Source organism: Scatophagus argus, chromosome 3 (genome assembly GCF_020382885.2).
Source record: "Scatophagus argus isolate fScaArg1 chromosome 3, fScaArg1.pri, whole genome shotgun sequence".
In the NCBI taxonomy this organism is placed as follows: Eukaryota; Metazoa; Chordata; class Actinopteri; family Scatophagidae; genus Scatophagus; species Scatophagus argus.
Window position 1 is genome coordinate 6,441,336 of NC_058495.1, and position 132,515 is coordinate 6,573,850.

A 132,515-nucleotide genomic window follows, 5' to 3' on the forward strand; every position below is an offset into this window, starting at 1 on the left:
GAATTCCCGGTGACATGTAAAAGATGTATCTGGCACTCTATTTTTAAAGCATCTGGATGATTTTTTTTTTTTTTTTTGACAGTAATAAACTCAACATCAGTCAATTGTAGACACATGAGGATGTAACAGTCTGGCCAAATAATTTCCCTAAGTGTACTGAGAAATCAGGCAGTTATTTTGTCCAAGCATTGAAGGTCATATCTGATCTGGCGTCTGCCGTGGTGATGTCCTCGAATAATTAAACTGGCTTTAATCCAGACAACAAAAATCAGTGTGGTTGTACTCATTATCAGCAGGGAAGTTTGAGACGGCTCCTGGTCATGGAGGTTGTTTTAAGTTCAACTCTTAACTGAGCCAAAGAGTCAAAGTTAATTCACATGGATGACAATAAATATGTCATCTCAGGAGATAGGAGTATGCTGGGGTTTCATCATAAAACTAAACTTGTGCCACGCTGTTGAACAACACAAATGCTGACCCCATTGAGTCATTCTTGTAAGGGTTTACTTCTAATTTGAAGTACTCAAGCGGAGCCTGTTTCTCTGTGTTTAGTTACATTGTGTATAAAGACTGGGGTCAGCTGTGTTTCCTCAGTGCAGAGAGGCCAAACACAGCCATCAGTGAGTAATGAAACTGTCCTTGTTAAATCTGCCATTTACCATTCTCATGTGGTTGTTTCTGTCTGTAGTCAGTGATTGCATTTCGTCTCATTGGGTTTGGCCATTATAAAGAGAGATGTTGTGCACTTTATGACACATTCTTTCTCTAGCTGTTTTCACTTATCTTTGACGTCATAAAGTTCAGTAGATTTTGTTGTGTGCATGTAGAAATTCGTGATCTTCTATATAATCAGAGTGGTCAACAGAAAGTATGTTCCAAGTCCTGTTGTGGGAACTTCTTAGCTTGGTGAATGCAAAATAACAACAGTCTAATCATGCAGATGTTGCAATCAAAGGTTTTCAGTGATAACTCTCATTTTTTTGTGGCATCACTTAAAGCATTGGATGAAAAATCACAATCTGGTCTTTAAGCCTTTGCTGACTGACTGGCTGGCCCTCCCTGATGTGCTCTTTGACTCAGTTCGGTTCCAGTTTGGACATGAAGTGGTCTTCGGGTCTTAGCGCCAGGCAGACTTTCACACATCTGCCTTAAATCACAGCTGACTGCCAGCAGAGGCCCCATTTCTCAACCAATGGTCATATTTTGCTGGAAATTGTTTCCCACATAGTTGCCTTATAGCAGTACAACAGAAAATTGCTTCAGCTAGATGCAACAGGACAGCAGTCAGGACAAATGGGAAATTATGTGCCTCAATTGCATGCTATTATCCTTCTTAACATGTTTCCTTTGACTTGTTGCCAAAAGAAAAAGCAACTCATTCAACTTCCCTACAACTCATGGACAAGCTGGGGCATATAAGCAAGGGCTCAAAACCTTAAATATATCTTAAATGTGTTGCATGTGAGTGCTTGAATTTTGTAATGCTAAATGTTCTCATATGTGTTGCAGCAAACCATCCAGTAGTCTGTTAGCATGTGTGAAATAACTGCAATCAAAAAATGTCTACACTCAACTATGTGTATTGTAGCGCATTAAGTTAAAGTGGTTTTTGATTTCACCCAGCAATAAAAGTGGGCTTTAAACACATGCCACTTTTTCCTCTCTTTAGTGGATAAAATAACACTTTTGACTTAAGGCAAACATCCGTGCTTCAGTGGCGACAGACCTCTCCACAGCTTATTTTCCACACAGATTTTCTTGTAGTGCCTTATTGTTTTTAGCCCATTGCCAGCTATCACCTGCTGCTGTTGCTGCTGTGTTGTGTGTAGGTGTGTGGGTGCGCTCAAGTCTTTGTTAAACAGACTTCAATTTGAATTCATAGAGGGCTGCCTGATGCAAGATCTATATTCAGAGAGGAGAGAACACCATTCCTCCAATGGGCCAAGGGGAGTATGAGAGAACAAGAAGTGAACTATCATTCCTCTTTTTGTGCTGGACCTCAGTCAAGACACATTTGAGTAATCAGGAACAGTTCTCACTGGATGTATCAAACTCAACATCTATTTAGTAATAAGGAATATAGCTGCACATAAACTGTGTGTAAATTTCTATTTGGCTCTGTTGGGCTTTCTATTGGGCTCTTTTCCATGCCTCTCAAACTTTTGTTTGTTTGTTTTTTTCATTTTTTACCATACTTCTTCCTGTGTACCTACCTACTCTCTGTGTTTGTAAAAAAAAAAAAAAAAAAAGCCTAAGTAAAGGATATACTGTGTAGTTTCCATAGCAACAAAATTATGCCCTATTTATCTTTGACTGAAAACACTACTTAAGGTGCTGCAAGAGATGTTTGTACACTGTTAGTCCTGTGTCTTCTTGCCTGTCCTTGTGTATCTATGAAATCACCACAGCAGAATTGTGTGTATGGTTAATTGATGGCTTCCCATCCGTCAATTAAGATGTGAGTGGCTCAAAAAACAGAACATACAGAAACAAGTGCAGAGGCTGAAATGCTCTGCCAGTAACTAAAGTCTAATTATAGAGGCCAGCAGCAAGATAGTGACAGTATAGCAATTTTGTTTAGAGTTTTAACTTTTTTGTACTTCAGAAATTATAGTACAATTTGTAATGATTCATCCTGACATTTAAGGTTTTCAGAATTTTTCAGAGGATGACAGATGATTTCTACAAAGCTACCATCAGTCTGAATCACCTTAGATAACAGAACGATTCAGTCACGTGGTCACATGGAAATGTAATCACTGACAGTACTGTGCTTTTTTAAATTTGGCACAAAATTCAAAATTTTAAGATAAATGGATGAAAGTTTTCAGAAGGCACCTACTTTACTGAGAGACTGTGTTCAGCATTCTGACTGTTTTGATCAAATAAATAGTTAGCGGGCCAGTGGCGCAATGGATAACGCGTCTGACTACGGATCAGAAGATTCTAGGTTCGACTCCTGGCTGGCTCGTGTATCTTTGGGGGGCAGTCGTGGATCAGCGGTTAGGGTGTCGGACCCGTAACCGGTGGATCGCTGGTTCGATTCCCCGTACCGGTGTCCATGGCTGAGGTACCCTTGAGCAAGGTACCTAACCCCCACTGCTCCCCGGGCGCTGCACGCGGTCGCCCACTGCCCCGGGTTTGCTGTGTGTGTGTGCACGTCACTTGGGTGGGTTAAATGCAGAGCACAAATTTCGTTGGAGTGAGTTCCCTCCAATGACAAAATATGTCACTTTCACTTTCAGTTAGTCAAATCGTTTCCACTGGGTTTCAGTTGATGAAATATTCTTTTTCGGACCCACATTTACCCATATGTGTTTTTATGAATTTTTAAAGCCTGAATATTAGCTGTAGCACCACAGGGCAGGATAGGAATACGCAGTATTTTATTATTATTTATTACGTTTCACTCTCTGGTAGCTGTCATCCAATGAGTTGGTTTTGCCAGTTAGTTGGCACCAATAGGACTATCAATGGTTATCAATGGAACTTAGTAGCTGATAACAACCAACAGCTGCGCAGCCTCCAGCAGTCGTGTGAGTGACTGAGTGAGTGAGAGTTGAGTGAGGTAGGGATCCTATACGACAAGGGAATTAGTGAATTTCTGCAGAGAAAGCAGATAAGCTCTATTTATTCCATTATAATGTGAGACTTCTCAGCTAGAATGACTGACTTTTAGGAAAAGTAATACCTAAAATTTGATTAGCTTCCACCTGGATTTTTTACAGCTGGTTTGATATTCAGGTCCAGCCCAGACTTCTATATGCGCTTATGTAGCGTATTTATTACTTTGAGTTTGATGTTCAGTGATGCATATTTGTTTTATTTAAGTATTTATTACATTCAGTTCAACAGTTATCCAAATTGTAATAAAGTTAAATATTGTTTAATGGAGGTGGAGGGATAAAGTAGCTCTCAGCTTTTTTTCCTTCATAAAACTATTGTTAATACATTAGTTATTAAAAACACACTGCTGCTACACCTCTGAGTTTGAAGTATTAAATTCAGCACTAAGCCTTGCCTCAACCCGGGGAGCAGTTTTGCACGAATAACCACCACAATGTAATGAGCAGCATGTCATTGAAAGCCCATTGGTGACTGTCAGATAAAGTCACCTGCACCTACCTTCCACTTTGAATGAGAGCCAGTCATGGTGGATCAGGTTACTAGAGGGACTATGTGACTTTTACCATATGAATGAAGCCACTGCCACTTTTTTCAGAGGGAGGTAGATTGTTCGTGGCCTGCAGACTGGATTGTGTGTTACTCAGGGCTGCTCGTCAGTCACCCCAGACGGGGCTCATTAAACTGACTCCATTAGAGATAATGAGTTGTAGGTCAGTGGTTGTGGGTGGCCTCTCCATTCAGGGCTAACAGACCACGTAACTGACAGGCTTGCTGATTTAGTTAATTCACACTGACAAGTTAATTCTGTCCCTACCTGCATCTACAGGAGCCTGAAACTGTCCTGCAACAAGGCATCCCATAAGTCAGTCAGTCGAATAATGACTGAATAATGACTCTCGAAATAAACTGGAGTTGTTATACTGATAGTTTGTGTCTATGATCTGACTTCAGAAACTGAGCAGTGATAATAACAAATTTCTACCACAGAAAACCTTGACAGGTGGATGCTGGAGTGAAGTTGCTGCAGTAGAGTAACAGCACAGTTTGCACAGTGCAGCAGCAGAGTAAAAGAGTTACAGCTTAAACCGGTCATAATATTCAAATGTAGGGTTGCAACTAACAGTTCTTTTTTTCATTATTGACTAATCATTTGGTCTACAAAATATCAGAAAATAGAAAAAGAATTTTCAGAGTGCAACAAGATGTAACTATTCTGGAAATATATTATCTACTTTGACCTCATCTATATATACTGTACTATCTACCCACTTTTAGATGGATAAATATAAATCCTGAAAAAGACTATTTTCTAGGCTGATGCGATAGGTATTGCCTGTTTCCTTGCTCCAGGTCTCTGCTTATTATTCACGCTTGCTGAGTGGTATGGGACATTTAGAAAGACGTTTAAGAAACATCATTAAAGTTATTATTTGTACATGTGTTTTTCCTGCGAACAATAAAAGTTTGCTGAGAAAATACTCACCTGATAAACAGCAGCAGGGTAAGACACATAGACATGGTTTGAATTAAGAGGGGGATTGGGGGTGCCGTATGAAGCCAAAAACGTTTGACTTGTATAAGATGAAACAGAATCTCCATTCTGCTGCACTAGTGACTACTGCACTAGTTTCTGGTGTATCCCTCATATTTAAATGGGGATAAAATAATTTCATCATGCAGCTCCTATAGACTTTCCAAATGTTACTAGACCAAATGAATCTAATTCTGATATTGGAATTAATTATTTAGCAGGGGTTGTGACACTGAAAACCTTTTTACTTTGTCAAGCCCTGAGGTATAGCATTAGCATCCTTGGCTACCACTTCTGCTGTTTGGCTTGGAAACAGCAGTTGATCAAACAATCCCACCTCAAGACCCACTGAGATTCACAATGTGTTTGAAAGTGATGTATATTGTTAATCTGATCGTTTTGCCTTGACTGTTCGCATCCATCCTTTTATGTGACCTGTAGCTGACATCACTGTGACGAGAACTGAACCCTGACCCCACATTCACAAAGGTTCTGTTGAATAACAGAAACATCTTTGGCACAACAGTCCATGATCAAAATTAAGAAAATAGGGGTGCAAGAATTCACTTTTTTAAAATATTTGCTGTGGTAACAGTAGTGTGCTGAATGTTTATGAAAGCGCCATGTGAGCATGTTCAGTGGGAGAAAAACCACATATAGTCAGCTCTGATCGTCCACACAGCATTCACATCAGTGGGAATCAGATACGTATCAGATTCAGGAAGGCCTGTGCAAGTGGCACAAATTGGAATTGAAAAGAACAGATTTCATGTGACTTGTGCTGTTCACAATGACATGAAAAGAGAAAACATTTTACATTTTAATTGTAAAAATCAAATTACTGTGTTTTCTGGACTATAGAACGCACCTGAGTATAAGCCAAACAAACCAAATTAAATAATAATAATAATATTTGTACATATATAGGCTGTACTTGACTATAAGCTGCAGGTGTCCACACTGTAACATGACATAAGTTTTCAAGTCTGGGCCATCTGCTTTTATTACCTCTGAAAGCTTTTGTTGTCTTTTTGCATTGTGTCAGTTCTTCACGCCGCCATCTCCAACATCTCACCACTGATTCATTTACGGCAAGCTTACGTGCAGCAGCTCTATTTCCTTGTTGGACTGAATTGTTCCAAACTTGATGGTAAGATGATTTTGGAAATGTTCCATAAGGATCTTGCTAAAAAAAGCATGTACTGCAGTGTTATCATTGACACACTGTGCTGCGAACACCGCATTGAACATCCTCCCAATTATGTTTCGCTGGGTTGAGTGTGGGAAGTGACAGTTACTTTCAGGAAGCTTAAGTGTCGCTAAGCCTACCATGACACAGAGCTCCATGGCATTGCACATTAACCTGCTGGAAGACCTAGGGGGATGTACCAAGGATTAGGACTTCCTTTGCTGTTGCACCATCACCATTAATCTGACCAATCAACATTTTCCCCCTCTGCAGTCATCAGGTGGTTTTGTGCTGCTGCAGCCCATCTGCTTCAAGGCTCAATGAGTAATGCAATGTGAGATGCCCCAGTGCACACTAATGTTGTACAGCACTGTTATGTGCATATTTGTAGCCCACCTAGTAGTCTGAATGAATGTTGCTATTCTCCTCTCGCCACAGACTGCTGACTGCATGTTTCTTAACCACTGAGTAGCAGTTACAACAGGGTGTCAAGGGCAAAAATGTGATCCTCAGAATAACTGACACATGTGTTTTCTATTAACATGATTTTTTTTTTCAACGATAAAATTAAATAAAGATCTAAACTGTGATTTAAGTCTCTGTATGATACTGCTGACATTCACTGCATCCTTCTTAGTTTTGAATTACAAAATTGCACAAACTTTCAGTAATCAAAATCTCATCAATCACTATCAAATTTTAAGATAAGGTAGAACTTTATCCAGAGGGAAATCGTTATGCAACCGCAGGAACACAAATTAGTAGAGAGTGCAAATAAAAAAAAACCTACAACATCAGTGAGATGTGCTAATTCAACATTCACACAATGCCTCCATGTGAATTCAGCCGATTTTAGCTCCTGATGGGCGATATTTAATATAAGGGCAATGAGGAAGGCTTGTTTCTCCTTTGTTTTGTTCAAGGTCTGCTTACATATCAATAAAGTTCATCTTATCTTATCTTATCTTATCTTATCTTATCTTATCTTATCTTATCTTATCTTATATCCAGCTGTCCTCCACATCACATGTAGTTTGCTGAGCTGGACTGTTCACAAGCAAGCTCGGTTATGACTTATCTTACGATCCATCTTGACTTATAAGTGCTATCCATCCAACATATCAACAATTACCTTTAGTTGGTACTGACTTGTCAAACTATTTCCAAGTTCAAGAATGAACTTAATAAATAAATTGTATATATTGTACATATAGCTGTCTATGCATGTACATATACAGTGTGTCTGGAGACTATTTTTTAGAGTTTTGCAGTGTTCCTTAAAGTACTTCAGCAGCACCAGTGTATAATAAACCTGAAGCAAACAATTGAAACAGCCTTCTTGTTGGCAATTACTCAACCTCTGTGTCAGCATTGCTGTGCATCCTGCAGAAAAGGTGAAAAAAACTTACAGCTAGACTTCATTATGGAGACATACTGTGACTGAGAAGGAAGTGAGAGCACAGAGTACATAAGCATGGTGACCTGTTGGTTAAACAGCCCATCCTGCGGTTGAAAGGTCGCAGGTTTCAATCCCAGCCTGAGACCACCATCGTTGAGGTCCTATAAAGCAAGAACACTCCTGTCCCAGTGTAGATTTTTTACAGAAGCACACTGACTTCATTTGGATTTACAGCCCATTTCCTTCTGTTTATATATATCTTGCATTCCTTTCATTTTGCAAGTGTCCCATAACCTTCTCAATTTTTTCAAACTTCCTCAGCCGTACTTGAAAAGTATGAATTTAAAAAATATATAGGAATATATATAATACAGAAGAATATAGAGTTTTGTAAGGCAAAAAGTTTTCTGGGCTTGTTCCTTAGCTTTTGAAGACAGTTTCAGCGGGTGTTAGGTGAATAGCACTTGAATAGCACTTGAGCACAGAGAATCAACAATAAAACAAAATGCCAAAACAAAATCAAGTATTCTGCTTTACTGTGATGGATTATCTAACATGAATGCTGTCTGTGTTTCATCACTGCACAAAATTGAATCATGGCATTCTGAGTGTAGGAAATCAAGCCTGATGGAATAATTTAACAGAGACAATGAACAGCAATATCCTAATGGAAAAAGACGATACTGTGTGATGTTGACATCTTTCTAACTGCTCTGGTCTGTGTATGTGGCTTTATACACAAAATACCAAATTCCTAAATGATCTGGTTTCTACTTGCTCCTAAATAATCTTCAAACTTTAAATGTCTTGCTATATACCTGTCTCCTAAAGTACAGGAGTGTTTAAGTCTCAACAGACCTGTCAAAACTCATACATTGAGGAATGCTGACAGTTTACGACATTATTATAAAAACTAAACTACATGTTTTCACTAGATTATCTACATTATGCAGGTCTGCTTCTTTATTTCGGTATGTTCAGTATGCGAGGACCTGGTGAGCGGGAAGAGCATTTTAACTTTCTCTTCCTGTATCAGTCTCACAAAGAATGTGTTTACAGTGGCTTTATGAGCCGGGCGAGACACTTTCTCTGCTTGTCTGCCGACAGGAATACCAAGTGGTGGTAGAGGAGTTCAGTGGTGTGCTTGATGGGGGCCACAGCTGGGCCTGATGGCAGGGGCCCAGAGCGCATCGAGCTCTGATCACGTCCAGTAAAAGCCACCGAGGTGCTGCAGTTCACGTGGAGACACTGAAAAGGTATGAAGCTGGATGGATGGTGGTCTCCAAAACAATGAAGTGCACAAATATCCTATCAGTCAATGCAGCAGCATGCAGACCAGTCGGTCAAGCCTTGTGTTGGGTAACAAATGCAGAATCAAACAAGTTGTGTATACTCTTCATTTTACGTAATTTTGCAACATTTAAAAGGTATAAGTAGACTGCACTTGCTCATTGTGTGATGACATTCCTAAAATCAGACCTTGTTGTCAGACTCACCATATTATAAATAGTGTTAATATCTTCACAGGTACAATAAAGAGATCAGTACTGTCGAAAGTCAAACTGAACATATTATTCACTCTTCAAATTTATTTTTGAAAACAATAAACAGTCAGACATTATTCTGCAAAAACAGAATTTTAAAAAAATCTAATTTTATGTGAAGTCTGTTTTATCTACAGGGAAGGAATAAATACATGAACCACAAAACAGAAAATTTTACTGCCGGTAGATGAGACACATCAAAGAAATCCTACAATAAGAGTTTAATAATTCATCGACAATGAAGACACATTGAAAATCCTTTAATCTCATTGTTTCCTCCTGATTTACGGTACAAAAAGACAGCAGGAAATGTGCTCTATCATTCTATCAAATGTTTAAATCAAATCCAAATAACTGTCCAAAACTACTCTATTCTGTATTATACTTACTGCTTCTAACATTTCTTTTGTAGCTGGTCACCTGTTTCTGTACTACAGTCAGGGACTGACTGATCAACGCCAGATACCTCCTGAGTGTTTTTAAGGTTTAAGAAGAAGAAGAGTTTTTACCTTTATCTTCTACTGTAAGCTGTCAGATAAACATGAGCCTTGACGCACATGACAGACTGGTTTCACTACAGATTTAACAGAGAAACTGCACTGGTGCATCCAATAGCATTAATTAAAGCTCTGTTGTGTTTAGGTGTCCCAGTAAACCTTGTTAGTGAGCCTGCAGTGTGACACCAGAGTCATGGATTTGACTTGAATAAAAACCTCCCATCACAAGGACTTGACACAAAGCATTTTGCATTTTGCCAAATGTCCAGTGGGTCTCTATGCTAAAAGTAAACATATTTTCTTTTATGATGCATGTAGTATAAAATACAAGCTAAATGCTGAAAGTATAAATTTAAACATTAGTTTATTATAGAATTGTTAAATGTCACATGTATAATTATTAAAGAGACCATGGGGATGACTTTATCCTTTTCTCATTAATGATTATGTCTTCATTGTGTTCTTGAAATTAAACTTTTTCCTTTTGGAGAGAAGAGATGAAAAGAAAGAAAAGAGATGTTGCCACTGGGGAGCTGCTGTGCTCATCTGCCTTGTTTTCAACAACCACAGTTTCTTGCTTCCTGCTGCTAAGCAGCCTTCCTTCCAATGTCCTAAAGCAATCCAGATCCAACTGTTGCAACACACACACACATGGAGAGCGCAGAGCGCAGAGAGGTGTGGGGTGAGACATTAACCCAAACTGGACAGATTTCACAATCATTTATCTGTGTAATCATAGTTGACAATAGGTTCCTGTGTACACGTCATGATTCCTGTTTTGATTTGTTGCTCCAGCAGTTTCAATCCACGGGCATTCACCCTGACACCTGAGCCAAACATATCATATAATAAACCCACCTGACAGAGTCTGCGAGCAGAGCCCTCACAGGTGTAAACACGCCTGTGACTGCTGTTGTTAAATACAATACAGCTTGTCAATTTATGCAAGCCAGCAGATGTTGTGCTGTGGAGTGTGGAGTCCCAGTGTAATGAACAGAGAATTGTATCAAACTGATGTGATGTCACAACAGTGTCTACCTAGATTCCCACGGGTAACACCTATTTCTATGGATAATTTACACATACAAGATCCATTCATGCATGAAATATTCTTGTCTGTTCCACAAAGAGAATTCAGCTCTCTCTGGTTATGCTTACCCAGAGACAAATCATGGATTCCATTTTCATGTCTGTGAATACAGTATGAAGATTATACTGTTGAACTGCAGACTTGTCACAGCTCAGCTTTTATCATGGACGTCTTTGAACACAAGAAGAGAGAGCTGTAAGCTGATGGATGTTCAAGCTTCAATTTATTCAACCACAAAGTCATGGAAAGGAAAGAGTTCTCATCAAAATATCAATAAAATAAAACCACAGACTGAAAACAGCAGCACTAAAACTAATGGAGTTACATTTGTTTGGTTGCACTGACTTATTCCCTGTTAAACACAGACAGACAGACACACAGACAGGACACCATTTAATGTGTGAGACTAGTGGTCTTGGCCTGCCAATGTGTTCAGAAAGAAAACACAGTCCAAATGTAGTTCATGTCCTTCACCCTCCACATTTCAAGAAAACATCTTAAGACAGCTGACTGTAACACACAGGGTTCATTGTCCTCTGTGTGGATGTTATTAGGTTGATTATTTTACCATTAACAATCATTAAACTGGGAATCAAGCATTCAAGCACTTTGTGTTTGTGTGGCTAAATATAAAATCAGGGAGTGTGTTGCCCTTTGTTGAGCCTCTCACACTGTGCTTCCTCTCATTGTCCTGTCTCGTTCTTTATGAGTGCCAGACTGATCTGTGGATGTGGTCTGGGTGCAGTCTTGTAGGAAGTGGAAGCTAACAGAGAAATTCCTGCAAATCTCTTGTAGAATTACATAGGTGTCAGGCACAGACTTTTGCATGTACTGTACTTATAAACATTTACTGATAAGCTGATGAGTATTAGGCATGAAACCCTCGATGTTAGGCAAAGTACATTTTCCACTTTGAAGAGGAGCTGCAACATGCTCCTATTAGCTTAATCTCTCTGTTCGACATGTTGTACCTTGACACTGGGAAGGAAAATTGGGAAGCTTCCTTGCTCTGGATTAAAGCTTCCATAAGTTCACTGGAATGAAATGAGATTTCTGCCTCAGAAGAATTTGGAGTTCAAATATTTTCCATTTTGACATTGAATTTATTGCCCTGCACCTGGCCTAAATATAAGAGAGTGTTCTTACTCCTACCCATCTGCACCTTTATGACCAGACTTTGTGTGTGTTATGAGTAACTTAGTGTTTTCAATGCTGGTTGACACCCTCAGGTTGTGTGCCCATGAGGTCGTCCATGCTGGTCCTGTTCCTCCTCTTCAGTGCCCAGGCTGTGGCCACCATCGGAGGAGCAGCACAGCAGGAGCAGCAGCAGTGTCCAGGCAACAACCCCAGCTCCATCCCCACAGTGGACCCCAAACTCTTCACCAAACGCCACTACCTCTCACCCAGGGTGCTCTTCAGCGCTCAGCCCCCTGATGCAGAGCCGGCGGGGTCACAGGGTGCCGGCAGGAGGACCCGCAGGCGAGCAGGGCAGCCTCAGCACCGTGGAGTTTACTCAGTGTGTGAGAGCATCAGCGTCTGGGTGGGCAACAAGACCAAAGCCACGGACATCTCAGGCAACGAGGTGACAGTGCTTCCAGACGTGAATATCAACAATGTCAACAAGAAGCAGTACTTCTTTGAGACGACGTGTCACAGCGCACACTCAGGCAACTCCGGCTGTCTGGGAATCGATGCGAGACACTGGAACTCCTACTGCACCAACTCACACACTTTTGTACGAGCGCTCACTTCGTTTAAGAACCTGGTGGCATGGAGGCTCATACGCATCAACGTGGCCTGCGTGTGTGTGCTGAGCCGCAAGTCATGGCGGCAGTGAAGTCTCTACATGCACATCTCTCTCTCTCTTCCTCTTACACACACCAACACACATACACACACACACACACACACAAGGTCACCGTGAAATACAGTACAAATACAGGCATACCTATCACCAAAGACTTCTCACCTTCTGCACAAAGTAAATTATTGGTAACCGACAAAGTATCAGGACTGCATGTATATACACCAGGCCTGGGTCAAACAGTATCTGAAGTTTGTAGCTATTATTTTTACCTGTTCAGGAGAATCAATATGAAGGGTTTCTTGCTGTGTCATTAGCATCTGACTGTCTTAGCTGCAGTTTGTAACAGGTTCAACTTATGGAAATTTAAAACTGCGCAGTAAATCAGACCTGATTGTTGAGACAACATGAGCTCAAGGCCCGTATTTATCAAACTCCTCTAGTTACACTTCAAGAGAAGCTCCATTGACTTTTAGAGCAGACACTACTAATTTATGAAATTAGTTTTATTAGTTTATTTATCAATTAACTGATTGAAAGAAAATTGGTTGCCATCGGTTGTTTTGATAATTGATTCAATGTTTCAGTCAATTTCAAGCAAAAATGTCAGACATTTGCCGGTTCCAACTTCATAAATGTAATGACTGGGACATACAGGCAATCTGAAGACATTACTTTGGGCTCTGGAAAAGTGTAATGAGAGTTTATCTCATATTGTTTTTTTTAATCGTTTTATTAATAATTAAGTCTATTTACAGTCATTGTTAAGTGGAAAGACTTTTTTCTCAAATTAAAATCCAGGGGTAAAAGTGAAGGATTTCTAGGGTGCCCTCAAAGGGTCATGGCAGGACTGTTTTTTATAGTCCACTTGATGAGAACAGATGAGGCTACATCGTAATATAGCTCAGCCTTTATGCATCAGAGGAGATCCTCAATTAATTGTGAGGCAATGCAAAAATAATGTCAGAATAAAAAATCCACCATAACCTCTCAGGGGTTCTGTATATTTTTAGCATTAAAGAAGTTTACAGTAGTTTAATATGGATAAATGTATGGATAAATAATATATAAATGCATCCCTGGCTTCAGCTGAACTACAAATAAACTGTTGTTTAGCCAAAAGTCTGATGAAGTTGCCTGATAAAATTCGCCCCACATGGCCACAGGTGATTCAGAAAATTGCAGCTCATAGGAAATTAGTTTCAGATGTCTGACTTAGCTGCTAAGGAAGGAAATTAAAAACAGCACACACTACAGCTAGACACAATTGGTATTTTATCATTTAAAACCTCTGCAGCAGGTTTAACACGAACCTCAGGTCTGATGACCTCTTTTATGTGACATTTAGGTGACTTCCACAGGACTCAGGAACTTTAAGCTGCAGCTTCTAAAGACACAGCAATGGTGTTTAAGAAACTATGTGATATTGTTCAAGACAGCAAGTTTAAACCTGTCATAAACCTTAAACCGCTGCTAAACTGGTGACAGAGCAACAGGCCCCACCGCAACACAATCATCCTAATTACAGTATTTTTCTGCCACTCATTATATTGTCCTATAGCACATAATACTCACTCTAAGTGGACTGACACAACCTACAAACTTTGGAATTACAATTTGATCCTGGTCTGATATAAGCAAAACTTTTGTTAAAATGTTGTTGTTGATATTGTTATTTATTAAACACGTCCATACATGCACTGTGTGTTTTATGAGGTTCATTGTGCGGATATAAGTCAGTTGTTCCTTCAGCAAAGACTGAGCATTCCTTTGACACAAAAAGAAATTTCGTTTTTTTTTGGCCTGGATGGAAAAATGAAGAGAAAACCCATATGGCTTCATTTTACTGCCAGTAATTTGGTGTTTTTGTTTTGGCTTTGCTTTGTGTTTTTCTTCTGCTCTCTATTCTAAAGAAAAGATATAAATACAACCAAGATTCATCAGGGTAACTCTGAATGATAATATCATGGCTTCCCATTCTCTTTGTTTTGGCAGTGACATTTCAATGTTGTCAGCACACAACTAATTGTATTCTAGGCATAAAGTCTGTAATCTATCAGACGTGATGTTTCGAAGGCCCGCAGCCCAATTTTGTATCACAGCTGACATTTAAGATATCTGATGTGAGCTCGCAGAGCTTAAAGGTAAAGCAGAAACCGAGAGAAAGAGGATGCATGACATTAAGTTTCTAGAAAAAAAAACTTTAAGATAAGTATTCTCATTGGGGCTGTCTACCTGTCAAGTTTAAATATGAGTCAACTCAGTCAGATCTCTCCAAAGCACTGGCCTGTTACAAAATATAACACTGCCCTCTAGAGGTCAAAGGTTGGAACATGTCTCTTTCGTTTAGAAACTGTAATGACATTTAAATGATGTAATGAAATTTAAAGTTTAAAATGAATTACGTTATGATTACGTACGTTGTTGTACATTCACAAACTAAAAACAACCACGAGCCAGAGTTATCTAAGCACAGTAAAGAGCCTAGTTTAGCGGAAGGCTAACAGCAAATTAGTGACTAGTGACTGCGCGTGCGTCGTGCTGCGTTCATGACTAAGTCATCGACTGGGACAACACATGACTTCCTCGTCCGTCGATTGTCTTTTACACCGATCAGCCACAACATGAACAGCATCTACTTAATATTTTGTAGGTTCCTTTTGCGCTGTCAAAACAGCTCTGACCCGTCAGGAGAAGGGACACGGGATCTCTGGGCGTATTCTGTGGTCACCGGCAATGCAATGTTAGATCCTTTGGGTCCTGTACATTGCGGGTGGATTCAGTTTATTCTGCATCCCGCAGATTTTCGGTTAGGGGGGTATTTGGTCTGCGATGTTTAGGTGGGTGGTGTGTGTCACCGAACATCCACATGATTTCCAGGAGCCAAGGTTTCCCCACAGAACGTTTTTAAACAGATGATTAATGTTATTCACTTCTTATTGTCGCGGCTGATCAGTATGTGCAATGTCGTCAATGCACCCAGACGCAGCGTACAGATGGAAGGTAATTACATGAATTACGTGAACAAAGACCTTAGGTTTCAAAGACCTCAACCTTGACTTAAGGTTGCTTCCTCAGAAATAATTAAAGTTTAATAAGTAAATGGAAACAGTTAATATGTAAGACCGACGCAATTGTAATAATTATTTTTATATAATCCATCCATCCATTTTCTATACCGCTTATCTGTCAGGGTGGTGGTGGAGCTGGAGTCCATCCCAGCTGACAACAGGCGAGAGGTGAGGTTCACCCTGGACTGGTCACCAGTCAATCACAGGGCCGACACACAAAGAGAGACACACACTCTCACACTTACATTTAGGGACAATATCGAGTAGTCAGTTAACCTAATGTGCATGTTTTGGGGATTGTGGGAGGAAGCCGGAGAAAACCCACGCAGGCACAGGGAGAACATGCAAACTCCACACAGAAGGGCCCAGAACGGGATTCGAACCTGGAACCCTCTTGCTGTGAGGCGACGGTGCTAATGTTATATAATAAAAATTTGTAAATATAAAATGATACAAATTTAATTGATAACATTTGAGACAATGGGCAGTAATACACCTTAATCCAGAATGTCTACAACCACACAACTTCTTTATAACTTCCCTATACCGTACAATGTAAACTTGTATGGAGAGCTAACAGGGTGAATTTGCAGTTAACAGTCTGTCCACTAGAGGGAGATATTAGTACTATAATACTTGGGTGTATCTGGCTAGTTTTGGAAATTTTTCAGGTTTTCATTGTGTTATCAAGAACACAGTTTATAGATTACTTCTAGGTCCTGTATTTCATGGTGGTCTACCACAATAAAAATAAATCTGATTTTTTTTCTTTGATTTTTAAAACACGTGGCCAGTTATTTAAAGTTAAATGATCAGCACAGCCCCTCTTACCAAGGTATTATTTCAGAAATGACTTCTGATGTGTCTTGGACCATAATTATGACTCACAGTTGCAGCATATTGCACCATATGGAGATCAGCTTACGTTATTGCACCAGATTTACATATCAAGCACAGTAGATGAGTGTGGGGAGGGAGAGGAGAGGGCAGCTGTGGAGGGATAATGGGATTTTGCCTCCATTATACCCTGAGGATATGGTTTCAGTTTGGGTGTACTTCCACTGTGATAATTACTGCTCTGAATTCATGACAGGATTGGACGACCAAAGTTATATTAGGTTAACATTGATGCAGTTCAGTGATCTAATTCAGGGTTACGTGGAAACTATTAATCATTTGCAATTCAACAGGGTGCTCATTCATGCTTCTATCATATTTATTTGACTCCTGCTACAGTTGTCATCTGATAAACAGAGGAGGTAGGCAGTGATGTGATGTGTCTCATGATCCACCCGGACTGATTCTCACACACTCTGCTTCTCTCCCACATCAGTGCAGCAAACAAAGGCAGCACAAACATGAGAAGCTTGACTGTCAAAGCGGGTGAACCCGAGCTGACCCTTGCCAGCCCGCAGAGAAGACACAGAAGAGCTTTGGTGATGCCCCCATATGTGGTCTTCGTTCACAGGAACTTGCTTATATTCAGTAAACAAAGCAACACTATACAATACTGTGCATGCATACATGGTCAAATTATACAAATAATTTTCAAGGAACAAATAACTATGTCTTCATTTGGATACAATTATATTTGTATTTTAACACATTTACGTAAGCAACTAGAAATAGATTTTCAGTGTGAAATGTAACCACCAACGCTTACATTCTGCCATTAAAAGCAAACACCTTCACATTGTACGCTCAGCACATTTAATTCTGATACATATTTGAATAGATGTCAGTGTGCTGTATTTGCTTTCAGGCAGACAGCAAAAGATGAAGCATTCCACAGAGTCCCTGACATCTTAAAAGATATATTTTGTCTTGTGTACACATGATTGTTGGTTCAAGGTCCAAGCAAGCCAAAACAAGATCACCAATAGCTTAAGAATAAAAAAATGAATTTATGAATGTGTTCTTCCAAGATAACACGTCCAAGGCACAGTCAAGCTAGCAGATCCATGAGGCTGTGCTTTAGGCCACAGAGGCGCGTTGAGCTACATGCTAACATGCTAGCTTAAGCAGGCATGACACTCACCGTGTTCTTAGTGTAGCATGTTAGCGTACTAGCATCTTCTAATTAGCAGCAAACACAAAGCACAGCAGAGGCCAATGCGGATGCTTTTAGTTTTGCAGGTGTTTGGTCATGAACCAGGACTGAACAAAGTGATCATTTTGATCTGATGATCTCTGATGATATCTGTTGAGACATTTCACTCAAAACCACAAATGTCAAAGCTCATGGTGGCATTAGAGAAAAGGTCTGGGGATCACCAGTCATTCACATTTGTCCTCTAGGCGACATGAACGCAGGTACCAAATTTCACAGCAACCCAAATAGTTCTATTAGATATGTCAGCTAGGACCAAAGATCAAGTGTGGATCAAGTGTTGTATCTTTCAGGGAAATTTTTATCTCCAAATTCTCTGGAGTTGGAGGAGAACAGATACACACGACTTCAGTCATTTTAAAACGCTGATACGTGTTCTAACTGTGCCAGTCGGTGACTTATCCCAGGTCTGTGTTTTAGGTGCACACTATACAGAAGTGCGTGTTTACACAATACAAGACTGAAACGAGAGGAATGCACCTGTGCAGGATGACATGCAGGTTTAAAAGTCACTTCTCTCTGCCTGTGAGAAGTGACTGATCACTGAGGCGATGAGCTCAAGCGTCTTCGGCGCACTGAACACTTTGAATTCATTTTAGTTAACGGAAGTAGCGCCAAAAAATATTATCGACAAACAGATGGCACTTTTCTACACCAGTTTCACATCACCCACCCGCGTACATTGTTATGTAATTTGTTATTTCGGCCTCTTCACTTTTATATATATATATAAATATATATGTATAAACGGACAAGATGTGATTAAACATCGATCTTGCAATGTGAGTTTTATCTTTGAGATGCCATTTGACAAACCACCCGCAGTGTTATACATACATACTGAAACGAGCCCTTTCTTTTTGTTGTTGGGAGACAAACCGGAGGCTCCCTCATGGCTCCCTGAGCGTCCCCGATGCGCACCTTTGGGTACCTCAGCTCACATGCACATGAGGATGGGCGGTGCGACGCGACGCGGCGCGGCGCGCGGCAGCCAACGCTGTGCAGCTTGTGCGCATGTTTGGATGTAACGGTGCAGGTCATCTTCATTACATGGTTGATGTTCAACTGGAGGAAGCGAGGATTTGAAAAAAAATAAATAAGCGGCGTTCATAGATCGGAGATATCGACAAGTCAGGTGGCATCATGAGCAAAGTGCAGGGCGGGATGAAATGTGTGAAATATCTGCTCTTTGTTTTCAACTTCATCTTTTGGGTAAGTCCGCTTCAATGACGGTTTGCATGGGAACAACATTATTGCTGTTTTAATAGGATGTTAGTGTTTCGAACAGCCTGGTCATCTTCATTTTTTTTATTGAATGTGTGAGGAGCCGATTCATGTTTGAGCCGTTTATTTGAAATACTCACCGAACGTTGTTTGCATGTGGCGAACCTGGCGGTGTCCCGCCTCACTGTAGTGTTTACATGCTCAACACACTGCAGGCCGACAGTCTGTCCGCTGATGTCGTTAGATATGGCTTTTAATGAACCTGGTTTCGTTATGTACTGGAGAACTGGGCACGTCTGTCCCACCTATTGCCTCAATCCACCTGCTCTGTGCACACTACTCCCTGACTCAACTGTGTGCTTAAATGATCAAACCAATCATAAATCGATTATACAGCTTTAATACCTCATTACAGCTCTGTGTAAGACATGTGTTTAATAATTAACCAGTAAATAAACGCTGAGCCTGTAAGCCACAAACTCTTTCAGCTCTCCTGTGATTTATGTAGTACAGTGTGCATCCCGCAGCACATCAGAGCTGCAGTGTGTTGCTACTTTTCCAATACAGCCCCTGTTCAGATCTTCTCCCTTGATTTGTCACAGTGCTGTGAGTTCCTGCTGCAGGTTTCAGGGTGTGTATGATGTTTCTTTACACACAGGGTTAATCTGTTTTGGGTACATCATAGAAGGGTTTGTTTTGGTTTGTTATGCTGTTAGGTCTGCTCAGATGAGGTTACCTTGACTCAGGCTATTGTAGAGTCAGTTTCGATTTTCAGTGACTGATCATCTGCTATTGTATCAGGTCCAGATGATGAGACTATACCTCTGTCTCGCTCTGGCTGTGCTTCCAGAAGGGTCCAGACTAACAGACTGAGAACAGCTGAGAGCGTTGGGACAAAATTCATCCCACACATTTGCATTTATTTAATTTTTGGTTAATACGATGTCTGAAAACACATCACAGTTTGCTGAAGTCATGTCTCCAAACTGCTGCTTTGGGCTGAAAAAGAGTCCAAAGCCCACAGCAGAAAGGTGCAATTTACTGTCCTGTAAGATAAATAAGATAAATAGAAGCAGTGCATCTCAGCTCAGTAGTTGGAGATTCATCTGATCAGTTAATCAGTTGAGCATTGCAGCTCCATGTGCTATAACAGACTTGCAGTTGTCATTGTTGGATGCCTCTGTTTTATTGCTAAATGATACAATATATATGGATTTAAATGGTTGAATTGACTTATCTGTGCTCTATAAGACAATCACTTGGGTCAACCAGACAGCAGCTTCTTTGTGCAGGAGTTTCAGGACTGAAAGCAGAGCTGTTGTGGTCAGAGCCAAAAGAGGCATACAGTACGCTGTCATTTAGGGGTGCAGAGCCAAACAAGCAGCCAATGCTGGTGTGAGTTACATCACCAAGGCACTGTGAGGCTGGCACAGCCTGTGGCTGAAATGCACCATGGGAGTTGCACCATTGATGCTATGACGCTGCTGTTTAGATATTTTGATGGTCCATATGGAAGCATGAGACGCTGTTGCAAAGTGTTTGGGTCTTTCACTTCCCGGGGAGCACATCCATTGTGCCAAGAAACACTGATTCCTGTTTTCCTGCCAGAATTTGGTGTTTTTTTGTGAAAGTTTTTGAGTTCACTGTTAAAAATTCAAAGATTGGGGTGATATGTTCACCTGCAAATTGTGTATAGGGGTATGTCTGTCCACAGCAATGATGTCCTCTTAATGTTCTGACAGACCCATTAGTCTCATCACACATGATGTTTTGTTTCTCAACTTGGGCAATAGTTCAACATGTGATCCCTAAGAGCAAGACAATGGCACAGAACTTTGTCTTATAAAGAGAACAAAGTTGAAAATCATAGAAGTTGGTATTCTTATGGCTCCATGTGCAGCCTTTGATTTGTTTGAAAGTCTAAAACTGTTAGTAACCCAAGTGGTGATGCATTAACATTTCTTTGGAGAAGTTTGTTTAGAATAAGCAGAAGAAAAAAAGCAGGCAGTGGGAATCAAGAGCCACTTTACTGGCAAGACAAAGACGAGAGTGACACTTGCAGAATCTTAATCAACAGAGGAGCCAGAGTAAAAACATGATGGGCCTCAGTGTTGAACTGTGAAGTGATTTCTGGGCAAACTTGTCATGAGAGTTTAACTCCACAGAAATAATTTAAATCCTAAAAACTTCAGGAAGCACATTTCAAGAAGGTAAAAAAAATGATGCTTTGTTATTCTGCAAAAGTGTGTAATTATCACATTAACATATTTTATCTAATTTATTGTCTCTCAGCTGTCAGGCCTGCTGGTGCTGGCTGTGGGTCTTTGGCTCAGGTTTGACCCAGAAACAGTGAGGCTACTGGCAGATGATGGGGCCCCCGACGCCTTCTTCATCGGTACGTGCAGCCTCCATTCACACCTCACCTATTGATCGTAAAATATGGTGCAATATGCAATATGGTGTAACGAGAGGAAAAGCTTAATAAACTGCTTGATTCAGTCACGTCATTTAAATAACTAATTAACGCCAATTTTGCGTATGTCCACCAGCCAACAATGCAACTGTGCAGATGTAAGTGTTAATATGGGGAAGGACATGAGAGAACGATAAGCCACGTGTCATATGTTGCTCATTAATTTGAATCAAAAGCCAGAAAGTACGAGTCAAGTCAGCAGACTGACATCTTGCTGTTACAAATGTCAAAGATGAGACTGAAAAATGTTCAAACACATAATTTTTCGGGGTGTTAACACATATTATTGTGGTACAAAGAGAATCTAAATTTGATGAAAAAAAATATCCAAAATTTCTTTATGTTTTCTTACACAGGATAGTATCAGATTTCATGCCTGATGACGCCAGGCTTTATGGTGCACAGTAATAGTTGTTTAACAAGCCCTTGTTAACTTCCCATGGGATTCCCCACCACCAGTTTAGCTTTCAAGGGCCGCAGGTGTTAACAAGCAGTAATGAACGCTTAACAGGCACATTTTACCCTCCCTGCATGAAGATGTTTCATCACTTCCTCTGCACGACGCCATCACTTTTCTGAGTGGTTTTAATCATTATTTACATCCTCACTTATTGGGCCCTTGAGTGACATATGGGCCTGTGTGCTGAGGGGAAGTGAAAGAGGAGATGCCAGATGATTACTGAAATGCACCATTAGAGGTAGCGCTCTGGTTTATTGGTTATAGAGACAATCGCTCATGTTCAGAAATATTGATTTGATTTTCCCCATCGCTGGGACAATAAAAATTGATCAATCAGAGATACTCAAACAGTGATAAATGGACCGGAGCCTCCAACTGATTACTGACAGCTCTGTGTCACTGCTGAAATATTTCATAAGTTCATAGGACTTTGTACTCAGGTGGCTTTGGATTGATGTTAAATATAGAGTTCTTTTGCAGAGCTCTGAATAAAACACACAGTGTGTGATTAAAACGTGCAGTAGGCCAGACAAACACCCTTCAGTGTGTAGTAGTCTTGCAGTACTCATACAATAGTCCCCCTCTATCTCGCTGTCGCTCTGCGTAGGAGCAGATGATTAGAAAGAAGCCTATTCTTGTTACTCCAGTTTAGACCATGACCTAAAATGGTGACTTCACTTCATCAGCCCTCTGCTGTGCTTTCATGGAACTGGCTGCCTCCCTAAGGACATCAGTGGCAGGTTGGGTGGGGCAGGTGATGAGGGTCTATCCCCAAGACTCCTTTATGAGAAGTCACAACACTGTACCATGCAGTGTATCTTTGTCAAAAGCTGTTTCATTCAGAAGCTTGTGCAAATATGTGGAAATGCAGTCTAAGAAACATTCAAATAAATCCAAAACAAAGTTGGTGCTGTCATACACAGCACATGAGGTAGTCATGATATTTTTGAGCTAAAATATGCAGCTGTCACAGTTGTCTGTTTATGCAAACTACTGTAGGTGAGATAACTTTTCCTCAGTTCACCAGTAATTTGATATGCAAATATCACAGAGCTTGGCCAAACTTATCACACACATTTTTAATGTGTATATTTATTATTGGAGAAGACACATTTCAGCTGCAAATAGCGTTCTTTTCAATCCACTACATTTACAGTTATAGTACAATTGCAGCTTGAGGATTTACATACAAAAGATGCGATCATCTTAAAACCTGTGTTGCATCTTTTTCATGGATTAAACTGTATTATGGATTAACAGTACATATAACTGTCAGAATAATGTCCATCTTGACCAGACACAGCATCAATAATACTAATAATGTATTAATAACATAACAAAACAGTGAAAGGTGAGGGTCTACATTGAGTACTTCTTTGCTGATAGTACTTAAGTACTTTTCTATATGGAAAATTTTGCATGCAGAACCTTTACTTAAAATGGCATATTTGTACTTTGTTGTGTTGCTACTCAAGAATAAGGTCTGAATACTTCCTGCACAAGTGTTGATCTGTCCCACAGCAGCCCCTGTTGTTAGGCAACAACCAACCACAGCAGATTACCCAGTGCAAAGGTATCAGTTTTTCTAAATATATGACAGATGTTGCAGGGGATCGATCGTCTTACAGGGTAGCCTTAGCAACAAAATAAATATCATCAGGAGGTTGTTCCTGAGCACAGTGGTGGGACGTTCCTTCTTACATTCACTGCTAGCAAGGGGACTAAACAGAGTGTGATACCATAACAAGGCAAAGTGGCAGCATTCCCCAAGGGTGAATCACTTTCCATTCTGTCACCTTTGTTGCCTGCTGCTTCAGCGTGTAAACAGCCCATATGTGCATATACAAGATACAGACAGAGAGACTATCTTAACTTCAGAGACGGAGAGATGTTTACACTCATTAGGGCGTATTGCTACAAGCTACCTGTTATCAGCATTAACAGCGAGGAGGAGGTACAGTTGGCAGCTGTCTGAAGGATATCACCAGTTTCACTGAGAGGAAGTGCTTCAGCATATATTAAAGTCTGTGCTTAAGCGATGGAAAACATCACCAGCCAAGATCAGTTCTGTCGACACTTTGTATATACGGTAGAAGTTGTCTTGGCTCATAATATTTTCCATTGCTAACTCTTTTACTTTGAAGCAGTGTTTCCCTCGCTTCAAGCTGTCTGTTCACCTTGTCTTTACCTTCCTTTTGTCCAACAGAAGGAAAACAACAGCTTGCAATCCTCCCCATGTGGATTAATTAAATTGCTGCTGTGGTTGCTGTCTGTGTCACTGATTAGACCCTTAGCATGGACCTCAGAGACTGTTCCAGCGTATGGTTACAGTGTACAGTGCCGTAGTGAGGGCGGGGAGCAGGGGAGCAGACCGATGAGGTGACGACATCCAGGCTTGCAGAGAGCTGGATTGGTGGGAGATGTAGTCTAATTTTGCAGTTATCATACCCTTTAAAATTAGATTTTGCCTTTTTACTGGACAGATGGCATTTGTTTTACTGCTTTACCCTGCAGGGCCGTGCATGCACAAAGTCTGAGTAATTAGAAATAACACTAATGCATCATAAGAGTAACCCAGAGGCATTGTATCTCAATAGACTCTGCAGTGCCATCAGCCTTAATTCAAATTTCAAACTTGTATAGCTGAGCAGGATTTCCAGCCATTTGCAGCTTTCCTGCAGCAAGGCAGAATCCTGCCTCTTGTTGTACTCAGCATAGTGACAGCAACGGACCGAGAGACACAGAGGATTTTTAATTTTAGCAGTTTCTGTCTCAACAAGCACTGATCCATCTCCAATATTTTCCTGCAGAATTAGACACTGCACCAGGACACCATTTATACACCAATTCTAATCTGACACAGTAAATGCACTCATTTATTTCTCATGATATACCAAGTGGAGGCAAAGTGACAAAGAAGTACTATCAAGCCAAACAAGACAAAGCACAAGCAGTTTGTGTCAAAGATTCTCTTTGTGTTTCAGACTTCTTTCATCTGGACTCAAAGCTTCAAAATGCACAAGTGGCTGGACTGAAGGAGTAGACTGATAACTGAACTGTAGGAGGCCATTCAGAGCTTTTAGGCTACTCAAAGAGATAGTCAAACACAACAACAGTCCTTTATATAAATTCTTCTTTGACACAAAGATGAAACCAGTTGGGTCATGCTGCCATCCTCAGGTGAAGCTGTGAACTGCAGTCACGGGGCAAAGCAGTACCTCACTGTGATCACATGTTTTGTCTTCTTTATCTATTTAGGCTATAAATTATTGTATCATGAGCATTACACGACTGGCAGATTGTCCATTGTCCACTCACAATTCAAACTAATCTGTCCACCTTTTCTCTCCTCAGCTGTGTACATCCTTCTTGGTGCAGGAGGGCTGATGATGATCGTTGGGTTCTTTGGTTGCTTCGGGGCTGTTCGTGAGTCTCAGTGTCTTCTTGCATCGGTGGGTAGAAGTGCTCCAAAGTGCTACCTCCTGCGGTGTTATTCATGTGCTGTAATGTTGTGTTTTGATGTTCTTTTACTGCTTTTTTAAATACGAACTGGTTCAATTTCACACTTTTCAACACTTTATTTTAAAAGGTATGTAATTTCTAAAAGGCATCCTAGTAATTTTCCATGAAGTTTCCTGGAAAGATCAAATGCAATTTGGTACTCAGTACTGGGGAAATAGAGTTTTACTGGTATGCTTCCAGTTAATTTATTCCACTTAGCTGCGAGGGTATGCAGAGTCTTATAGACAGTGCACAGCAGGCAAAAGCATTGTGATATTTGTCAGTGGAAAAACATAAATATGAACAAATATGGAGGAAGCTTCAAATAATGGATAAAAATTTATTTTGGTTTAAAATTATTTTTTTTCTTTCCATCACATTAAAACATTCCCTACTGTATAATTGAATTAGTACCAAATTACATACTTCTTCCCCGGAAATGCCTTAGGAAATTATTAAGAAATGATCTCAAAGATTGTTTGGTCAGCTGCTGTTTCCAGAGTCAAGAATGAACTTTAATCAATCATAGAATTGGGAAATTAGCGGGAAATGACTGACCCATGAAATGAAATGTTGTCCTCTTCATCAATCACTGACGCCAGCTCTTTTTGTGTGAAAGATAGCCCTCAAAAGAAGGGAGTGATAATAAAATGCCTCTTCTCCTCTGCAGTTCTTTGCTTGCCTTGTGATCATCTTTGGAGCAGAGATTGCCGCTGGTGTGTTTGGATTCATGAACAAAGAGCAGGTACAGCACTTAAGTGATAAGTGAAATGATTCAAACAGGTAACAGTAATATCTTCTAATCAATTATTTTTCGTTATCTTTCATCAATAACAGATTGTTGAGGAAGTCCAAAAGTTTTACAGCAGCTCCATTGCAGACTCATCCAATTCAAATGGCACTGCAATAGCATTGATTTACCACGAAACAGTGAGTAAAGCTTGACTGCTCTTCAGTTACCTCCTTCATATTTGTTTTGGTTTGTCATGTCACAGTTTAATACTTTTTCATTTTTTTAATTTACAGCTCAACTGCTGTGGAGGCTCCACATCAGACACGCCTAACGCGCTTTGTGCAGAGGTTGCAGAAGACACAAAGGTGAGCCCGCATGCATGCTGTTACTCTTTATGTCCACACGGTGGCAGTCTACCAACACGACAACATCTGCAGTACCTCTAATTAACAAAATGAATGTTGTATTGATATTTTCAGGATTGTCTCACTGCAATAACGGACTTCTTCAATGAGAAACTTCATATTATTGGATACATTGGGATTGGCATCGCAGGAGTAATGGTGAGAAATTACAAAACTTTCAAATAATAACAATGATGATACTGGATTAAATGTTTTAATGTGACCCAAAATGTGTCTGATTTCAGATCATAGGAATGATCTTCAGTATGGTTCTGTGTTGTGCTATCAGGAACAACAGGGAGGTCATATAGATGGTGAGTTGACCACCACCAGCCAGTCCTCTACACGTTCACTGATCCCTTCATAATCAACTGCATAAGAAGGGAAACATCAAAGTTACTTTCCAATGTCATTTCTCACAGTCCAGAGTGATCTGGTGGGGAGGTTCACTGAATAGCACTGAGAGAGTCCAACACATCCCAGTTGTCCCAGCTGTCCACTGGCCAAATTCAACACGATAAGCTGGTCATCTTCACACCTTCTCCCGAACTCCACCAGCACTGAAAATTTATTTCTCTGTTCTTTCCATAACACATGCTCCGCTTTTGGCACAACTCTGTGACATTCTTTGGTTTTAAGACCTTTTCATTGCTGCCCCTCCCCCCATAGAGGCGAGAGTGCTCCACTGTAGTTACAACACAGCATATGAAGTTTTCTTTGACACAGGAATGTTGTGACTGAGGAGTATTGCTGTAAATATGGACATCTATTTTATGTATCTGCTGTTAACATTATTTACCTTGCCCTTTCTAGACATTTTTATGTGATTTATAGGCCTTATGCCAATCATACAACGTGTGCTTAAATGTTTTGAGGACTAGTCTACCTTTGCAAAGTAAATGTCCATTATGTGCCTATATTTATTCACACAGACAAGCCTTCAGCTGCTGTGCTGTTCATTATTCCTTGCAATTCGAAAATGTATATAATGAGTGTGCTTGCTCCCAGACACCACTCTCAAGTATTTCTACTATTAAAGCACAATAGAGGAAGTGTAGACAAGATATCAACCCAAAGGGTTAGGAAAGGTCTGATGACAAACTGCCACTCTGAGAAACTCCAAATTCATCTTAAAGGTCCTGAGTAACACTGCGTCTTAAGCTCTCCTGGAGCGTTTGTGAACTGTAACAGTGAGCTAGGTTTTGCATTTTGAGTGAATTCTTTTGGATGTAAATTTTGTTGGTGTGCCAATAAGATGTGAGTTATAGGATAATACCGTTTATGTCATACTGTTAACCATAATAAAAAAAAAACTGGGTGCTTTTAGTGAAGTGTTTGGCTGCTTTCTGTTTCAGTGTGTATAAATCACAAGTTTGCCTCTCGTGTGATGTCAGAGGTAAAAGCAGAGCAGTGGTGTCATAGATGCAAATTTTGTGGGCGCTGGGGTTCCTGAACATGTCAGAGCTCCGTGTAGACTTCCTGACATGAAATGGCAGCCTTTCAGCAGAGCAGCACAATGCTACATCAGAGATAAGTAAAGTAGCTACATATGACCATACTAAGTCAGGATTCTTGAAACAATATTACACCGGCTTTACAAAATCGTCTCTACTGAACAGCTAGTGTTTTTGCTCTGACACAGTTAGAAACTCCATCAGCTGAGGAAGGTCACTGGATGTGGTTGGAATCTTTTAAACAAGTGGACCTTCGAAGCTGAAACATTACATTGAGTTCAGAACTGGTATAAGTGCATTTGTTATACTTCCTTAAGTTTCTTTCCAAATAAAAAACAAAGCTCATGTGACCACCACCACTGATGCCTGAAATGTTTAGTTACACTGTGATCTAAGATCTGAGACAGGTTTAAGTGTTCTCCAGTTGTGGAAGTATTCAAAAGTATGCATTAACTGAGAATACTTTCAACTGAGTGCAGTGAGAGCAACAGAAAAAGTTTAATAGCTTGCCTGTATGGTCATTAAAACGGAGTTTGATTTACTGCTACTTCTCTACATTTCAAAAGGAAATACAGTACTTTTACTCAGCTACATTTATTCAATAACTCTACTGCAATATGCTAATAATTTATGATGTATGTATGTAAATGTTAAGATTACTTTATTGGTGCAGAAGGGGTAATTCACAAGCCATGATTAAAATTAGCCCCACTTTTAGGAAGTGCAACAGAAGAGTGATGAACACATCAGTAACTATAAAGAACTAATACACACTACTTCACAAATCAGAGGGTGTCATATGGTAGTGTGAATGTATTAAATCAATCTATGAACACAGAATGAACATGTTGCAAATTTTAATGTAATTACACATATATGCATGTACAAAAAGCCATAAACACAAAATAAGAAACAGTTGTCTTTCACAGGCTCACAATAATGCTTTTTTTGACCAATAGCCTTGTTTTTTCTGAGTGAAATGTTAGTTTGCTCTGTTAAGGCATGAAACAAAAATTTGCAGGTATGCATATTTAAATAAACAAACACATATATAATATTATATATATGAAATGTGCATGAATGCATCTCAAGTTTTTGCAGATACAATGACTGCAGTTCAGACTATTAAATAACTGGAGGCCTAATATCAAGTATACAACAGGGCACGGTTTAGGATTTGGCAAGTATATGGTCCCAAGTCAGCAGAAAGATTCATGATCGAATGTTTAAAAAATTAAAGATCCCTTGAAATAAATTGGGGCCCCATGCAACCTTTGTCTGAAGCCTTTGTTCCAACTTGAAGGCTTTGTAACAAGGGACAGTTGCAGAAAAAGAGAAAAAAAAAAAAAATACCAACAGCATTCAAAGTTGCTGCATTTCAGAAATTTAACACAAAAACCAACATACAAATACAAATATGAAAGGGGATAGCATGGAAGAAAACACAAAAATAGGACTGTCTCTTTGATGGAGTGAGCTCCCCCTCCCTCACAGAGGGAAACAGGACTGTCTCAGGGACAAAGAAAAAAATAACACTGCAACTCTGTCCCCGAGTCCAGTAAGGCTAACAGCTTCAAGTGCAAACGTTGGCTGCAGACTAATGAGTAGGTCACAAAGTGTTCAAGTGCAACACAGCTGTCAGACCATAGAGAAGATGAAATCCTAGGTCTCTATACACCCTGAAGCCTTTCTGACTCAGTCAAACCAGACTTGTAAACTGATGGTATGTAGCTGCCATTCTTCTGCCACGAGGAAGGTCCTCTGCATAGCCAGTCAGCAAGCTGATGTGCTCATGCCGACAGGAGGGTTAGAGGCGAGTTGTCCAGGATGTATTCACCAATGCCAACAAAGTACATAACCTGAGCAATGCCGAACAGAGGAGCAATGACCAGGGCTCGACAGCCAGCACCTTTCAGGAAGGCAGAGGGTCCCTCCTTCCTCATTATTTTACTGAGGAGAAACAGAACAATGAGATTATTTATACACACAAAAAGGGGGAAGAAATGCAGTTTTGTAACAGTGAATGGCTCAACTGTCTTACCTCACACAATCCAAAACACCATTGTAGGCCTCCTCATTGGATCCTTTGCTCAGCGACTGCAGCCTAGTTTTCACCACTGGGGAAAAAAAGGGGGGAAAATGTAACATCTCAAAATATTACAATACTGTTACTAATTGACAGGGCACATCATGGTTGCCTTGGCAACTAAAACTCACCATCACATGGGTTAACAGCCACAGCAGCAGTAGATCCTGCCGCACAGCCTGAGAGGAAAGCCCAATAGAAGGGTGATGACTCCTCGGGGCTGGGCTTGCCCAGGCGGTTCAGGTTGGCAAACAACGGGAAGTAGACAATAGAAAAGGGAACATCTCTGAAAGAAATTTGAAATAAACCGATAAATAAATGTAGATTTAGACTGAAAATCTGATAAAGCAACTGATCTAAAAAGTTAACGTGGTTCCTTTTCAAAGGGAATACGAGTTTTACCTCATCAGTGTTGCCCCCAGACCTTTGTAGAGCCCCTGGATGCCCTGTGTATGGAGGAGCTCCCTTGCGATCTGAGTGGCAGATACAGCTCGTGGTGCTGAGATCACTGTGCCAGAGTAAGAGCGGCTGAGCATGGTGTTGGTGGCCACAAGCTTGGTGGGCGACATCATGATTGGTTTTTGATGCTGGGCAGCTTTGGAGAAAAGACAAAACATATTAAAATGTATAAAGCACTGGGGCTACGAAGCACTGCCTTGAATTAAATGCCCGCACGAATAATATTCAATATCAAATGTGTGTTATTCTCACCGAGTCTGCCTGCATCCTGTAGCTGTATCTTGAGCATTTCCATGGGGGTGGTGACAATGACCTGGCACATGCCTGCACCGCAACCTGCCAACATCTCTTTGAACACCGTTAGCCCCTTTCTGTTAACAGAGAAAAAATGTTTAGCAACACAACAGAAGGGATGCTGTATTTTTCTGAAGAAGGCGATTTCATTTAATCGTGCTTACCCATCCCTGGCAAGTTTTTGCCTGAAGAAGTCATTAGCAGCCAGCTTGATTGCCTTCTCAGGGGTGACCAGGGTCAAATTTACAGCAGCACCTGAGGAGAAACAAATACACAGTTAGCACTGAAGTCACAAACTTTTCATTTAGCACATGTACAAAAACATTTCCCGCACCTATCATTACATTAGACTGTAATAAGTCCAGTGTAAAACATATAAAATAAATGCTCAATTTAAAGTAGCTACAGTCATGATGAACTTAAAAGAAATCACATTAAAAACATGAATTTCAGAAGGAAAATGAGAAACAAGCCAAACGCAAGACAATAGAGGAAATGAGGAGGACAATGAACATCCACAGGAAGATGCAAACATCAAGGCCATGAAGTACAGTGAGACAGTATATGATAACATGGCCCACTTTATGTGGAGCAAACTTTAAGAAAGGAAATTTGTGTCTACTGAAAGGCTCCAAGTGAGTTAAGTAGGTTAATGACAACAGACAAGAGAGATGATGTTAGTGAAAGGAAAGACCAAATCCTCCACTCCACTGCATACTGCGTGCACAGACTTTGGGAAAACTTAAAAATTGTTCTGTGAGACTGCTGAAAGAAACTTCAGTTCATCACAGAGTGATTTTCAAGATCAAACGAAGTCTGCAAGGACACAGCTGACAGTCCAAAAATGAGGATCTACGACAAGTTGACAGGACAGTGAAGAGACAGCCAAGTAGTTATTTACAAGTAGTCAAATAACAGAACAAATAGATGACACAACAAAAACTTATGCCTATAGTTTTAAATAGAGCAATATTGTAAGAACCATTTAATGATTTGCCTCCAGCGTGGCTGCGCCTTATCGGCTAGCCTTCAATATCCGAGGGGACCCAAGTCTGTAATATGAAAAACACAGATGCAAACAAACAGCATTCCTCACACAAGAAGAGACCCAGACTTAAGGTCTCAATTTTCCTCATATTTAACTACGTCCATAAGAATTCACTTTTCCTTCTCTACATTACATCAATACACTGATAATTTCAGTAGGACATGTTTTTTTATTTCCATGAATTCTATTAAACCAGACCTGAAAAACCACTTTGCATGAGAAAAGATTTGGCCACCTCCTCTTGATAATTATTCCAATTCATAGCTGTGTTATTGTGTAAATCAAGCAACTCATGCACTCAAAACACATTGCATCTAAAACCTCAGCAATATGTACCCAGTTGTAATAAATGTTCAGCCTCACCACAGAAACATTTCACTCTCTCGTACATTTAATCCTCTCCTATGTCCTAGTCTACTGGCTGTTAATATTCAGATGTGTATAAATCTTACCTCTGTACATTCCAAAGTAACCCTCTGATCGAACTGTCTTGATAAGGCAGTCCATCCTAAAAGAAAAAAAACACAAAATCAGAAAGCAAGGAAAATATTATTGTATAAACTATTTAAGATGGTTGACAGAAAAGAAATATTGAAATATTTTAAGGAATGATTGTTTAAAACAAACAAAAAAAAAATTCAAGGCCCCTTATGTATCACAATGACAGTCAGGGAATGGTGACTGATTTGGGGTAAATGGAGCAGTACATTTCCCACCCTTACAAGGCATTCATGGGCATTTGGGCCACCTCAGTAGAGAGGAATGAGGACCATGATCGTCCATCAAGTCAGGAATGTTCCTAAGTCTACACACCCTGATGCCCTGCATGTGTCATTATGGGATTAGCGAGAATAGTATCGGATTATACGTGGAGGTAGTAGGTAAAATGCCAAGAGATTTAGCAAACAGAGTGTGTCATACAACAAAACACGAACTACAAATACTTACATGCTCTTGTAGATCTGCTGACCTTGTCTCTGATTCTGTAACCTGGTCTTGGCCAAGTCAATGGGGAAGACACAAGTAACCCCAACAATACCAGCAATACCTCCATTAATGAGCTTGGCTGGGAGGCTGTAGGGAAACAACAAAAATAAATGCATAGCATCAATAGCTGGGAAATCAATTCAGAATCAGAATCCGAATTCCTTTATTTATCCCAGAGGGGAAATTCATATTCAACTGTAAATTTGTGAAAACTGAAATGAAAACAGTCCTATAATAAAGTCTGAAGTGAAAATTTATTTCCATTATCTTCTGAATTTTCAAGTATTTTGTTGCTTTTCTGTTTAACAGCATTGTGGATTCTTCATGTCTGGATTGTGGCCAGTTGGGCACCTTAGACTATGGGAACATTTTTGATCAAATCACTTAAAGTACTCTATTACATCATGTAGCCCAAACTACATCATGTTAAGGTACGAACTTGCGCTGTAAATAAGAACTGCTTTTAATCTTCATTCAAATTACCAGTCATTTTTTCAATTACTCAATTTGTGAACAGGACATCTACCAGAATTTCACAGGGTGATGTCATTGAAAGTTCTTGCTGGGTCCAGCCAACAGCCAATAACCCACAGATAAATAGCTTACATGAAAGTGGCAATTGAATTGAATTGAATGAATTGAATTGAAATGAAAAGGCAAAACTACTATGTAATATTGAGCACTTATACTTGAAAACTTATAATAAAAATAATTAATCAAAGGGTCAAAATGCCTAAATAAGTCAACAGACTAACAACACAAAGAAACAGAATGAATGAAACTTACCTGATCTGATGCTGAGACATGGTGGCTTTGAAATAAATGAAAACAAGTGTAAAACGCAGTGATGAAGTTCCAAGTGTTCCTCAGTCAGACAATGAAGTCCTAGACAGAGCAAACGGAACGGAAGTTACTTTAAGTACAAGCAGACACAGCTTATCCTACTCATTGCAAAGGCTTTGGCTTATCTACACGCCACACACGGTCACGGGACCATGACGTAGCCGCTCCTTGTAATACGAGTAGTACAGGTGGGCGTGTTCTAGCTCACATACCGGAACACCATACATGGGCATTACCCCTTTTTCATACATTCTTGATAACGTTCCTGATCTATCGTGGGGGCTAAATTTCCAAGAATCCAGCAGTTATGTGATCTTTGTAGTAAACTTACTTTTTTGGGACTGTGTCATCACACAGCAATAACAAGGTGTTTCCGCTCTTTCTTTAAGTGCAAACATGACGGTTTACTGCATTTCAAGTAAAGGTTCTGCATTTATGTATCAAGTATTTTCCACTTCTGACAAATTTAGCTACATATTAGATGAGAAATTATAAATAAAAAAGCAAAGCACTTCCTGCACAGCTGTGTCTCAAGGCGGTTGTTTGAGAACAGAAACTCTCAGTTTCATACATAAGGTTAGCAGGAGGCGCTCATTCAGAACAATACCGTCTGTAAAAAACGTACAGGTTCGCTATCAAAAACAAATTTAGTGACTATTCACTTCAACATATATTAAAGTTTCTTACTTACCAAAAGATTGTCTCGTAGTTATTCTCACAGAGTTTTTTTCGAATCCTTTCCTGTCGACTTCTTCTCAGCCCGCCGGTCGAGTCAGCTAATATAGATATGAGTAGACAGACTGGAAATTTCCATTGAGTTTTAAGCAGGGGGGCGGAGTCGCCTAGGCCTCCACTGTCGTTAGAATTACAACCAATCATCGATTAGCTAGCTTGCATATTCGGAGTTGATTGGCTAAACTGACCAACCCCGTGCTTTACTGGTAGGTAGACTTGTCAATCAAAGTGTCCCACCAATCATGCTCTTAGGAGGATGGGTAATGGTCAACGTTCAAAGACCCGTTGTTCACATTTTTTTTTTAGCTATTAACGTTTCAAGTTAAAGAATAGTGATGAATATGCTAAAGGTTAGACATTTTATTGGAGAGATTAGTGCTAGATATGTCAAGAGTTCAGGTCATCGTTTCCCCAAAGCACCGTTTGGTTAAGATAATCCTGGTCTCATTGTAAATCTGTAGGTTAAGATCATAATGTCATTAAGATCATTCGGGTAACCTTGTTGGGATGACACTCTTATCTAGTCAGGTGTATATAGGTTGGTTTTAGTGATGTAAAGTGACTAAACTGTAACAAAAATATGCTTTTTAAAGCATTAAAGTAGAATTTTGATGTACTTAAGACTTTACACAAGTACTAGCATTATGCTACTTTGTACTGCAATAATGTACTGATATTGTACTGCATGATTATATGCATCGAAATGTAAAAATATAAGATGGAATAATGTAAGTAGATGTTTTGGTGTTAGGGAGTTATTTACATTACATGACTGATTTAAGTGTTCATCAGAGTGATGGCCTGCAGGAAGAAGCTGTTCTTATTACGGCAAACAGTGTTCTCTAGCTCCTACCACAGAGGAGAAGGTGAAACAGGTTGTGTTGGATGGATCTGCAGTGATGTGTTGTGCCCATTTCCTAGCTCTGTACATACTCAGCAGAGGAGTAGATTGAACTGATTGAACTTCCTGAGCTAGCACAGGAAGTACATTCTCTGCAGGGCTTTTTTGATGGCAGAGACTAAGTGGGATGTCCTGGGAGGTTGCGGATGCCAGAAATCTGAAGATTTCCACAGCATCCACAGTATTGTTGAGTATGGTGATGGGAGTAGAGTTTGGAGGGCTTTTCCTGACACCCACAGGAGATGGGACTCTGAGGTGCAGTTGTTGGTGCAGAGGGAGAGGAGCAGAGGCGACAGCACACATCCACAGGGGGCCCCAGTATCTACCGTCAGGGTGCCGGATGTGATTTTCCTCAGCCGCGCTTGGTGCCACCAGCCTGTCAGGAAGTTTGTGATCCACTGTCAGCCACAATTAGCTGGTTCAGTTTTAACTGGAGGACTTGGCAACCTACAGGGGGTCCAACAGGGAGGCGGAGTGAGTCAACACCAGTCTTTCAAAGGAGTTCATGATCACAGAGATCAGTGCACAAGACCTGTAGTTATTTAACCATGTGAGAGAGGGTTTCTTGGGGACTGGAATGCCAACTGAATAGCACAGACTTTTCAGACACAAAATTTATAAAATGGCACTAAAAATATAACTTTCCACTACAATGTTGTTAATGGAAGTTTTCATGTTTTAAGCAATGGCTGACAGGAGATGTTTAACAGGTACTGTCATATAGGCCAAAAAGAGACATATGCATAAACATTCATAGATCCACCCAAATTGTTTCTATTATGTTGATAGGTGTCTCAGACAACACTGTGTTGCTGGGAGACTGCACCAACAGGGGAGGAGAAATAATCTACGAACTTGTTGTAGATGGAGAAAACCTTATTGCTCCCAAGCTGAGATCTGGAAATTGTTCTTAATTTGGGAGAAGATGAACCAGATAATGATCAGAGAATCCCAAAGCTGTACAGGGGACAGTCTGAATGTTTGTGCTCCATGTTAGTTATATGGCCTGCCAGATGCTATAATGCCTCATGAAAGCAAAGTATCTGAAGACTTTATCCACCACTAGTTGATCCTGGTTTCATAATGCATAATCTTTCAACAGGACTAATGCAGGTGGGGGAGCTGAGTTTCACCCCTCTCTCATCACCAGCTGTCTTCTAACATGCTATGTATGTCCTCCTTGAACTACTGAATCCACTGGTATGATTATGCACTTTGTGTGTAAGAAGCAAGTTTCATTGGAGAGACACCAGTGAATTCACCTATAACTAATGTTATAAAAGAACTGATGTGGTAAGACAAACACAGTCTCTTATTTAGGTTCAATCAGGGACATAAGGTAACCCGCTAAATAACTCAAGGAGATTTTTCCTGGGTTTAGGAAGACCATCTGGTAAATTCTACTGAATAGGTTTCAGTATGGGTATTCACAGTGTATAAGCTGCATAATATAGACAATTACAGGCTAAATGCCAAAGAGAAGAAGACCTTTCTAAGGACTCAAACTGGTCCATCTGTGATGTCAGAGTTTGAGGTTGGTCTTTACATTCCAAGGCAGGGCCTGCCTTACTTGTCATGCATGACTGGACAGTTGTGTAAGAAGAAGTTGTACATATGATCTGCATGTTACAGCTTTGCACTGGAATTATCTTGTACTTACATAACTACTCCGTTCTGTTTTTTTCAATCCTGTCGATATTTACTGGCGCTATTGTGATTGGTCTCTTTTGTAGTTCCATGTCTATGTGTTTTCAAACTATATTCTGTTCATTGGGTAAAAAATTACAAAACTGATCATGAAGAACCCTTACAGAACAGGTGTGTATGCTCTTGGATTATTTAGTCTTTTTTATTATTAAATAATGCAAAAATGCAATTACTGTATGTGTTGCAAAAAACTACACTTCTTCTCTTGTGCATGTTCATCCATCCAGCCAATTAACCTAATGTGCATGTTTTTGGGATTGTGGGAGGAAGCCGGAGTACCCAGAGAAGACCCATGCAGGCACAGGGAGAACATGCAAACTCCACATAGAAGGGCCCAGACCGGGATTCAAACCTGGAACCCTCTTGCTGTGAGGCGACAGTGCTAACCACTGCACCACCGTGCCACAAGGAACAAGGAACACTTATTTATTTTTACATTAGTCAGAAATGCTCTGAAAGATAAGAAACTACGCTAAGGAAAGAATGAGCTGGGAATGCCTGAATTATATTACCTGAGAAAAGTTTGTGTCATTGCTCATGACTGAACAAGTTTTATCTACCCTTTTATTTATGATTCATTCACATTCTACCTGAGACCAATCTTACCTCAGATCTCATCTGCTGTTTCAATGCATCAGCCTTTCTGTTACGTTCAGTGACTAAAAACAAAAAACTGTTACATATTTTACAGCACAGTGTCCTCCAGCATTAATGCTCTCGTCGCTGTCACAGTGGAAGACTTTATTCTTCCACTGAGCAAAAACCTCACAGAGAAACAGATGACCTGGATGAACATGGGCCTGAGTAAGTTGTGTAAAAATATAATTAATTTAACATTTCATATTATTAGTTTACAATACACTCTGGTGATCATAAACCTTTTGCTGTAAGGCAACAATGCTAACCACTGCACCACTGCACAATTCTTGTGCATGTGTGAAATAGAAATCAACAAAATTATAAAAGGCAAAAGTAGTCATAGTGTAACTCTATTACAACGGTACCAAAGCAGTTACATCCAATGTTAAGCTATGCTAGCAGCTCTGTTGGGCTGTACTTAGGCACAGTTGTCCCAGGACCTGAATAGTAGCACATCTCAGTTTAACATGTTAGCATGCTATCATTAATCAGCAGTGAACATAAGCCTTAGCTGCAGATGATGGGAATGTCGTTAGTTTTGCAGGTATTTGGTCAAAAACTGAATTATTCAATAAACTGAAAGTGGGGTGAATCTACGGGGGGACCATCAAAGTCACCTGGGCAATGTGAACATCAGACTGACATTGTCAGACTGACATTGTCATCCCTAGAGTATGGCAACAACATTTCTCACATTTCTTCCAGATGAATAAACCCAACACAAACAAAAGTGTGTGGTGTGTGGTGGCTGGTATGTGCACTACGTAGCTGGTCCTCTTGGAGTGCTGATGGAAGCAAATTCCATTTCATCCGCTTTATCCATTAGGGCATTGGGGTTTTGAAAACACCACCACACGGGGAATTTTAGCTGGGCAATTGAAACCATTGTCTTATATCAGTCAGATGATTTTTGAGTCAGATCGGGTCAACTGTGTAATGCATATCTTGCTACACTTTATGGGTCATTTGTATTGTACATATGTTTTTTGAACATTTATAACATTAAAAAAAATCTATTCTAATATATACAAACTATGTATTAAATATGAATAATATGGCACTCCTTTGCAGAGTTAAAAATACTATGGGGGTATTTACTCATTGTAATGAAGGTATGAACAAGTATAAAACATGTTTTTAATTAAATGAAACAAATTTGAACATATATGGGTCAAAAAAAAAGAAGCAGTTCAGAATCTGATATGCCCTGACAGAGAAAGGCACAAATGATGGACCACCAATCCCACCAATGGATATATGTGCTGCCATTTTGTCAGCTGACAGTTTGCAAGGTTAAACAAAGTGTCGGATTGCCAGAAGTTGCACAAACCTGCTCGAGGTCATAGTGGTTCAGCATTGTACAAACTGCATTTCCTGTCCATACTTAGCTTTCATAGAGTTAGCTGATTTTATCTAGTTCAGGTGTAAGAGGACACTTCTACTTGTCCATTGTGCTATCCCTTTAAAGGGATGATGTTTTGCTGGCTTTTATTTAACCACATTTCAATTATATTTTCATTTTACTCTATTGTGAATAAAATGCTTCAAAATGTTAACTGTACTGTCAGTAGAACCAAAGAATAAGACCAATATGGGTCAGTTAACTGACTGATTTTAAGAAAATGTTATTGAAATAAGCACAGATAAGCTTTATAAATGTAGCAAGTGTCACTAACAGAAGAACACTCTTATGACCAACATAAAACAAGGGGGTGACAAAGCAGTGTCACAGAGATCCACATGATGCATTTATCAAACATTCTCCCACTCTGGACCGCTGAGCTATTAATAAGCACCAGCTGTCTTCCCAAACTCCCTTTATGAATGGACAACTACACACTGTACTTGGGCTGAGGTAAAATAAAAAGTGAACAAACTCAGGTTGTAAATATGGTGCTTGGTGACAATGACATTGTGCCTGATCTCTGTGGTTCAATATCCTCACTGATAATCCGTTAATAAGAGGTGTGTCAACAATCATGTGCCTTCCAGAATGACCTCTGAGGCAAATATAGTACTCTGAGATGACACTGTGGAGCGTCATGGCCACGTGTTTGTTATGTAGTAAACAGAAAGCTACGGTCTGCCACAGGATGTGATTAAGTCAAGCACAGATTAGTCGGAGAACTATTTAGAGACATCGGCTTTAATTATGTTTATTCAAAGTATTCCTTTCAGAGTAAACATAGTAAGTCACACTCAAGTGTACAGGAGGATAAATGATGAAGCTGACAAAAATAAGCATGAGGCTCAGACTCAGCCCCCCACTGCAAACCGAGAAGCGGCACAGACATGTTGGGCAACACGGGCACAATGAAACAGACTGGTACAATAGGAAGTACGGAGATCATTGACTCAGACATGAGCTAAAGGATGACGTCAGTCTTCTCTCCAAACATTCATGCATCATGCAGTTTCAGCTTAGTCATTTTTGCAACAATAACAACAGACAAGCTGAGGACATCAACAACAGAAGAATCAGAAAGGGATCATGTAGTTGCCCTGACCAGGGTATGGGTAGAGATGTCTGACTGGTTTGGAACACCTCGTTCTGGCCACACTGGCCCTGTGTGTGCACTCATCGCTGTCAGTCCTGCAGGCAGCACAGTGGCAGCTGAGAGCCACAGGGTAGGTGAAGACCGGGTCGGCATCCACGGGGCAGCCGGGCAGCAAGGCTGTGCGGTACTCCACCCTGTCATAGGTACAGCCCCTCTGGACAAGGAAGCGTGGCCTGAGTACATCCCTCATGTTGCTGTCCTGCTCACCATACACAAACACTTGAATGAACTCCATATATTTCAGCTCCTTGACAACACAAGACTTCATTTAAGGCGCTTGTTTTCAGCTGAAATAACAGGCCCGAAAGAGTTTGATCTTCATGTGACTTACTTTATGTCAAACGCAACTTTTTAATAAACGTGCTCCATGTTGTACTCAAATGTGGTCGGATTTTACTCATTTTCAGCATTACAACCACATGCCATTAAATCTTAGAACCACATTATTGAAAATAATAATTTAATCATCTTGTGCATTTTATTTCATTCATTTTGTCCATTCTGCGTTGTATCACCTTTAATATGTTAATTTACAATTCATTTGCAATATTTAACACTATGGTTCTCACAAAATAGAAATACAATTGGATGAAGTTTTTTTTTTGAAAAAACAAACAAAAAAAATAACGAAAACTTGACTCACACCTTTGAGAACAGAAAATTCTTCAATCAATCATTTATCTTCATGTTCGACAATATTTCTGTTCTTTCTCCACATGAAGAAATAAGCCACAAACTTTTCTTTTATCGCAAACACATTGTACATACCCTTGAGTAGCAAAATCCCATGCAGATGGTGGTGTTGATGGCCACGCAGAAGTCACACTCCGGCTTCTCCACATGCAGGGTGAAGTCAGTGGGTAAACACATGGGAACAGCTGGACTGAACAGCAGGAAAAGGAGCCAGCAGGTGAACATTGCAGTCTCCATGTCAAGCAACGCTGTTGTTTTCCAATCAATTTGCAACCTGCATAGGAAAGGAAAGACAAAAAGACAAAATGTTGACCAGATAACAGAAAGTTTGATGTCTTAAATATTATTTCTTCTCTTCTTCAAGTGCCTTGAGTCACCTGCTCAGTATATGCTGGTGCCTACAGGCCTTGATGCTTTGAGTCTCAACATCTCATCTGAACAGCATTTATAATCCAATCCTGAACATTATATAACCCATCTTTAGCTATGCTGGTCGTTATCTTCTATCTGCGACAAACAAGGATGAACATAATGAAGTCCATTACTTAGATGACATGAATTAATGATTTCCTTTATGAACAACATTCATACTGCAACCAAGGAAACTGTCCCAAGCTGAAAGCCTCTGTACAACACCAGAGTCTCATTCTGTCCTAAGTGGTCTAAAACTGTGTCCACTAGATGTCACAAAATGCCTAAAAGCTTCATTTCCATTAGAAAGAATGCATAATTTGTAAAGAGTCAACCTGAGCTTTTACCTCCTTTTCCAAAACAAACATAATCTGTCTCTCGTTTGACTAAAAATTAACTGAGAAAAATCAACAACTTAGAATACAATATATTTAAAAGAACTTACTGAATGTGCACATCCAACTGATATTTTGTGCGTGAAAAATAAATGTGCATAAGTCAACTCACAAGCTGTCCACACTTGTACTGAACGTGGGCAGAAAACATTCAGAGTGCTTTTATCTAATCTGTTCTCTTAGTAAGTAAAATAAAACTGCAGTGGACATCACCATCAAACACCACTTTTTTTCAGATACAGACCTCAAACAACAATTTTACACTCAAAACTGCAAGACTAGGAGGAGTTCCTTATCTATTTTTCGTTTAATAATTGGCAAGGATTAGCAAGGTCCCTCTGACACTCATAATGACAACTGTGAAGCATTCGATTGTTTTTATCTCCTCTTTATTTATAGATCAGGATTTCTACAGACTATCTCATAATTTTCTTGGCACTCTTGTTGTTGCGTCATAAACTGGGATATCTCAAAAATAGATCGGACAGACCACATCTAATAACAGATTATGCTGTACAGTGCACATGACTAAGTGGCTGACCTGCGTTGTCTTTCTCCACTTGTGAGTAAAGTGAAAAACACTCAGAAGTAATATTACAACACAGTGAAAACATAAACAGTATAATTTAAGTTCAATGTCCATTTCAATAGCTCATTCCTCATTCTAACCTCTTACTCACCTGTGCAAACATTAACACTAAGTGCCATTTTACATTAACTTTCAGAAATTTACTGGAAGTGATGTGCTCATTAAAAGTGACTTGATGAAAATGACCATGAAATGTCTATTCATTACATTGCAAATATGAACAAGTAATCACATTTAATATCAGTCATACTGATAAAAGGTCCCTGCTCATGGCCTTCTTCAACTTTTTCTCTCTCATCTGCAGTATTTTCACTGTAGTTGTCACATTTCTCCCCGACCCCTACATGTTTTTGAGTATGCATCACCGGAATGCATGTAATAACCAAAGATTTCGAGGTGCTAAGTAAAGCAACAGTTATCACATGTCAGTGTGTGACACTTAAAAAAAAGATGTGACAGCAGGAGCTGTGACCCCACCTTAACCATTTAAACTGTCCTGCCCCCTGAAAATTCTCACTTAACCAGTAACTACTGAGTAACCTGCAGTTGCATAAATTCCCCTCCTGGATGTGTCATTATGTCATTTTGTTTCATAAGGAATAAAGACATCAGAACACAATCTCAGGTATACCACAGAATCACCACCTTTTACAACCACTAAAATTAGGGCTGTACTGCATGTCCTTGATAGATGATTAACTAAAGTGAACTAATCTTTATAGTCTGATGAATGCATCAGAGCAGACCAGACTCCTTGCAGGAGATGTAGCTGAAACAGTTAATTACTTTAGTGTATAGCAGGACTGACACAGTCTAAAACAAAAACTCTTTGGAATTTTCTATTCTTTTTTGGAGGTTTCAAGGGAAGCTTTTTAGTGCAGTTGACTGAAATATGCCTGACAGTCTGAAATGCACCGAAAAGCACTTTTTTTAGTTCGTATATCTGACCACTTCAGGATCATTTAAAAGGAAGAACGTTAAACATTAGCAACACTGGATAATACGAAATCCTTTTGAGTCGAAGCACTCTTGACTGTCTTTCAGAAAGAAGAACTGAAAGGAAGCTCCTTCTGCTGAACTAACCATGGTTGGTACAGGTGGTCCAGTGGCCACATTTTCTGTGTGGGATTATGTGGTGTTCGCTGGAATCATTGTGGGTGCAGCTGGCATTGGCCTTTTCCAGGCCACCAGAGGCCGAAAGGAGACCAGCAGCGCCGAGTTCTTGCTCGGTGGACGGCAAATGACAGCTGTGCCAGTTGCTATGTCGCTAACGGCCAGCTTCATGTCTGGCATCACAGTCATTGGCACACCGGCGGAGGCCTACAGATTTGGAGCTGCCTTCTGGCTCTTCGGCATCTCCTATGCCATCATGTCTGCCGTCAGTGCTGAAATCTTTGTCCCACTTTTCTACAGACTGGGGATCACCAGTGCCTATGAGGTAAGGAAACACCAATTGTAAATCTTTACATGGCACAAACAATGGCAGAGAGGTGCAGCAGGAAATAACTTAACTTAGGAAATAACTTCAATAAAGATCAATAAAGTGAGTTTATTGGTAGGCTACAGAAAGAAATAGAAAACATTACCATGGCAACCAAGGGCTGCACAGAAATGCTGTAAAATCTGTTCTTGAAAAGGGGAAAAAAACCAAAAAAACAACATTAACATTTTGTAAATAGATGCATAAACTAAAGCACTGTGTATGACACAAATGATCCGTTTGAATGATGTCTGAATATCTTTTTTTTTTGTTTGTTTCTAGTACCTGGAGATGCGCTTCAGCCGGCCCATTCGGGTAATTGGAACGTCGATGTACATTGTACAGACGGTAACTAAACATACTTTGATTTAAAAACGATGAATATTCAATAACTTTGTATTTAGATAAGTAAAACCAAAAGTACAAAACAATGAAGAATGGAAAAAACATCCATAATTAACATGGCAAATGTAACATGCTAAAAAAAAGCACCTGTCTTCTTTCCTGTTGACTTTATGTAAAACTGATTTGTGATACCAGTTCCAAGATTAATATGAATCACATGCTTGTTGTGTTTCCATCTAATCAACTAATGGTGGCCTCTTCTCTCAGGCCCTGTACACTGGTTTGGTCATCTACGCTCCAGCTCTTGCTCTAAATCAAAGTAAGTCTATACAGTTGTTCTTGTAACAATTATTACTTACTTTATATGCTGCTATGGTCCTCTGCAGTCCTGCGTTACTGTTTGAGACTTTGACCCTTTTTCACTTACTACAAACGCTCCTGTCTATTTCTTCTGGGTAACAAAATTTCTGGACAAACAAGGAGAGTTTTATTTTTAGTTTGTTTTTTGTTTTTTCAGTCTTACTTAACTATTAGCTTAGTACACTGTAGCAACCTGATGGCAGTGCTCTGTCTAATCTCTTTGCAATGATCATTTGTTGACTGAAATAAAATGAAAATTAAACTAGTTAAATACCAAATTATTAGGGTTGATATATAATCTTTGGCTTGAAGTTACTAAAACTATCATGTTGTTATGTCTAAATAGGCTTATTTTAATTATGAATCACAATGAAGCTTTGTTTTTAATTGCTATTCAGTCACAGGACTTAACCTGTGGGGAGTGCTGGTGGCTACAGGAGCAGTGTGCATCATCTACTGCACTTTGGTTGGTACCGTGCATGTCAAAAAGTGTTACATTTTGTGTTGAAGGAATGATCTGTGTCTTGGACTGTATGCAAACCGTACATAATGTATACAAACACTGACTAAATAATGTGTAGTTGTACACATTTAACAGCTTTAACTATCACTGAACTGGAAAGACTTAAAAAAGTACTTGGAAATAACATGGATTTTGTTTCAGGGCGGACTGAAAGCAGTAATCTGGACAGACGTACTGCAGATGGTGGTCATGCTGGCAGGTTTTGTGGCTGTTATAGCTCGAGGAGCTGTACTGCAGGGAGGCCTGGCGAAGATTTGGGAAGATGCAGAACAAGGAGGCCGACTAGAGGTGTTTGAGTAAGTATACAAGCCAACTTAGGTCAAATTTGTTTATTTTAAACTGATTATGATATCCGATGGATAGGGCTTCCTGAATCAGAGAAGACAAATTCAACTGTCTAATGTAATTGCTTCCTGTAACTCTTAAATGCTCTAGAATCCAAAAAGAAAACCCAAAGTGTCAAAGTTGTCTCTGAAGTGTCATCTGTCAATAGTAAAGTAAAGCCATATGTTGTTGACATTTATCACAGTTTTGACCCAGATCCTCTGAAGCGACATACCTTCTGGACTATCACAGTCGGTGGCAGCGTGATGTGGGCATCTATCTATTCAATCAACCAGTCCCAGGTGCAGCGCTACATCTCCTGCAAAACTCTGGGACATGCCAAGATGTAAGCACTCCTGCAGTACCATGCAAACAGTATACTATCATCTGTGAGCGAGAGCTCGTGCACTGACAAGCCTTCTTGCATTTCTCAGGGCTCTGTATGTGAACATGGTAGGCCTGTGGATAACTGTGAGTCTGGCTGTGTTTTCTGGTCTCACCATGTTCTCAATCTACAAGAATTGTGACCCACTTACAAATGGTGATGTGGGCACCCCTGACCAGGTAACGGCAGTTGCTATTTTCTCTTCACTCATCAACATATGGATATCATGCTGTTTATTAGGTAACTAAGCATTAACTGTAAAAATGTCATATTGTAAACCAGCTGCTGCCCTACCTTGTCATGGATATTTTGGCAGTTTACCCTGGAATCCCAGGCTTATTTGTGGCTGCTGCATACAGTGGTACCCTTAGGTAAGGCATGACATAAGGAACATCCATCCATCCATCCATCCATCCATCCACTTTCTAAACTGCTTGGGCAGGGTACAACCTGGACTGGTCGCCAATCAATCACATGGGTGACACACAAAAGGAGACACACACACTCACACCTAGGAGCAATGTAGAGTAGCCAATTAACCTAATGTGCATGTCTTTGGGACTGTGGGAGGAAGCCAGAGTACCCGGAGAAAACCCACAGGCACAGGGAGAACACAGGTTTGAATCCCCAGACCGGGATTCAAACCTGGAACTCTCTTGCTGTGAGGCGAGAAAACAGCCACAAGGACATTACATTAGTCATAAATGCTATGTTGATAAGGGAATGCTCTCAAAGATAAGATACAATGCTAAGGAAAGAATGAGCTGGCAATATGCGGATTATGTTGATACCTGTCAGCGTTCCACTGATGACAACAAGTTTGTTTAACCTTCAATGCATCAGCCTTTCTGTTACGTTCAGTGACTAAAAACAAAAAACTGTTACATATTTTTCAGCACAGTGTCCTCCAGCATTAATGCTCTCGTCGCTGTCACAGTGGAAGACTTTATTCTTCCACTGGGCAAAAACCTCACAGAGAAACAGATGACCTGGATGAACATGGGCCTGAGTAAGTTGTGTAAAAACATACTTTTGAAAAAAAAATGAAACATTTCATAATTTACTATGGGTTTACAGTACACTCTGGTGATCATAAATACTACAGTGTAGCACAAAGAATGAGATTCCAGCAGACACCAGGATAACCATTATCTTATCTTGTTGTTGTTAGCAGGCAATTAAAGTGCTAAAATTAAAGTTACGACATGATCAGAATGTGGAAAAGAGAGATACCCTGATAGCTGTTCAGGAGAAAAGCTTGTTTATTCAAAGACTACATCAAAACTTGTGAAAAGGTTTTTGTTTCTACAGACAGGACACAATACCCAAACAATGCTTAATGCTACGAGAACTTAGAGTCTTTCTGGGTCTTACTGAGAAACTCGACAGGTAGGAACATGTAGGTACTAGAACCTTTTTTTGTCAGCTTAAGGAGAAGGGTGTGGCTTGTCTTGGCATTTCCTAGCAATCACAATGCTCGACAAATAAGAAAACAGGGTTTCTGCAGTTTTCTGGTAGTTAAAATTAAGACCCACCACATAAAATTCTGAAAGTATCAGGTAACAGAAGTTTTAAAGTCTGATGGAAAACAAGTGTGAAAACAAGTGTGGATGACATGGTCTTTTTCCAGTACTTTCCACATTACATAACAATAATTACCAGTTTTATATAATGAATTGCATTTTTGCCAACACTAACACCTGCCTGTTATGAGACAATGAGCTTCCTAGCTACTGTATCAAGCAACAGCGGCAGTACTTGCTACAGGTCTAATGGTGCTGGTTGAAACATCACAAAAATGGATTGACAGCCTTCAGTGCCCACAAACCACTGTTGCAACAATCCCTCTCATACATAGGTAACATCTCCTGACAGCCTGCAATAGGATACAGAAACATTTTACAGCTAACGCCACTGCCTCTGAGGCAAGAGAAAATATTCAGGAAGTCTCTTTCCTGAATATTCTGAACTTTGGGAAATCAAACTGAAGACCTTTTAATACCTTCTAAGGCTTTTTTTGAGTGAACTGAATGCTTTTTGAGACTTTTCAAGATGTGAAAATACCCTGAAAAATCAAGAAAACAAACAGAATGAAAATTTAGACAGTTCAGTTATATCTATCACTAAATTATTGTGGGAAAATGTATGAAAATATGTAGCACATCTGCTTTAGGTTACACCAAGTGTTTCTTTCAGTGCTGTCAAAGTGCTGATTAGATTTTTTCCTTTATTTCACTGATCTTGATTTTAACATCTCCCAGGTGTATTCTTTGGTGCACTTTGTATTGGGATGGCTGGAGTTGCTTCACTGATGGGAAGCATTTTGCAGGTAAACCTCTCCAACTTGTGCACTAACTGCAGCCATTTATTGCTCTACAGCACCACCCAATGTTGAGTATTAAGACCCACACACACCTTCTGATCTATTTTTATTTCCAGGCAGCTCTGTCCATATTTGGGATGATCAGCGGGCCTCTTCTTGGTCTTTACCTATTAGGCATGCTATTCCGCACATCAAATTCAACAGTGAGTATTTCCTATTAATGGGACATTCACTATAACAACAGCACACTCTCACAACGCCAAGAAAACTGTGACACATCCAGGAAGTGTTTGACTACAGCCATTTTTACTTTACAGGGGGGACTTGTTGGATTGATCATTGGTCTGGTATTGACTTTGTGGGTGGGAATTGGAGGCCAGATTTATCCACCGCCAGCTGAAAAGACAAATCCTCTCCATCTCAGCACTGTAGACTGCAACAGCACAATGGGCCAAACCTACACAACACCAGCCTCGTGGACAAGTCCAGTGACTCTGACCCCACAGCCTGAGTGAGTCATATTACATAAAACAATCCATCAAGCACATGATACAATCTCAATAAACATGACTATTCATTAGCATTTTAAAGCAAATAATATATATAGTATAGAGTATAAGGCTTCAAACTCTACTAAAAAGATGTAATTCTATTTGCCAGTTCATTTAGTTGCTCAGTTGTGGTCCATTATAGAAACCCAGTGGCTGTCTGGACTACAATTCAGAAATATATTTTTGAATACATTTCAAAATAAATTCTGAAATACAGTCAATATACACAGTGATCAAGTGAAAATCTAGAAAATCTCGCTCAGTCTGGATGTTTATCTCTAAACAATACACACTTCATCCCTGGGCTGCAACAATTTATTAGTGAATCAATTCTTCATTGACAGAAACATAATTTGCAACCATTTTCATAATGGATTAATTGTTGTTGTTGTTGTTTTGTTTTTTTTTTTAAGCTTTGCATTTTGGACTATTGGCTATGCAAAACAAATTATCACCTCGGAATGTATTCTAATGTTTTACTAACTGAAAGATTAACAAAGAAAATAATCTCCAGATTAATGAATAATAAAGATAATCATTACTTGCAGCCCTACTTCATGCAGTAACAGCAGAAAGAAATGCCAATCATGGTGTAACAAGTATAGAATGACACAAGGATGAATGATTTCCATTGTGTGTCAGTGTCAGGCCCCCCCTGGCAGACTCCTGGTACTCTCTGTCATACGTCTACTTAGCTCTCTTTGGTTCACTGACCACGATCGTGTCTGGACTGCTCGTGAGCGTGATCACAGGTGAGACACTTTTTTTCAACTGCAGAGGCACATAAATGCTCCTATGGTCTAAATGTTTAATATTACAATCTAAATCTGCCAGAAACACGTTTTCACAATATAAGCCAATTTCTTTTTAGGTGGATGCAAGCAAGAAAAAACCAACCCTGATCTGTTTGTGAGATCGAGTGATCTGATCTGCTTCAGCTGGTGTCATAAATCCAAGGTAAGAGACTGGTCCTTTTGTTAGACAACTGGTAATGAAGTGAAGATATATTACTCATCTAACTAGACAAGGTTCGGTCGCTATTAATAATTTGCGGAATGTTCTCTACAGGCATCAGATGTCACAGAGAAGGCTGACTTTCACATGGAAGCTGACAACCCAACATTCAAAGACTCTGACATCATGAGTAATGATGTTGAAAAAGCAACCAAACTATAAAGTGACTATATCAGTTATTTTTTTTTATAAACACATAAATGCCACACTTGTTTGCTGCTACATCACTGTAATGTATTTTGTTTGCAAAAACACGTAATTGTAAATCTATGTATGTACCTACTTAAGTTGATAAAAAGTAGGAATTTTATATATCACGCTAAAATTGAGATGCAAAATAGGTTTGATTCCACCTTAAGAAACACCATGACAACCAGTGACAAATCTGGGCAAAAGCAAAACTGCACTTTAAAAGGATGTAATTAAAATTCCAAAACTTGTCTATTTATACTGCAACCCACGTGAAGTGCTTTAACAGCAGGAGAAAGGCTAGAAATACAGTATATAGCAGGAAAATGGAATGCAACATTTGGTGATATAATCCTTTAATTAGACCAGGATGTTTCAGCCATTGTACTGTTTCTCAGAACAATTAGGAGAAAGATCAAAATAACACAAGGTCACCACATTTTTTATCCCCACACTGGCTGAGCTGCTCCCATTTTAGTAGCAATGTGACAACTTTTATTGCCCTTTGTTCATTTGTTCTCACTGATAAGCACAGTTTGCTCTTTACTTCACGCTGACACACTGGAATACTGTTGTTACTCACAATCTGTATAATAGCATTACTGTTTTGAAGAAATGATTGTCATTTGTTTTGGGAGTTTTTGTGAATTGTCTTGTTATTTCATATGGAAATTGTGTACTCTTTATAGACTACAAATCAGTCACAAATTCTACTTGATAATAAATATTTTGTACCAAGTTCAACCGTGTTTACTGAAAACACATGTACACAAGTATACACATTCAACAAAGAATTTCAGAGTGTATGACACTGGAATGTATAATAAAGAGGATGCCAGTAAAAGGTATGTTTCCTGTATAATTATGAATTACGCAAAGCAGTTTCTCTTCTACAAAACTTTTATGAATTGAAAATGGATATGAATATTTTACAGCCCTTCTTATAAGGACCATTAAATTTACAGAGAGAGAGAGAGACCGAGCTTATTCTAGGTAATACCAGTAACCCTGCCCTTTGTCTCCCTGGCAACATACAATAGAGGAAGTTTACAAAGTACTGACCTGCCCACTTTTACCTGCCACTGTGCCAACAAATCAATCCTTTAGCCGTCTCAGGTTTATAAGGAGTGGAGAGTTAGCCGTGACATGGAGGCAGACTCACTGCCAGGAAAAAGAAGTTACTGTTTTCACTGATAATAACAAAACAAGGTGAGCCTGTTTGTTTTTGTTTGTTGTTTTAAATTAGTCTACAGCACTAAGCTCCACAAACGTAGCTTAATTCTTAAACAAGATTTAAACTTAGTCAAACTTTCACGGGAGTAGGAGATTAGAGGTGTTTCCACTGACGTAACTGCAACAGATCAGAGTTGATAAGCAAGTATGTACTTTCTTAGTGCACACACAACCATGTTTGGTGTATATGAAGTCAGTTTTGCAGTAATTCTGTTCTAAGTAGATCTGAATGTAATCTTTGTAAATGAACTGCATATCCATAATTCACTTACAAAAGGTTACACACCATGCTTAAGGTGTTGTTTTCATTGCATAACACTGTGGGTGGCTTCCCTTTAAGTCTAAATTGTGACACGGTAACTGAGGTAAGGGAGGCATAAATGATGTTTTTAGTGTTTATTTAAGTTTTAATTAAGTGTTGTTTCAGCCAGTGTTTTGATTCCCAGTACAGGACTTGCCATGGATACCATCTTTTCTACGCAGGCTTCTTACCTTCTGGCCCTCTCTTTTGTTATGGCACAAACAGAAAATGGGAATTTGACCATGGCACCAACAACAGCAAACTCTGACTTGCCCTTTCTTGGTAATCTGACACACATGACTGCAATGCCAAATATATCTAACTTCACTGCACAGGGAACTACTACCTCAAACCTGACGGAGAATGAGACTCCGTTTCCCAGCATGACCTGGGACAATGAAACATTCACCAAAACTACTGCAGCCACAACTGAGAGCACAATTAATCTCCAGACATCTCAGTCAACAACAATCGTGACTCCTCTCACAAATAGTACCCCACTGACGACCACAACACATAACACTCCAACGACAACACCAGCAATGCCGACCACAGCAGGTTATACAAGTACACCTGATACTACAGTAACAACTGCAAATTCGTCTCACACTGTCAACACAACCTCAGACTCAGTGGATGAAACCACACAAGGTAAACATCAGGTATTGTTTTATTAATGATTTAATTGCTCATTGTATGTTGATCTCATGTGACTCACTTTGCTTCCCTTTTCCCTGTGCTAGCAGATTTGCCACTAGACATTTCAGAAAAGAGTATGACTATTCTCTTCAGCGTTGTACTTGGAGTTCTTGCTACAGCATTGGTTGTGTTCATGTTTCACAAATGCAAACAGAAAATCCAATATTTGCATCAACCTCTTAACAACTCTGATGACACAGGTAATAAGTTCCCCTTTATCATATAATCAGTGCAAACTATTTCATTTATTAGCATTTTAAAATACCAATTTCATTATTATTACATTTAATATTTAATTTTCCACAGATGCATTTGCGACGGATGATGACACACTCGTTATTTCTGGAGGACTTTACGATGGCCATCCGATATACGACAATGTACCAACAGTCCCGGCAGATCAATCTCAATTTCGCCTTGAGTTCCTTCATTAAGGACAGAGTTCTTAGAGTTTGAGGTCAACTTTAGTGCTCAACAGGCTTGGACAAAACCAAGTTTCCTCAACTGACAATTTGAATACTGAAATTTCACCCAAGTGAAATTCAAAGACCTTTTGAGAGGCTAATCGTGGCGAAGAAGAGCAAATACTGAAGGGCGAATATTCAAACAAGGACAATAGTGAATGATTTGAACATTACTTTAATTCAGATCACTGTCCATACTAGGATACATCAGTTAATTTAGTTAATTATTTAACATTAATTTAATTTAATATCTATAACAACTACATCAACACCTTAACCACAACAACAATGTAAACCTGTCTAAGAATGAATCAGATTTCATGTGAACACCAGTTAAGATAAATTATTCAACAAAAACAATTTTCTTTTCAAGGTACTTAAAGTGTACATATCTGCAGTCACTTAAAACCTAAATTCTCAAAACCCAAAACATACTGGAATATGAACACCTGAACACATCTGTTAACAATACTGTTTAGTTGATCCATAACAATACTTTCTATGTTGAGAAATAATTCTGCCTGCCGTTATAATTGTTGCCTATTAGCTCCTTAACAGTATTATATAGGCATTTTAATAGTCTGATCAAGCACCTGTCCAATACTGTTGCAATTAATCTTTATCTGACTTATAACAGTACTAGTTAAGCAAAGATCTTCTCATTGCTCTTCCTCTTTTTTTTGTCACAGCCAATAACAGCTGTCCAACCAGAATCTCTCATCCTTTTCACTGCAGCTAGCTTCAAGGAGTTCCCTGGTGACTTATTCTTGACAGGGCTCTGGATCTGACAAAATGTTGATCCATATTTTTAATGAGTTAATGGACAATTCTTACTTGTCCGTGTAGAAAATGCATAATTCTAATTTTCAAACAGCATTACACTGCTACTGTCATATTACCTTCCGCATGCTGCCTTTGCAGAGTGGAGCAGAAAACTCGGGGGTGGATGCACTTGCAAATCTCTGGTAAGAACAGAAGGACAAATCAGCAAATAATAAAAAAAAAAAAACACAGTGTACGGTCCTATATACTTCTATATAACTCACCAAGACATCATTTTGATCAGAGCTGTCAGACTTGGGGTCAAGCTCTATGCTGTGCTTTGCCCAGTGTGCTGCCAGAGCAGGAGGTGTCCTTATTCTGTAGGACTGTGAGGAATTTCAAAGAGTAAATGTCAGCAAAAATAGTTTTATTCATTTTTGGAAAATGTCACAATAACGCTCTGTGTTACTTTGATCTTTGATCTTTTGCCAGCACTGTTTGTTATTCTTCTTGGAGTTTGCAGGTCTTCATTGTAAATTTCCTATGATGAAAAGACATTTTCAGAGTTATTATGAATGCACTGGTGAATAGCAGACAGGTCCACACAGACTAAACTCTTAAGACATACTAGTCCCAATCATACCCAGAGAAAATGTACTCAATGAATAGATTCACTCGTGTACCTTGGTCTTTGGTGTTGTTCGACCTGATGTTCTGATGGATTCAGTGTCAGATTCCTTAACGACAGAAGACACAAAATGTTTTCACGGTTAAATTCCAATTATCATTCAACAATATTTACACTGTTGACACACAGCGTACACAGAGAACGACACTTCTCTTACCCATGAACAAAAATACACAATCTTTACACAGATATGCAAACACACCAAAACGCCTCCCATTTCTTTATTTCACACGTAATTTAGGAAAATAAAGGACAGTTTATCTTTATGACAAAGACAAAAACTGTTGAAAGGTTATAGGTTGGAATCCCCAATAAAATCAATATCTGAAAGGCATAACCAGGTCAGTTAATACACAATAAGTTATGGAAAACTTAATTTGATTTCCAAGCCATCTCAACAAGTAAAAATGACACAATTTGCTCAGTCTGTCTAAAAATGTGTGATAAACTCACAGATTTCTTCATAACTGCTGAAAATCCATCATCTTTGCTGCAGGAGGGAGGTTTCTTGGTCTTGGAGAAATAAAACACGTGTCTCTTTGAAGAGCTCTCTTTTGGAGCCTCTGAACATTTCCCTTGTTTACAGTTTGAGGCAGGTAACTATAATTTTGAAGATCAATTCTTGGTTAAGTACAAGTACAGACAAACCACATCATCAGAGGTTGCCTATTCGTGAATGTACAGATTGTATACCTGCTTGTTCATTACTTCTGACAGCTGAGTGACATTCACAGATAACATTTCTTTCTTCAAATCAGTTAGCTCCTTCTGCAGGTTTTCCTAACAGCAATGAAAAGTACTTGTCAAAGAATCAGTATTTTCTCAAAGGGTAAATTACAACCTGTGTCAGTGAATGCAGCCATAAATAAACTGATTGAAACCAGGACATACCTTCTCTGCCACTTCTGTCCTTAGCTGTTGCTTCAGCTGCTCATTATGCGTCTTATACTTTTCGAGATCCAACTCCTGATTTGAACAATTTGTTCAGGGCCATGTTAGGATGAAATTTATATCTCATCTATTTGTTTTAGATAAACATTAACTCTTGATTTTTCAGCATGATACCAGTGATTTTCTGAGAGCAGCGATGTCCCTCTCTTTCTTCTTGTTCTCTTCAAGCTCTGCATCCTTTTTTTCAACCATCCGGTCGTACTGGCTCTAGTAAAAACAAGTCAAGTTCCTTCCAGTGCAATGTGGTTGGACTGACAGTTATGGTGAACTAGATTCAGACAACATACATTTTATGATGACTTTACCTTGTGTTTTTCCATCAGTGCAACCATATCTGCTATCTTGTGCTGACACTTGCGCTCTGTGTCTTCCTTGTTTTTGATCGCCTCTGCTGCAGTTAATCGGAGCTGATGTACCTGTCACACATGAGGCTTTTATTCTTAATTTTTTATTCTGTGCAACTAAAACTGTTTAAAAGAACACAATGTTTCACAAGTAACCTCATTCTCAAGCTCTGTTGCAAAGGCTGATTTGGACTCAAGATTCTTAAGCAATTTCTGATGGCCTTCCTCGTTCAGTCTTTTAAGGTTCTGGGACTCCTCATGAAGACCATTGATCTAAAACAAAAAAACAACCATTTGCATCATATATGGCTATACTTCATATCATCATATGCATCATATATGGCTATGTTTTTTCTATTCATATCTAAATTTAAACAGATTTAAATTTTAAGCATACCACATTTTCAAGTTGACTAGACTTTGCAGCATCCTTTGCCATTTGTTTCTTAAGCAATTTATTCTGAAAATACACAAGTGAGATGTCAGCTGAATAAATTACACAGACATCCTATTGCATATCTACAGTTTCATAATCATCACAGACCTCTTTTTGGCATTCGTCCTGGCCTTTAAATGTCATTTCTAATTTTTTCCTGAGGCTGCACAGCTAAAAAACAAACAATGTCTTCTTACTTACACAAAATGATCAACAATAACAGCATTTTAAGGTTTCAGTATTATAATCACCTTTGTTTCCATAGCTTTGATTTGTTTTTCTTTTGCTGCAATATTCTTCTGCAGATGTTCACACTCAACAAAAAAGAATAAATAAATCCTAATTTAACATTTTGCTTTCTTATGATTTTATTGATAAATGGCTTAACTGCCACACTTACATTTTCCTCTATTTTCCTCTGTAGAGTGTCAGTTTTCAGATATTCCCCTTGAAATCTGGTTTTAATGGAGTTTGTCTCCTCTCTGTTAAATGGAAATATACAAATACAAACCTCAAAAACTACATAATGTCAATCCTCTTGAGGCCTCTGAAGTGAAAACTCACCGTAAACATTGATTTTCTTCTTTCAGTCTTTGAATTTCTCTTGTGAGCTTCACAACCTTCTCCTCACTCACCTGAACAGTCAAAGTTGTTAATCAAATCAACAAATGTGAGTAATACATAAACAAATAAATTAACTGACACCTAACAGTATCTGTATTTGATTAAATCAGTCAGACCTTCATCTCTGCCTTCATATTAGACGATCCATACTCAAACTGCCGTTGAATGGCTGTCTTCTCAGACTGGAGCTCGTTAAAGTTGGATAGTAGCTCTTTGTACTGTTCTCTTAAAATGACATAACGGCAATTATCCATTAATATTACAACAGTTTAATATACTATTCTAAAGTATACTTTAATATTATGGAATGGCTGACTATTCAGAACTTACTCATGCTGTGTAATGTCTTTTCTAAGTTGCTCCACCTGACAGGTGTGTTCTCTGTTTTTCTTGCTTTCAGTTAAGAACTGTGCCTCCAGCTCCTGCACTTTGATCTGAGAGAATACAAAAAGTGAAGCAGTGAAGCTATGTATTGTATATAATAAACAATCTCACTGATTTTATTTTTTCACTACAAAAGCAATTTTGCAAAACGATAAAACGGTGGGTAAGAGATGATGAGTGCAACAAGAAGGGAAAAATCATGTAAAAACCTCTATCACTGTGGACTTCTCCTTTAAATTTTCTTGTGCCTTTTCAGCAGCTTCACAAGCCATCTTCAGTAGACCATTTTCAGCGAAGGCAACCTCTGCTTCATTCTGTGTCAATAAAAAAAATGAAGCATCAAAGTACACATTTTAAATGACCTGTATTAGACTAGGGAATAAATATCGTTGTCACCTATGAGGTGCAGTGTCTATCTGCAGCACCTTTAAAAGCTGGGTTTCTTTAGTTTTCATAGAAAGTTCGGCCGTGAGTTCCTTCACTTTGGTTTCAGTGACATCAATCTTATTCTTCATGGAGTCAGTGGATTTTGATTCCTTGTCCTAAGAACAACAGAATAGTGTGAGTGTTTTCAAGTCATCTTATGTAGTATTCAGACTACATTGAAAGGCATAGAAGCAAAGAATACACCCCTCTAGAAGATCAAAATTCCCTGTACCAGTTTATCTTCAAGGAGCTTGATCTGAGCATCTTTCTTTGCACTCTGTTCCATGGTCTCTCCTGTTGAGGAAAATGTTTTCTTATGGCCCAACATATCAGCAAATAAAAATATCTACATATTTCCCTCAGTGATGCTTACCTAAAAGTGTGTTTCTTCTTTCAAGCTCCTTGTTGTTTGCCATGAGTTTATCCTCAAGCTCCTTGGCCCTTAAAAATGAGTCATCACAGGAACATAAGAGCATGAGGGAAAAACTGTATTTGATCAGAACAATGCTATGGATTTTCAGGATTTAGTTGTACCTTTGTATCTCTAAGGCTAGTGAATTCTGTAGATCCAGAACAGTTGCTTGAATCTGCTCCAGCTTCTCTGCTTGTTGATTTTTGACTTTGCTGATCTCCTCCAAGTTTAAGTCTTTGCTTTGAATCATCTCTACATATTTCTTTTTGCTTTGTTCCAGCGCTGCAGTGATAGCTTCACAATTTTTCTGTGGGAAAAGAAAACATCTTAATGAAAGCAGACAGAACACCACAGATCCCAATTTCACTGAAAATGATCTCAACACATTCACCTCAGTTTCTTTACAGCGCTGCTCTGCAGAGCGTAGTTCTTGAAGAAAGGATTCCTGTTCAGTTTTTGTGCTTTTGAGAAGTTCACATTGTTCATCTGTAAGATTAGTAAATATTTAATAATATTATCTTTAAGTGCTCTAATGTTGCTCAGTGAACTTACATTACAGAAAAAAACATTTTGAAAAGTACAAAAACTTTAATTATTTTATAGTAAAGTCTGTTTTTCCACTTTCCAAGTCACTTTCCAAGCAGTTATTCAAACGTATTAAGACACTGGACACACAAGAATGACATGTGTAACAGTTCAGGTATCTACTTCAGAGTTTACTTATTTAACTAAAAAACAAAAAAAAAAACAAACAAAAAAAAACCTTAAGAACCTAGTCAAGTGTTCACACTGTTAACTTCACTGGATCATATTGCTTACCAGATGGAAACTGGATTAGCGTTTTAATTTGATCATTTTTCTTATTATGCTTGACAAAACATTGTTGCATGCTCAACAAAATGACAACTGATGAAATTGCTTTTGTAAACTAATCAACGTTTACAAAAGTATAGAATAATATTTTTTGCAAAATTATGAATCTAAAAACAAACAGCTACGAGCATGCTATCTTTATTATTCTAATTTAATTTTGATCTTACCTGTTGCATCTTGAAGCTGTTTGCATTGCTTCTGGGTTTCATGGAAATCAAGCAGGATTTGCTGAAGTTCATTTTCCTTATCCTTGAGTTTTGTTTGAAGGACTGCAATCTGTGAATGTAGTGTCAATCCTAAAGCTGTTTGTTTCTAAATACACACTTTAATCAAGTAGACTATCTAAAGAGTTTTATTTTACTGACCTCTTTCTCTTTTAGATCTTCAAAGTGCAGAAAGTCCTCTTTGACTGGAAAAAAAAAAGTTAATTCTCTTGCTTATTAATCTATCAATATTTCAATTCTATATTCAATTTAGGTATATTTGATCTTTCATGTTATTTCTAACTGATTAAAATATAACATTCAGAGTTACTGTAGTAAAAACAAAACCTTTCTCCATCTCCTGTTGATCAGCTTCAGCTCGAACACGAAGGCTTTCAAATGCTGCAATTAATTTCTGCAGAGGAAAAAGTTATTTGTAAACTGACAGGCAAACCTTTTGTCCTAAGGCCCAAACACACTTAGAGTATTTCACGTATGTGTTTTGAGGTGAACTTATCGTTTTAAATGGCTGAATATGCACCAAAAGCATTATGAGAACTGCTTCAGCTTTGTTTCAAATGAGGACACATCGACCAAAGCTGCATCTCCAAACAGGTATTTCTGCAACCGCAATACCTGTTTGGAGAGAGCTAAAAGGAATAAAAAGCAGAGGTGAAAAACAGAGGGAGAGAAAAATGGGAGAGAAGCCCACTGCTGTAAAATCTCCCATCAGTGACAATCAAACTCTGCTATTCTACTTATCTAAATTTTGTAATTCTGACATGAACACAATAATATTCAGTCACGACTGCAAAGAGGAAGCTACTACTGTCTTACTAAAACTGTCCAACAATCACTATTATGAATTTTTAAAAAAAAACATATACATTTTGAGTTTTACCTGAATACTTTCACTGTTTCTCAAGAACAGGTGATGTGTTTCTTCCCTCTCAGATTCAACTACAAAATTTAAGAATGATTATAAAATATGCAGCAATATGTCATTATTTTCACACATTAATAATATGGCTGGTTGAGTCATGATTTGGGCAGAATATTGAGAGTAACTTACATAAATGTATTTTCTCAGCTGACCGCTGAAAAGTATCTTTGAGGATGTTGCACAAGTTTCTTGTTGCGTTGTTCCTGTATTTAACATTTGGAAACAAAATAATTTACATAGACAAAACAATTAGAATTGAAAAACCAAGCGTCATGTGGCTGTTACAGGGCACATCTATTGTGTCTCAAAGCAGCTTCACACAAACAAAACTCATACTTGTTTCTCAAATCCTCATTTTCACTGATATGTTCCTCCAACTTTATGGTAAGACTTTCATTTGCAAACTGTGAAAACAGACAGAACAGATATCACTACAGATATCACAGGGTGTTAGAGTAGGCTGCTAGTCTTTTATAAATAACCTTTTAAGGAAAAAAGATTACTTTATATATGTGTTTAGAGATACAGAGGAGGAGGAAACAGAGAGAGAGAGAGAGAGAGAGAGAGAGAGAGAACTGTCACGGTGACACACACCTGCAATTCTTGAATGGCTTTGCGCTGAGTTTCAATTGTTCTTTTGTTTTCTTGCAGTCTCCTTTCCTTTTGCATGGTGTCAGTGTCAACCTGGGCCTTCCAGCACTTAATTTTCTCAACTTCATCAAACAGCTGAGAATAAAGCTGTCCAGGACTGCAATTCATCTGGGGAGTAATAACAATGATGGGAAGTAAACTGACATACTTTACAATAAACACGTTGCAAAGTATAGTATTCTATACTAAAATGTCTTTTGATTTTTTGTACAATGAAAAAACTACCTTGTCCTTTTCCATTGGTGGCACAACTTTCATCTTGGGAAGGTCTTTAAAAACAGAGACAATAATTTATTAAAAAATTTATGATAGATGATATGTGTGAAATTATGTAGTGTGTAATAGAAAATACCTTGTCTGGTTGGTTTAGTTGGTGCAACCAAGCTTGTATTGGGGAATGACATGCTCTGCGCAAATTTGTCAAAAGATTTACTGTAACCCTAGGGAAAAACAACATTTATGTCTAGTCATCATATGTACTAATTAATACTGCCCCTTAGGCTACAGCTGCCTCTGTTCATTAATGCTTTCAGCTTACAGCTGGAAAACAATGCCCTCAACTGTGCATACTGTGAAAAACTTTTATTGCTGGTAAAAAGTTTGATAATTATTGTGCTGTCGGACTTGCTGAGTGAGCATCAGTGTGTTCTCCATTTACTTTAGTCAACAGTTTTCACTGTTGGTTAACCATTGTCCACCTTTATCTTATTATTATTGGCTAATTTAACTTATCTGCTGCAATGTCTTCATGAAATCATTTCTCACTGCTTACCTGAGGTTGAACAGGAGACACCTGTCCACTATTCACCCTGGGAGGTACAAACAGTTTGAAGTTAAAACCTCGGTCTCTCTCCATCCTGTAAAGACCACAAGTACAGCTATTGGTCAAAGTATGCAGATCCTTTACTCAAGTACAGGTACTAATACCAAATTGAAATTACTCCACTACACATAAAAGTCCTGCATCCAAAACCATACTTAGGTAGAAGTATGGAAGCATTATGTATTTACTACTATAAATAATGTTTTTGGATGAATTTTACTGCTGTGATAATTTGCCTGTTGCATTTCACTGCTGTAGATGTTTATGGTTTTGCCAGTTTAAACTATTTAATATACTGTTGGGTAGTATTATCTAAAGTACTACATCATATTCTATAAGGTCAAGTGCTTGTTGTGTCTCTGTCCTGTGAGAAACATGTATCTCTAAAAAGCCCAGAATAACAGCCCTCCAGTCTGTGGCTGTGCAGCCCCATACACAACAAACTGCATTGCATTGCAGTGTTTTGACACCTTTTTTGTCAGAATCAGAATTGACTTTATCAGGAATTTGAGTATCTGTTCTATTGGACTGGACAACAGGGGCCAGCCTTCACTCCCCATGTGCATCAGTGAGCCTTGGCCGCCCATGTCCCCTCACCAGTTCATAAGTTTTCCTGCCTTGGCCCCCTTTTGGTAGGTCCTGTCCACTGCAGACCAGGAACATCCCACAAGAGCTACAACTTCGAAGATAATCTGACCCAGTTGTCTACCCATTACAATTTGGCCCTTGTCAGGGTGGTTCAAATCCTGCCTATTTTTTTCTACCTACCAACACACCAACTTCAAGTAAAAAAAAAAAACATTCACTTTCTGTCTATTACTATATCCCACCTACTTACAGGTGCCACTGTAACAAGATAATCAACGACATTCACTTCACCTGTCAGTGGTCATAATGTCATGGCTGATCAGTGTGTGTGTAGTCGTTACATCTCACTACTGAGTAACGTTTATTGAGCGTGAACTGTTGACATTAATGGCAACATAAGAGTTTATCAAGCTTGAGACGTTTATTTTCGGAATAAAGTATGAGGGACTATGTCAGACTACATTCACATTGCTTAATGACATTAATATTAACCCAGTGACCAGAAGTTAGATTAGCCAAGGCCAGGTAAAGTAGTTAGTTTGTTATTAAGATTTGGTTCAGCTAACGTTTCTTGTTAACCGGAGTCACTTTGACATCATCTTTCTTAGCTACTTAACGTCAGTTAGCTAACTTATCTTGAGCAGGTCCTACGAAATAATAACAAAACAGCTACCAAAAACATTGTCACGACGATAATTTTGTTTAAAAACAGCCGAGCAGTTACTTACCTGTTGTTACTTTTGTTAAGTAGCGTTAGGCTATTTACCGTTTACTATGACCTCAGTTGAAATGTTTACTGTTTAACGGTTTGTACCTGATCACCTTATGCGCGTGAGCAAGAGTTGGCTCTGTATATGTGACGTGACGTTAACGTGTCGTTCAAGCTTGGTGTCGCGGCCACTAGGAAGACAAACTATACATCCATTATCGGACAACAAGGGACAATAAATGCATACATAACAACTGCATGCTTTTTCTTTTGCTTGTACGTTTTATAATACGTCATCCAATTAAGCTGCTGAACAATATTACTTAGATAGACCGAACACCTGATTTAATGGTACGGTGGCGTATACATTTTGTTTCCGGTTAACTGCTGACATGGATTAGTTAAGACAGATGGTATTTTATTTTTTTCTAAACGCCAAATTCCCCCAGACAGCAGTGGGACAAAAGAAGGCACGGGTGTCGTCGCATTGCCAGTTTGTCTGATGAAGGACCTATATAAACCGCCTAATAAATAATGGTCACTGATAAAATGTGAGCGCGTACAAGACATGTAAGATTAATTAAGATAAGTAAAAGATACACCCTGTGCCAACCCAAACCCTTTAGGCCATTAGGCCAGACTTTGTGAGGCTTGCAGGTTTATAATTCTAACCTAGAAAAGAGACCATGCAACCAGAAATTAATCAATAAAGTCTATTTGACTGTTAGATGGAAGGAGCAGGCTTATTTATTTATTATATACAGTAGCTATATCTGAACTTACTTCGTTTTAAAGTGACAAGCACAATTTGATAAAATAACAATACTGTGAAGGCATTTGCCTTGTAATAGTAAATAGGTAAAGGATAAATTACATGATACCAGTAAAGTAAGTAAAATAGTCCAGGTGCATCTCTTAAGGACTGACGTTTTTTTCTGATAAGAGATTTATGAGAAACATAGAATACACTCGAATTTTGGGTTCTTGTCAGTTTATTTGATTTTCTGACATGTGTTCCATCTTGTACAGTAATTTGCAGTCAGTGGCACAGTTCCCATTAAGTGAATATATAAATCATCGAAATGCACTCCAAATTAATTTTAATCATCAATCAATCCAGTAAAACATGATTAAAGAGAAATCTTCTTCTTTTTACTTTAAAGAGAGGAGAGTTAGTAAGATATTTGCAATATACACAGTGATAGTGGCACCAAGGGGGTTTTCAAACCTTCCAATACTGCACATATGCTAGGAGGTCCTTGTAAGCAGAGAAAGTCTTTAGAAATGTGATGATGACATGACACGCAAAGTGAGGTGAACACTGTAATTACGCACTTTCAAAGAGAATGTTAGGGTCACTTTAAAAAACAGTGCACACACTTTGCATGTTGCCCCTTGAAAATAATTTTAATTATCTGATGGTACATTTAGAAAGTTAAAATACTATAAATGTGTGCTGCAGAAAAAGCTATAGAGAGGATATTGTGACATAAGCAAAGATTTAAAACATACACAATAAGTGATATAAAGGCTAAACAAAGCCGAATAGTCTACCGAACACATAGAACAGTTCCTATAAGCACATTAGAGGTATTTTATGTGGATTGCTTATTAGAGTTTAAAGGGCTTAATGGTGTGTAAATATTTTAGATGGACTTGCAAGTAAAGGTATGAGGCTTTGACTTCTGAAGAATGTCCAACCGCTGTCCTTAACCATTTGTTTTTCACACACATACATACATTTTAGGTATGTATATATATAAACATTGTAGAGAGCATTAGACAGTGTCTTCTGTGTTCCTAGATTCTGCTACCCCCTTGGCAGCATTGTCCCTGTTGGACTTTTCTCTACCTCCCACCCTGGCCCTCCTCTCCTCCTCTTTTTTCTCTTTATCCAACAGTCGATAGTTTAGTCCCATTCCTGCAAAGAGGAAGACACTGGAGACGATGAGGAGGATCCCACAGCCCTGGTATGTGTACTTGTAATCATGATAGATGTCTTTGAACTTCCCTGTGAAGACAAATATTCATATTACATTACACATAACATTTTTTAACAATCATAACTGTCAACATCAAGCTGTAGTAAAATGCACAAAAAATAAGTAAATATAGAGACAGAGAACTGAAGTACTCACCAAGCAAAGGGGGCCCCAACAATACAGGACCGCACTCCACAATAGTGACCAGCCCAACAGCACTGGAGAAGCGCTGGGCTCCCACCAGGTCCATCAAGGTCTCAAACAGCACTGAACTGAGCCAGCCAAAAGCAAAGCCAAAGAAGATGGCATAAATCACAAAGCCTTTGTAGTCTACTGATATTGGTGCTAGAACATGACAAACGCCGTTGTACAGCACAGACGCAGCAAAGAAGTACTGTACTCTGGGCCGGACCCACTTAGTGTTAGCGACAATTCCCATTGAGGGCCTGGCAAACATGTCAACAAAAGCCAGTACAGACAGAAGGAAAGCTGCCTTCTCTTTAGGGATATCTTTACTCTTCGCATAATTACTGAGGAACACCAGTGGTGCAAAGAGACCAAAGAACATGATAATATTGCCCATAATGTACAGCAAAAAGCCACGGTGCTTGAACAAAGAGAGGTCGATGAAGCTGTTAATGATCTGCCCTACAGTCCTCCTCTCTGTGGTCTTCTCTGCAGGTTTGGGTTTCGGTCCTATGGGCCGCATGAGAGAACCAGCAACACAACAATTGAAGAGCAGGCCACCCAGGATCAAGAAACTTCCTCTCCAACCAAACTTCTCAAAGAGCCAGGTGTTTATAGGAGCCAGGGTGGAGAGAAAGACAGGGCTGCCAGCCATAGCTATTCCATTGGCAATTGGCCGCTTCATGTAGAAGTATTTTCCAATCATAGTGAGGGCAGGGTTGAGGTTGAAGGCCAATCCCAAACCTAAAAGAATTGAAAAATAAATAAGTGTACTTGATGTATGTAAATGTATGAGTTGAAAAATAAGGAGTTGAGTATTGAACAGTGTTGGGACATTCAAAATATTTTTTTTGAGAACAGTAGATGACAATAATGTGCAGTAAAAAAATGTTGACTCATGACAAAACTTAAAAATACAGAAAGTTAAAATTGGGTACCTCCCACCACACCAATGCAAAAGTAGAGAGCTTGAACAGAGTTGCAGAAAGAGGCAGCAATAAGGCCCAATCCAGACATACATCCTCCAACAATCATAACAGGACGACTCCCATACTTATTAACCAGGATGCTGCTGATAGGACCTGAAGAGCAAAACACAATGTACAAGTACATGCATTACAAGTTGAAACATGGTGGTTTCAGTGTACAGTTCTATATTTAACCACCAGAGAGCTCCAGTGCCACAGCTGTTGCTCAGCAAATTCAAACAACTTCTGCAATCATTTTTGTCAGTGCTGCACTGCAGTAGATGTGTTCTCATGCCATTAATAATGTGATCTGTCAGAAAAACCATGAAAGCTTTAATGAAATGAGGATTTATCTGGTTCAGAGATTCATAAAAATTGACAGGAGAATAATTTGTTTGTGGATTCTTCTTAAGTATACTGTAAATGTATTTGAAATGATTATTGGAAGTACCTCAATTCAGAAAAGTGGGTGGGTTTATAAGTGTGTCTGTTTCTGTGGGGTGAAGGAATCGGTATATTAAGGTGACAACTGGTATCTTCTCACATTTTGGTACCTGATGCACTAATTCAAAAGAGTGACAAAATGTGGGAACAGTAAATCACCATATTATTATGCATGCACATTGGATTCAACATCGATTCAAAAGAATCGCAATGACTTGTAAACAAATGACAAAAATGCATGGAGGGTTCAGGTCACAAAACACCATCTCCACCTACAGCTTCTAACAGCCAGGCTGAATGAGTATGAGGACCCACATGGAAGACACTTCTGCCTTCCTGCCAAATCCCAGCACTACCCAATGAACCTAAATAGAAACTGACAGTTTTTGTTTAGAGGTTGTCCAGACTCATTTGCCAGCACGGTACAAGACAAAGGGTTTTTAAATTGTAATGCAGGCAGTCTCTACACTAGCAATGAGTTCTTTCCTTCCGCCTTGCAGGGAGAGTTGCTCAGGATAAAAAGGTTGGAGACAAACCAATGTAGAATATTATGAATGTAATGAATCAAAAATTGAAGGAGTACAGAGGTACGCAACAGTGGGTTGTTAATGAACTTCTCCTGGCGATGTGTTCAGAATGGTGAACATACAGATTCAGCTTTCATGTACTCACAGCAAACATTTCCTCACTTATTGTCAATTACCATGCATAGCTTGTTTTCATCTGTGCATATTTACATTGAAACATTTTAATTAATTAACTACGTTACACCTGAACATGCATACCAAGTCAGCTGTGGCTCATATTCGTACAGGTGCTTATCTCACTTTTTGAGTTATGTAAAAATGTGCTAAACCCACACAAGCTTGGAACAATTATGTGCTGTTACACATAAAAAATATTAAATAATAAAATATGTAAAGCAAAAGACAAATTAAGAATAATTGGATGCTTTCACAGTGTAACTTGGTGACCTTTAACCACAACAGGAAATGTGCTGCTGAACCACAAGCAGCATTGATTTCTTTGTGGGGAACATGATACTTCCACTGTACAGTAAAAAGGGCTTAACTTGGACATGAATGTTTCATTTGACATGTAATACCGCCTAAGTTAATAGATGACATTCGGCAATTAGTTTTTACATAAGTTATGAAGAAAAAATAGAACATAAAGTTTAGATGTAATGTGTTCAATATTCACTGAATGCAATGGATTTCATGTTAGCCTTGAAAAGAAAATGCTTGCAGATCTTGCAAATAAATTTTACACTCAGACCAGAACAGAAAACTTGATAAAAAGTCATTTTATGTGGTATAATCTTTCCACTTCACATCACTTTGGCACACTACAGCAACTTTCTTAAAACTTCCCTCAGATTAAAAAAATGCTTAAGTCATCATTTTCCCAGTTTATCACATGTTAGAGTAAAGAGAACTGCAGTGTTTTGATTTAGAGCAGACGGTCTTGAGGGACAAGAAGAGTTCCTTTGAACTCTGTTCTCTCCGTGTTGAATATCAGGCACATGAATAAAGGCTTATCATCACATAACCGGCGAGACCTGTGTGACATCACCCAGTGTCTCTCATCAGTGCAGGAATACAGCCAAACCTCTGGTGGTCTTTCACTCTCAAAGCACAAGGGAAAGCATTAAGTGGGTTTAAAAAATCTATTAATGTGTTCCAGAAGCAGATAATGTTACATTTTCATAAACAATACTACAATAAAGGAGTTGCAGTGTTGTTTTATCTCAGTATGATCATAGTATCTATGGTCTGTTTGGGGACAAATCAAGACTGAAAGGTTACAATACATCTCTGTGTTTGATCAAAAAGCAAAGGATTGGTTTTTAACTGAACACTCCAGGAATAAATCTCTCACAGCTCTGCTAAGAGCCAAAAATTGATTCAATCTATAAATCTTCTTGATGTGCTAAATGTCAAGTGTTAACAAACCCCTGTTTGGCAGGTTGTATTTTGGGTCGTAGCTCACCTCCGCCGTACATGACTGCTAACATGATGGAAGAGATCCAAGACACCTGGCTGCTAGTCACATTGAAGATCACCTCAATCTCCTTAAAGAAGACAGTGATGGACTTGGGGAATGCATAGGAGAAGCCAATAGAGATGAAGGCCCCGGCTACCACCATCCATCCCCAGCCACCCTCAGGTGGTGTGTAGCCTTGAGGACCACCAACAGCGGGCGCCATTTTCACTCACAAAACTCCTCGTCGGTTACACGCGTTACACAGATATGAAGACCTGTTCAGGAGAGAACACAACAGCAAAACAACAAAAAAGGAAATTATTTGATAAATTGTTGGCATTTACTGAAAGGATTTTTTTTTTTTTTTTTTTTTTGCAGATTTCCAATTACTATTTATAAACCAGAGGAGCTTTTTGCATCAAATCTGTGAATGGGAAATGTCAACACCATATATTGAGAAATACAGCAGCGTCCATCAGAAGAACCTGTTCTGTCCTGACAAAAATGATCATTAAACCTTGAAGTCATGTGTCTAATCCACACCGCACCATACCCAAGTAGGTGTTACTCAGTCCTGATCCTGAGACCTGTGTCCCTGTTCTAACACACCTGATTCAAATGAATGGGTTGTTATCGGGCTTGGCGATGAGCTGGTCATCTGAATCAAGTGTGCTGGAAGAGGGAGATATCTAAAGCATCCAGCACAGTGACTGATTAAGTATAAGGTGTCAAGGTCAAGTCATGATCTCATTGAGCTACCTGGCAAGTGAATAGTCATAGATGATGACGTCAAAAATGAAATAATAATTGAAAAAAAATCTTAATTCATGGTTTGTACTTTAAAATTCCTGGCTACCCAAAGCATCTGAGCATTTCTGCTCAACTGGATTACATTCTTGGTGTCAAACACAGCATATATGACTAATTTGTCATATGAATTTTCAAACTTTTACTTTCTTTGATGGTTTTTGTAGCACCACAATCAGGACTATTAGTCAGGCAGTGCCAGTTGAGGAAATTTGGCCCCCCACTGGACTTCATTTGATTAATTTTCATACACAGGAGGGTCGATTTCCCAGGAGGACTAGGACGATAATAAAAATTCTAAATCGACTATACAACAGTTTTAACATGGAATCAGTGGTTTAGTTAAATTCATGAATACACTGAACAGGTTTCAACAAATAGAATAAAACTAGGATTTTTGAAACCACATTGTTTCCTTTTTATGTCCCCATCGGTATCATTAACAGAGCACTATGAATCCTCCCTTTAGTTTCCTTATTGAAACCTGTGCTATCAAGGTGATCATGTAATCATGTATTTTTTAGGTATAGTTTGTTTTATACCAATGTTTCGCTTTACAGCTTTTAATGTCCTCCTATACGGACATATTTTTGTTTCAAGGTATCTTATAAAGCATGTGGGAAGCTGATGCACACCATTTAACTGAAAGGGTTTTCATTTTTAAATTTGATCCAAAACTGTTTAGAGCTGCTGATGTCAAATGTTTGAAGGCATAACACTGCATGCACATTAAACAAATGAATAATGAATACAATAAACAACAAAATTGCTTCTGCAGAAATGTAACCATTCTCATTCTGTAACTATTCTGCATATTATAATTTAAAAAAATCTCTTTAACCTCCAGTAAATGCTTGTCAGATCTTTTTAACTTCTTAAAAATGACTTTGCCTCCCATGCAAAAGAGATCGATGTTGATTGCTGTCTGACAGTATTGATCTTTGCCTTTTTCCACCCATCTCATGCCCTCTGACCTTTGTTTTCCCTCATGTGTCTCATCTTTAGTACTAAGTGGCCTATTGGACTTCTTACTCTCTGTTGTATACTACCCCAAAGATTCATCTGAATCTTCCTGCTCTGCTAACACCTCAGGTGTATATGGAAACTGATCAGGTTTTTCAAACAACTTTTCTCAAACTTGAGAAGAGTTTAAGGAATGAGTTTTGCCTTTCTTTGCTTAAAATTGCTCTCTGCATGTATTCACAGAGCTCCCAACTGCTGGTCTCCCACAGTCTCATTTTAGAGGTGATGAATAAGAGTCCAACTGCAGAGTCAAACAACTTACTGTACTGTTTACACAGGGGAGACTATCCAAAGAAAACATCGATCAGACCATGAACACAGGCTGAATTCACACTACTCAATAGCTCAGGGCTATGGTGGATGATGACGTAGTGTTTTTCAACCAAGGAGGACTAGATGTTGTTGATGAATTGGTTGAGTGCTCTGCAAACTTATTGGATAAGCCAGTTGTGTGCAGAGAGTAGTGAATATTTAATGTGTTAAAGAACTTTTGTTATTGAGTTGGGATTTTATCTCCTGCTACGCAGCTGTAAATGTGCCTCCTGCATTATTCTATAGATGCAATAAGCAGTGGAGGTGAAATAAAAACTTATGTCTCTTATTCACTCATATAGACTTTGAACCAGTCTGAGTGTAACCAATTAATTTGCACATAGATAACATATTAAGTTACCTTAATAAGTGCAGTGTGTTTTATATGATACATCTTTAACATTGGATGATTGAGCTTTTGACAGCATGTGATGAAGATTACAGTAAGAGTACAATGTCTGCTGTTTAAAGCTTTAACACAGCTATCGTGAGGAGGTGGAATTGTTAATAACAGCTAACATGTATGCATGCTCATCATTAACTAACATAGTAGTGTCACAGGCCTCCACACGTTATTTGTAAAGGCCCACAACATCAATGATTAACAAGTACAGGAGAAACAAGTAGCCTGTCTCTTAAAAAGGACACAATGCTACTAATTAACATGTATTTTATGTGTTTAATCTGGATACACAGAGAACTGCAAAAGGGACAAATTTTGGTGTCAGGGAGTTAGTTAATAGCTTGTTATTAAATTGCTGTCACTGTTTCCACCCTGAAAACTCTGCACAACTACGACAAAGGTCAGTTGAAAGATCTTCATTGTCTGAAAATAGTCACCACACATCCATGAGACGACCTCTCAAATAGGACAGTATTCTGGGGAACTGTTCTTTACAGGCAGCAGAGACAGCATCGTATTTTTAAAGAATAAAAAATTCAGTGGTTGACATTAGATGATGAATGGAGGAACGCCTAAAGACAGACAGGACTCCAGATAAAATGGCAAAACTGCCAAAAAAATGAATAAAACTGATAATTTCATAGTAAGGATTGATCACTTGGCTCTAAAACAGAGACAAAAGTATGAAACAATTCAGTGAAAACTGCAGAGTTGATTCATTTAAGTCAGTCATGAGAGAATGAAATGAGCAGACAAGTGGGACGAGGTATCAACGCTAAGTCCCCTCACACTGTAAAGGTCTAAATAAAGCAGTCAAAGTGGGCGGCCTGAAAGTTCCACTTGACAATACACATACCTGCACAAAGCACGGTGGCTTCAACAGAGGACAATAGCAGTAACACAACAGGATTGGGTTACAGTGGACACAAGAGTGATTTTTTTCCTGGAATTAATTTGACTTACATGGATAAATTAATCACAGGACTGTTTAGATCCTTGGCTTAGTATGTGAAGTGATGAAACCTTGTTATTGGACCACATCAACAATAGCACCAACATCCACATGCTGCATTCAGTGACCCAACTTTTATACATTTTAACATTGTTTGTGAGTACAGTTTTCCTTGTGCTTACTTTGCTAAATTCTGGTTTTGTTTTGATTTAGTGTGAGCCAAACTGAAATGAATGAATGAAAAAATAGATGGTAAGGTTGGTTAGATTCACAACAATACCCCAATTATGAACATGAGATTTTACATCTTTGACTCAATTTCTGTGCTTCTAACAAAACAGCTTTCATGAATTTTCCCTGCAGTCATGCTTTGGGCCTCTTATGACCACAGTTTTATAACTTATTATCAGATCTAGTGAATTCATCTGATTAATTTTTAATGAGAATCACATGTTAATATTTGCTCAGGGAAACTGCATGCTTATGTAAGTATTGTAATAACCCTGACAAATCAATACATATTTCATGAATAGCCAGCTGGAAATAGACATCTTATACAAGTAATTATTTGTAACTGATGTCTGGCAAATGTTAAATGTGCATACTGTGCTTGAGTTTGTCAAGCCTCTTACCTTGGCAGGAGCTCTTGAACGAGGCCAGACGAGCTCTGCAGATAAACAGCAGTCTCAGAGGCACGTTAACACGCTGCAGACATCATTGATTGGGAATGAGTGTCTCTGAATATGTATGAAATAAAAGAAAAAAAATCACTGCATATGTCTCTCAGATATTCCAGAGGTGATCTGTGGGTCTGTATCCACCGTGACAGTCAAAAAAGTCACAAAAAGTTGCCAGTGGCACCGCGACCTCAGAGCTCACCCGTTTCCAGCAAAGTGAAGCTGGAAAGTTGAGTTCATTCAGTGCCCACATCAAACAGCTGGACGATCTGGACACTGTTGTGCTAAGTGTTGAGGTCAGTCAAGTTCTTATTGGCGGTGGGAGGCTGAGTGCCGTGCCCCTACAATGCTTTCTCCACCCCTCTGTCATGTGCTGAGCTCACACACAAAGTGTGTGTAATTCACTGTGCGGCCCTGTGACCTAAGAGGATATCAAATCATGTCTGCACTCCAAGAGATAAGATGCTTTCTAAGACACTGATTTCCTGCATTAGCTGATTTATCAGTGCTATTCAACTGAATACTGGACGGTGCAGCTATATAAGAAATCCGGTTTACTTACACAACAGACATTGTCTACTTCAACCACCTGAAAGAAAGATTTCTGAACACTTCAGGGGTCAGATCTGGTTGAGCCTTTCTCCCAAACTCCCGGAGGAGCTATTAATGAGTCTGTATCAGGGCTTGGGAAAGGAAAGGCCTGAACACAGGAGGATTGAAACAGTGTGAACTAACAAAGTGCCTTCAAATTCTTGACAGCCTTGAAACATTATTTTTCTTTGTTATGTTGTTTTATGTTGTTCCCCTCATTTTTAGCACTCGAATAAGAACTTTCATAGCTTTTCAAACAGAGGATGCCATGGAATGCCACCCCAACTACAATACAGTATTTACTCCTGGACTGGAATTTATTTACAAATGCAAAGTGTGAAGAACAGGGGCGTAGCACCAAATTCTGGGCCCCGGTAATAATCCTCCTGAAGGAGGATTATAACATGCATGGGGTGCAGTAGAGTGCCTCTGCACTCTCACTATAGATTAGCCAGTTTCTTTGAATCTTTTCACAGCCATTAGCCAATTTCACAAATTGGAAATATGAAGGGAATGGTTTTCCTTCCATATCTTTCATATCTTTCATTTTATTTCTTTGTTCTACAGCATCTCTTCCTGCCAGTCTACGCACTATTGTGTCCCTCTGTCTATTTGTAAGTTGTAAGCCTGGACCCTCTGACAAGTCCTCTTCTGTACTGTCCTCCTGGCTATTTCCCTTTTCTTCCTCCTCTACTCTCTCTTCATCTTTACTGTGCTGTGAGCAAACTTCATATTCATTGTCTTTCTCTGTCTCGCTTCCAGTGTCCTCTGTTGCTGCTATATCTAGGCAAGATGCCTCTATGAGCATTATGTATATTGATATTAGCCTCCTAATATAGCCTAACATCAAAATAAAGTGCACTCTACAGATTATTCTAATTCAGATATTAACTGTGTAGACTAAGCTTACCTCAAGTCTGCATTAGAGGATGATGGTCCGCTTTTTGCCACTGTTTCTGAAATGGACATTTGTTGAATAATGTGCTAGGTTAAAATTATTATCAGCATCAATAATAACTGTGTAAAGCACATTTCAAAATGAGTAGGCTGCTATTTCACTTATTCCTGACCATTTCCACAACACCAACAAAGAGGACAATTCATGACTGACCCCACCTTCAAATAAATAAAGTGTCTGTATATAAGTTGAAATTATGTCATATAAAGTGCAAAATAAACACTAGCCCGAAAGATGCATTGAACCAGCTGTAGTTGAATACAGAGCCATGAAGATAGATTTTCTCTACTGCTCTAGTTGTATAAAGTTCTGGAAAATTAATAAATTTCGTCCAAACGTTTTTTAAGTCACAAACAAGGATGTCTTATCACCGCAGTGGACTTTATGATGCTTTTCCAGCTAAACACCAATAAGGAGGACAAATGTGCGCCTGCCTTCAGGCTGTGCTAAATGCCAGGCACGACATGGCTACCCTAACTGCATTAGTTACAAATGGAAGTTTAAAATAGCTGACTATTTAGCTTTCACCTAAGGTTTGGCTATGTTTGATTATAGTGAACTTGGGAGTGTTTGTTTAATGGATTGTGTGCATTCAAACAGTGTGTGTGTAAACCATGGAATTTCATTTTTCATCATGTGCTAGAACATTAAGGGCTAAACAAAGCTTTCCTTAAAAAAACTTGGTAAGCATCTGGTTGCCTGCTTTCTGCCTTCTTTCTTACTCTTCTCTCTCCTTTCTTTTCCGGTAGCCTGACTTGAGAGAGACATGTTGCCGCAGCTCAGATCTCAGAGTCCTACTAGGTGGAATGAACCATACTGTATTTTTGCAGGGGGTGCAGGTAGTCTCAAACAGTCCAAATTTGATGAAAGCAGGTACACCTGTCCCATTTGTCCCCCAACTTCGATGCCCGTGGTGAAGAATGGAAATGAATAGCGGACAAACACACACACACACAAACACAAGCTTAGAAACACATATGCACATATGCAATCTACGATTTCCCACAAACTTTGAATACTTGGTTATAATTTTGAACGCCTGGCACTTTTTGTTAAATCTTTAAGTGCATCCTTCTTATTTTAAGCCATCCTAACACATTACTATAGGGATGACAATGAGGGTTGGTTGGTCAGTCAGTCAGTCCAGCCTTTTGATTGAAACAGAAATATCTCAAAAACTGGCGCATGGATTGCCATGAAATTTTGTACAGATGTTTGTGGTCTCCAGGGGGTTTAAAGCTAAACACTTGGATGATCTGCCAACTTTCCCTGTAGTGTCACCAGCAGGTTGACATCTGTGGTTCAGAGTGACACATCTTGAAAACTCTTGAATGGATGACTATTAAATCTGCTACATTTATTTAATTTATTTATCTAATGACTTTGGTGATCCCCTCACTTTTCCTGTACTGCTAGCATGACAGTGACATTTTTGTTTTTCATTAAAATATCTCAAGTACTACTGGCTGAACTACCATCACATTTGGTAGAGACAATCATTGTGTTCTTGAGACGAAAAACTCTGATCCCATGACTTCTTATCACCAGGGCAACATTTCAATGTGTCCAATACTTTGTAAAGCCTGCTTGATATAAATGCGTGTGTGTGTACATGTGTGTGTGCGCAAGTATATAAATATAATATAAATATATATATATTGAGAGAGACAGAATGAAAATGTTACTTTTACTTTAACTTGCAATTCTATGGCTAGAATTTATTTGTTAGCCCACCCAATCAATTTCAGCACCAGCCGCCACTGGGCCCTAGGCTGAATCTTCTAGGGGATGATTATCCACATCCAAACGTCCACAGAGAGGAGAGTGCATGAGAGGGAGGGAGCGAGAGAGAAGAGGAGAGGACAACCGTGGAGAAAGTACTAATGTTAATAGATTCTGTGAGGCTGAGACCGACCTGTCAGAAGGACAGCGGAAACAGGCACAAGGCCTGAAGTATCAAATGATAAGAACTAATTAAAAGTTAAGGTGAAAAGGGTTTTTAGCTTTTTTTATCTTTAGTTTTCTGAGTTTTTAGCCTCGATTTAAAGGCCTCAACAGTGTCAGATTGTCTGACATCAACAGGGAGATTATTCCAGAGCAGACAGGTGCAATAGGAAAAGCCCCTTCAGTCACATATGAAGGGGCACAATCACTCACAATTTAACATGCTAATGTATAGAATAAGATTAAGGAGCATAGCACACACAGACTGAATTTGTGAGTGGGTGATTACAGACTGATGACTTCACGCACTGATGGTGTACTGTACGTATTACAGTTCATAATCAGTACCTTGCTGTGAACACGAAGGACACAGGAGCGATGAAAGGAAAAATTAAAAAATTGTAGAATAGTTATAGAATTAATATTATAATATCTAATCTAATCGTAATATTTCATCTCTGCATATGGTCAGAGGTCTGGAACAATCTGTAGCTCGGTGGGGAAGAAACGGTGCTGTAAATGACCTTATAGCATTGTCAGAGGGATTAAAATTGATTAGCTAAGCTACGTGAAACACAGCTCCTATACAGCAGCCTACAATAAGCTGCAGTGGAAGTGCTATAAGTACTCAATCAAACTAGAACATTCTGAGTCAACACACACCACTACTGTTCGTTGTTCACTACTGCGACTGGTTTTTCAAGGAGGCACCTTGTTCTTAAATGCAGTGCTTTGCTGTACTGTACGGCATACCCCAGCTCATCCTGTGTTCAGCATGCACCTCTTATTTTACTCAGATATTACAAAATAAATCTGATCTGACATAAGAGTGTGAAGTGTCTTATAAAGCTGATTATTTTTTAAAAAAAACAAACTACCCAGGAACCAAATAATTGCTGCCACACCTCCAGTGTCGGCTGGCTGAATGTAACTGCACTGTGGCTCACAGAATTGACATTCACAGGTCAAAAGTCAGTGGCAATTACTGTTTGCCCAGGCAAGGTGGTACAGATGAGAGTGCAGTAAATTCTTGCTGAAGCGAGACAGGAGGATGTTCATACGGGTCAGGGTGAGGGCAGAATGTTGCAAAAGCTGATTAGCTCACCCCAAACAAGTAGGTAAACATCTATTCTATATAGTGGCTGCAGTGACAAGAGAAATTTCACTTGGTGTAATATATAAAAAGGCCTTACTGCACTTCCAGCTCAAACACATGCTCACATAAATGCTGTGTGTGTTTCTCTCTCTCTTCCTCTCAGGACTGAAAGCTGTTTTTGGCAGACGTTTTCCACTGTGGAACGAGGCCAGGCAGTTGAGACACTGAGCCTGAAAGTGACTGAAGGTCCGTCCAGCTCTGGCTTCGACAGCAATCCATTATTTGCTCAGGACAGCAGTTCAGGGGACATCAGTCTCCTGAATGGCTTACTAAAGGATATAATGCACTTATTAGATCCTTGAGACTTGGGGCAATACACTCGTCACACTGGGATGCAATGCACTTTTTGCCCCATAAAGATGAAATCTTTTATATCTCTCAGTCACACACAGAAGATATGGCCAGGTATCAAGCTAAACTTTTATTTAAATACAGACTAATTATATATTGTCAAATACCAAAAGTTAGCAGTGACTGGCTTTGGTAGATCTTGTTCACTTATTGAGATATTTCAAGATTTAAGGAAGGATCTGAATATGTTGGGATGATGTCCCATAAGAAGATCTGTATGCATTTTACAAAAAGGCTATTTTGTGTTTACTTTTGTTCAAACTTACAGACATTTGAAATAAATTGTAAAAGCTGCATTTAATGACTTCTTGACCACTTTGGGAAGCTGCTGCCTCAACTTTGACATGTTAACATGCATGACATACAGTTACAGTTCCATGGCAACATTATTTGGAGTTACATGACCACAGACCACTATGACAAACTGAATATTTGCTCTCCTTTTAACCTTATTTTGCTCAGGACCAACTCAAGGAAATATCTATCACTTTACCTGTTAAAAGGTCCACTATGTTCACCTGACAGCTGCTAACTTGGTCCATCTGTTGTTTTAGTGCTCAGCAGGTTGTGTACTTTCAGTTTATCTGAGCTGATCCCTAATTATTTATTCTCATCTTCAAGGTTCAAATTTCAGGTTAAGATTGGAAATATCCATGACAGTTTTAAAACGAACCTAATCATGTATCATATAAGCCGAGATGTGTCAGCATTTGGTAGTGCATGCATCCTGGACAATGATAACAACAGCTACAACACTTATTTTCTAGGTACACCTGAGGGCATTAATGCCATTACACAATCTAATCTTTCTAATTTGTACTGTGTTGTGTGGCTTAACACAAAAGAGACTGTGCTTCCTACTGTAATCCGCACACAGGTCTGCATCAGGCCTTCTGCATCACGCACGGAGGTGTTTTATCAAATTACAAAGCATTTTTGGGGAGTATTTCAGTGTTTTGTTGTGGGTGAGAGAACATTTCAGTGTTATCGCACAGATTTTAGGACACACATGGTACACATTGATACACACCAACAGGCGTCACAAAAGGGCCAGTGAAAAGATCGGAAACTACAACTTTAGAAGGGTTTCTGATAAATACCTCAGTCGTACAAAGTTGTTTTGATCTTTTGTTTATTTACAAGTTCCCTCACCTTCCATCCATTGCTCCGCTGGGTTTGTACAAATTTTACACAATTTTCCGGCACATTTTTCTGCACAGAGGCTGGTATGTTTTTATGAATGGAAAGTATTTTAGTATTCCATGTTACAATGCAGCCTGGTGATGTATGTTATGGACACAGAATTTTAATTTTGCAGAGTTGTTGTTTTCACTCCACATTTAAGATGCCTTGTTGAGTTTGCTAGTAAACAAACAAAAGTTAACCAAACCACACGGTGTGTATCCTTGTGGAGTAACAAATGTGTTACAAGCAGGTTCTCCCCCTTCCAAAAAAAAAAAAAAAACCCCAAAAAAACATTTTCAAAGATCATGTGAATACTTTAAATTGTCTTGTAGGCTTCTTCATGACTTCTTTGAAGATGCAATGCTGCATGTTAAAAACAGTATTTGTGAGTCAGTGACACAATGTGAAACCACTGATAAGAACGTGTCCACATAGGCATGCACAATTCATAGAAAACCCAGTCACAAAGCCCTACCAGAGGCACCTTTATGCAAACTAAGTGTTCTTAAAGGGCTTAAGTAATAATCAGTTAGTTGGGCTTGTAAAAAGCGTATTGGATAAGATTAACATGCTTAGTTTTCAAGCTAAAGGAAGGTCCGGTACCTCAAATCCATATATTAGCTGCTCTTCAGAATAAGCTCAACTTTTAAGCAAACATGGACAAAAAAGTTTTCAAAATGTTCAGAAAAATGAAAATCTGAGCAAGTCCACCTGCTGAGGAAGATCATTTCAGGCAACTGAAAGGCTCCAACTGCTATTACATGAACCTTGTGGTGAGATTGTTTACATTCCAACTTCAAAATGTCACCTGTATGTCAGCAGCTTGTAGTGCAAATTTTCATGAATGACATCAAACGTGTTATTCAATGGAAAATGCAGTGATCTGTGAAGAAGAAACATCCAGCAGCACAAGTCTGACAGTTCATCTGTGTTTTTCAATGTATACACAAGAGGGAGTATCACTATTGCATTTTGATAGTATTTAGTATGAAAATATCACTGGCTTGGGCCTCTCTAATCATCAAGAATTGTACCAGAAAGTTCAATTATGTGAAGGTACATGTACACATGTCAAATATTCACATACATTCAATTTTTTTAAACTTATACTTCTCTATACTGAGCTCACTTTTTCAAAACCCTTTACATGGTCAGCATGACACAATATGGACTAATTTTGCTTTCAAACGTTTTAATGCAGAAAGTGTACGAAACTGATGAAGAAATATATGTCATATACTGTGGATGGAATTAAAGTGAAAATTATTCCCCTTTTAGCTGGAGATCCCCTGAATCCTCAAAACATAACCGCAGTGAATCGATCAGAAAGTAACTTTTTATTTCTCAGATTGACTGCTTCGTTATCACTAACGCTGCTCCCTGTCTGGCTATCTTGACCACTGCTGCTCGGAGGAGGAGGGGCTAACCCACTACTGAATCCTATACTCATTCTGAAAGAAAGAAGAAAAACTTATCTGTTAAGATAAAATAAGATAGCCCTTCATTAGTCCTGCAGTGGGGAAATGCTCATGAAGTGAGAGTGTATCCACACCTTGAGTTGTATCCAAGTTGATTGGGTACTTTCTTGGCCCATGCTTCACCCTTTCATCAAGTTTCATGAAAATCAGGTCAATAGTTTTCCTATAATCCTGCGGACAAACAAACAAACAAACAAGCCTGAAAACCTAACCTTCCTGAGTTAATTAAATGTCCAGGAATATTATAATATTCATATCATGGAATCCATGTTCATATTATGCAGTATTTGTAATTGTGTTTTCATTAGTTAGATAATTACCTCAAACCAAGAAATGTTCCAGACCCCATTTGCAAAAAGCACTGGAATATCATACTCTACTAAAAGTACTGTTACTTTACTCTGCTGTTTTCTCTCCTCAAAGTTTTCAAAGATTTGGAGCTGAAGGAGGCCCTGCTGACACAACTTTGACAGGAATATTTGGAAAGATCAGACAGTCTTTGCACACCTCACTGAAAGTACCAGTTCATAAGCAATGTATTGAATGTAGAAATCCCTGCTGGATGATCCATCATGAGTATTTTAGAATTTAGCATTTTGCCAAGCCCAGTGTCACCTGTCAGTAACATTGTGGTGTGTTTGATTTGCAGCCATTTGACCTTTGTGAAAGAGGATAGTGTCACTATGCCTTTCGCCCACCTCACTCTCCATTCTGCAGCCACAGAGAGGAATACTTTTCCTCATGGAGGTGGAAAGTTCACCAACAGACACATGATCAGATGTCCCTCCTGGAAGAATCGACGTTGGATGTGTGGATGTGCATCTGTCAGGGATAGATCAGATCAAGCATGCAAAAAGATTAGTTCTCAGGTGTGATGTGGATGACAGTCATATTTCTTTATCTGTAGCTGTTCTATGCTAGTATGCATAGTGAACATGTAAAGTTTCCTATTGCTTAACTGGAAATACTTTAGTCGCTTTTTGTGCACTATGTGAAAAAGAGAGACCTACTGAAGCACATCGCAACATTTCAGAGTACTACTTTCTGTGACATACTGTGAAGCAGCACAACTCATGAATGAAGAAGTGACCATTTTTGATGAACCTTGGTTTGTGCTAAATAAATAAATGTTAGTTATGAAGTGTGCATTGAATGTTTTGGTTTTGGTTGAGTTAGTTAATTTTGATATTGAAGCAACGTAGGGCGGCACGGTGGTGGTTAGCACTGTGGCCTCATAGCGAGAGGATTCTGGGGCCCCAATCAGAATCAGAATCAGAATCAGAATCAGAATTCCTTTATTAATCCCTGGAGGGAAATTCTTGAAATCTGGGCACTTCTCCGTGGAGTTTGCATGTTCTCCCTGTGCCTGCGTGGATTTTCTCCTGCTACTCCGGCTTCCTCCCACAGTCCCAAACACATGCACATTAAATTAACTGGCTACTCTACATTGCCCCTAGGTATGAGTGTGTGTGTGTGTGTCAGTCCACCAACTGACTGGCAGCCAGTCGAGGGCGTACCCTGCCTCTCGCCCGTAGCCAGCTGGGATACGCTTAAGCCCCCCCTCCCCCCATGACCATGATGGATAAGCGGTATAGAAAATGGATGGATATTAAAGCACCGTTATGTGAAATTAGGTGTCGTAAATATGGACATCTATATACATGCGTTATAGTAGTATTACTGGTGATCAAAAAAGTAGCAAGTCAATCACTATGCTAACACAGCCAAACTTCAAGCGAGTGCAACAGCACAAATGTTTGCAGGCCGGCCAGTGTTACTTTCTGGTCCAAGAGTAAAAAGGCCAGCTCAGTGGTCACTTCGCTTCTGTCATGATCTTCGTTGAGGCTGCTGAGCCTGGTTTTATCCCCGAGCAACCCCCACTCCAGGTCTGAAACACTCCCCCCTTTTCTCCATCCCAATCTCCTGTGCTAGTAGTAGAGATGTCTGTCCATCAGAAGACACACACTTACAGTAAGAGATTGTGCTCGCACACCAGTCTCTCTGTTACAAGTCACTGTACCAAAAAAAGCACTTGAAAGATGTTATTTTAAGGTAAAATACTTATATAATGTTGTGTTAAGAGTTTATAGAATGTATATAGAAATGAGAGTTTCAAAATCAAAGCCATCAGAATGCATCAAAAACAATAATAAATAAGATTTCCCTCCCCTCTAGCTAAATCTGCAACTAAGATCATATGTCTTTTTTTACTAGCTGATTTATCTTCACTATGCTCTTTTGCTGTGATTATTGTTGAATTATCTTCTAAATTCTCTATTCTTGCTCTAGATTTATCTATAACAGATTTCCTAAAGTTCCAAAAACCCAATTTCCTTTGGGGATCTTGTCTATTCTAAAATAAATAAATAAATAAATCACACACCCCACCCAAAGCATACAGCACATTTCTCTGAGGAAAAAAAAGTGAAGGTGTGTTCGAATAAGTTTGTCTAACATGTCTTTCCCCTTCTGTGGGGAATGTATAGCCCGGCTGAGATTTGTCACACATCAAACACTCAGCAGAGTGAGTTCCTGTGTAAACACATGAAATACCTTTGGCGGCGCATGTTCCGTCATCACAGCGGCTCTATTGTTTGAGGAAGAAGCATTTCAGGAAATGATGCGAGGGCCACAGCAAAAGCTGGTCCATGGTGTAGATACAACATGTGGGAGAAGGTAACAAAGTCTCCTTTGAGTTTATTGTTTCCTGCTCCTTTTAACACTGCACTGAATTAATTGGCTTTTGTCTATAAACAATAACATCAACGTATTTTTTTAAATGAATCGTTTTTTAACATGTTCTCGGTTTTCCAAACAAAAAATTGAACTCAATAAAACACACCCTTGTTTAATTCAAATGTTTGAGTACAACAGCCTTATTTTCCTCTAAGATGGTCACTTTTTTTTCATGTTTTTTTTTTTGAGACTATAAAATAGCATGCAGTTTTGATCAACCAAATTGACCAATAATTTAAACTATACTTTTGAGCTCTATTTGTCTCTGTGTGGATTGTCCTAGGGGAGGTAATTCTGTCAACAATCAAGATTTGTTTCTTATGACACAATGGACCAAAATTCAATTAATCTGATTCAAAATTGTAATCAAATTTCCTGTTATCATTCTCCACACAGACTAACATTAATTCACTTGTCAGAAATGTTCACTATTGTTTAAGAGGATCTTCTTCTATACAGCCTCACTAAAATTAACCAGAAATGAGGACAAAATTGAGACAGTTAAACAGCAAGCGACCAACAATTAAAAAAAAGAGCTACAGACACCACAGAGGGCTCAAAAAGTACTATTACATTACAGAACTGAAATAAAACTACTTTACAGCAGCATTAAACATCAGCAAAGCGGACGACGTGGTAATGTATAAACTATATTCACCTGTGGTCACAAAGACATGTTAAGCTCTACAGGAATTCTATTCTACAGGAAAACTATCTCTGGAATTCATATGATGGCCCACATGTGTTTGACTGTACTGGAAAAAAAAAACAAAAAACTTTCAGATGTCAGTGTTTGGGTTAAAAAAAGTGATAATTTCATTATTTTTTTATATCAATTATATTATCAATCACCAATCTATTTATTTATTTTGATCATTTAGGTGACAAAATGTCTGGGTTGTTCAACCAAGAGTCCAACACACAAACATATACTGCATGTTTCATAATAATATAAAACAGAAAAAAATAGGTGTTATTTTTAACATAGTGGATGATTAATTATTTGTAAATATCGACCAAATATTAACGTTTCTTTACGTTAAGACAACTAAAACCATATACTTAAAGTCATGGTTGCAGCTTCCCCAAACTTATCACTGAAAGGATTTCGAGGCCACCACATTACTGGCAAACATTGAAACTCAATATTAATTTCTTTATTTCTAATAATGAGATATGGTAACCTTGGCTAGCCTGGCACCATGAAATGAACCCCTTGGTAGGACAGTAAAGAAAATGGAAGACCTCAAAAGAAGGCCAGCCTACAGAGCTTGAATGCTCACCCACACAGGTGAGCATTCAAGTGGATAAATATGCTAACACTGGATGGTGTTTTGCTTTGGGGACTTAAGATAACATTAACGATCCCGCACAGCCATTGTATGCTGCAACTGCTTTCAGTAAACAGACTTGTCCGGTTACAGTGGGACAGAGAGAAAAAAGAAGCTAAAACCAGAGCACATGTTTGAGGACTTTATGGTGCACAAGGTTCACAGAGTTCAAACAAGTGAGTATAACAGATACAGAGACATCAACAATCACGGTGTTACCTAGTAACGTAGCATTGTGTATGTGTGTGTGTGTGTTTGTGTGCGCTACGTGCTGTGTAAAAACCATGCAGCTCTCTTTTAATAGTATTTCTAAACCTTGTGTCTCCTTGATTTGGAGCCATTTTGTGCTGTCAACATGTTCTTTCCCCTCTAACCCCTGTGGTGCTTCAGGAAGGTGGTTGTAATCATCAGCGTATCTGAAACGTGATTGGAGCACGGTGCCTAAGAGGTGGAGGCACGAGGGCTGAGGAGGTGGATGTGAGGCAGGCAGGGAGGCAGTAACAGAAGAGCCGTTCTGCTACTTTGTCCAACAGCATGGAGAGCTGACCTTGAGGGGAATGGGGAAAATTGACAGGGGGTAGAGCGGTAACAAGGGCCAGCTATATATCAGGGAGGCAATTTGGAGCGGTTTATCCGATGAGGGTCAATTCCTGCTGCAGTACCATAGATCAGAGTTTTCAAGCCTGAGCGTGCCTTCATGGGGAGAAGTTAGGATGGATCCATTTTTGAATGACTGAGCCGCTGATCAAGCCCCAACAAATCATTCAGACAAAACACAGAGGAGTGGGGTAATCATGAGGATTTGTGATGCAGGAAAACGTGCATCAGCAGATTTATCTCCTGCTATTTGTGGCCTTGCTGCTCTGGCTCTGGTCCTAATCAAATCTTTTTTAAGAGGCAATTTCACAATGTTCCTTCCAATTATTTTACAAATCAAGGACATGGAACAGGATATTATCTAGAGGCATTAATGTTATTATTATTACCAGTGATAAAAATGAATACCGCCATTTGTGACCACAGCATATTCCTCTGTATAGAAAAGCCATCAAAGTCTGTACTAAATCTGTCTCTGTGTTACGCTGCAATGCCAAGAGAGAGTAATTTTACAGATGCCTTAACTCTGTGTCTGACCTTTTCTATTGCTGCTTCTATTTTGGATCACTGTCTCTCTGCACCTCTGAGACTGGCCAGATGGCAGTCTATTGAGTGATAAAATTTGAGAGACAAGAGCACTGTTATACCACGAGACTCTTTGGCTCAGGCCCCAGCTTCAGTGGAGGCTGGAATGAGCACATAACTCCAGCACAACATTTGAATTTCCTTTCATTATCTTCTCCTCCTGCGTGGCCAACAGACTGAGCCCACTTCATATGTTCTGCAGTTTTACAGAATGGCAAGTCAGTATAATGAAGATGGTGAGTTATATAGGACAGTCACATGCGAATTGTTCCAAACTTAATGAACTATTGTCTAGGACCTGTTTCCTAAAATAAAACTTTCACTGTCCAGCCAAATTATGAGACTCATAAACTTAATAATGTATTACTAAGTGGGGACATCTTGTGGGCAAAGTTTATTTTGCACCAGGTTGTTTCTCCAAACAACAATTTTAACTTTCCTTTTTCCTACAACACACACTTACAGATAGGTACAAATCAGTAATTATAATCTATGATTATATTATACATTATTTTGAAGTATACCATTATACATAATAAGTACTTATGTAAAAATTTGTTCAAGTATTCATTTTTAATTTTTTACACTGTAGTATTGCTACCTTTACTTGAATACAACATCTGGCTACTTCTCCCACCTCTGGAAATTGCTAAAGACATAGCTTCAAATCTTTGACAAACCGAGAACAGGACATAAACAATTATCCCTCTCTTGTCAGCCTTTAAAATATGTATCAGTGGGCATGGTCAAATACCATTCTCTTCTTTTTTATAATTCAGATAATAAAATCAAAAATTCTTTCTTTCACAGATTTTACTTTTCCCTGGGATCATTGCTTAAAATGAATGATATCTAAACCCCATAACTGCTCATTTTGTTCAAATGGCGAGCAAAGAATTCACAGTGTACAGTATGATAAGGGAATGTCCAAAACATGACGGACTTAAAATAGATTTGTGAGACTCTTGTTACCATTTAATTTCTTTTTAAAAGCTTAAATTACTAACATAGAATTAAGACAGGCTGCACTGATTAAGTTCAGATAATATACAGTATGGGCCCCTTCAGTTTTGGGCAGTGGTTGGGGAACAGGTCCAACTTGAAGAATTTAGTGTCTTAGTGTGGTGTGTTAGCATGGTAAAGTTGACTAAATATCAGTCAACACAAAGTAAAACTGAAGCAGATGGGAATGTTTTGCAGGTTTCAGTCATGAACTAAAGTACAGGACAAAGTTGATGAAGTCAGTCATTTCATTAGCATTATTACAAACATGCTGAGGGAAACACAAATGTGTATAACAAGTTTCATGGCAATCTGTCCAATAGTTGTCAAGACATGCACCTAAAGACCAAAAATGTAACCCTACTTTTGGAAGTACATGAAAGTTCAGGAGATGACCAAACTCACAGAATCCTATCCTATGACTACAACCTAAATGCCATGACAATTCATAGACCGGCACTGTTAACCTTAAAGCCCTGCCATAAGTGTGCTGAAAATCGTATGACCATGTTTTCGTTCAGCAACAAATATTTTAGTGGTGCCTATCTAAGCGCTTTACAGTTTTAAGCCCCTTTCTGTCTTATTATAATTCAAATCTCATCATTGTGTGACTGCCTGGGTCAATGACTCATTCATTCTAGTTAGGTGTTGGATTGACTGCATCCATTAGTGTCTCTGCAATGCCATGGCTGCCTCACAAGCATTTATTCCGAGTTTAGTAAATCCATTTATCCATGAATTCATGACTATATAGCTTTGTCAGCATGAATATTGAAGTGTATATACTGGCTAATACCTAACGTAAGGCACAACAAAACAGAATCAGAGGCAGAAATGGTCGGATGAGCTGGATGCATTACCATGGAGATCGTCAGAGAATATTTATGCAATGTGACTGGAGTTACAGTTGGTTCCGTGCTCATACTCTACAGGATTTTCACTGTATGCCATCATAAAGCAGATATACTACACAGTCGACAATGCACTTTCGCATCTTATCTGTGCTCTGCTCATTTTCCGCTTGGGGAAGTTTGGAAAATTGACTTAGAATTGCTCCATGCAAAGTAGCTGCACTTTCAACTCATATGGTTAGACACAGGGCATCAGAGTGTAGTGCAGGTATGCATGGTTTTCAGCAGTGCAAGAGAACCAGAGCGTCCCTGCTGCAAATAAAAACCATCAGCACGCGCAATCTCATTAATGTACTGAGGTGTGTAGGGGAATTTCAGATGCAGTTTCTTTCCTGTGGAGACACATAAAAATGCTGTGTATGCTTTAGTAAAATAATGGATTGTGTAGCCAAAGTGCTACACTGGTCTCCTTCTGAAACACGATTTGTTGACTATTTAGAAAAGATGGCACAGACTGTCCTTGCACATATAGGTGCACTTCTTTTGATATAAAGCATAATCTTAATATATACAGCAAATTCCCACATTGCACTTTATTTGAACAGCCCACTCTTTACACCCTGCACTGCAGCGGTCAGCACAATGATTTGATTAATACCCTGAAGACATCCACACACAACTGTATCAATATGTACCAGTTCCTTGCGCAATGTGTGTTCTTGTCGTTTTTAGCTAAAAATTGGTGCCGTTCATCCATCATAATTTCACGTTCCAGTGAATAAAAATGGTAATTTGGAGGCAAACACAGAGTAAACAAAGTTCCGAGGACGTGAAGAATATCATTTGCATTTCATACATCTGTTTCTATGACAGGTACATACAATCCTTTATTTCTGCCTTACAGAACTTTCTCTGAATGCTAATTTTTACTTGCCATCAGAAGCTTTGTCAGAAAACGTATGTAGGCCTCGACTGTGCGAAAAGCTCCTAATGAATAATTAATCGGTGCCACTGCTGTTAAGGCATAATTTACCTCACTATTTTGCAGTGATTTCATTAAGGACTGCAGCTTGGCTGGCCAGTCAGGTTGGATGCATGCAATATTCATCAGAGAAAAGATACATGGGACAACAGCGCACAGCCTGAGGATTTATTTAGATAAAATAACAATAACAACAACAAATCCCACCCTCTTGTAAAAGCCTGGCATGCTTCACATCTCTTCCAGCCTGCGCGTGGTGGATTTGTGGCAACCTTTATGCAGGAAGCCAAGTGGCTTGAGAGGAGCTGTTCTCATACCTCACAATTCTACGGTGGCCTCCAGGGAATAAGGCAGCAGAATGATGGTGCAGGGCAGGCAGGGGAGCAGGGAACACACCGCCATGCTATCTTGTCTATGTGCAGTACATACTGTATGAGCCAAAAAGTTACCCATTACCTGAGACATTTTCACAGATTTTTCAAAACTAGAATGTTATACTGCTGCTACTACAACAACTGCTGAAAGGTGGAAAAAGTATTCAGATCATTTACTCGAGTAAAACTAGGAATGGTCTTTCAAATCTTCCTTAAGTAGAAGAACAGAAGCATTAGCAATAAAATGTACTTAAAGTATTATAAAAAAAAGTTCTTAATATGCAGAATGTGTTCTAGTGACCGGGGGGTCTCTCAATGAAAACAATGAAAACAAAAGCTCTAGTTCGATGACGTAGTAAAGTAGAATGGGTTCAAGAGAGTCATTGTCTTGACTGCATATTTATTGTTGTCTTTATATTTACGGCCACCATTTCCATTGAATGTACCATCTATATGTAACTCAGGTAGAAATGTTCAATGACAATGCAATGTTTTATGTTTTATTCACCTTGCATTTCATCACATTTGCAGACTCCCTTCCTTAGTCTCTGACTCTCCTGAAAGACAACCAAATGAAACTCACTTGCAATAATATAAGCACACAACTCAACAAAACATACAACAAAGGATCTAACTTTGACATATCAGGCATTAGGTGGATTATTATAGAGGATAATAGAGAATAAATAAACATCACCGTTACCTCTTTAAGAGGTGTCATTTCTACATTTGGTGCCTAATTTAGGCTTTAGGCTTGCACTGACTGATTCTCTCAGGCATCATCTCACTAAGCAAAGATACCAGATTCTCCGATTTGCACAGTAATATCCCACAGAATTGTTGCTGACACACACAACATAATAGTACATAATACAGCATCAATAACTAATTTTTAGGTAGCTTCCTCTATAAAAGCTAGCTTCACGTTTCCCGCGTGGGATCAATAAAGTTTATCATATCTCATCTTATCTTACAAAGTGATGAAAGAGAGGTGCCCCAAGTTTCAAGACCTGAGGTGATCAGCTGAATCAAAAGCTTCTTTCATTCAGTGAATTTAAACCCAGCATTTTACTTTATGAAAGAAACAAAGGAGCAAATGCAGCTTCACAGGAGACTTGCACAGTGTACAATCCAAACCCCCTATCCCGGAAACACCACAGGCCAGAACAGCGTTGTAATGCAGTGAACATCTGTATGCAGGCAGGAAAGTTTCAGTAGGCAGGAGGGATGAAAAATTCATCAGTTGCTGTCTTTTGACAATGAAGCTACATGACAATGGTCTCACTTTCAAATGTCTGAGGTGCACAAATCCAAAAGGGAACTTACCTTAACATAATTTCTGCTTGTTTCATGCGGCACTCAAGTGTCAAAGCAAAGTAGACACTCAAAATTCAACAGCACAATTAAAAGAGAGGTTAGTGAATGGCTGTGATAAAAACAGTACCCTTGAAAAATAAAGCAAACCTCACCTACAGAGAAAAAACACATTGTATGTAAATATGGGAAAGGCAGCCTATGAATATTTAATTTTCTGGCAATGTAGCACAGAAGATAAAAATAATGCTTCCTTCAAGTGAGGACCTCTTTATGAAATTGGGGTAAAAGCTATTCTGTGTTATCAGATTTTCTATGAAGCCCAGCATTTCTTTTGAATTGCATCATCTTTTATTTAAATGCCAGGATCTGGCTTTCTGGTGCCGGTGTTAGATGATGACTCCTGCTTTTCACAGCTTGCAGAGATCAGGTGGATAAGGTAGCACTGTGAATCAGATTTGATTGAACTTGGAACACAAAAGGTCATTGTAAAAAAAAAAAAAACAACAACAAAAAAAAAGCAGATTCTACGCATCTGTTATATCGAGGATTTGTTCTCTCTTAGATACACTACATAGGTGATTGTTCTCTTCCAAAAATAAACATGAAAATCTGTACTTAAATCCAACTTCCAAATATTTCACTGACCATTTCTGATCCATTTAATATCCGATGTCAACAAACAATGGGATGGATCTAAATCTAGAGCTATGGTAATCTCTACTCTGAGTTTCTAAATACACTGACAGTGCTGATAGACTGGCTGATATGATGCCTCAGGGCCTGATATCTTGCACATGAATTTTTAAAGGTCAGATTAATATAAATAGTTCACAAAAACTAACAGAGAAGAATATGTGAGGCAAAGTTTATCCTTGATATCAGTCTGTTGGCGACCAGACTCCAAAAACAACGGCAAATCATCATTCTCGACCTTGGAAACAATTCAAAATCAAGACACACTTAGTAGTTTTATTTTTATTTATTTATTTGTTTATTTTTTTTTTTTGGGGGGGGGGGTTTACAACCACATCACATAAAGTTTTCACATAGATGTTGACATGCTGTTGTGACTTAATTCAGAGCACTTTTAGGACTCCATGACTACTAATTAAACCATGTGGTAAAACACCACAAAAAAAAGAGTCTTACACCTTTAAGCTTTTGCTGGCCAGTGCTCTTAAAATATCAAAATGAGAAAAGAGAGAAGACCACAGGGATTACCATAACAAGGTATTTCTGCTTCGACCCCATTACCTCGCCACATATGGGATACTGTTATTAATAATGCCCTTTCTGAGACCTAATACTGCTTTCAAATTGTCTTTTTGAGAGTTTTGGGAGGAAACTGAAGATGACTCCAGTCTTTATACCCTTTCTAATCATGTATAAACTCTGAAACTACTGTTATTTTTGCAAAAATAAATAAATAAATAAATAAAAAATAGAGCAATGCTGTGGAAAAATTGCACTGAATTTGAGACCCTTGTGATGAATCTGATATCATCTATAGGCACTTCTATTCATGGCTTTGTTTTGGGAGCAAAGGCACTTAATAAAAAAGGTCATGTGCTGCTGGCCAGAGATGTCAGTGCTGATGCAAAGCTTGCATATTGTCTTGCAACTGCAGATCCCATGAGTCCAGTACAAACCGTGTAACTTGCTTGGTCAGTTCTACAAGAAAGTTTGTTTTCTACAAATCACAGAAGTTGACAAGCATACAACAATTATGGCTCTGCTTAATAAGAATGACTGTCAGGAGCATATATTAAGTAGTTTATGGACTGTAAAAATAAACAATTCCACTATACAGCATACTGAAATTTAATGTGTTCATTATAGAGGCCAGTAGATCATGAGATGTTCTCTAGTATGCACACATGCATATGAGATTTTAATGCAGGGAAACTAACAACTCAATAAAATCATTATTATATTTCAAGCTACACCAGGCAAGACTTTCATGGAAACATGCGCCTACATTGAACCAGTCCTGACACTCAGCACTGCATCGTGGTACAACATCCTCACACAGAAAAGCCCCAAAAAATATATCATCATGCAACCATTTAGCGTGCAACCAAAATTACCGACACCATTTAAACCAAAATCTCAGACCTTTAAAGTCAGTGCAGTGAAAAGAAAGGCGGTCTCCATCACTAAGGACCCTTTGCACCTTCCTTCACCAACTGCTCCCATCAGGCAGCCGCTTCACAGCACCTCTGGCCAAAAAGAGAACTTACCAAAATTCATTCTCCCAGAAATAAACAAGACCTAGTAGAATCTGACTAATTTGCAGTTTTATACGCCTGCTTTATTTAGGCAACTGTTTGCGTTTTGATGCACTTTTATTTGTCTTCCACGGGCGTATGTTTTTATGTTGTGAGCACATAACCTAAGATAATCTTCTATCATTATATGATAGACAATAAAGCTTTTTTATTGGCTGTGACAAATGCCTTTCAACTGAACTAAACACACGTTAACCTTAATTCTTAATTCGGATATTAAACCAAAATAAGAAAGATTTTCTGTATTAACACCGAAATGTTTATTGCTAATACTTAGGTAACACTCTTCCCCCCTCTAGTGGCACTGCTATCCTTTTTTGTGCTGCAGTACCCTTTTAGGTCAAATGCTTTTTCTTATTTCTGCCACAGTTGTTATTACAAGTGACACCAGCCTTTATGTCCCTATGCTGTGTATTTGTTGTTATCAGACCAACCACTCATAAAATTACCAAATATAATGGTATTAGGTTGGCTGAATATAATTTATGGAACCTTGGTGAACACCTTGGTGAACACCATGTGGACAAAGATCTGCCAGGGAGGTTTGCATGAATCACACTGGAGCCATCATCTGTATCAAAGACACTGATATGATCAAGAGTGATTAAAAGCAATCCTCAACACTTCAGCCAGTTGTAGATCATTAGCGAGTAGCTGTTTTGGTGTTCCGAAAGGCTTTAAAGTCAGATTGATTAAAAAAATGGAGTTCAAAGAAGTTACTTAAGGGGGGAGCTACTTTTTCTAAAACCATAGATAAAAGAACTGTGTCCTAGATTGTTGAGTGTAAGTGGACACAAAGCTTCAGTGGTGCAGAGGAGATCACATAGGCTTTCCATTTGATACAGACATGCATTAAAAAGTAAAAAAAAAAATAGCCTACAGTTAGAGAAGAGAGAAAAAAACCTAACTCTGTAGATCTATTCTGTGTGTTATACATGGTCTGTCATGGTCTGTCACACAGGTCTTTCCGAAGAGACCTGTGTGACCAAGATACAGCGCAATCCAGCTGACTGCAGCTGCTTGGCCTCCGCTAAGTTTATAAGACATGTTGCCAACAGAGAGAGATTGATGATTGCATCTGATGCAATTTACTCCACGGCCAGGGTTGCTGGTTCACATTCTGTGGTTAATGGTCAAAATACGGGTTGCAAAGAAAATCTCCTCTGAATCTGTCAGCTGGAATTGAACTCTAAGCTTAAACAGCAAACCCTCTGGATTGGATTTCTTGTTTATCTGCAAATGCAGATGGGGAAATTCATAGGATTTGTGTGTTGTATAAATGACAACAGTGCGGGGGTCAGAGTACTTCATTCTGGTAAGAAAACATTGACATGCACAGTATTTGCATGTAAAAACACGTACAAATCATAGACTGACTGACTGTAAAATGTGAGGTTACTTTTTAGAATCTACTTTAACAAGTTGTTTTTCCCAATGCAAAGTACTAACAAGAACAACAAAAGGATCTATTCGTATTTCAATATGGTCAATGCGGCTGGCTCTCCCATTTAGCAGGAGGAGTGTCCACAGACAGGACTTTTTAGAGGAAATGAATCGTTAAAATCTGAAAAATTACCATGTTAACTAGATTAGGCAGGGCAACTCATCAAGTAATCTCTTGATAGGGGATCTGAACAGTGTGATGGATTGCATGCTGTCTTTTTTTCTCTGAAATGTGTTCTTTATTGCAAGTACGTATGGACACAGAAAAGACATATTAGTAGGTGTTCTGTGTCCCCATGGATTTTTTTATTCGAGTTTGTTTTAAGGGTTGCAGCAGTATGTGGTACTCCTTATGATATGGTATATGAATGTGTCTTTAGATCTAGTAAAACAACATAGTGTGTTTTCCTCTTCATTTGTCCTGCCTAATTAATGTTAAAGAGGTTTTTACATTGTATATTGCGTGTAAATTAGTTGGGGCCATATATAAGTATAGAAATGCCAGAGATATGTTGGATGCAGTTTTGAAACTACCACATACCACATACTATTCACAAGAGAGATTGGAAAGTTTATTTTTCAAATCAGAATCAGAATCAGAATCAGAATTCCTTTATTAATCCCTGGAGGGAAATTCTTGAAATGTAAATGTCACACTCTTGGATCTTGGAGCGCTTGATGCATCTTGGGCGATTTGGATAGTAATCGAATATCAGGAGACTAAATAAGACTAAATAAACCCAGACTGAAATTTGACCACCCTGTATTCCAGCCAGATGTCTGTGGAAGTAGCCTCTGCACACTCTATCCCCTGTGATAACAACAGCCTGACTTACACCGAAATACATGCCATCGTCTGGGGCTCCAGCAGTTTCAACACATGCGATCTTTGAGAAGACACACTGAGCTGTTATAACATTTAGCTGATACCTGATCAGTTTGACCCCGGAATGATGGCAAAGGTGTGAAGACAATTTGTCTCACTGTTAGCTCATAAATATGATTTATCCGTGGTTGGTGTTGTCAGGTTGCTAGCAGTTATTATTGCAACTAAACTGCTCAAGTGCATAAGTTATTATTTTGGCATTTCAGCTTTAGGTGCATTACCACCACCCTCTGGACTGACCCTGATTCTCATGCACCCAGGGAAAACCACAACGGATTGCAGATCTGTGAGTAAAAATAATAATATCAAAGTTGAACTCAACTATCCAGTGTCAGTCAAGTTGTAGTTTGCATATTATCTGACTTTTTCAGATAACTCATGAAAAAGAATCTGTCTATTACTGGAGATTACATTTGATGTTAATGTAAAAACTGTGCAGGCACAAGATGTCATTTGAAGAGAAACGAGTGGAAAATCAAATAAGTTCTCCCACAAGACATTTGTCCATGTGTTGACATGTGTGTTAGCCAGAGATTGGATCTTTGTTCTGAGGAGAAATTAGATTTCACTGACAAGAGAACCTGAGAGAGCTGAAGATCCAAACTGAGGATAAGAGTGTATGTGTGAGTGTGTGTGTGTGTGTGTGTGTGTGTGTGGAGACTCAGTGAAAGAATAAAATGGTATGGAGATAACTGTGACTGCCTGTGGCTGCTCCTGTGAGTGTAAGTCGCTGCTTCTTAAATGCCACTTATTTTAGGGGAATTAATTTTATGTCATTCCTAGGTTTGGAAAATGAGAATGAATTACACTGACCTCCTCCTAAGTGAATTAACATGGGTTATCGTGGATGTAATTGCTAATTAGCATGACTCACTGATTCGACAGCCTTGCAGGTGGACCATATTCACTCTCGGAGGAAACCTCATGAACAAAGCCATGAGATTAATACTAACTTTTCTTAGATATGCGAGCCACCTTTCCTCTTTTGGGAGATCACTTCTCAGTGAGATGAAAAATGACTCACGATGTCACACTATGCACAGAGGTACATTCACTCTGCACCAGACAGAGCAAAAGATTCAATTCCTATCACAAAACATTAAGGAAATCATTTTTCTTTTGACGGTGCAGCCTGCAACTATTTTTCTTGATATTTGGCAGCACACTCTATCTCCCCGTCCATCAAATATTTCAGAGACAATATCATAATGGGAGATACAAACAACCCTCTTGCCCTTTGACCTCACGATCTCATAAAAAAGCCAAAAGCTCCGAGCTCCAAGCTTCACTGCTGTTACTGTCACCCCTACCAGAGGTTTGAAGTAGGTGAGCACCTCTGTTGACTTAAATCAAAATCCAATACACTGCCCTGGCACTTTTCTCTCCCATTTTTTTGCTTCCCCAGCACTCAGCTGTGGCATGGCTCAAACAGATGCCCTTGACTTTTCATTAGGTTATTAACCTTTCGGGAGGTGAGCTATGATTCAGAGGTGGGTATGGACTCCCTGAAGGCTGCACTGCAACAGTACAAGATGACTCAGGCAAATAACATCAAGACAAGGGTGGATGAGAGAAGAGCAGGCAGGGCAGGTTTTCCCAACAAATGAAATACAACAAATGTTTTAAGTCTTGTTGTGTTGAGTCCCAGTATCGCTGCCTGAATGCAAAAAGCCTACAACTATTGCTCACAGAGCAAAGAAAAACAACAAATGTGCCATTTTGTCTGGATAGATATTAGTGTCGTATATCCACTGGTTGGATATGGGAGCTGTAACTTCGCTTCTAATGCAGCTAAGAGCTAATACACTTTAGCAGGATGTTTAGGAGTGCTTTGTCAAGTCCACATCCCAGGTTATATCTCTGTGATGGACACAAAAACTCTCATTATGGCCAAACCACAACAAAACAGTCTGTCCTCTCAGCGGGTTTTAATTACAAAACAGTGTATCATTAGGATGTCTAAATGTCTCAGTCGTTTATATTTTTCTTACTCTCAACAATGCATTAGCCTATTTCTGCTTTCCAACTTTTACCAAACCAAAACCCATCCATTTATAAATACAGACAAAAAAGTGGGTTGAGTTGGCCAGATGGCATACCCATCAACTGTGGCAAATAGTGTTCAGTGGTATGACTCAGTTATACCCCAATAACCTGTCAACCTGAAACGAAACGAAGCCCAAATTCATTACAAAAGCTTTCTTTACACATTCACCATGTGATGACCAAGAATAGTGAGAGCCAGCAGTGACCCATAAATCCACAACAAAAGACCATTCACAATCATTTAACCTTTGTGTCCAATTTCATGCATACATAAAATAAGAACTTGACTCTTTTCTTTTGACTCTACACCTGTATTACGTGCACACTCCCGCAGAGCTTCGGGGAGCAACAAAGGAGAGTTCCACATTAAATAAAAAATGAGCAAAGCGAGGGAAGTTTCATTATTCATCTCACACTGGCATGCCCAACTCCCCAGCTACCCAAAGGGAACACTATGAAATTTCAATTGGCATCATTCTATGTGTTGAGTTTTAATGTCAATATCGTAGACAGTCTTTAACAGCCCTGCAGCCTCCCTTCTGACTCCAACAAGACACTTCAAAGGAGCACTTCTCTGAATCCCTCAGTCTTGCATCAAAAATGTTAACCTTGGAGACATGCTAACTACCCAGCCGTGCATGTTCCCGAATTCCAATGAAGATTCTGATAATTCAAGACAAGAAGGAAAAGAGGGGTCAACTGTGCCCTCTGCCCATCAGTCTGTCCATCTTCCCATCAGACCATGGCTCAGCCTCTCTTCTTCAGTCTCCAACTTACATGCCTTCATGTTCATTTTAAGAAAAGATGCTGAATCAAGAAAAACTCTTCAATATTAAAAGCTGAAACACTCACATTCACTGTAACACATCAGCAGAGGCATACACTAAGCAAAGCAAAGCAAATAACAACCCCTTAAATAAGAAAGAACTTCTCATTCCATGTGTTTTTAAGGCAAAAAAAACAGCAACAACAACAACATAGCGAGGCTGAGCTGGTTCTTTTGGGGCTTGTGTGACTGCCTCTCACTTAGCCTCAGGTGTGGAGCTCTAATGGTTGGCAGCAAAAACTCCACCTGAGTGCCAGTGTGCCCACAATATTGCCAGAGCTTTGGAGGCAGTATCAGAGGTACACTGGCAGGAATATTTGTGCAGGTGCTGTAGTTACACTTTGCTGTATTACATAGTGACTGACATACTATCCTCCAGCAACATCATGTGACAAGACATGAAGTCCCACAAGACAGAAAGAAAACTTTTAAAAAATCCTGAAGGTTCAATATTTGCAGGGATTTTTTAAAATCTCCCCCAGTATGTAATGTCCAATTCCCCCGTACACAGTGCTTGTCAGTGACCAACTTTAATGTTAACCTGGGGAGGGAGCAGTCATGATCAACCTTGATCTGGTGTAATACTGTAGCTATTGTAGCAGCATACTGCAGGGTTAACAAACAAATTGCACAACATTTTTTGCAAACTCTGCGGTATTTGATCGCAGTATGATCACTGTAAAGACAGCTTTCCAGGATCTAATTATCAGTGTGATCCCCCCAGGGGTTTTAAATTCTTAATAGCTGTAGTAAGCTGAATGGACATGAATTATTCATCACTTAAAAGACATTTTCTTTAGTCAAGGAAAAAAAAATGTAACAACTAAGAACACCATGGCAATGGTTAACAAAAAGCTGACGTTGTAAAAAAGTACAACTTTAATGCAAATGTACCATAATATTAAAGATAATTTGGGGGGTGGATAACTTATGCTTCAAGCCAACTTCAATTTTGGATTTCATTTTTTATTTACTAGTTGTTTCTGCAGAGACCTATATGGAGTTCACAGACTTGACTCCAGCTGATGCAGGCCCCAGTAACTGTAAATACAAATCTCTCTGGGTGTGAACCTGACCTCATTTTATTTGAACTACAATCCAAAGAGAAAGAAAAAAACTCTTGCCCCCATAATATATGGGAGGGTTTAAATGTCCTCATAAAGTTCACCTCATCCAGCTGCGAATCTCTAGAAAAGCATTTATACATAATGTGAGCTGTCCATCTGATAGACCTGTAAGGAATAGACAGTCATCATCATCCCTGCACATTTGGAACACCCACACACTCTCTCAGCCGTTTCATTTAAAGACGGCATGAATGGAAAGGGAAATGTCATTAGTAAGATAGGTAATCTGTTTCTGGAGAGGAATCAAAGATCATAATTGGATTTTCTTCAAGGCTGCTCAAAGCTTTTCAGAGTCTCGGCCCACTATCATATTAATGATTGTAAGCTGACTGAGCTTGAGGGGGAGCTTGGTGAAAAAGGGCCACCTCTACAGGTGCCCTCCTATAACTTAAGTCAGTGTGTGGCTATAATGTGCTATCATAGAAAACCCTCCCAAGAGTTGTAACAATCTGAATGGACTGACAGTAGGTACATTGAGTATTATGTGAAAGAGGACAAATAAGAAAGGAGGAGTAGAAGAAAAATTATTTTACCACAAAGTGGAAAATCTGACAAAATGTCTACCCAACTCTCTGCCCATAACCTCACAGCACATGAAAGAAATCTTCCACAATGATGGCAGAGAGAGCGAGGTAGAACATTTTTTTGAAGAGATTCAAGATCTTTACTGTCAGGCATAATAAATAATAAACAACAAAAAACAATAAACAATAAATAGGCTACATAATGAATACTAATAGTAGCCACGTTCATTTGTTTATGTTTAGTAAGGTTAGGTTTGGATATTCAAGAGACATACACTCTCATGTAGTTTTAGCCTCGGCTTTTTAGCATGAGATGTGTGTCATCATCAAGTGCACGTGCTACTCCTTTCACTAGATTCTCGTTTTAGAGAAAGACTTCAGGCAGGGACAATAGTTTTCAACCAACTGAGCCAGGTGAATTATCTCATGTGTCACCTCAGCTGGCAAAATCTACAGTTGTTGGCTAGAAAAAAAAGAGAGAAGCTTGCTTTTATTTACCTCTGTGTAAAGTCAAAGACATATTGTCTCCAGATATACCGGAGGTAAATCCGTCATCATTATCATCAAAACTGCTAGAATCACAGGTTGTATCAAACATGTTAATTGAGAAGTCTACACCTATAGCAGGCTATAGGATGTTGACACTTCAGATCACTTCAAGACACTTCCTGCTAATGAGCTCTGTTTTATTTCTCACGTGCATTGAAAGTTTCAGAGCTGGAGCCCTTTACAGCACATCCAGCTTTGGTGTGAAGAATAATTCAGTAATCTGGATGCATATTGACACTGACAGCCGTTTTCAAGAAGAACATATTCTGTTTTTGAGATAAATGACTTCCTCTACAATGAACATTTTGCTTATTGCATCTCTTTACTGTGTGAATATTTTTTTGGGTTTTTTTTCTGTTTGCTCTAAAGTATTAATTTCTTAACTCTATTATTAAAAATTAAGACTTTTTCAAACACATAATGATTCACAGTGGCACATTTGTACATTGTGGCACTATAAAATGCCACAAAAATGTAGTTGCTCTCCAAGTCAACACAAACTCATATATATATAAATACATATACTGTAACCTTTGGGCTTGAACGTTAAGTTTACTGCAGGGAACGTGGCAGGATCATGTGTGTTTTAATATAAAATACGGATTTCATCTCATTATTGATGTGCTAAACTTTGGCCAATTGCACATTAAATCAGGTACACCACATTTATGCCAATTGCAATACAACAATAACAAATCTTATCATTAAGTATTTTAGACCATCAGTAAGGTATGATGCCTGTACATGTTACAAGAGAGTGTATGAAGCTTCATCATGTCCTCGCTCACGTCTGCTGATGTCTGAGCAGATGGTGGTTCTGCAGTAATGGAAGAAGGTAGCTATAATCTGAAGTGCTACCAATCTAAAGTGCTTTGAAAATTGCTGTAATGGTGCAACACACAGAGCACTATTAGAGTGATGTTATTTCTCTCGCAGTTGCGGTCTCTTAAACTGTGTTTTATTACAATTATACTCTAGGGCTCCGAAGCAAAGTCAGGGAGAGAGAGGTGTGAATTTTGAAGATAACAGGCCAGAGATGTGTCGAATGTACCTTCACTACTGTTGAACATGTTTCCTCCTCCTGTTTCTCCTTGTAAAAAAACTGCAGAGCAGTTGAATTGGGCAGTCCCTGCTCATGTGACATCTCCAAGTGGGTACTTGTTGAAAAATGTCTTTTCTTCCAGTTCTTCATCTTTTTCTCCAACTTGTTCTGAACTCTCTTTGGCTGTTGGCAGGACAGTTTTCAGACTCTACTCTTGCCAGATCTTGGACTACTTCATCTTACACAAGCCTGCATTGCCAGACTGGACCTGACAAAGCCAAACATCTTTGAACAGTTGTAGCCTTCCTCGGCTCAGAATGCTGTGATGTCACTTTGCCTAACTTCTTGAGGAGAAACAAAGTGTCATCTGAAAGTGAAGTGAAGAAGAGGATCCAGAAGATGACAAAGAAAACCAGGGAGATTCAAGAAACGTCCTCTTAGTTTGGATGGGCAGACCTGTGGCAGCACAATGACCAGAGGCCCAATACTGCAGCTAGTGTGGCTAAGTTAGTTCTCAAGATATTCAGATCTTATAATGGCCTAGAGATGAAAAAATTACAGGATATTTAGACTACTACTACTTACACCCCTCTGTGATCATCCAACTGAAAGCAGATCCATGCATTCAACACAGGGCTTATGAACAGAATAGCTCTGTTCCAAATGTCTTTAGATAATAGTAATAACACAGGAGCAGAAATTGCCGTGCAAAAATGTGAACACAATATACAGTATCAATCGTTCAGGGTTTAGTGAAGATTATTTTCTTTCCACTGACGAGATATAAGGCATCATTCGACATTTTGGGAAGCTTAGCATGAAAAATGCTGACAGCTAGCACTGCTCTCTCCAAAGCTCCAAAATCTGCCCTATTACTGCGCATGTGCAGCTCTTAACAGAGATGAGAAGAGAGACGAAGGATCTCACTGATTAGCTACTTCCATCATCAGCTCCAAAAAAAAAACCAAAAACAAACTGTGTCCGCCATATTTGTTTCTATTTATTCTATGTATGTGACAAAATAAGTAAACTACATGTATATTCCATGTATGTTTCACATGTATATATATTTAAAGATGTGGTTTGATGTAAAATGGTAATCAATGAGTTTTAATGGGTTCTTTTTTCTCCCCTTTTTTTTCTTTTTAATCATGCAAAAGAATACAAGTAGACAGTATGTCAACAATTTAACTGTTAACAGTATGGAAACAGTCATGTCTGTCCATGTGCCTGAAGTGAGAGGGGACCCCACAGCTGATGTGAAATGACCACAGGGAGCAGCAGGCAGACTTTAATCCCTCAGTGGGATTTCTCTGTCAGGTTGCATTTTTGTTGCATCATGTCTCTCTTCCCTCTCTTCTTACTGGCGATAGGCTGCTTGTGCTGACCCATCCTCACCACTGCATTGCAACTCCATCAAAAGAAGTCATTAACAATTTTAAAACCAATGAAGACTGAAAAGTCATTAAAACTCTTGTGATCTCAAGGGGCATTGCTTTAAATATGAATACAGTAAAACAAGCACTTGTTAACCCTGCTGCAGTCTAAGAAAGACAGGACATTTGGAAAATAATACATCTGTGCCAAACAAACTTGAGTGTCTTAAGTTGTGTTATGTTGTGTATACAAAACATCAGCGGCCAGACGTCTTGTAAAAAGCATGTTAATGTGACGAGCAACCTAAACGACTAAAATTCAGAAGCCACAGTTAACCGCAGTATTTTCTTCCCTACTGTACAAAGGGAAGAAAATACTCATTTCTATTCTAAAACCTCAAACAGTGCAGTGTTGACTTGAGTCTTTCATCACATCCAGGTAGACAGAGTCACCTGTAGTGGTGGATTTGCCAGGGCCATTTATATTCAAGGTTGATTACAAGTAGAGTGTCATTTGCATTATCAGAGACTCAGCGCTAATGAGACTCCTGGTTTTAGGCTTTAATTGGATTGCTTCACCACAGTCCCTTATTGATATTTGCATGCCACAGTTCATCATGATAAGTAATGAGAAGATTATTCACCGGGGGGGATCCAATTGCAAACTCCATCTGTGAAGTAGAGGCAACACTGTCCACCTTAAGGTTCCCATCGGGACTGAGAGCACACAATGGCAAGCAATGACAACCACACATACAGGACAGGATAGATACAGAACTGTGTGTGTCAGTTAGGGTCTGACTGGCATTCCACCTTTAGATCCAGTATCAGCTCATGTTTACCATTTCAATAAGAGGCAGTTGTTGTTTACCTGCTCTGTGCTATTAAGGCTTCTACAAGAAATAAATTACTACCATGGAAGCCAAAATTAAGCAAACATCTGCTAGGGAGCGAGGCAAGGGGATTAAAAAGAATGTAGCTACCTCAGAGAAACATAATCCAAAAAGGAGCATTTGCAAAATAAAAGAACTGGAATTGAAGAGGTTTGGGTTCCTATAAGGCTAATTTCTTTCACTTTATGAGAAAAGACCTCTGCTCCATAACCAGATGATGTAAAACACTCACAGAGCCATCAATCACACTCACAGAAAGCCTCACAGTGTTATTATAATTTAGATATTTTCCACTGCAAAACAGAACCAGCAGCCTGCCAGAAACATGTCAATAAAGCTGTGGGACAAAACCTTTGACTCATTAAGTCAGATAATGAAACAAAGCCTGCTCATCAAGAATGCATTTGTTGAAAAATGAAAATGGCAAAATGTTTATGGAATGTTGTACAGATGGTGCTTTTCCTGTGGGCATCAGAGCAAGGAAGCACTTTGGCTGGAATTCAGAGAAATAACTTTCTATAATTATAACTTGTCAATTAGTGTGGAAATGGCTGTGCATCCGCGTAACAAATGTTGTTTTTCAAAATTGTCATCATGTTGTGCATTTACACGTGCCATGACTCGCGTTCTTCCTGAGGGATAATTCATGTGGTTATGCTTTTTTTTCATGAATCTTTTTCGGAATAAAAAGCAAAAAGAGGCAAAAAAAGGAAGCTGTTGCGTTCTCATTCTTTATTTTTCCCATGAGTCTCTTTTCTCCAAGGAAAATCTTGAATGGATGGATCTGCATGAGATACAGCACTTTGAATATATCTAGAGTTTGACACTGCACATGCACAATGCTCTACTATTTTTCGCACAACTGAAACCATCTGACAGGGAAGAGAGGAGTCCTGAGAGCTCTGCCTCGTTCCACAGCTTCCACTGTGGACAACTCCATGACTGCTGGTTTGGTGCAGTGTGAATCGCATTAAAAACATTCGTCTCTGCTTGATAGTCTACGTTCAGGAAAATGAAATGGGGCTCGCAACGGTCCCAAGCCCTGTTGTCGTTTCACCGATTGTCACATTTCTTCTAAATGCATTGCAGCACCTGGGGGGTTGATTTAATGGATGGATAGGTAACACGGCTGTAATGGATTCATGGGCATATGAAAATATGTCTTGTTTAAATTAGAGGCCATTTTCTGATTATGTTGATTTCAGGTCTTTAAAGGACGTCCTGGTTGTGCCAACAAAGGCCACGCTGTTTTGCTGCAGCGTTTTCAAACCTCGCTGTCATGTCAGACATGATGTGGCTACATCTGCAACTGTTGAAGCATCGGTCTCTTCTGACCTGAACTGGGAGATGGGAATACGCCCAGAGCAGAATTTGACACCTCAGTGAATCTCATTACCATAAAGCAGGGGAGAGAAAAAAACGCACTTACGCAGCATGAAATATATAACAGTGTCCCCCAGCCAGCTGTGCTGTCATAGCTCATGGTTGAGGCATGACAAGAGCCAAAAATGAGCAAAATGTTCCTGTTTTGGAGAATTAATCAGTACTGAAAAGGTTTACACAAATCAACATGGTTGCCTGCAGTGCTTATTTCCTTTAAAGGTGTTGTGATTGAATAAATGTGGTGACAGCCTCCTGGCAGTCTCAGAGTGGTCAGAGCAGCATAAACTTGGCTATAGCTCCCATTGCTTGGCCTCTCCTGTTTTATCTAATCACTCAGACATGGCCAGGCCTCAGGCACGCTGCCCTAACTCTACACTAGCTCCAGGCAAGGTTGAGGCAGAGGGTACGCATTGGCTAAAAGCACATCCACAGTCATATCCCCAAGATTATCTACAGTAACATCCAGACATGCTCTGCAACTCCCATCTCCTCTTCCACTCACTTGTTTTATCACTTTAATTCGGGTTAGTTTTATATTTACAAAAAACTGACATTTTTTCTCAGTGAATGCAAAATGGGATATCAGAGCAGAGCAGCTGATTAAAGGAGCATAATAAATGAAATATGGAAGGATCTGCTAATTCTGCTCATAACTAACTCTAAATCATTCAGCCCATAACCTTGATTGTACAAGGCAAATAAAAGTGCATAACCTTTACAAAATCTTAAAGACTGCATGTACAAATTAGATGTTTTGAGGCAAATTTTGGTAGCTTTAATACCTTATAGTCAACTGAATATTTTACCTGTGCAAATTTCCATTTCCTTTGGATTGTCCAAGATCGTGTAATACGTCTCAAAGCAGTTTTAATTCAGCTGAAACAAACAGAAAAGGTCACGCATTTGCCATCACAAAAAGAAGAAAAAGAGGCACTTTACATTTCAATTTGATATGCGATACCATGGTAACAATGATGTAATAGTTTGATACTAAAGATGTAAAAATTAGGCAATGCAACAGAATATAGTAATAAACAGACAATGACTTTGTATTATCAATGGATAATATAACTGGGTGACAACAGATTGAAAATGTATGTAACAGGTTAATAACAGGCCAAACAAAGGGTAATGGTAAACAATTACAAACTATTCAGAAGTATTTTTATAACATTATGCAGTGACATTAATGGACTAATAACCTGTTATAATGAGGAAATATACAGTATATTATTAGCATAATACCATCCACGTCACAAGAAAATTATTTTAAGTCAGAAGTTGGAGATGCCATATTATAATGCATAGATTCATCCTCGTTTATGTTCCAAACATCCCCTTTTGTTTCCAGTTAATACTGTGCAAATGTATAAAGATATGGGTGAACGGCTCTTGACAAAGATTTTGGTTTTTCAGACATTTTTAAATGTGTTTTGTCATTATTACACTTTGTTTTTTGGTCGGTTATTACCTGTTACATAGATTTACTGAATTATTTCCTCACTATTAAAACTACTACCCCACTATTACCAGGTTATTACCATCTGCCCTGTAAAACCGTACAGCATAAAATAAACATCTTAACACCACCACAGATGTTTCAGAATGACTTTAAGCTACGGCTACAAACTTGTGGTTGTGTGCAAAAGTTCTTCTCCAGGCCAAGTGTCTGACTTTCCTCATCCAGCTATAAACTCAGATGTTGCATCAGTAATCTCTCCACCTCTCTTTGTATCTTATTGGCCGCAGGTTTAATGAGGCATCAAAGCAGCAAGGGATCTCAGAGAAGAGAAGCCTCCTCGGCACGCTTCCTCTGATGGTCTGGCAGATGCAGCACTTTCAAAGCATAAAGAAGTGGGCATGGATGAATGATGGTTGAAGGCTTCCAAAGGAGAGCTGGCTGGCAACATCACGGGGAAATATTTTAGGAATATATTTTGTTTTATTTTGTGAAGTGTTAGATGTACAATAGAAAAACTACAGTGAATTTCTTCTTCAAAGTTTTCCTGACAGAGAGTGCATGACATCACTATAAATGTGTCAGCGCTGGTAAAGACAGAAACCTCAAATGAAACAAATATTGAAGTCAGTAGCCAAAGGTCAATATTTTTGCAGATACACATGAGAACATGTAGCAGAGTAGTAAAAATCCTAATCTGAATCTGCCTCTTTTTAGGGCATTCATGCTTGCTATTATTCAAAAAGTGACATGAAAGAGAGGGATCAGGTGTGACCAGGCTTAGCATACAGTATCAGAACCTGTACTTACCATTAATGCTTAAATAGTGTTATAAACACCCACACTGTACTGTCTGTACTAGATCTATGCAGCACCCGAAACAAATTCTTAATGTAGCAGCTCTGTGTGACATAACAAGTAAACATATTGATGCATGTCTCACATCTCTCATGTATTGTTTACTCATGTTTCAACACAATTCTTGGCTACCAGGCTGGAACTCCAACCCTTTCTGCTCCTCTTCAGTCTTTTCTCGTCCTGTCCTAACCATTCATAAAATTATCATTTTCATCACAATCAGTGCTCATGTGGCCTATGTAGCACTCATATTACACTTTTACACTGTAATACAGAGACGACACAGTGTTTAGCACCGATTATACTTAAGCTTCAGAGGTGTTACTGGCAAACAGGCGAACTTGACAGAGCCAGGGTAGCTGTTTGTCCTTCTCCCCCCCCCGTCTCCAACTAAATTCACATTAACAGTACAGACATGACAGTGGTTTCAATATCACACATAAGAATATTTCCAAAAGTGTGATTCAGATCTGTAGTGGACCCAACTGTATTGGTGGACTGAAGGTGAGACAATGTATAGCTTTGAAACCACCATCCATGGAAAATATCAGTTTTAATGTAAAAATGCAAACAAAAGTATCAGCCTTCACTAATGTGACCACCGCGTTTGTTGTCCCATGAGGAAACGTGTTTATCAGTTGAAGCCCCAACTGGTTGTTGAAAAAAGTGAAGAGTCAGCAGTGTAAAACAGAACAGTCAATAAAATAGGCTGTTCAAAAACTGTCAGACAGCACAACCACAAGAGGTCCTTAATCATTCCGTCATAAAAGTGCGCAAAAATATTAGGCTGATGGGATGAGGGTCCAGCAGAGATTAGCTGCGGACAGATACGCACAGAGACACACGCATGTCTAAATACATGATCCCCTCCAGGATTACGCACGGCAGAGATAATTACTCATGTCGCAGTGATACAATATAGTGTCAGTAAGGACAAAGAGTTTAATTTTCAGATCAATTAGCAGTTTTTATCTGCATCAAGAGATTTTAAGAGTTTAGCACATAAACATCAAGCTGCAAGCCCCAACATTAATTCAGGACAAAGAAGCTGTAGTTAAACCCATACTGAAATATTTTTATCCTTTCTGCTCTGGACAGCACAGAATCCTGTAGCAAAGTGTGTGCTGCCAACTACAGTATGTGGGGTCAGTCTCTCAGGCGTGTTTAGCTGGGCTGCCTTATCCCCTGTTCAATCTTGCCTTTTGTTTTCCTTCATGAAAATAAATGAAACAGTGCAGTCATCTGCAGAGGCGAGCAGAGTCCTCTTGACTGAGGAGGCCTTCGGGCTTCGTCAGGCTTTTCCAGCACGTTGTCATGGCAGTTCAGAGAGAGTGAGGTAGAACACTGCAGCCTAGTGCTGCTGTGGAATGACAATTGGAAAAAGGCTGGGGAGGGGATTGCTAATGCACAATGCCAGTCAAAGCGATATTGTTCTAATGTGCTGTGTGAAAGACATGTTAGGAGGTAAGCCTGGAAGCCTGGAAGCCTGAGACTACAATCGTCCCGAAGAACAAAGAAGTCATCAGGAAAGACGGGCTGACAGAGGTGGGTTGTGGCACTAAAACTATACAAAAAGAATATTACAAAAACCTAAACTAATCAAACTTTTCAAACAATAGTTTTCTAACTAGCTGTCTAATAGTAAAGGTTAGTTGTTCATAACCTTAGCACTATAATTTAATGGTTGTAATAAAAACATTGACAAATGTGTGCTATTATCTGTATGATTGTTAATCTATACTGTGCCATATCTGAATAACAGTGCAGGATGTGAATAACAATACTGATAAGAAAGCAGAACAATAGGTTATAATGAGACTTAATCATACAGTTCACATGGGCTGCCCTCAAGTTGAATTCAAGCTATTAGACAAGAAAGTTTTACAGAGTTTGCAACGTCTTATATTTCAACACTCTTATGTGGCTTTATTTGCTCAAAGGCTGCAAGTTTGGAGGGATGAGGAACCAACCCAGGAGAGAGCAGCGAGGTCTTAATGAGTTACGTAACTTCCCCGGCACCGCACATCCTCTGATGTAGCACCAGCCCAAGATTTTGGAGGACTTAAATCTAATCCTCAGATGGAAGGAGATTTGCAGGTAGACAGGCTGGAATTCTTATTTGATGGCTTTCTTTTTCCAGGCTGAGAGAGATGTCAGCAGACTCCATTGCACAGTGACAGACTGTGTTGTCCTAAATTTGTGTGCATGCAAGGACTACAGCTATTGATCACTTTCATATTGATTATTGACCAGTTATGCAATCACTTGCTTGAGTCATCTTTGCCTATAAAATGATCTAGTGAAGAATTTCCTTTACAATTTCCTGCTGCTCCTGCTCTGCACTGTTCTCTTTATCCTCTCTATCTCCCCCTCTCCTTTTTCTCTCCATCTTCCTGTCTCTCCTCTCCCCCCTCTCCCTCCCAGGCGGTCACAGCAGAAGGCCGTCTACACTGAGTCTGGTTCTGCTCGAGGTTTCTACCTGTTAAAAGGACGTGTTTCCTCGCCACTTTCGCCATATGCTTACTCAGTGTGAGGTTTTGCCCTGGGACCTGTTTTTCTCTGATTCTCTTCTCTTTGGTTGTTTGTGTTGTTTACACACCTGTAAAGTGTCTTGAGACAACCGTGTTATGAATTGGCACTTTAAATAAAAGTGAATTCCTGAAACCCAAATTGACATTACATCACGTCCTGTTTTGCCAACAGCCCAAAACTTGTTTAATTTAGGCTTTTGTAACAGTAGACAAATAACAGCAGCAAATTTAGGAAGGAAAGTAACCAGTTTTTAAAATAGTTATTATACCTCAGCCATCACAAAACCTGGGACCATATTATTTCCCATTCATTAATTCATCAATTTTATTCAGCTAAGCAGTCAAGTCCCTGGTATTCCTCAAATAACCCTCAATTACAATTTTCATCAAAACTGTTGAAAACTGTTTTTGCCAGTTAGGGAAGGACAATATGACCTTGCAATATTGCAACAAAATTGCTTTTTTTGTTGTTGGTTTTTTTTTTTTTTTACACAATACACAAGTGAATGAGCATTCACACAAAGTTTTTTTTAATTGCATGAAACAGTTATGAATTGCTCTCTGAGCTGTGGCCACAAAAGGTTTTTTTTTTTTTTTTTTTGCAGCTGGAACTGCCAGGTGCACTTTTGCAGGGACCCAGCTGGGATGACCAACCAAAGCTGAGACGCTTTGGTTGCTATGGAATGAAATGTTCGATCATTTCTGCTAACCTAACAAACCCGTCTTGAATGAAATGTCTTCCAAACATAATTTTTCAATGACTTGCAGACCAGCAGTATTAACTTCTTCCCCATCATAACTTTTCAGCTTGAACCTTCAAGGGTCTTTGGGAGATATATACAGGAGTGTTGCTTTTTTATTCACAATATTTTTCTTTAAAACTAAGTAAGTCCTAAATTGTCTACAAGTAATATTATTTTATTCATAGCTCAGTCAGTTTTACATAAATAACAGGTCCCCATGACCCCAGTGAGGTAGAAGCATCAATACTGTGAAGTCTAAAACCTGAATTATGTACAAACAATTAAAAACCCACAAAAACATTCCTATAATTATTTTTCCAATTTCCATCAGGTGTTTTTAAGTCAGACTTGGAAGGTTGCCTCTTTGAAATCAGTTTAGTGATTATGGAGAATCCACTAAATGTGTGCCCACTTGGGAAATGTGCACTTTTGATGCAATTACTGATTAATCTTAAAATGAGTTCAGATTATTGCATCCCAGCGGATGCTGATAAATCAGTGCCTGAGTATCCTTAAAATAGCCTTTTTCACAGCCTCAGTCACAAAGACTGGCAGTACCACAGCAGGTAAAGAGACTGGGGATGATTCTTTCATTTGCAATTTCCTGACACATGATTTCTGTGAAAATTGAATCCTATTTAAAACTCGGGAGCCTGTATCATAGAATAAAACATGCAGACTTTAGGAAAAGTGAGCTGTTATAATCTTCAGTCTTCACAGCAAGCTGACATTTAGAGCTCTGAAACCTACATACTGTACTATTGCTCAGTGCCAGTGGTTGGAAGTAACTAATTATAACAATTTTGAGGTACTCCTATTTTACTGAAATATTTTTATTTGCTGCTACTCTGTACTAGTATTCCACTACATTTCTGAGGCAACGATTGTACCCTTTATTCCACTCTATTTAATAACTTTAAGTAGGTTTGCACACTGAGATTATTAGCGCAAAAAAAAAAAAAAAAATCAATAAATAATCTAGGATGACTTATTAAAAGTTAAGATGAGGATTTATTGAACTTTAATGGGTGGAAATTTACAAGCTACCCAGCAGTATGCAAAGCTCTACACCTTTACCAGCTACAGCATTAAAGGTGTGTACTGTGTACATTACTAATTATCGACCAATGACAAACATTACTCTGACATGGGCATTTTTTTTTATTTTTGGATGCTTTAAGCGTATTATGATTTAAATTCTTCCCTATTAGTTTTTTTCTCGTACTTTTTCTAGTAAGTAAAGTGAAGTATATCAACACTATAATGCTGCTACTTTAACTTGTATGATGTGAGTACTTCCTCCACCACTGCTCAGCACCAGACAGCATGGAGCAGAGTTTTTATGCTTCTCTCTAGGATGTCACCAAAACAACTCAAAAGTGTTTATTTTTTAATTTTCATTTTCAAAAGGTGTTACAGGATCTCCATCATCAAATTTAATAAATCATACCCTCTCATGGATTATTCATACAGGTATGTGGTGTTAATGGAGAAGATGGAGAGTCCGTCTGAGGTGGAGCGGGGCCTGTGAATGGCCACCGAGCTGAGGCATGCGCTGCACGTTGGGCCTGCCAGGGAAAATAAAGTTCACCGGATCACAGTTCACTCCGGCCCTGTATGTAATCAGTCAGTGGTGGGGCCTGTCTGTCAGCCCCCTGACAGCTGCCTGTGCCGTTAAATGTGCAGAGATCAGTGGTCGTCAGAGCCCTTCGTGTGACAGCCTCTAAACGAGGACTTTAAATTAGTTCCACGGGTGGTGGAGCATTTCGCTTGGGGTAAGCTTTCTCTCTCTGTCCACACACTCCCACAAATACACACAGACACACACACTCCACAAACCTCTATTTCCACCACCACCGAGCAGAATCTGTGATTATATATCATTAATGGCTCTCTTCACCTGATATTCCAATTGGTCTGTCACTGTGCTTCTCCTGTCCCGCAGTGGTCACTACACGCCCTGATCACAGGAGATCCATGACTAGGTACAATATCAAAAAGACAGCTGAATTTAGTAATGCGGCACAGCTACTGGATCTCAACAAAGCGACATGTAAATGAATAGATGAAGAAATGTGCGCATCTTCACTTCTTCCATAGTATACTATGGAAGAATTTCCCTCAGAATCAATAAAGTATCTATCTATCTAACACTGGTCAGCCGTCTGTCAAAATGCATCCACGGTCTAATACCTCCATATTTGTCTCCTCTGTTCTTGTGATGACAGCAGCTACAGAGCCATTGATCTCTGTTTTCAGTTCTTTGTCTCTGTTGTAGTTCATTAATTAATTTGATCATGTGTTTGTGTTGTGGATAGTTGCTATCTAACACTAGCTAAACTCTTACTGCCGCTTCTACTTAAGCACAGAGGTTCCTCTTCTGGCATTGCTTGAAGTTTCTTTATTGTTGTTTGTTAAATCCTCATTGATTTACACATATGCAATTCAACACGAAAGTGAACAACAAAATGGAAAAAAATCTAGTGGAATCAACTAGTTTTTTCTAATCGACTTAATGTAAATATATACTTCACTTCAGAACTTGTAAACATGAGTTGTTTTGGATTGATATGATGAGTTGAATTCATGGGCTGCAGTGAGTTCACTCAACTCAAAAAAGAAACAATATGAGAACATTAGCACAAACTTCCCTTTTTGTGTGTGAAAATCCTCCAGAGACTTTTCTTTTAGTCTGAAGCAAGAATTCATGATGTGAGTCTGCTGTAACCCTAATATGCTGTATTCTGAAGGTTTGAACCTTCAAGGTAAACTGAAGGTTGTTTGCCCTTTAATAATCAAAGCAATGAGAACGAGACCCAACTCAGAAGCCTACACTAGTGAGATCACTGCAAGCAGCACTCAGGAGCATCTTAAATTCTTCTTGCAAAGTTTGTCTGCATGACCAAACTGTTCTTCATTTGATTTTATATTCTTATAAGTTTATCAAACTTCTTTTTTTTCTCAAATTCTCTTAACTGGTTCACAGGTTCACTTAAATGGCTCTACATTTACAAGTTCAGTTCAAAATTATTACCAGCTACCAACGACTGATGTTCTGTTGGCGTGAAACAAAATGTGCGCTTAAAGTCAAACCACTCCTTTAACATTAGACACATTATTCACTTTTTTTAAACAGAGCGAACTGCAAACTGACCTACAGCAGGCATTTTAAAATTTTAAAGTCGGAAGCAGTTAATCAAATTTGTATTTGTCAATTCTGTTTTGTCTCTTGTTTGAGACAAGTCCTTGTATGCCAGTTGTGTGGTTGTTTTGCTTTCGGTGTTTCTTGTTCTCAGGTCTCCCTTGAAAAAGAGATCTTGATCTAAGTGTCACTACCTGATTAAATTACTTATACCAACAAAAACATTGTGAGAGGAGCACAAAGTAGGAAGAGGTAAAAAAGAAAAAGAAATTTGTGTTCCTGTAGTTTAAAAGCATAATTCACTTGTGACAGAGACCAGGATGTGAACTTCTAAGAGCATCTTTTTCTGTGACAAACCAGCAAGGCAATCTTAAAAATGGATGCCTCCGTCACCATTAATCCTGTGCAAATTTCTTTAAAATCTAACCCCAAATGGTCTCCATAATCTAGGATTACATCGGGTAGAAAAGGAAAAAGAGGCAATCAATCTTCTTTAAAGGTTTTAATCCTTTATGAAATAGACTGGATTATTTCCTTGGGTTAGGCTTTATGATCAGGATTTAATTCCCTTGGAGTTTCACTGCCAGCTCTGTGCATTTCCCTCTCTCCCAGGCTCCCTCTCACTCTCCGCCAGGGGATCCTTGATTTATAGATATCATTTGACCTGTTAAGGCAACAGTCTGCCAAAAGTCCAAGATTAAGTGCCAATGTCTGAGCTGACAGCAGTTCCTGCTGCTAATTTTACATGATCTATGGGGCTAATACCTGTTCTCCATCCACCCCTCTATGTTCTGTAGGGGGTCAGTGAGAAACTGCCTATACTTCAAACCATCAAGCAGTTATTAGAGCCAGTTTTGGCACTCGGCTTGAAAACCTAGAAAAAGAATTTTAGTCAATGTTACAGATGCCCTCCAAGAATGACTTTGCAGGGGGATGTAAGAAGTGCAGCTTTTCCACTGTTTTAACAAGTGTTTGCTACTGCTACAGCGTACACATGTAGGTGGTGTCACTGAAATTCAGCAAAGAGGTGGGAGAGAGAGAGAGAGAGAGATGACTGTGTTCCAATTTAACAGCTGCTTCCTTCGAAATCCACATATTAAGAATATAATAAGTCTTATGAGAGGTAATAATAACATAATAATAACTCATGCTGTAATAAATTGACTGGCATTCCTTCAAATATGGCTGCTGTACCTACAACACACTTTGGGTATTGTGTCATTGGGTCTGTCCATCCATCCCTATTGTCATGAAAGCGATATAACAAAATTTCACGCAAATTTCTGACAGGATAAAATGAAGAAGTGATGACATTTTATATCCAAAAGGTCAAGGGTCGACTTCACTGTGACATCATACTGTTTTCTCTTCATTATTCAGCACCGCATCTCAGGAACAGAAGGGTAGGTTGTGTCTAAATTTCACATTTGGTCACATACTGAATTGGTGACACTAATCTTGATTGTCCACCTTGAAAATGTGCTGACTGTTTAGCTCTTCTGTGGGGCTAAAGCAGTGTGTGAAGCATCCATGTTTAAGGATGTGTAGCTTCTTCGCAGCAACATCCATATTTGAAGCACTGTAGTCCAAAACTTTTGCTTTTGATGACACTGAGCTTCAGGTGGTTGTCCCATGTGACAAAGCTCTCTATCAGTCACTACATATATTGTATGTGTCTGGACAGACACAAACGTAAACTGCAAATTGACTGATATGTGGAGGCGTACAGCCATGAGGCAATAAGTTTTCATTGTGTTTCTGTTTCTCCCCATTTTCCTCTTGCTTCAGTACATTAATGAAGTGGAGTCATATAGATTTGGAATAACAAGAATTTTTATCTCATGCTGAAACAATATAAATGCATGCATATACAACTTTTGTATCAAAATATGATACATGTGGAGCTGCAGCTAATGAATAAACTGTGCTAAATTTCCTCTATCAGTCACTACATATATTGTAGTGCTTTAAAAGACACCAAATCTTATTTAACTTCCACGTCACTCGCACTGTATAGGACCATGACTTTTAAATAGGAATTCTGATGTCTTTAAACCTGGGTCTAATATTAAACATATCAAACATATTTTGGTGTTTGATTAATGCTGGCCAAAAGTTTTGGAACTGGTCCAGCAGATTCCCTCAGCCCCTCACTGCAACGCAATCCTGTGGGGTAATTCCGACCATCAAAGTTATGTCCTCTAAAGTGCTTTTTTCTGCTAATCACAGGCTGAGGTTGTTACTCTAAGTATCTGACAACATTACTAAATGGATCCCTGCAGAGAACGATTTTTTTGTTAAAGAGTAAAATCTGACTCTCTGACTCACATTTCCACTCACATCTTCCTGCAACAACTCCCCTCTCATAAGATTTCAGCGTGAGACTTCTTGTCAAGCAAGACTTGTGTTTCCGGTTGACGTCGGTATATAGAAACAAACTCTATGCTGGGAGAAGGTCAGGCTGGATGGAGTCGTCAGCAAAACACCTGACTTAAGAGTGGAAACTCCTGTTTGTTTCCCATTTCCAACAGACAAAACCGTGATGATGACTGTCCCATGACCTTAACCACGTTCTTATTATAGTAACCATGACATCCATGAGGTCACAATGTCTCCCTAAACTTGAAGTACCTGTTAAAATCCAATCCTGTTAAAATTTTCAGCAATGATTATTGAATTTTGAAAGGCACAGACAAATGTTATGTTGTATGTGTTGCTCAGACAGTGTAGACCAAGAGCATATTGTTGGACGCTTGTTGACTGTGTTGGTAAAAAAAACTAACATTTGGAGCTAGATTTACATCTACAACTATATATCACATATATGGGGTGGCATGGTGGTGCAGAGAGGGTTCCGGGTTCTAATCCAGGTCTGGGCCCTTCTGTGTGCATGGGTTTTCTCCAGGTACTCTGGGTTCCTCCCACAGTCCCAAAAACATGCACATTAGATTAATTGGCTGCGCTATATTGCGCTAGTGCGAGTGTGTGCGTGTGTGGTGGGCCTGTGATTGACTGGCGAACAGTTCAGAGTGGACCCCCCCTCTCACCCGTAGTCAGCTGGGACAGGCTCCAGCCACCAGGCTGCGGCCCTGACGGATAAGTGGTGTAGAAAATGGATGGATGGTTAGACTAAATGTTAAATGAACTCACTGACACTTGCCAGACAGGGTAATTAATGCATTGTATGTACACACATGTGCACAATAGGAGAGGGCTAGAGTGATATGCATACCCAGAATAGCTGTACTGCTGAAATGGGAGCCAACACAGAAATATTAAATACCTTGACAAGATAAAATTTACCAAATTTGTCAAAGGTTGGGAAACAGAAACACTTTGAAGAACTGAGAGGATTTTCTTTCCTGCAAGACTTCTGAGGCATATTGCACTGTGAGGTGATTAGCAATCCGCTCATTATACATGTGTGTAGGGATCACTCCAATCCTCTGTACAGTATAAAACACTGCCATGTTGTAGCATTGCAAAAGGAATGTGGGAAAGTGTTGGTCAAATTATAAAAAAACACACGTAATCTTTCCCTTTGGTCTCATCTCCTGAGATATTACTCACGCCCACATCTAAACTCTAGCTGGAATAATCACCAAACAAATTGCCCAGGTTTAACATCAAAAGAAAACTTGGCTGAATCATTTGCATAATACTTTTCCTTGATAACAGTTTCCTCTGTTGCTGTGGGCTGCCACATAACCTCTCTCAAAAATGTTGGCAGGCTTATAGAAGTAAACATTATCATACTTGCCATCTTTATCTATAGTGAAAATACCTTGTTCAGCCCATTAAATTAAAAGATCTTTTCATTTCTTAAGGAAAATAAATGTGCATCAAATGTGCATTAATGCATAGCCGAAAATAATCCCTGACAAAGCTATAGCTACTGCTGTTTGAGTAACATTCTCCAAAAATTATGATGTGCAGCTGGTTTATTTATTTATTTTTCAATCAAACCATATTTGAGACTAGTTTGCAAAGATGTTGTCTTCAGTAGGGAGAAACAGGCTTGAGGCTGAGTGCAACAGAAAGAGTAGGAAAGCTGGAAAGTACTGAGAGATGGACCGGGTGGTTTGGGTCTTTTTGGGAGACTTGTTGACAATAAAACACATTACAGAATGCTAGCCTCATCATTTAATATGTATTAGCCAGTTCTTCTTAAAAAAAAAAAAAAGCTTTGGTATGCAAACCACTATAATTTTACCAGGGTGAAATGACCCTTTAACCCCATGTCTAACTAAACTTCGTTCACATTTCCCACTAGACAAAAGGAAGAAAATATCACCTTTGTGCTGTTGTCACTTAATTCTTTTGTGGTGGAGGAATTTTATCAGTCAGTTAATTCCACAAACTATAACATCCATTTGAGTTAAAGCTCATTTCGTTGCTGCCTAAGATTAAAGTACTATAAGCTACTGCAAATTAATGAAGAATTTAGCTTGATTAAACACCAGTCTTGCACGAGTAATCTATCAACATATGTGTGTGAGCATGTGTGATTAATTTAAACTGTCACAAAAGAACCAATTCATCAGAAAAAATATGATTTAAAAAAAACATACATTTCAGTGAGTGTTTCACAAGACACGGCACAGGGATTTTCAACATTATTTATTCCATTGACATGGACATGGCAGTAGCACCTTAGAAAAACACTGCAGCTTAATGTTAATGATTTGCTGTAAATCCATTAAAATCTCTTCATAACAACTGGGCTCTCTTTTATGAAAATCCAGTATTCCTATCTCTAAAGAGCACATTGGAGAAAAGCTGTCACACAGTGAGACCACAGGGAGCAGCTGCGAAGTGTTTAGGAAGCACCATATTATGCTGCCGCATCCAATTTATAAAGATAGCCATAGAACAGCAGATCCATCTCTGCCACAACAATTCCCTTCAGTCCTCACACACAAAAACACATATACTTTTCTTTACACCAACGCATGCACAAGTTCCTCTAACATAATGTCAAATATGCCACATGAGGTTGAAACACTGTCAGTTTTAATTTGAGGGTGTTCATATCACTGCTGGTTACACATTGTAGGAACTGTAGCTCCTTTTACATAAAATGATGCAAACTATACTTTATGTCATCCTAACTGTAAGTACAAAAGAGCTGAGTAACATGTACAGAGTTGATTCTGTTAAATGTGGAATCATTTGTTGCTGCTGTAGCAGTAAGGCAGGACATGTGATTAAGATGCAAAACCTGAGAGATATTAATTATTGAAAAACACTTTAAATCGAAGAATGCAATGGTAAGCCCAGCAAGTACAAGTGACATGGTATACCGCAAATGTCCAATGTAGTGACAGTAAAGGAAAACCAGCACCAGAGGCCTGGTCACAAGATGCCTTCTTATGAGAGTTACAAAAAATCTTATGGAATGAGTGGTTTGGAACAGATTTGGCAAAGCTCAACCTGTTTCACAGTGACAAGAAAGATGAAGGAGTGCAGTAAAATAAGAACAGCTTGTGAGCACATTAGCTTATCTGTCAAACTTATTGGCTGTGGAGAACTGGCTTCGCTACATAGACTCAGAAGTGGATTTAGAGGGTGGCACAGTGTCCATCGTGGACTGAAGCCTGATCAGGAATTTTTGATCAGGTACAATTAATTTATTTAATTATTTTCTTAAGCAGAACCATTTCTGTACAGCCACCACACACCTGAGATATATTGTAGGCGTGTACACACACCTACACCGGGGTGCACATGAGCACCTCTGGAGTTTCTACTCAATTTACTCAGTAAATACTCAGTAAGTACTCAAGTTTTGTAAGCTGACAAATGATTACAGGTAAATTGATTGCTTTTCGACACTTAATTATTCCATGCATTACTGTAGTCGTTTAGTGAAGTTTAGAGCTCCTATGGCATTTTCAAGAGGAAAAAATAGCAAACAGTCAGCATTAACTAATTTTGTTAGATCGAACTTCTTTGGTTCAGGTAAAACAAAGCCTTCATTACGATATTACAGTGTTTCCTTACATGCAAAGGACACATGAGGTAGTTGGATACAGTTAGCTAATGACAATGATGTGCTGCACTCACAGTACACAAGCCCTGAGCCCACAGTAACTTTGACACTGACTGTGTTTATGATGGCTATTTTGCTTGTGTTTGACTGACTGTGCTATAGGCTAAGGAAGCAAAGTAGCCAACACGTCTCCCAGGCAGTCAATGTAGTCAGGCTGTGCACATCCGCGTATGTTGACTGAGTGACTTTGAAGAGAGTCCAGAAGGGAAGGGGTATACATATATATATATATATATATACATATATGTGTACACTGAACACAGAAGTGGATGAATGCCAGTAGAATATAACATGTAGTACAGAGCTCAAAAGTGTGACGTAGTGGAATGTGAAAACCGCAATGCATTGTGGGCTTTGTGGGTAACTGAGAAGTGTGTTTACACCAACTGCAATGATAACACTGCTCTTATGTTCTGTTGTTTTGTTTTAACAAGTTAAATGTCATGCTGTGTTGTCAACTGCCACAATCATTCACATGATCACATGATGGTGACAAACAACAGGCCTACACTTTATAAAGAAAGTTAATCAAACTATGCCTGATGGTGATAATAAATATTGTAGTTCGGTGGCAATATATGAAACTATATTCCAACTACTTTAATTGAGCCATAAGAAGTCCTCTGTGAGACCATACCATTTACTCAAACAATAATGTCAAAGTTCCAGTAACAGTGCAAATAAGGTGCCAACAGCAAAAGACCATGTGCAAACAGATAAATAACACTGCACGTGCTCATATGGGACGATTCCACCAATTTCACTAATTGTTTCGAGGTACTGAGCCTTTGGAACAGGGTTAAGCTTGTCTCAGTATGGTCCATTGCCTGTCTCTTTTGTACGGGCCATTTTTTCATGGTCTCTCTCTCTCTCTCTCATAGCACCATATTTAACATGAAGTGATGTAAACAAAAACTTGCCTGCAAAAATGGCGACCGCGGCACACAATGCATTGCGAGATCACGTGCCCTTTCGAGCCCTATAACACGCAACATCCATTCTGTGGATGTGAGAGAAGATGAAGGGCCCAGCTAGCCTGCTCTTGGACCCAATATCCCTGCAATGGAGACAGATTTCCACACAAAATCCATATTGAGCCTCGCTGGCTAGGGATCCCTTTGATATGAGAACAGGGCTAATCTCTCTAGTTCTGGCTGCTGCCATGTCTTCATCCTCCCAACCAGGTGCCCTTTCATTAACCTTTGACTCGCACTGGCACTGTGTTTGAAGAGGCTGGTATTAAAGTGGCTTATCCCAGATTGCTGTTGCTGCCGCAGTGAGAAGACTCACTCTGTTTCTCACAGATCTTTTTAGGTGCTGAATGGTAGCTGAACATGACATTATGTAACCCTCAGTTACCAGCTGGTGCTGGGTTGCACTCCAGTGAGCCCTCTGTGGCATGGCAACAAATAGTTAAACTCAAATAATGTGCTCGAAAACTTTATAATCTCATGTCCCTAGCTGAATTCCTGATGTGAAGTTCTTTTTGTTTCTTGGTTAACTACTATATACAAAAATAAAATATAGTACAAGAAACCTTTTACTTCTGAACTGCCTGAAACATCCTGCTCTTACCTCCATAACTTATGTACATCAGTATGTAACACAGCAACACCTCCACCATGATGACAATCCCACCCACCTCACTGTCATTGTTATACAGAGATGTGAAACTTTGAAGAAGACAGGTTTGGGTGGGTATGCTTAAACAAGGGAACACAATTTACCCTCTTTTAAATATTAAATAAAATCAGTCACTAGATTAGTACATGTACACATTACCACATGTTAGTATTTTAGCATATTAGGTATTAGCACCAAGTCTTGCACAAATCTTGTCTTGAGCAAACAGTATAATCAGCAGTGATTGAGGAAATACTTTTTAAATAATTTAGGACTCAACAAAAACTCTTGTTTATACTTGTATAGAGTAAATATTACGAAAACAATCACCATTACAGTTTCATATGACCTTTTGGGCATCATTTGACTGTTTCATTTTAAAATGCAGACAAGGCAAACTGTTGTGAACATTGAGTCCGAGCAGTCACAAAAACAAAGAACAAGAATAAATAAATAAGTCTCGGAGAAAATATTCTTCCTCTTTTTTTATTACTTGATAATATTCAGTCAATTGTAAGATAAAGCTGCAGAGGATCTAGGTGCAGAAAAACAGTGCAGAAACATGATTAACCTTGAGTGTTTCTAACATTTGTCCAATGATCTGTTTTCGTTTGCTGCAGTCCAATGAGAATACATTTAAACTCAACAAGTCAGACAGTAATCTGAAAGCACAGCAGATGTGTATAATCAGCTGCTCCCTTCAAAAAGGGAAGAGGGTGGGCATTGAGCACTGGTCCCTGAAATTACAATTTTGTTGTTCAATTATCCATGATACCGCAGAATGATACATCTTGGCCAGAGGCCCATGTGGTCAGCGGCCTCCTGTGAGAGCTGCACTTGTCTGCTGCTGGAAATCATATAATTGAGTGTAGGTGCTCTGCGAATGACCGAAATCTGAGACAATTTACAAAGATATGACATGCGAGATGACAGCTTCCCGCAATGTCAAATGATTTAGGAGGAATCATCAGCTCAGCACTACAGCAAAGAGCAGCATTAGTAACCAGCTGAACTTATGGCCATTAAGATGATGAGATCGTTAATTCTGTCGCCATGTGGCCGTGTATGTGAAAAGAGGGAGGACCTGATTGTTTGATGGTACTTCTGAAACCAGCATTAGAACTTGAAGGCCATTTTTGTTTTTAATAGCAAAACACAATAGAATTTATCCGGATGTATTTTCATCTACACACCACACTCAACGTTCATTATGTCTCCAGGTTTGAACACTATGAATGCACTCATATCTACGATCCTCCACTAAACCAGCAGGGATGTGACCTCACTGCTGTCCCTGCTTTGTCCAAGAGACACTGTTTACTGTTCGGGAAGCACGTTGACACTGCATGAATAAATGCAGACCTGATGACTGCATCTCAACACACCTTTAAATACAGTTTCTAGAAACAGTGTTCATTTTTACGACCTGACCGCAACCTTACCCTCACCCTCACCAGCCATCTCTGTGACCCTTAACCATAACCTAACCTAAGCCCCAATTACGAAGGAGAAAACAGACTTCAACTCAACAAAACCAAAAAGCTGTTTAACAAACTTGTGTTGTGGGGTTTGAAAGACATGGACTTTAACCAGGCATGGATGGTCTAAGGAAAACACTGAATTGATTTCATTTTGGGAAATGTAGAATCTTGTCTTTTTAGAGCTTGACTTATACTCCACTTGCACCTTGTATTAACATACAATCTGTATCTAGATGCTTCATGAGGATTAGGAAAAACGCAAGTTAAAGATCTCATCTGGAAGCAGTCTGGCTCACACTGTGGGCCCAGTGTGGGCCAAAATCCAACAGCGGCTAAGAAATATACCAGAAATGAATCGAGGAGTCAGTCAAATCAAGGCTGTGCATGTGATGTGGCCGCACTGTGGCTGTATAGGGGATTCACAGGACTCGGGCCAGGACACCATTGTGCAGAGAGGGTTTTTGAAAGAAACTGAAAGTAAATAAGTAATAGAGAGATTAATAAAAAGAATCAAGTCTTTAGATGTAACAACTGAGGCATATGGCCACAAATACAATCAGTTCTTACCAAACCTACATTTCAAAATGAGAGCTATGAACAGAAAAGCATACTTAATATTCTCAATCTTACTCTACTTACTCTGTGCATTTTGTGATGAACACAACTGTGTACATGCAGACACACACCGCAGCAGTGCAAATGGTAGTGAATGAGGTTCAGTGCTTGTAACACGATCACAATCAGTCCATCTACAAGTAATACGACAGTGTCTTTCTCAAAGATGGATGATCTCCTCTCTCCACAGCAGAGTTCAATAAGCATGAGGCTGATCCACCCAAAGGCGAATCGTACCCGTCAACTCAACACAGTCTTTCTCGTTTTCTTTTTGTCTCTGTGGAAGTGACACAAAAGTGCATCCAGCGCTCAAGTGTCAGTCAGGTCTTATTTTTTTTCTTTATCACGCAGATGGTGACAATGTCACATGTAAATTGGGAAATGACCAAAATACACTAAATATTCTACAAAGAAAAAGCTTTCCTAATTATCTTTTAAAAGTGGAGCGATGAGTCTTAACACAATTCTCATGACTGTAATGTGACTAAATTGTCACTGAAGCTAAATCAACAACAGCCACTTCTCTTTGCATTTGAAGACACTTAATTGTGCCTTCTTTTGACAATTTCATAATGTCCACTAGCCAGTGTCCCTAACTTGGGTTGTAAAAGTGAAACTTAAGTAAAACAGAATGCGATGTGATGAGTTCCTTACTGCTCAGAGTACCAGGAACTCTCATTGTCTTTGTAGACATTTTCTGTTGCTTTTCTTCTTCTACTTTGAGTTAGCTGCTAACTGCTGCCAGTTGCTTCTTAAATCTCCAAATTGTGGGTCACATGCGTAACACACATTGACAAAATGTCACACCCCTCTCTCGTCCTGCTGCCTCACTGGCTTTTATATAGACCTTGCTTCAGTTCTGTCACTGTCTCCAGCAGAATAACAATGACCCCCCATTCCACCTTCACTCCTTTGATACAGAACAGCCATGCGCAATAAAGGTGCAACAGTCCTATCTTGACCAGCCTATGGAAAACGGTTATCGCTGTACGTCTCCTGCTCTCCCCTCTCCTGTGGCATCAGTGGCCACAGCAGTATGGCAGCTTGTGCCTGCAGATGTGGCTGGAGAAGCGGCTTGTCATCGTAGGTTTGATGTGTGTTGTTCGGTACGGTGGAGTGATTAATGAGAAAAATGTCCCCCCCCCCCATTAGCCCACTGATGTGCAAGGCATTTAACCCCCAGTTTACTCCCCAGGTGCCTGACAGTGGAAGCCCACTGCTCCTTTGTGTTTCACTGCATGTAATTTGCTGGGTGTTGCAAGTGTGTTCAACTAAGGACGGGTTAAAAGCAGAGGACAAATTCAGTGTGTGTATGTAAAAATATATATACTGCCAATAAAGCTGATTCTTCATTCTTCATTTGTCCATCACTACTCTGTTTCTGAAAGTCTGCGTCACGCTGTTGCCCAAAGGCTACGTCCACTCATGAGTGGATGGCTCTCTGACAATGAGAATGTGAATTCACTTTTTTCCCATTTAATTTAACCAAAAAACAAACAGGCCTACATAAAACATTTCTATTTTTGTGATTTTTTTAGGGTACCTTTTTATTATCCACTGTGTAAAACCAATGTCTGCATTTATGTTTAACACAGTGTCCCAACTCTTTGGAGTCAGAATTGTACACTGAAAGTCAGCCTTTCAGCTCACTGTGGAACACTGCTAACAATAATTATTAATGTGCTTTGTCTGTGTTTAATGAACCATTAAAAAAGCAAAGAAATTAGCCTTCATATTCTGTGTGCAAATCAAGTAAATTGTTAGATGAGTCTTGCTTTGAAAACAAAGGAAATAGAAATGAAAAGACATATGTGACAGCTTTGGCAGAATTTAAAAAAGGGACGTATCCAAAAATAACGACCTATAACTCTGTGCCTGTGCCCCTTTGTGCAACATTACTAAATTACCTTATTAATACCTTAAAGTTTCTTTTGATGTAATGCACATTCAGTCAGTAGTCTATGGAATTATATTTGACTGTGAGTGTGAAATGAGACATTTGTAGCACATGAAGAGATTTTTTGCAAAAAAATTCCATCTTGAAAAGACTGTAAAATGCATACTGCAGAGGTGTTGAGTGGGTAAGAGAGACTACGAGGAAATGTACAAAAAATACAAAAAAGAAAAATACACAAATGAGTAAAAGAGTGAGAGAGAGGTGATTGTTACACCTGTTAAGGTGAGAGTGAAGACAAAAGAAACTGACAATAACAATGTCTAAAAGCATTAGCATACAAAACAGAGAAGTCGTAATACTGAATGACATTATTGAGAATATTCGTGGAATGCATCAACAGCAGCAGTTAATGTCATGCACCTATATTTATTTTTACTATATTATTTTTTTTAATACTTGGTCTAAGCCTAAATGTTGTTTCAGTGTAAACTCCTCATCAAGATGAGAGACAATGTTTGAGGATGAACGTGTTCAGGTGTAGTGCACCTGCGACCAGGTTAGAGTTCGACTTGCAGTGCTGCTTGCACAACAGCCTCAGCTTCCTGATGCTCCCAAATGCTGCAACAGTCCTGAGAGAGTCCAAAAGCTTTACATTCTCTCTATGTTATTATGTCACTTGTTATCTGTTTTCATTCATGGTATCTTAAAGTTCTTGGAGAAGAAAAAAAAACTTTTCTTGCTCATGCGTGAGCGTGAGTGAAAACACAATATTGATATCCTGATATTCTGATAGCTATTCTGAAATATTCACCTCAAATGCACACTCCAGAATCAATTTTAGATCACATAGCCATACATTTATTATAAAACAGCATACCACATTAACACCGAGCACAGCTTTAAGATTTCAGCAGATGGACAGTTGAACAAGTTCATAAGTTTTTGTCCTTGAAAAGAGAGTATTTTCAAAACTACTCATTTCCTTACTGCCAGTATCAGGACTTTTTTTTAAAAGTTGCAACAAAGACACTGACAACACTCAAGGATTATGAGAAAATGCGATAACAAAGTGGATATATAGCTCATTAATTTCAGAGTCTGGCTCATCCATGTGTCCTTTATATTCCTGTTATTAGTTTTTCAAAACACTTTCAATTAAATTTTCTCCTGATGGTGCACAGATTTGCAGTAGTCCTTTTACCCAGTATTCTCAAAGGACTAACTAAACACTGAATCCACTTTCAGCTTGAATTTTAAGTTAGTAAATTACATGTCTTACATGTTACAGGTCTTGTGGTGTTCATTACAGCAAAGTTTATTTTCCTTTCTCCAAAAAGAAAATGAAATGAGCTCCCAGTAAACTGACCATTGCCTCTGCTAAATTAAGCTAAGCTAAGCTAACAGTTCAACCTACTGACATATAACGTGGATGACAAGACAGCTCCTCAAAATTGAAGCCAAAACATCTCAATCGCCCCCTGGTGGGTGACTGTAGTATAGCTCATAAATTCCTCCTCCCCCATCATGTTAGCACACAGAACACGGACTGAACAAACCCAAAGTATACATCAAATATTTTTTTCCCCAAGGCAGTCTGTTATTTTAGGTGGTTCTTACCATGCTGATGTTGGTTATTTTATCATATGAGAAGGGGGCAAAATGTCATAATTTATAATTGGGAACTTGATCCCATGGCTACACCACCCTTATCGCAACTGCACAAACTCTGGCTGCAAATGATGTCAACACAAAATATTCTGGCTTCACTTTCATACAGTGGGAGGATCTTTACATATGTCAATGATTTAAATGCCTCTGTATCACCTTCTGTCAGTGAAAGCGGAAATTTGGGCTACTAAAGTCATTGTTCCTTCTTTCATTGTTGGCAAGTTAATAAAAAACACTTTGGGTTGTTCAAGTGAAATGCAAGCGATTTATCGGTAGTCATGGGTGATTGATCTATGAATTCCATGAATCTATGATCTATCAATCTATGAATTTGGCTGACCACTAGATACATATCTAGATGATGAACTGCTGAAAATACATTGGAACAATGATCTGATCTTTGTAAAGGAAGTGTGCTTAAGAAAGCCAGGTGTTTAATTGCCTGTTGAGCTTTACAGACCTCTGTTCAAATTATTCTACAACAGCAAAACTATGGAACGTAACCGCAGACATGATTCTTCTGTTAAAGATGCAGCAAGCTGCATAGAGTAAGAGGCATATGAAGCATGGCTATTGTCTTGACATTTGGTGGAAAAAAAAGTGCTTACACCCATTCCCAGAGGACCAATTTGAAAGAAGCAGAGGGTTGAAGAGTGACACGCTGACATGCTTAATGTCTGTGAGAAGTGACAAACAATATTCACACAAGAGCTCTGAGGGAGCAACGGTCTCTGTGCCTGACATTTATCCATACCATCTAATTGATAAGCATATCACAGTGGGGCATACACACTCATTCTGCTTCCAGACGTCGGCTGACAGGACTGTGGGTTGTGACCAAACACAAAACAACCCTTGAAACCTTCTACCACATGAGACTGTTCCCATATGACGTGGATGATTTATCAGACTAATTCAGATGTGATGGTCACAATAATAAAGCATACAGAGAGAAGTTAATGCCTTCTCCTATCTGGGGAAAACAGCAACATTCATGAGTGTATCCACTGGGCTATATACTTGCAAGGAAGCCTTTAAAATGTGAACTGTATTTTAATCTCTTTAGAAAATCTTTCCCTCTGGCACAGAAATCCTCTCTATGCTCTTTCCCATCGTCTCTGCTTCACTGGGGCATATGATGGGAGAGGTTTCAGCAGTGTCCCAAGGTAGCCGATCTTTGAGAGATGACAGGCCACAAGTTCCATTTTTATTATGATTTATTCGAGCCAGCCAGTTTTCGGTAATGGAAATTCATTTGAATCAACGCCCATTTGCAGAGCCGTTCGGGAACCATACTGGCCATCTGTGAGCCAGGAGACACGGAGACGGGCCACATTTGGCAAAATGAAAGAAACCGTTTTCAATGCAAACATTTGCGAAGCAGATCTGAAAACAGGTCTCAGGCCCCATTTCACATTAGTATGTGATTTGTCTTTGTGCTTTGACATGTTCTGGCCAGTCTGAACATAAACAGAAATGTCAGTAACTCATTTTTTTTTCCAAAACTGAATATTTATTACAGTGCTTTTGTTGTTGTTTCACAGCACAACAATATCTGTTTATTTTCTTTTCCCCCCTGCACAAAGCTTATGTCAGGGCATTAGTGAGCTGACACAATGACATATTAGTTACATCACCTCTGGGGGGGAAAAGCTATTGAGGGAGACTAGTACAGTCAAATCTTAGATCTCTTAGCTTTGTTTAAGATTAGCAAAGAGATAACCCTGTCAAACATAGAAAATATAAGACTGGTACCGCACTGTGTGAGTGTGCATGCAAATCTTAGAGACAGTTTTGAGTTAAAAAAAAAAAAAATAAAAATAACCCCCATACATTAAAACCTTCAACGCAAAAGGTGAGAACTGTGAATGCTACAGCACACACAACAGTGACAGCCAACGCATAAAAAACACTCATCCTACTATTTTATCATAGTAAATAAATAAACAATTGTACACGTGTAGTTGGGTTTTGATGTGTTTTTAAACTTACAATGCTTAAAGTTTTAATAAATATAAAGTCTGCTATTGCTGCAAGGCCCTTTGCATGCACAACAGGTTCACAGGAAGCAATGCGACATGTAACACCACACCTCCACCATTCATATCATGTCAAACAATGTTTTTGACTGACTTAACAAAACCAGGAATAGTTTGTTTGACTTCACTGTCAACAGATACACTAGTTGCTCCTCTGCTGTATTTCTGACAAAGCAGTTCCTCAGTGAGTGTCTGTTTTCCCCTACATTAAATCATGTGGTGGTCACAATGTTATTTTCTGAAGGAAAATTTTGTGGAAGCATTTTATTTTATTTTATTTTTTCAGTCGGAACAAGCATGTTATTTATGAGAAACTAACTGATGATGTCACAGAATGGATTTGCAGGCTTTTTGCTTCTGTGCCTTGCAAAAGAACTTAGCGCAGTAAGTAAAAATTATTTGCCATACAACCCAACACAGTGACTGATACTGGTCTGAGCTAAAAAGGATGGATGTTTGAAGATGTGATTTAAATGTATCCTTTCCGTCAGCGTGACAGCTGCTCCGCCCCTCCTCTGTCTCCCCTGCTCACCACCTGAGCAGAAGAGGCAGGCTGTTATGTCATTTCCTGCCATACCTCACCTGTCCACAGGTCACCTGCCTCAGCCAGTCAGCTTATCATGCTAATTAATTAACCTTCCACCTACAGTAAAGACACGTAGTTTTGTTGCCAGGTGGAATATATTAACATGACCACAATATAAATGATTAGGACCTAATCTACTTAGTGCAGTATAGTTAAATAACCTAATCATTAGGTTATTTAACTATACTGCAGTAACTCTTGTTATTATTGTTTTTGTACTTATTCTGTGTTTTTGTTTGTTTATCGCACATGTATGACAGGCCAATTAGAAACCTCGTTTGCAGAAACTGCGTACTAGTTCAAATGACATTTTTAAAAAAAAAAAAAACTGGTTCATGTTGTGCATGTTAACGATTGTCTGTGTTACCTTTCTTCTTTTTCCTTACAGGAAATCTGTCTTCTCATGCATGAAAATAAACAAAATGTGCTCATAGGTCCATTCCAAACTTCCTAAACTGGAAACATGTGCTCATAGTCCTGATGGTGAGGTTACAGCACACAAAACAGATTCCCACAAAATAAATATCCATGAATCTGTGGTGAATTTTAAGAATTATATCTTAAAATGCATTTGACGATATTTCGAAATTTTTGCTCATGTAAACTATTGCAGTCAATGGGAAATATTTATGTCATGTCATGTCTGAAGCGATCAGTTCAGCTCTTCACCAAGCTCAGCAGCAACCTGATCACAACCCATTCATTGGAATCAGGAGTGTTGGGGCAGGGACACATCTAAAACCTCCTGCTGGTGGTCCAGGACCAGGACTGAGAAACACTGGATTACAGACACATCTTTGGGCAGTCGTGGATCAGCGGTTAGGGTGTCGGACCGGTGGATCGCTGGTTCGATTCCAGGTGCAGATGTCCATGGCTGAGGTACCCTTGAGCAAGGTACCTAACCCCCACTGCTCCCCGGGCGCTGCACGTGGTCGCCCACTGCCCCGGGTTTGCTGTGTGTGTGTGCACGTCACTTGGGTGGGTTAAATGCAGAGCACGAATTTCATTGGAGTGAGTTCCCTCCAATGATGAAATATGTCACTTTCATCTTTCACATATATATATATATGTATATATTTATTTTAAAAGTTTAAAACAATTATGGTGCTGACCGTTCCTTTTTTTTACACACTAAAAACCCCACCTTAAAGACGTGCTATGCAGGATTTGTCAGCTGCTGTTTGTAAACACACCATTCAAATACACAATAAGAAAGAAAGACAGATGATTGTGGAGTCTCACTCTCAGGTCGTCAAACAGCCACAAATCCAAAGTGTCAGTATTTGACAAGCTGGGAATGAGATTCAACAATCAACTATCTTTCTGCAGAATCACTGACACTCAGAAATGTCCCGAGCACAGCCAAATAATGAGAAAATTAAAAATAGATATATATAGATATATATATATAGATAGATAGATATATATATACTATCAGAGGGCAGGGTCTCTGCAGATACAGACACTGCAACACTTCTAGTGGATCATGAGTCATAATTGAGTCTATGCAATGTTTTTCGGAAAAATCCTGCATAGCTTATCTGTAATAATGGCACCCATAATGGGGTAATTCAGTAATTCAGTACTGCACTTAACAAATTTGGGAGATTCACAGGAGACAGGTTCAAAATTGACCAAACTCAAAGTTGTGTGTCCCTGATGTGGGTCATGCTCTGGAGACAATGGATGGTACTTTGTCCTGCATGTAACTCAGTAGTGCCCCCTCACCCCCAGCTTATCGAGAAGGCTGTTGGGTTAAGTTTCAAGACCAGGCTGAGATGACCATGATGTCATCATCAGGGTGATTTTTTTTAACTTCTGAAAGCTACCTCCAGATTCACAGAAGATATTACACAACTGTTTTCGCATGCCAAGTGGTACTTCCTGACTTATATCTGTGGATTGTTCCAATGTGGACACTGAGGAAGTTCAATATTTCAGACATACTTAATAATAATAATAATAACTTAATTTATATAGCACCTTCCAAAACCAGGTTTCCAAAGTGCTTAACAATTAAAAACAAAGCCAACAAAATGAACACAACCAGGACGCAATAAGCAAAACAAAAACAGACAATTAGTTGACAACAGAAGGTTGGAAAATTGAAGATTAAAAGGACAGCAAAGACATAAAAAGAAGTAATTGACAATAACTCTCGGGCCAATAAACCAAAAGAGCAATATAAACAAAAGACAACATCACATGAAAGCCAATCTATAAAAATGGGTTTTGAGAAGTGAGGATCTCGAGGATCTCAGGCTTCGAATTGGCTCATAGGGGTCCTCAAATCTATCATGTAACTTGGAGTCAGACCAATTCTAAAACAGACTGGCAACCAGTGGAGGGGGGCTAGGATAAGGGTGATGTGGTGTCGTCTGTTAAAACCAGTGAGACGCCGAGCGTAGTGCAGGCCGCGTGTTATTTTATGCTGCATATCGTGTGTTGTTTCAAAAAATAGAGTGTCTTCCTTTATAAACACTGGATTTCTCCTTTACACAAGAGCTGCTCAGTTGGACTACAAAGCTCAGCCCAAATATGGAACTTGAGTTCTGCACCATTTCAGGCCCTCAGGTGCTGTCTGTGTCAGTGTCCACAGAGTCTGGATTCAGTGTCAGCGGCAGTGAGACATCAGCGCTTAGGGCCGTCAAGAGCCTCCCCGCAAATGTCAAGTGACAAAATGTGAACTCTAGGCAGCATAAAGAGGGACAACCCTTTAAAGAATGACTTTGTATTGAAGTGACAAATGTATCATCACAGTGTCACAAGGTTCATCCATAATTCAGAGCTTGTGTGGTTGTTTTGTGTGTGTGTGTGTGTGTGTGTGTGTGTTAAGAAAAAGGAGAGACTATGATATGCCAAGGACAAGAGACATATGGAGGGAGACAAAGTGTAGCTGTGAGAACAACCTGGACATGTTTCAGCAGTTATGGAGGACATATTTTCTACTTGGACTTTGAACACTTCACACTCCGACATTCCGTCAGTTGGCGTATGACTATTCCAGTGTGTGTGTGTGTGTGTATGTGCATGTATACTGTTTGTGCGCTTGTGTGTATGGCCAAAGAGAGACGAATATTAAAGATGATTTCTGTCTCTCACAGACTGATGTTTTCCTTAGTGAGAGAGGAGGCATCAATTGCCAGCTTGGCTGAGCATACGCTGTCATGTTCTTGACTGGGATGTCAATCACTCCCGTTGTATGAATTCAATGTGCTCGCTGACTTTCAGTGGAGCTCTGAGGAGAGGTTCTTCATTTTTGGGTTTACTTGCTGCCAAATACAGTACAGTACAACAGACAGTGGCTTTAGATTATAACAGCATATTGTATTATTATAACTATTTTAACTGATGATTCTCCAAAGCCGAGCCAAAGTGCACAGGCTTTTTGACAGAGTACTGAGCAAAGTAATTTTTTCGATAACTTCTATTCATAGAATATCAATTATAATTGTGCTATTTGATTGAGAGTCAGTGTATCCAGGCATATAAGCTTTCTCCCACATAAGCTGCAAACTGAATTATATGTTCAATACACCAATAACACATATCACTCTTTTTGACAGTTTATGTGGTTTAAGTGGCAGAGGATATGAAAAGCAAATGATGGAGAAATATATGAATAAAACATTGGCATTTGAGAAACATATAGATAGGGTGGATATGTCTTATGTAAATATGCAAAACAAATATCATTCCAGGGTATATACATAAATGGAATCTTCTCTAAGACTAGAGAGCGAGAGGATATGCTTTGAGAATGGAAATCTCATTAGTCTGATATCAAATAAAAGCA

The 132,515-nt window shown here is 39.1% G+C and overlaps 8 protein-coding genes and 1 non-coding gene across 12 annotated transcripts; 5 read left to right on the forward strand and 4 right to left on the reverse strand.

Moving 5' to 3' along the window:
* Positions 1–2,898: 2,898 nt before the first annotated feature.
* trnar-acg lies at positions 2,899–2,971 on the forward strand. The gene has a single exon. It is a non-coding gene; the product is annotated as a tRNA-Arg (tRNA).
* Positions 2,972–12,110: 9,139 nt separating this feature from the next.
* ngfb (nerve growth factor b (beta polypeptide)) lies at positions 12,111–14,377 on the forward strand. The gene has a single exon (XM_046383098.1). It carries the CDS (start codon positions 12,118–12,120, stop codon positions 12,712–12,714), a length of 597 nt encoding a protein of 198 aa, XP_046239054.1. The 5' UTR covers positions 12,111–12,117; the 3' UTR covers positions 12,715–14,377.
* Positions 14,378–18,839: 4,462 nt separating this feature from the next.
* Positions 18,840–27,988, forward strand: tspan2a (tetraspanin 2a). Its single transcript, XM_046383099.1, has 9 exons — positions 18,840–19,074; positions 21,379–21,481; positions 25,374–25,471; positions 26,191–26,265; positions 26,358–26,450; positions 26,547–26,618; positions 26,733–26,816; positions 26,903–26,971; positions 27,080–27,988. The coding sequence occupies exons 1-8, from the start codon at positions 19,006–19,008 to the stop codon at positions 26,966–26,968; spliced, it is 660 nt and encodes a 219-aa protein (XP_046239055.1). The 5' UTR covers positions 18,840–19,005; the 3' UTR covers positions 26,969–26,971; positions 27,080–27,988.
* Positions 27,989–28,951: 963 nt separating this feature from the next.
* Positions 28,952–34,667, reverse strand: slc25a55a (solute carrier family 25 member 55a). Its single transcript, XM_046383101.1, has 10 exons — positions 34,520–34,667; positions 33,772–33,870; positions 32,947–33,072; positions 32,451–32,506; positions 31,115–31,205; positions 30,909–31,027; positions 30,600–30,792; positions 30,329–30,483; positions 30,153–30,228; positions 28,952–30,061 (listed from the first exon to the last, which is right to left on the reverse strand). Exons 2-10 carry the CDS (start codon positions 33,789–33,791, stop codon positions 29,902–29,904), a joined length of 996 nt encoding a protein of 331 aa, XP_046239057.1. The 5' UTR covers positions 33,792–33,870; positions 34,520–34,667; the 3' UTR covers positions 28,952–29,901.
* Positions 34,668–40,111: 5,444 nt separating this feature from the next.
* On the reverse strand, positions 40,112–41,546 carry tshba (thyroid stimulating hormone subunit beta a). The gene is made up of 3 exons (XM_046383108.1): positions 41,439–41,546; positions 41,137–41,335; positions 40,112–40,567 (listed from the first exon to the last, which is right to left on the reverse strand). Exons 2-3 carry the CDS (start codon positions 41,296–41,298, stop codon positions 40,289–40,291), a joined length of 441 nt encoding a protein of 146 aa, XP_046239064.1. The 5' UTR covers positions 41,299–41,335; positions 41,439–41,546; the 3' UTR covers positions 40,112–40,288.
* A 1,840-nt stretch (positions 41,547–43,386) lies between these two features.
* Positions 43,387–50,194, forward strand: slc5a8l (solute carrier family 5 member 8, like). Its single transcript, XM_046383106.1, has 15 exons — positions 43,387–43,894; positions 44,219–44,284; positions 44,549–44,600; positions 45,040–45,107; positions 45,306–45,460; positions 45,694–45,834; positions 45,923–46,052; positions 46,156–46,244; positions 46,770–46,882; positions 48,135–48,202; positions 48,313–48,399; positions 48,514–48,707; positions 49,390–49,499; positions 49,619–49,704; positions 49,816–50,194. Exons 1-15 carry the CDS (start codon positions 43,541–43,543, stop codon positions 49,921–49,923), a joined length of 1,821 nt encoding a protein of 606 aa, XP_046239062.1. The 5' UTR covers positions 43,387–43,540; the 3' UTR covers positions 49,924–50,194.
* A 798-nt stretch (positions 50,195–50,992) lies between these two features.
* On the forward strand, positions 50,993–53,668 carry si:ch211-105j21.9 (sialomucin core protein 24-like). Its single transcript, XM_046383107.1, has 4 exons — positions 50,993–51,159; positions 51,630–52,135; positions 52,228–52,383; positions 52,490–53,668. Exons 2-4 carry the CDS (start codon positions 51,643–51,645, stop codon positions 52,615–52,617), a joined length of 777 nt encoding a protein of 258 aa, XP_046239063.1. The 5' UTR covers positions 50,993–51,159; positions 51,630–51,642; the 3' UTR covers positions 52,618–53,668.
* On the reverse strand, positions 52,803–62,622 carry sycp1 (synaptonemal complex protein 1). 4 transcript variants are annotated; one of them, XM_046383104.1, is made up of 35 exons: positions 62,484–62,622; positions 61,117–61,201; positions 60,697–60,784; positions 60,570–60,613; positions 60,288–60,452; positions 60,030–60,097; positions 59,823–59,896; positions 59,652–59,710; positions 59,099–59,165; positions 58,913–58,956; positions 58,715–58,823; positions 58,066–58,160; positions 57,797–57,981; positions 57,636–57,703; positions 57,495–57,556; positions 57,262–57,378; positions 57,046–57,150; positions 56,783–56,886; positions 56,569–56,677; positions 56,393–56,463; positions 56,229–56,310; positions 56,080–56,142; positions 55,937–55,999; positions 55,790–55,852; positions 55,549–55,665; positions 55,354–55,464; positions 55,163–55,255; positions 54,989–55,063; positions 54,791–54,877; positions 54,551–54,610; positions 54,093–54,146; positions 53,879–53,950; positions 53,694–53,795; positions 53,547–53,609; positions 52,803–53,431 (listed from the first exon to the last, which is right to left on the reverse strand). In XM_046383104.1, exons 2-35 carry the CDS (start codon positions 61,198–61,200, stop codon positions 53,291–53,293), a joined length of 2,964 nt encoding a protein of 987 aa, XP_046239060.1. In that variant the 5' UTR covers position 61,201; positions 62,484–62,622; the 3' UTR covers positions 52,803–53,290. The 4 variants fall into 4 exon arrangements, with proteins under 4 accessions (XP_046239060.1, XP_046239058.1, XP_046239059.1 ...); XM_046383102.1 differs by having other exon boundaries at positions 54,551–54,697; XM_046383103.1 differs by lacking the exon at positions 55,937–55,999 and having other exon boundaries at positions 54,551–54,697.
* An 816-nt stretch (positions 62,623–63,438) lies between these two features.
* On the reverse strand, positions 63,439–72,508 carry slc16a1a (solute carrier family 16 member 1a). Its single transcript, XM_046383110.1, has 5 exons — positions 72,160–72,508; positions 68,037–68,305; positions 65,571–65,714; positions 64,603–65,376; positions 63,439–64,475 (listed from the first exon to the last, which is right to left on the reverse strand). The coding sequence occupies exons 2-5, from the start codon at positions 68,251–68,253 to the stop codon at positions 64,243–64,245; spliced, it is 1,368 nt and encodes a 455-aa protein (XP_046239066.1). The 5' UTR covers positions 68,254–68,305; positions 72,160–72,508; the 3' UTR covers positions 63,439–64,242.
* Positions 72,509–132,515: the final 60,007 nt, after the last annotated feature.

What these genes read in the sequence shown, in the direction of transcription:
- ngfb (XM_046383098.1), top strand. Translation starts at nt 12,118, where the DNA reads ATGAGGTCGTCCATGCTGGTCCTGTTCCTCCTCTTCAGTGCCCAGGCT.
- tspan2a (XM_046383099.1), top strand. Translation starts at nt 19,006, where the DNA reads ATGAGCAAAGTGCAGGGCGGGATGAAATGTGTGAAATATCTGCTCTTT. An exon ending in CCCCGACGCCTTCTTCATCG is followed by an intron (nt 21,482 to 25,373) that starts GTACGTGCAGCC and finishes TTCTCTCCTCAG; the next exon opens with CTGTGTACATCCTTCTTGGT. An exon ending in AGGTTGCAGAAGACACAAAG is followed by an intron (nt 26,619 to 26,732) that starts GTGAGCCCGCAT and finishes TGATATTTTCAG; the next exon opens with GATTGTCTCACTGCAATAAC.
- slc25a55a (XM_046383101.1), bottom strand. Translation starts at nt 33,791, where the DNA reads ATGTCTCAGCATCAGATCAG. An exon ending in ATGTCTCAGCATCAGATCAG is followed by an intron (nt 33,073 to 33,771) that starts GTAAGTTTCATT and finishes GTTTCCCTACAG; the next exon opens with CCTCCCAGCCAAGCTCATTA. An exon ending in CAAAAACTTGCCAGGGATGG is followed by an intron (nt 31,028 to 31,114) that starts GTAAGCACGATT and finishes CTCTGTTAACAG; the next exon opens with AAAGGGGCTAACGGTGTTCA.
- tshba (XM_046383108.1), bottom strand. Translation starts at nt 41,298, where the DNA reads ATGGAGACTGCAATGTTCACCTGCTGGCTCCTTTTCCTGCTGTTCAGT. An exon ending in TGGGATTTTGCTACTCAAGG is followed by an intron (nt 40,568 to 41,136) that starts GTATGTACAATG and finishes TATGGTGAGCAG; the next exon opens with GACAGCAACATGAGGGATGT.
- slc5a8l (XM_046383106.1), top strand. Translation starts at nt 43,541, where the DNA reads ATGGTTGGTACAGGTGGTCCAGTGGCCACATTTTCTGTGTGGGATTAT. An exon ending in GCATCATCTACTGCACTTTG is followed by an intron (nt 45,108 to 45,305) that starts GTTGGTACCGTG and finishes ATTTTGTTTCAG; the next exon opens with GGCGGACTGAAAGCAGTAAT. An exon ending in GGCCGACTAGAGGTGTTTGA is followed by an intron (nt 45,461 to 45,693) that starts GTAAGTATACAA and finishes CATTTATCACAG; the next exon opens with TTTTGACCCAGATCCTCTGA.
- si:ch211-105j21.9 (XM_046383107.1), top strand. Translation starts at nt 51,643, where the DNA reads ATGGATACCATCTTTTCTACGCAGGCTTCTTACCTTCTGGCCCTCTCT. An exon ending in AGTGGATGAAACCACACAAG is followed by an intron (nt 52,136 to 52,227) that starts GTAAACATCAGG and finishes TCCCTGTGCTAG; the next exon opens with CAGATTTGCCACTAGACATT. An exon ending in TAACAACTCTGATGACACAG is followed by an intron (nt 52,384 to 52,489) that starts GTAATAAGTTCC and finishes AATTTTCCACAG; the next exon opens with ATGCATTTGCGACGGATGAT.
- sycp1 (XM_046383102.1), bottom strand. Translation starts at nt 61,200, where the DNA reads ATGGAGAGAGACCGAGGTTTTAACTTCAAACTGTTTGTACCTCCCAGG. An exon ending in TCAACAGGAGATGGAGAAAG is followed by an intron (nt 58,957 to 59,098) that starts GTTTTGTTTTTA and finishes TTTTTTTTCCAG; the next exon opens with TCAAAGAGGACTTTCTGCAC. An exon ending in CTGATCAAAATGATGTCTTG is followed by an intron (nt 53,610 to 53,693) that starts GTGAGTTATATA and finishes TGTTCTTACCAG; the next exon opens with AGATTTGCAAGTGCATCCAC.
- slc16a1a (XM_046383110.1), bottom strand. Translation starts at nt 68,253, where the DNA reads ATGGCGCCCGCTGTTGGTGGTCCTCAAGGCTACACACCACCTGAGGGT. An exon ending in AGCAGTCATGTACGGCGGAG is followed by an intron (nt 65,715 to 68,036) that starts GTGAGCTACGAC and finishes TTTGCTCTTCAG; the next exon opens with GTCCTATCAGCAGCATCCTG. An exon ending in GTTGGGGCCCCCTTTGCTTG is followed by an intron (nt 64,476 to 64,602) that starts GTGAGTACTTCA and finishes TTGTCTTCACAG; the next exon opens with GGAAGTTCAAAGACATCTAT.